This window comes from Hyperoodon ampullatus, assembly GCF_949752795.1.
Source record: "Hyperoodon ampullatus genome assembly, chromosome: 9".
Taxonomy (NCBI): Eukaryota; Metazoa; Chordata; class Mammalia; order Artiodactyla; family Ziphiidae; genus Hyperoodon; species Hyperoodon ampullatus.
The window spans coordinates 96,596,935-96,741,113 of NC_136922.1; the positions used below are offsets into that span (position 1 = coordinate 96,596,935).

Here is a 144,179-nt window from a genome sequence, read left to right on the forward strand (position 1 = left end):
AGAGCCAACTTGCAGAGACTGTCAGTGGGCAGAGATGGGGCAATATGAGCATTAATAATAATAATAACATCAATGGATTAATACAGATGAAGTGGATTTAAATCTATGAGTTCATAAAGATATTGGACCAAAAAATCTCATTCGGGGCTTCCCTGGTGGCGCAGTGGTTGAGAGTCCGCCTGCCGATGCAGGGGACACGGGTTCGTGCCCCGGTCTGGGAAGATCCCACATGCTGCGGAGCGGCTAGGCCCGTGAGCCATGGCTGCTGGGCCTGCGCGTCCAGAGCCTGTGCTCCGCAACGGGAGAGGCCACAGCAGTGAGAAGCCCACGTAATGCAAAAAAAAAAAAAAAAAAAAAAAAAAAAAAAATCTCATTGATCCCCTTTGGAGGATGCTAGGGAAACTACTCCTTATTTTGAAAACCAGTAAATAAAGAGTCAAACATTTATCCTGCCTTTCCTATACAAACTGTACCTTTATGAAACAAATGATAGATGAGGGGAAATTTCTTTCTATAGGAATATTTCATTTAATAAGTGAACAAAGAATGATAAAATTACAGTGTCACTGCATCACAACTCCTAATGAAATAATGGATCGAAGAAATGCTCGCCAATGGCTGTGAACATTTTTTTTTAAAAAAGGAGACTGCTGGATTTTATGTGTCTCTTGCTGGAAGATGTTGTACCATCTATGCACCATTCATGTTAAAAAGAAACCAAACTGTATCTGTCAAAACTGTAGATGTAATAATTTATAGGACATACAAGGATAGAGAAACACGTTGGCATGCATGGAGATGCAATCAACAAAATCCAGATTGTGGGCAGGTCTACAGAACAAATCTTACTGGTTAAAAAAGACTTAACAGACATAAATCAATTAGTCATATATAAATCTTATTGGATCCTTATGAGAGTAGAACAAACAAACTATAAAATGCTTATCAGACAATGAGGGAAATTTTTTAAAAATAATTCTTTAATTTGATTGAAGAATTATTTTAAAAATATTTTAAGTGTGATAACAGTATTTTGCTTGGCTTTTGTGAAATTTCTTATTTTTAAAAAAATATGCTTAAATATTTTCAGAATAAAAGATATGAAATCTGAGATTTGCTTCAGAATAACCCAAGGTTAAGGAGAGACATGAATAAGAATAGATATAAGAAAAATAAAAGTTTTTATATTACCTTTAAAAAAAAAAGGACAGAATGAGATTGGCCACTTGATAATTGTTTTTTTTTGCGGTATGCGGGCCTCTCACTGTTGTGGCCTCTCCTGTTGTGGAGCACAGGCTCCGGACGCGCAGGCTCCGCGGCATGTGGGATATTCCCGGACCGGGACACGAACCAACGCCCCCTGCATCGGCAGGCGGACTCTCAACCACTGCGCCACCAGGGAAGACCCACTTGATAATTGTTTAATCTAGTTGATGGGTACCTGGGCGTTTATTATGTTTTTCATTTCTCTTATGTATACCTTTGAGCTTTTCTGTTAAAAGAAGTTTGCTAATCACATGTTAAATAAAACTCAAATCTAAAATTGTTTTCTCTTTCTTTGTAGATGGCAAGAAAGAAGTTGAAAAAGTTCACTACTTTGGAGCTTATGCTCAGTGTTCTTCTGCTTGTGGTGTTTCTCATCACTATTCCTCTCTTTGTGCTTTCAGCCAGAGATTGTTTGGAATCAGAAGGTAACAAGGAACTCTGGTGTTCCCCCCTCCATATATTGCTTTTATCAGAGCAAACACCTCAGAAATGGCAGGGAAGTGATGCTTTCATATTCACTGGTGTGAACGTGTGTGTGTGTGTGTGTGTGTGTGTATTATATGTGTGTGTTGGGGACCACCTGACTCAAACTGTGACAGCACAGTAGGTATTCATTGTAGGCCTAACTCTGACACTTTCATTTCCCAATTTAGCACAGCGCAGGATTCTGCAACTGGCACTTGAAATATATTTGCTGAATTTCATTGAATAATTGTAATTTTGTTAACAATAGTAATCAACAATACCCTTATATGAAATGTAGTCAAATAAGTATATAATCAATTAAAGTACCTTCGGCCCAAGTTTGGTTCTTTAAAAAAATAACAGCTACCAGAGTTTTTGTATTAAAAGTTTATTGAACTGTTTTATTTTAACAGAAGGGCTGGATTGTGCTGAGTTATCCATGATTTCTTATCTGGGCTTCAGCTAGGAGCAGCTTCCTAGGTGGGGCAGGTGATGAGGGGCCAGTGTGTTGCCAGAGGAAAACCTTTGCCCCCTCCCCCGACCTCATTCTCAGTCACGCCATTTCTACTTCTGTGGGAAGTTAGATTAAATAATCTCAAAGGTTGTTCAGTTCTTAAAATTCTATGATCCTGAAGATGAAACTAAAACCCTTATGTGGAAACTGGCACAAATATAAAGTTCTATTACTCCACCACTTTTGAATTGGAAACCTTAGTGAAAAGAACACTTATTAGAAGCCTCATTGTTTTGTCTTAATATTGTTACTAGCTTATTGTAGAGTGCCCTAAAGAAATCTAACTTCCTTATGTTAGAATGCAATAAACGTGCCTTCTTTATTTTACTGACTTTTTAAAAAATTAATTTATTTATTATTTTTGGCTGTGTTGGGTCTTTGTTGCCGTGTGCGGGCTTTCTCTAGTTGTGGCGAGTGGGGGCTACTCTTCATTGTGGTGCGTGGGCTTCTCATTGCAGTGGCTTCTCTTGTTGTGGAGCATGGGCTCTAGGTGTGTGGGCTTCAGTAGTTGTGGCACACGAGCTTAGTAGTTGTGGCTTGCGGGCTCTAGAGCACAGGCTCAATAGTTGTGGTGCACGGGCTTAGTTGCTCCGTGGCATGTGGGATCTTCCCAGACCAGGGCTCGAACCTGTGTCCCTGCATTGGCAGGCGGATTCTTAATCACTGCGCCACCAGGGAAGTCCTATTTAACTGATTTTTAAGTCTGAATCCATCAATCAACTGGCATAGATTCTAGATGCCAGTTTCTAGTTTGGTGACCTCCCTTTACATTTTTTGTCCTATGAGATTTTACATTTGTATAAGAATGCCATCACTCAGAAGTGTTCCTTGTCAAGGGATTGCCTGTTGACTGAGCAAGGAGAATTGAGGTTACCATGATTAGGGTAACATTCAAGAGAACAATATATACTGCATGTGATCTGTTTGCAAACATTTTGTGAACCAGCTGCCTGGGTGGAAGTACAGGACCAAAGCAGAGTGTACAGACTTCTCTGTAAAGGGCCATATATTTAATACTTCAGATTTTGTGGGCCAAACGGTCTCTGTCCTAACTACCTAATTCTGCCTATAATAACAAAAGCAGCTATAGACAATACATAAAAAATCTGGGTGTGGCTGTGTGACAGCAATATTTTATTTACAAATCAGGCTGTGACCTGATTTGGTCCACAGGACATAGTTTAACAGCCCCTGGAGTAGAGAAGGTAGATTTGGTTCCCATTTTGGTGAGCTTCCAATCTAATGTTGGAGTCCAACTCCTTGCTCTTGTATGCACTGTCTCATAGGGGAGGGCCTTGCTGCTAGAAGGAGATGGTGCAGGTATATGTAGAGTTAAATACAGTCAGCAAGAACAAAATGAGACTTTATAAAGTGAATGTGTACATTTCAAGGTCATAGAGTGAGGCCCAATCAGTAGTGGAGACCATATAATTGGAGGTGTTGAGAACTATGGGGGTATTGAATGCCTGTGATATTAATTCTGTCACCTTATGTTTGCTTTTGGGGTTATCCCAGGTCCTGGGACAACAGTTACCTCAGGTCCTGGGACAACAGTTACCTCAGGTCCTGGGATGACAGTTACTCCAGATCCTGGGAAAAGTACCACTCCTGGTTCTGCCGAGTGCCCAGTGGTAAATGAATTGGAACGGATAAACTGCATCCCTGACCAGTCACCAACAAAGGTTTGACTTTCAGATCTTGTTTTCATTTAAGAGTTTATGCCATTGGATAAGGGTTTGTTTTCTTTTTGTTTTCTGTTTGTAGCCCCCAGAGTTGTTTATTGTTTGCATTGCAATTATTGGTGGCTCAGGAAAAGAAATCCTGTATTCATGTTTATATGACAGCTCAGCCTTGGGAGAGGAAGAACTAGAAAATTTCCTTGTGTCGACAGATTCAGCAAATAAAAGTACATGCTGTCCATTTAGGTTTGAATTTCAGATAAACAATGAATAAATTTTTAGTATAATTATGCCCCGTGTAAGACTTGGGACTTACTTATACTAAAAGTATATTTGTCTTTTATCTGGCAACACTACTTGGTTACTAGTTCTCTCTGACTCTGTTTCTGACTCTGTTTCTTGGCCTCTCTCTGTCTCTCTTTTTTCCTTATACAATTCTAAAAGGTTATCTAGGCTCTACAATAAAAAGTCATCCATAGGCATAAAACAGTATTTCAAATAAGGATAAAGTTTCAAGAGCCAAGTTTTGAAGGAAGAGGTAATAAATACCAGATTAAAGATAGTGCAGGCATCTGGGCATTTACTTTTGGGCAGTGTTTCCTGATCATCACCTGAAGTCCAGTTGAATATTTGATTATAAAATGCATTGCACACACCATATCAGTCATGTTTCATGTTGAGAGTGAATAAAAACAAAATGCAGCCTTCTGAGTGAAGTCCACTGACCTGAAATGGCAGATTTGTATCAGACACAGAAAGGATACTTGCTGCATGTGATTCTTGGGCATGTGGCACTCTCACATTTATCTCTGTAGCCATCCTGTTGTTCACGGGCTGGAATAATCTGTGATGTTCTTGAGAGTTACTATTTTGGTTTGTCTAAAGGTCCTGATACCAAAAGACATTTTATTTCTGCATTTTGTTTTCTTTCATACTTCTGAAGGCTAGAAGTCCAAAATCAAGGTGTCATTAGGGTTGGTTCCTTTTGAGGGCTCTGAGGAATAATCTGTTCCATGCCTTTGTCCTAGCTTCTGGTGATGGCCACAATCCTTGGCGTTTCTTGGCTTGTAGCTACATTACTCCATTCTCTGCTTCCATCTTCACAAAGCATTCTCTGTGTGTGTCTGTGTTCAAATTTCCCATTTTTATAAAGTCACAGATCACATTGGATTAAGGGCCCACCCAACTCTAGTATGATCACACCTTAACTACCCACATTTGCAACAATCCTATTTCCAAATAAGATCAAGTTCTGAGGTACTGAGTATTAGGACTTCAACATATCTTTTCTGGGGACACAATTCAGCCCATAACTTGGACAGAGTCACAGAATGTGAACTGTGGAAAGTGAGAATGGTTACACAATTTGAGCCTTTGGTATTGATTGAAACAGCATAGATGCTGAGTCATAGAGAATCAAGATGGCAAAGAAATAACAGATGAGAAATCAACCGTAGTGATAGACTGGGGTTTTGGGGAAGCTGGACGTTAAGGCAGAAAAAAAGAACCGGAGCCAGATAAATAGCTTGGAGTAGAGAAAATGCCTGGGAACTGTAGTTAGGAGCAGAGTGATTGGACGAAACTAGTCAGGAAGTTCAGAGGCTATGTTGAAGGCAAGAGAGAGCACCAATATGGTAAATAGTCGAGGATCAGGAAATCCCCAGGACAGGACAAAGCAGTGAGAGCACAGAAGGGCATCAGCCTGGACAGCAAGCCTGGCAACGTTGGAAGGAACCCCAGATAGAGCAGTTCATCTTACCAAGACTATTGCAGTATTCAATCCCCTTCATCTGGCATCTTACCCTGACTGAATGAATGTCACTTTCTCTTGGATTAATGAAGAGACATGCCTGCTTGGAGTAGGAAGAAATGTGTCTGAACAGAAAAGGTAGATTCAGATTTTGGAAGACCTTGGATTTCTGGTAGAGGAGGTTGGCTTTTTATGTGATACATAACAGCTAGGAGCAGCCACTTAGGGCTGAACGAAATCACGAAATGGGAAACCAAGAAGAGAGAGAATAAAAGACAGAAATAAAGGAAAAAGAAGATAGAAGAGAAAAAGAAAAAAAAGCGCTTCATATGGGGCCAAATGTCATAAAGTTTGGTGTTTTAGATGATAGGTTCAATAGGTAGAGGAGATAAGCTAAGTAAATGAATAACTAGAATATAAAGCAAACCTTTATAAGATATAAACGAAATACTGTGTGGATCACAAAGCAGAAGAGATTATTATCAAGGAGAAGGTGACAGTCTGGAATTAATGATAAGCAGGATTTTGACAGAGATGAGAGGAATGAAAAGTGAATTCAGAATAGAGGAGACAATGCACACAAAGTGACAGAAGAGGATATTGTGGGGCACATACATGACATATTGAATGGTCCCAGATGGCCAAGATACAGGATGAGTGCCAGATGGCATATAATGTTTAAGACTATAAGGTAGTTTGGAGCTTGATGATAGAGGACCATTAATTAATGTGCTGCTTTGCCAATAGGAATGGGATGTTGTGGTCTAGATATTGCTGTACCTAAACAGGACATTTCCAGAAAGTTGGTCCACACCCATTTACTTGCCCCTGTAATAGTGTGCTAGGAAACTACTTGCTCAGAAGCCCACCTGGAAGACTAATGCATCCTCCGTCTGTCCACTTTCCTGCAACAGCCCGTCTTGTTATTGGCTACGTGAACTTCAAATGTCATTATTGCCTCAGTAATGCTTCTTTGGTTTTATAATAAGACCGTTTAATACTGTGGTATCAAGATTGTAGTTCAATAAACAACCTTTGCCTTTTTTCTAAATGTTATACCCAAGTGAATTAATCTGTGACCTTTGCATTCATTCACTGGCCTGCTCCTCTTTAGCTCAGCCAGAGAGAAATACTCTGGGAGCACTTTCAGTGACCTGGTTTTTCATAGAAGGTATTTCTTAGGTATTTTGTTGTGTGTTTTAAGTATCCTGGGTGCCATATGCTAATCTAAAGTGTTGTTGAGAGGCTGATTCAATGGATAATGTTGTGTATATGTATATATATATATATATATATATATATATATATATATATATATAAAATGTGTTTGTTGAAGGAAAGTATATGGCTGTGTGGGTGGGGAGTGGGAAGGAATTATGAATATGACACCTGCCTAGGCAAAATGTTTTACTGCTGAGGCCATTGCTATATCATTTTATCATTCCTCTCTAGTTCTCTCCTCTGGGATTAAAGAACTAAGAGTATAAATTTCCCTTCAGATGATTCTTTGTTGTAAATTCCATTGTTTCTTATCCCAGTAAAGGGAGGGAATTCTGTGTCTAAGACAGGACACATAAAGGCTGTGGAGAGACACTGGACAGTACAGAAAGAACAGGATGGAGGGATACAGGGTTAGAGGAGCCAGCACCCAGGTGAGGATGGTTGGCAGGGCTGAATGAGCAAGGTCCACTGTGGTCCCATTCCCTCCAGTGGCAGGAGATGGCTAGTTCTGATTCACTCAGGCCGACTCTCACTGCACCTGGGACACTTCCTTTTCACCTGTTTGCATTTGTCCTTGCAACTTTGCTTTCTGTCTTTTATAAATGCTACAGTTGCTGAGGTCCTGATTTTTTTTGTTGTTGTTTTTTTTTTGCGGTACGCGGGCCTCTCACTGTTGTGGCCTCTCCCGTTGCGGAGCACAGGCTCCGGACGCGCAGGCTCAGCGGCCATGGCTCACGGGCCCAGCCGCTCTGCAGCATGTGGGATCTTCCCGGACCAGGGCACGAACCGTCTCCCCTGCATCGGCAGGCGGACTCTCAACCACTGCGCCACCAGGGAAGCCCTCTGAATTTTTTTTTTAATCTTAGATATGCTGCTTCCTAATGACCTAATGATGCACATATTCCAAGGCATATGTAGTCTTATCAGTAAATTATTTTCAACTCACACTGATTTGTACACATTTCTTGTTTGTGTTATTCTAGATTCTGCTTCTTATTTTTATTATACATGCTGCAAGTATCTTCTGCTGTTATGAGGCTGTGTTCACCTATTTTATGCTGTCTTGATGAACAGATATTTTATATTTTAATGGAGTCAAGCTTATATATTCCTATATTACATCATATATCAAGGAACAATGCCAGGAAGATTAAAAGCCTAAAGGCAAAAATGAAAAAGTTATGACTTTAAGAAGAAAATAGAAGATCTAATATAATAATAATTAACTTATTTAGTTTAAATTTATTTCTATAAATTTTCTTGGATTTCTACTTACACAATATTATGTCAGAAAGTAATGATAACTTGGCTTCATCCTTTTTAGTTTTACAAATTTTCTTTATTGTCTTATTAGTCTTGTAGTGTTAGGACCTCCAATATATATTTAATTATAAAACATCATAGACATGGTCACCTACTCTTTTTTCTGATTTTAAAAGGAATGTTTCTAACATTTCACAGTTAGTGAGATGGATATTATAGGCTTTAGGTATCTACCCATTATCCAACTAAGGAACTTACTTTTTATTCCCAGTTTGCTGAGAATTTTATCATGAATAGGTGATTAATTTAAATGATTGTATTGTGTACTTCCTTTAATAAGTTATGAAAAATTATACAGTGGATTTTCTAATAGTAAAGAATCCCTGTGTTTCTGGAAGAAACACCACTCGCTTATTATTTATTTAATATGTTGCTGATTTCCATTGTTAAAATAGCGTGCTCTTTTCTTTTAGGTTTTTGCATTTGTATTCGTGGATAAAACTGGATTCTAGTTTTCCTTTTTCTCTCATGTCTGATTGTGATATAAAATACTTCCTTTTTTGTTTCTTCTCCTCTCTCTCTAAATGTTAAGAAGCATTGGGGGTTGGAGGAGAAAAGGACTCCAGTGGAGCAGAGCTTGACTAGGTCATAAGCAGTGTCTTCAGCGTCTGGTTTCTCACTATCTCTGAGTTCAATCCAGTCCTTCTCTTTGTGTTGGTGCAGGAGCCTGTATGTATCTATTATGTAAAAAGCAAAATATCTTTACTTTTTTGTCTACTTTATCTATCAATTACTGAGGGAGTTCTTTAAAAATATTGCATTATGTACTTACTATCTTTTTCAGTTTTATCTTGTGATTCTTCAAGGTTTTTCTGTAAATATTTCGAGTCTTTATTATCAGGTGTGTATCAGGTTTGAGATGTCATATCTTCCTGGTGAACTGAAGCTTTTGTCATCATGTAGTGACTCTATGTCTAATAATTAATATTTACTTAAAGTCTATTTGTCAGCTATCACTATAGCTGTACTAACCCTTGGTAAGAATTCTTCTCACATAGCTGTTTTCCCCTGTTTTAGTGCTTTTGTGAGCTTAAATTTTGGGTGTGCTGCCTGTAAACAGCTTCAGTTGAATTTATTTCTGTAAATGTAATCTGATTATCCTTGTTTTTTGAATTAAGTATTTAAGCCATATGATAATTGACATGAAAGACTTTTTTCTAGGGTCTCATTTTGTGTTTTCCATTTGGCCTGTTTTTTATGTACTGCTCCCCATTCACGCCTACCCCCCATATACATGTTTTCTTTCCTTATTTCTTGCATTGAGAATTTTTCCCCTTACTTTTCCCCTCAATCCTGTATTAGAAATTATACACTCTATATTATTTTGGCAGTTTCTCTTAAATTTTATTTCTCATGTTCAACTTAAAAGGACATTTTGTGTCTCAAGTTTGGGTTTAATTCTTTTTGGGTGCCTTCAGTCCTATTCATGTTGTCATTTTTTTTATAGCTTCTCTCTACAACTCTTTTCTGAGGTTTCACCTACTCTTTACTCTATTGTCTATTTGCCCCGCTCTCTGCTTCTCCCTGACATTGCTCCTCATAACTGCTTGGCTCCGCTGCAGGGCCTGGGATTTCCAGTTGGCCAGGAGGCTGTTCACTTTTCATGCTGCTTTGGCCACTCTTTGATCTTTGCCCTTTCCAGTTCAGTGAAGAAGTTATTAAGCTTTGGGGAGCATGCAGAAACCGTTCTGCTTAACACTCTTTTCAACATCTTTCTCTTTTCAGGTTATACTGAAGTTTCATCTGAGTGGGTTTTGAAAAGAAAAAACAAAAACTGCTGACTAGTTGAGTTCACAGTGAAGCCTGATTCCATAGCAATAGAAACCACAGATGGACACTGTTTTTCGATCCTTAATATTGGTTATTAGCAAAAAAAATAGCATTTGATTAAATCTAATTGTTCATATATCTAAGCAATTTTTTTGTCTTACATTTGTAAAGCATTGCCATATCCTCCTGAAAATATGCTCAGCAGATACTCAACCCAGACTATAGAAAAAAGGAAATAGATAACAAGAGAACTAAGTTTTGGTCCTTGTCTTCTCAATAGCTAAGTGACCTTTGGCACATCACTTCACCACTGTGAACTTTTACCCCTGTGGCCTGAGGTTCTTCATCTGTAAAATAATATAGCAGGGTATGTTAGTTATCTATTGCTGTGTAACAAATTATCCCAAAACTTAATGGCTTAACACAACAAACATTATTTTCTCACAGTTTCTGTGGTCAGAAATCTGGCCTTGGTGTATCTGGGTGCTTTTGGCTCATAGGCTTCCAGAAGACTGCAATCAAGGTGTCTTCTGAGACTGAGAGATGATCCTTTTCAAGCTTGTGTATTGTGATTATTAGCAGAATTTAGCTGCTCAAGGATTGTTGGGCTGAGGACCTCAGTTCCTTGCTGGAGACCTCCCTCAGTTCCTCACCATGTGGGTCATTCTGCAGTCCAGCACCTCACTTCTCGCAGAGTGAGAGCTCCAACAGAGCAAGTGAAAGGGAGGGAGCAAGCAAGACAGGAGACGCTCTGTAATCTAATCGTGGAAGCCACAACCCATAATTTTTGCTATGTATTTTATTAGTTACTCTAAAGAGGAGTGGTTTCCTTGTACTTTTTTTGTATTTAACCTGATTGCTTCTTCCAAATTAGTTATATGAGAAAGAGATTGTATCCATTTTAGTCTCCATGTGATTCAGTCATTAATTGTAGTAAAAGGCAGGTACCTTTCTTAAATAAGAATCAGAATCTATTTGGGTTTCAAGGAACAATTACTTACTGCCTTGGGAGGAGTTAAGAGACTATATATACACACACATATATATACACACACACACATACATACTTATACTGTGCATATATGTATAATATATATGTATATATGTCACATATACTAAATATACCCATTTGTAATATACGCATTTAAAAGTCAAAGCAAAATTGCCTTGATTTCAAAGCTTCTGATTAAAGTTAATTGCAAAGTTTTTTTTAGAGCCCAAAGCCAATATCAATGAAGCTCCATTTGTCATTTTGGGTTACTGGTGGTATAACTATATAGTAGTTTAGAATATTTAAATAAATTTACCAGGTTTATTGTGATGACAGGTAGAGAATGCATTGTGATCATATATTGTTATATGATAACAACAACAAGGAAGGATATTGACCAGAAAAGTGAGTTTTGAGTGCAAGCACTGCATTGGCTGGGATACAGCACAATTTCTTTAAATATCAGGTCCCTTATTTGTAAAACAAGGCTCATGAGACTGCAAGCTCAAATTATATTTATCAATGATAGTGTTCTATACATAGTGGAGTTACTCTAACTAATCTCTTATTTCAGGCCATGTGTGACCAGCGTGGGTGCTGCTGGAAACCTCAGGGAACCATAAGTGTGCCCTGGTGCTACTATTCTAAGAGTCATGGCTATCAAATGGAGGGCAACCTTGTGAACACAAATGCAGGTAAGCCAGACTCAGCCTTGAGGAAGGAGCTCCAGATCCTCTGGGGAGGGAGGTTTGCAAGCATTTATTGTAGGCCAGGCACTGGGCTGTGTCCCCTGCAGGTTGGCTCTGTACACTGCAGAAGAGAGCTGTAGCAGCAGGCGGGGTGTTACTCTGTACGGCTACCACAGCGTGTGACAGGAGGTGGCCACTGCCCTTGAGCAAGGACTAGAGTCTATTTTGGCATCAAGGAAAAATATCACTCTCTGTCTTGGGAGTCAGGAGACATGTTCTATTCCTGACTCTGTCTTTATGTACCTTTGTAACCTTGTCCAAACATTGTAACTTCTTCGTTCCCCAAGTTTCTAACTTTTAAAGGAGGGATTTGAACTCAGTAACCTCTGAGACTACTAACAACTCTAATATATAATGTAATTTTAATGATATGGAAACAATTCCAATTTTATCAATGTTTTATGAAAGTTAGCTAGCCAGTGTCAGTGTTCATGGACTAAACATCCCCCCTTCTTTCTCCCACCTCAAAATGCAGACATAATAATGAACATGCTGGGGATACTTGGGGAGGCTCTTAGCATAAAGGAAGAGGCATGCTCCTCTTCCAGGGCTTCTTGGCCTGATGGGCTTTTCTAATAAGGTCTCGACTCTCACCTGGCTTGTCACATAACTGGGGAGATGGCATCAATGCATGCGATCACCTGTGGCGTAACATGAAGATAACTGAGAAGGAATAACGGATGTGAACACCTTGAGGGCTCAGAATATAAAGGGTATATGAGTGATGGATGGGCTGGTGTAACGACAGGGCTTTGAGGGATGTTTCCATTCAGATTTTGGAGAAGAGAGGCATGGTTTTTGAATAAGATAATGACAATACCTAGCTTCAGAATCTGGCCCAAGACAGTATGTGTGTATGATGAGGTACACATCCGTGTCTCCTCTTCTTATGGGAAGTAAAGGCTTTTCGCCAGCCCCTTTGACATAAAGCTTAATAGTATGTGGCTGTTTGTGAATTTACACAGCCAGCTATGAAAACTCTTTACCCCCTTCACATTAGGATTCACAGCCCAGTTGAAAAGGTTGCCTTCTCCATCTCTTTTTGGAAATGATGTCAACAACGTCCTTCTCACAGCGGAATACCAGACGTCTAACCGTTTCCACTTTAAGGTTGTAGTTTGTTTCTTTTTTTCTTTTTTCATACTCTTTTCCATTATAATTTATTACAAGATACTGAATATAATTTCCTGTGCTCTACAGTAGGCCCTTGTTGTTTATCTATTTTATATATGGTAGTTTTTATCTGCTAATCCCAAACTCCCAATCCATCCCTCCCTACCCGCCTTTGGTAACCCTAAGTTTGTTTTCTGTGTCTGTGTGTTTCAGTTTTGTGAATAAGTTCATTTGTATCATATTTTAGATTCCATATGCGATAGCATATGATATTTGTTTATTTAAAATTTTTTTGGAGAAGTTCTTGTTCCCTACCTGATGACTGCAGTTACTACAAAAGAGAAAAATTTGCTAATGGAGGTATTTTTCTCTACTGTCATTATTCTCAGCATGTGTATGTTGAGAGCATTTATAGCCTTCCTTCAGTGTGATAACTTCCTAAATGTATATTATAGAGTTCACTGGTGAGCTTTGGCTTTCATTTTTTTTCCCCTTTATACCATGTGAAATGATATAGGGAAGGAAAAAAGAATGATCACAACTTTGAAAATTCTAGAGATAGTTTATGTCTGCAGACTTGTAGTATATATTTCTACCTAAAGACTAACTTATGTCCAAGTGTTAAACATCTGAATTTGGTGACATAATTTCAGACATAATGTCATTTGCTGCACAGCTTCCTGTACCAGGAGCACAGATGTTGGGAAGCGCTGGTGTTGGTGGGCATGCTTCTATTTTAGAAAAACAGAGACATTTTCATTTTGACTGTCTTTCCCTAATCTCTCTGGACAGTTAACTGACCAAAACCAGGACAGATATGAAGTGCCCCATGAACATGTGCAACCCTTCAAAGGAAATGCTGCTTCTTCCTTGACCTATAAAGTTGAGGTCTCCAAACAGCCATTTAGCATCACAGTGATCAGAACGAGCAACAATCATGTTCTGTAAGTTTTGCAAACCTATCTGGAGATTCAGTATGAAGGTTATGGGGGAGGGAAGTTTGAAGCCTGAAAAAGGATGCATTTCTACAATATTCCTGAAGGTTGTGAGCCCACTGTTGGTGACCAGACTCTCTACCTCCAAATGTATACTTTTTTCCTGCCTTCCTTCCTCTTCCTTCCTTCCTCCTCTTCCTCGTCCTCCTCCTCTTTTATTACTAAGCATTTATTGTAGGCCAGGCACTGGGCTGTGTCCTTTTTCTCTTTCTTCCTTCCATTTGGTCATTTTTCCTCCTTATTTTCCCTTTTTTCCCTCCATCCATCTAACACCTATCCAGCAGTGACTCTCTATGGAGCATCTACTATAATGTACGACTAATATTCTGGTCATGTGATAGAGAGTCAAGCGGACAAATCTAAGAAATGTGCTGAATGGTACCTGCCCTCAGGAAATCCTGATCTCTTGATGTCCATGGAAAAATGTCACAGGAGGGCAAATGGGGCCGATTAAACAGGGAGTATTGAGTCTCTGAGATATAAGAACAATTTTCTAAGCAGTTGCATTCCCTCCTCTCCACTTGCCCACCCGTCCCTGTGTTTTCCACCCATGTCTAGGTTTGACTCCAGCATCGGGCCCCTGCTGTTTGCTGATCAGTTCCTGCAGCTCTCCATCCGACTGCCTAGTGCTAACGTGTATGGTCTGGGAGAACACGTGCACCAGCAGTACCGGCACGATATGAATTGGAAGACCTGGCCCATATTTGCCAGGGACACAATCCCCAAAGGGGTAACCTTTCATTATGGGACCCTTTCCACTGAATATCATAGCCTCTTTCATGAAGGTCACTCCTAAGCAGTACAGTATAACAGTTAAGAGTCAGGTGCTCGGGTGCGGCTATGTGGGTCTGAATTCTGCCACTGCTACTCGCCAGTTTTGTGGTTCTGGGCAGGTTTCCTCTCTGTGTCTTTAGTTCCCCATCTATGAAATGGGGGTAATATACTTACTTCATAGGGTTGTGATGGGAATTAAATGAATTGATACATGTAGAGTCTCTAGAAGAGTGTCTGCCACATAGAAAATTCTCAATAAATACCAAGTTTTTTTCATCACTTTTTCGTTTTGAACTAACTAGTTATGGAGAAAACTAATATTGATTCGGCACAATATGCTGGTTATGATTACCATATTTTAGGTTGACCTTTACAAATCACCAACTTACCAGGTTTGTCAGCAAAATAGGATAAAATATCAACTAAAATTCTGTATTAATCATTCTTTGTGTGAAGAATGTTTGGGGCAGTGAAAGAATAGAAGGAGTAGAGTTTTGTTGTTATTATTTCATTTTGTTTTTTCTCTCTTGGTTTTGTTTTGACTGCTAAAACTCAAAGCAGAGGTATTTTCTAGACTCAGCAATTCTACATTCAGGTCTTGTTCAGCAACTTTCCCAATTAAGCAGAACTAGTGTCTGGATGAAAGGAAATTAGAGGAATAATTTATTAAGTGAATTTTTAAATATATTATCTCTATTTACCAAAAGGACTCTGAGAAAAATAAGTCTAATTTACTCCATTTAACAGACAAGGAAACTGAGGTTTAGAAAAGCCAAATGAATAGCCCAATGTAAAAAAAAATAGTTCGTAAGGAGCAGAGATAGGATCTAATCCCTGGCCCATGCTCCTCACCATACCATAGGCCTATCAGAAAAACAGGAAAGGTGTTGGGTCCGAGCAGCTCATCTGGGATATGGCTGATGATGCTTGTTTAATAAGAAGCCTTAGATCCTCGCTGCTTGAAGTGTGCAGTATGGGCACCACCGTGTGACAAATTTGGGCTCTCAGCTCCCTCTTCCATCTACTAAATTAGACCCCACACTGAAATGAGGTTCCTTTGTAATTTGTATGCACACCAAATTTTGAGATATGCTGTCCTAGAGCAGTGATTCTCAAACATGATTACACATTGGAATCACCCAGGGAAATTGAACAAACTATCAATGTTTGCTTCTATTCCCAGAGATTCTGTTTTAATTGGGGTGGGATGCAGCCCAGGTTGAGAACTACCGTTCTAAAGTCTAGAAGACCAGCTCAAGTTCTAATGTATGCTGTTGTAAAGACTAGAAGACCAGATATCTTAAGTAGAGCTCCATCTAGTTGCAAATTAGAAAGGTGCCTGACTTATATTAGGGCTTGATGGAGTTTTTGCAGATGAGGTTAGGTCAAGCCTCTTTGAGAGAAGAGCTCTTTTTAAAAAAAAAAAAAAAAATTTATTGGAGTATAGTTGCTTTACATTGTTGTGTTAGTTTCAGGTGTGAGGCAAAGTGATTCAGTTATACATATAAATATATTCATTCTTTTCTCATGTAGATTATCACAGAATATTGAGTAGAGTTCTCTGTGCTATACAGCAGGTCCTTTTTAGTTATCTGTCTTACATAGTTCACCCCAAGCTCCTGATTTATCCCTACCCCCAACGTGTCCCCTTTGGTAACCATAAGTTTGTTTTTGATATCTGTAGAGAAGAGCTTTTTTGAACTACAGTTTCAAACCTCCTGTTCTCCCACATCCTAACATATCACAAGTTCTCACATTTCTATTAGATAAGTGGTCATAGCTGGCTCATTCTATATGAAAATGCTAATTCACTTGATTAACGTCAACCAAGTATAGACCTTATATTAAAAATTTGTGTCTTCTTTGACATGAATTCCTTGTCAATTCCTCACATGATTAACATCGATTTCCTAAGCTATTTCTGGCCATGTGGGGTTTATTTGTAAATTTTTGGTTTTAAATTCTCTTTCTGCAGGATGGAACTAACTTGTATGGTGCACAGACATTCTTCCTATGCCTTGAAGATGCTAGTGGATTGTCCTTTGGAGTGTTTCTGATGAACAGCAATGCCATGGGTAAAAGACTAAAGGAATATTCACATACAAGCATGATTTTCAGTTCCTTTCTTACAGCATTATGATAAAGGAATGGCGCCCTTTAGGAATGGCTGAGCCGTAGCTTGGGACCTTGTATGTTCTCTGCTTGTGCCATTCATACTTCATTACCTGTTGACCCATGGAAGCCATGAGTAGAGTTTTCTCTCTTAGCTTACGATTTTCTTGAATCTGGCTGCCTCTGTGGGAATATTTACTATTATAGTGTTAAAACAGCTAACCCTTTCCTATAATCTATTCTAAGGCAGTTTCTACCAATTTGTTCTTCTCCTTCCTCAGACTTTCATCCAGTACAGGGCTTAATAAAAGCTCTGGTAAGAAACAGGTAATAGCTGTAATAGCAGGGTGTAACCAAGGAACTACAACTGAGCTGTGAATGTTACATCGAGACATCCAGGGGTAGCAAGGTAAAGTGGAGTGTGAGGGTCAGGCAGAGTACAATCAGATTGTTTAAGACCAAATGGTATAGGATTCCAGGAAGTAGCTTGCTTCCTTATCTTTGAAGGTTTTAGATCAGATCAATGATTCTCAACTGTTTTTCTGCTTGCACCAGTAACAGCCAATCTCAGGGCAATGAATCAATCCCTACAGGGAAAGAGGAGTTCTGTCAGAATCTCCCAGGGTTGATGGTCAGCACAGGATATTGATCCCCACCCTCTTCTCAACTGGGACTTGATGGACTAGATCAGTACTCCTTAAAGCGTGACCCATGGAGTGTTCAAAGACTGTTTCAGGTCTACAGTAAGATGAGTATAAAATTAAGAGTAAACATTGCTGTAGCATCCAAGTGCATGTACGAAACTTTTTCTAATAATTCATTTTCATGTTATTTTATAAAAGTATCAGTTTGCAAAGAACTGGAAATTTAAAAAATAAAGATCTGATCCTTTACCACAGATTGTTTGAGAATCACTCTAAGGGATCTAAGATGATTCTAAGATACCTGATAGTCAAAGAATAGACTGAGATAATACAAGGATTGTACAGTTTCAGGTGGCTGAAAGGAACCAGAAAATAATCTGTGTCAGGCTTAGAGGGAAAAGTCACAGAATCCTAGATACTCCGTGTGAGTTGTTCTTATGCCTGAAGAATACATTTTAGTCGATCTTGAGACCTTTTATCCCTAATGCAAATCAAAGCTGTGGGGAGACTTCATCTCTGAAAATTGCATTTGGGGTTTAGAGGGATTTTGAATGTATAGTATCATCTCTGACATCTTTTTAGTGTGGCTCTTGCTTGATGTGAGATCTGCTGAGGCTAGTACCTCCATGTGTCTAGCCAGGTTATGTTCCTGCAATAATGATGGGATATGGGGTGGGAACAGCATATTCTGTAGTTGTGAATGTCAGAGAAGAAAATTTTTTTCTCTGTCCTCTTAGGTTTGGTATTTGGGGGCCTGTGAATCAATCTGACAAAAGACAGGTTAGCAAGAGAAAAAACTAGGTTTATTTACGTGTGCAACCTGCATATACACAAGAGTGCTCAGTGAGTAACTCAAAGGGGTGGTTAGAATTTGAGACTTAGAAACCATCCTAATAGGGGAAGAAATGTACTTAGGATGAAACAAATGGCTTCTTAGAAGGGGTGAGAGGGATAAAGGGCATTTAATGGAACAACAAATGACGTTTTGGAAAGATTAGTGAGCCCTTAGGAGAATAGTGGGGGCTGGGTATTCTTGTGTGCTGCCAATTTATTGTCTCAGAGGAGATTAGTTTTGCTCCAGGGCAGGGGGTTTATGACAACTGAGTTCATATGGGAGGCTCTGCTTTTAGGTGGATAAGGGATTTCAGAAACTCAAACGTTTTCAGCTTACAATCATTTTTATGCCACAGTGGCTTATTCTGGACCCCTTCCTGAAACTGATTGCTTTTTAATGAAATCTTGACACAGCAGTTAAGACACTGCAGTCACCAGTTATGGAAATCTGTCACAGAACAAATGCTTTGGCCTCTCTTGTGCTGTGAGGGTGGACTTGGTCAGAGTTTGTCCCTTTTTATACAAAAACTGAGGCATTAGGATCACTTCATTAGTGTTCAGATGACTGGTGATCCTCTGGTCTAAAGCTTTGTAATTATTACTCTAGAATAAATTCTAATGTTTATTTGCTTCATTTTTAATCTTTCAAGAGGTTTCCCTCCAGCCCACCCCAGCTGTCACTTACCGCACCACTGGGGGCATTCTCGACTTCTACGTGTTCTTGGGAAACACTCCAGAGCAAGTGGTTCAAGAGTATCAAGAGGTAAACCTATAATGTTATGGTTATGACTGAGGAAATTGTAAATAAGAGCAAAGAAATGGAAATTTAATATGCAAGTGTAACTCACAAACATATGCTATTATAAGTAGCTATTATAAATGTGCTGTTAAAAATTGATCCAAACCCCAATGGTTTATTAAAGGGGCTAGCATTCTAATATTAAGGAAATAGTGTGTTGGAAAGTGGGGTATGTTTTGTGCCCCCAAACTAATGCGTAGAAAAAGTTTTGTTAAAAATAGAGTATTTGCTAACTTTCATTTCACATCATTCTTTCAGCTCATTGGACGGCCAGCCCTACCCTCATACTGGGCACTTGGGTTTCATCTCGGTCGTTATGACTATGGAACCCTGGGTAACATGAAAGAAGTCATGGAGAGAAACCGTGCCGCACAGCTGCCTTACGTAAGTAAGGCAGCAAAAAATCCTCCAAAAATAAAAGAATTTTCTTGGGGAACAAGAACAACTGTTTATACTGTCTCCTCCTGAGTTTTTTAAAAAAAGTATACAACAAAAATATTTTTATATATTCAGAATGCTGGACTTTTTTGTTGGGCCAACCATTCCTTGAAGGAACTGATTTTCTTATACTTACTGTATTGATGACATTCTACACGATGCATTCTTATTTGTATTCTCAAGGCATTTCTTTCCCTAGTTGAAGGGAACAAAAGAATACAGTTTATACATGTAATAAAATATTTTTATGATTTAAGTGGCTAAATTTGAATGTGTCTATTATATAATGAGTAAACGAGGTCTTACAAGAGATGCAAAGAGAAACACCCAGTAGTCTCTGGAATAATCCTCTTCTCTCCCTTACCCCATTCCCTTGGAGGCAGACGCTTAGGTCTTGGAGCAAGAGTCAATTTCATTCTGGGCTCCACTATTTTCATACAAGTAAAATTAGGAAAGAGCAAATACCAAAGAAGGCTTGAAGTGGAAGAGAAGCAACAATACAAAATGTAGTGTAGTCAAATGCGGGAGAAGTGGGAGAGACAGTCCCTTCTCTCCTTTATCTTGTGGATGACATAGCATTTAGGTAATGGATATGTTTTAATAGCCTTAGTGATATTTTTTGTAACTGTTGTGGTTTGTTTGTTAGATTGGTTTTCAATGCCAGAGCACCAGGCAACAGGATAGGGTGACGCAGCTAATCTGATTCCAGGGGTGGGCTCATAAACTGTGGACGTTGTGTATTCTTTCAGGACGTTCAGCATGCTGATATTGATTATATGCATGAGAGGAAGGACTTCACTTATGATCCAGTAAAGTTTAAGGGCTTCCCTGAGTTTGTTAAAGAGTTACACAATAACGGACAAACATTGGTCATCATTGTGGTATGTGCTGTCCTCTTATTCCCCCACATCAGGTCCTTGCTCTTCCTTGTCATTACACCCCCTCCCCCTCCCTCATCCCTCAATCCCCAGTTTCCTTTCAGTGCTTCTAGCTCAAAGCTAGGTCCCTCATTGTATTTTTCCCCTTCTTAGGATCCAGCCATCTCCAACAACTCTTCCCCAAGTAATCCCTATGGCCCGTATGACAGGGGTTCAGATATGAAGATATGGGTGAATGCTTCAGATGGAGTGACTCCACTCATTGGGGAGGTATCTTAATGGGGAAGTGGGGGCTGGTGGAGGGGCTGTGGCAGTGTGTGTGTGTGTGTGTGTTTGTGTGTCTGTAATTGTTTTGTTTTACATTTTCAGGTGCCTTATATATGCTGGGGATCAACTTGCCCTTGTCCTTTTCACCCTCAAATACCTACCAGTCATCCCAGTTCTTATATTCCCTTCACAGCAAAGTCCCTTTAAAAAATAGACTTAGATACTGAATGTCCACCTCCTCACCTCACCCCCCATTCACTTTTTTAAAAATTTATTCATTTTATTTATTTATGTTTGGCTGCGTTGGGTCTTCATTGCTATGTGCGGGCTTTCTCTAGTTGCGGCGAGAGGGGCTACTCTTTGTTGTGGTGTGCGGGCTTCGTATTGCGGTGGCTTCTCTTGTCGCAGAGCATGGGCTCTAAGCGCACGGGCTTCAGTAGTTGTGGCACGCAGGCTCAGTAGTTGTGGCGCACAGGCTTAGTTGCTCCGCGGCATGTGGGATCTTCCTGGACCAGGGCTGTAACCCATGCCCCCTGCATTGGCAGGAGGATTCTTAACCACTGCGCCACAAGGAAAGTACCCCCCCCATTCACTCTTCAGCTGACTGCAGTCTACTTTCCTCCCCCATCACTCCACTGATGCTGCTTTGGCACCAGTTACCTCCTAACTGGCAAATCCAGTGAAACTATTTCATTCCTCTTCTTACTCAGTTTTTCTGTTATTTGGCAAGTTTGACTAGTTCTTTCTCAAACTTATCTGTCCTTGTTTTCCATGAAGGTATTATCTGCTGGTTCACTTCTAACACCTCTGCTGACCCGAGTGCCTAGTGTCTGAGAAGAAGTGGATAGGAAGAGAATAGAGAAGAGTAATTGATGGTTAGAACCCATAACTTGTCATGGGTCAGTTGAAATTATACAGTACTCTCCCTCATTTACCATTCCTAGGATTAGGAGTAGAGAAAGTGTGAGGAAAGGGTGAGGCAGAGTTGAAGATTAGCAAAGACTTAACCATTTTTTTGAAATAAGTTTTTTCTCAAGTGACTATTTGACTCCTCCTATTTAGTCTAAATATTTAAAGCACTTTACATTCCTAATTGAAAAGGACCTGTGCCTGGGCACCTCTTTTGCCATGATCGTATTAGGAATGTCTTTGTACTGTGTTTTACTCTGTATTCATTTAACTTCCTTTGATCAATGTTTTTCTTTTCCTCCTGCAGGTCTGGCCTGGAAAAACTGTGTTTCCTGATTACACCAACCCCAAGTGTACTGCTTGGTGGGCAAATGAATGTGAGCTTTTCCACAATCAAGTAGAATTTGATGGAATCTGGATTGTGAGTTCTTAACATTTTGATTACTAAGCGGCTAACATTCAGGCTGTGTATCTCTATATCATCGAGTCATGGAGCACAGGGGGAAGAGGAGGAGAGGAAAGCAAGTATGACAATAATTCTAGGTATTCTCTCTCTTAGTATTCAAATAATCTTACCAAAACATGTAGCTTAGACTTCAAAATCAGATTGTTAGAAGTGGAAGGAAGTAAACCAAGATATCTGTTTTTTCCGAGTCTAGCTCTCCTCTTACAAATGAATGAGCTGAAGTAAAAATAGGTCATATACTCCTTACGTTGTCACAAAGTACACAAATTGTTCAATTGCCACTTCAGGGCTCTTTCACTTGGACGTGTTGGATAAACTGATCAGAGCCAAAGTACTCAAGTGAGCGACAGAACTGTGGCTGCAGAAAGGATAAATGTCTCACATGATGTCAAATGAAAACAAATGCAAAGCAGCAGGTGTCCGGCACAATTTACAGAGCTCTAGAGTTGAACTTTTTCTATTTATAAGAGAAAGGTAGAAAATGCAAACAATACAAAGAGCTAAACAGATGAGGAGAGCTAAAGTGATATCAACCAAAGACATCTACCATCAATATTTCAGTATGCATCTTTCCAGAGCCCTCACTTGCACAGCTGTGGGTACATGCTTGTTCTCTCACTCTCTCTGCATATGTTTGTATTACATATGTATATGCATTTATATGTGTGTGTATTCATGCTATATTTGAATATTTAGAGAATGTATAAGTTGATATACATGGGACCATATAAATTGAAATATTTTTCACCTAATATTTTTGGAAATTTTTCATTTTCAATGATTATATACATATATCATTTTGAAGGGATTTTAAGGACCTTCTCCACAAAGCCTTCAATGGGTAGAGAAGACAGGACAGGAACATCTATTTCTCTCCTTAACATAAGAACCTCGTTAAAAAAAGAAATATCTAGAATCATTTCTCTGAGTCCTAAAAAAAAAGAAAGACACCATCAGTACCACATACGAGGACATGTTACTTTTTCTTAATAGTCTTTGTTCTTTGTCTTCTAGGATATGAATGAAGTCTCCAACTTCGTGGATGGTTCAGTTTCAGGATGTTTCACAAGCAATCTAAATTATCCTCCATTCACTCCCAGTAAGTGCTGATTAGTTTGATTAAAGTGGCAATGAATATCTGGTATTTTAAATTCATAAGGATATATATGAATAACCTGGCAAGGGATTTTTTACATAAATTGCATAGGGGAAGGAAAATGTGGGTACTGTATAAAGAAAGCTAGGAAAGAAAATCAAAACACTCTATGCTTTCCTAAATGAGGCGTAAATTCAAAAGGAGCAATCAATCTAGTCCTTCTACCTACATCTGAGCTGTTTCTGTTCCAGAGAAGATATGGTGCAGAAGCCAGAGGTTAGTGGTTAGTTCATTTTCCTCTCAAGTGTGTACCCAGATAGGTTAGGGCTAACCAGATAGAGACTAGGTAACCAGGTTAGGTCTTCATATGAAGGTCAAGTCTGGTAATGTCAAGACAGTGAAGAACAGATTTGGACCATAAAATGAAAGGAAGCCAGAACCCATGGCTTGGTGGGGGGCGGGGAAGGGGGGGCGGGCCAACGTCAGAGTCAGTGAATATGATGCTAGTGAGTTCTGATTGAACTTTGAACAACACTGTATCCCAGGGTGTGGCCCTGGAATCACAGCATTTATTGTAGTTTGAAGAAATCTAGAGGCTCACAGATAAATTGTATCTTGATTAAGAAAAGAATGAGCTGCTAGAATTAGAGCATCTTATGAAAACTTCCAGTCTGATGGAAAAATAGGAAATTAGGGCAGATGGGTCAGGATCAAATGCTGAGAGACTCAGATGGGAGGCTTCATTCTTTTGGTGATAGAAATTATTTAAGTTTTAGAGGGAAACATGACAGTCAAATGGTTTTGGAAATATTGATCTGGCATTAATGTATGCTTCTAATATGAATTAGAAGATCAGTAGATCAGAGTTAAATAAGCCATTAAGAAAATGATTGCAATGGTTAAGACAAAGGTAATTTGGATCTGAACCATAGTGGTGCAAGGGGAGCAGAAAAGATTGGATGAATGAAAGAGAGATTGGTCAATCATCCCTTATAACAGCTTAGAGAAAGGGTGAGAAATTAATTTACACTTTCATCTAATATTTTTATTCTTGGACCACTTAATTTAGCTCAGTTTGAAGACTTCAGATCTAACTTCAAGTCTAACTAGATCCACTTACTTCCAAATACTTGCCTCTGGTCACATGTGCACCCAGGTGGGAGAATGTGTATGGGTCAGCACAATTTTTTTATATATCAGAGAAACTACTGAAAGTATATATCCTTCTGATAGTGAGGAAGCTGTATGATCATTTCCAGGATGGCCACAAAAAATGCCTGGCTAGGGAGCCACAATTTCAGGTGATAGTTGAGAAACAGGGAATATGCATCTCAGGCTCTCATTGACTGATCCCTCTTTTGTCGCAGGAATCCTGGATGGGTACCTGTTCTGCAAGAGTCTCTGCATGGATGCAGTACAGCACTGGGGCAAGCAATACGATGTCCACAATCTGTATGGCTACTCCATGGCAATTGCCACAGCAGAGTAAGGCCATTATTGCTATGGACTTAATATATGATCAGATTTACTTAATACGTGATCAAATTCTTAGTCTCACTAGATGCCAGTTGCCAGTGTGTTATTTTTAAGAACTCAGCAAGGGAGATTGGTTCAAGATGGCGGAGTAGAAGGATATGCACTCACTTCCTCTTGCGAGAGCACCAGAATCACAACTAACTGCTGAACAATTATTGACAGGAAGACACTGGAACTCACCAAAAAAGATACCCCACATCCAAAGACAAAGGAGAAGCCTCAATGAGACAGTAGGAGGGGCGCAATCACAATAAAATCAAATCCCATAACCGCTGGGTGGGTGACTCACAAACTGGAGAACATTTATACCACAGAAGTACACCCACTGGAGTGAAGGTTCTAAGCCCCACGTCAGGCTTCCGAAGCTGGGGGTCTGGCAATGGGAGGACAAATTCCCAGAGAATCAGACTTTGAAGGCTAGTGGGATTTGATTGCAGAACTTCGACAAGACTAGGGGGAACAGAGACTCCAGTCTTGGAGGGCACACGCAAAGTAGTGTGCATATCAGGACCCAGGGGGAAGGAGCAGTGACCCCATAGGAGACTGAACCAGACCTACCTGCTAGTGTTGGAGGGTTTCCTGCAGAGGCGGGGCCAGCTATGGCTCACCACAGGGACAAGGACACTGGCAGCAGAAGTTCTGGGAAGTACTCATTGGCTTGAGCCCTCCCAGAGTCCGCCATTAGCCCCACCAAAAAGCCTGTAGTCTCCAGTGCAGGGTCACCTCAGGCCAAACAACCAACAAGGAGGGAACTCAGCCCCACCCATCAGCAGACAAGCAGATTAAAGTTTCACTGAGCTCGGTCCACCAGAGCAAAACCCGGCTCTGCCCACCACCAGTCCCTCCCATCAGGAAGCTTGCACAAGCCTCTTAGATAGCCTCATCCACCAGAAGGCATACAGCAGAAGCAAGAAGAACTACAATTCTGCGGTCTGTGGAACGAAAACCACATTCACAGAAATATAGACAAAATGAAAAGGCAGAGGACCATGTACCAGATGAAGGAACAAGATAAAACCCCAGAAAAACAACTAAATGAAGTGGAGATAAGCAACCTTCCAGAAAAAGAATTCAGAATAATGATAATGAAGATGATCCAGGACCTCGGAAAAAGAATGGAGGCAAAGATCGAGAAGATGCAAGAAATGTTTAAAAAAGACCTAAAAAAATTAAAGAACAAATAAACAGAGATGAACAATACAATAACTGAAATGAAAAATACACTAGAAGGAATGAATAGCAGAATAACTGAGGCAGAAGAACAGATAAGTGACCTGGAAGGCAGAATGGTGGAAATCACTGCTGCAGAACAGATTAAAGAAAAAAGAATGAAAAGAAATGAAGACAGCCTAAGAGACCTCTGGGACAACATTAAACGCACCAACATTCACATTATAGGGGTCCCAGAAGGAGAAGAGTGAGAGAAAGGACCCAAGAAAATATTTGAAGAGATTATAGTTGAAAACTTCCCTAACATGGGAAAGGAAATAGCCACCCAAGTCCAGGAAGTGCAGAGAGTCCCAGGCAGGATAAACCCAAGGAGAAACACACCGAGACACATAGTAATCAAACTGACAAAAATTAAAGACAGAGAAAAATTATTAAAAGCAACAGGGGAAAAACAACATAGAAGGGAACTCCCATTAAGGTTAACAGCTGATTTCTCAGCAGAAACTCTACAAGCCAGAAGGGAGTGGCACCATATATTTAAAGTGATGAAAGGGAAGAACCTACAACTAGGATTACTCTACCAGGCAAGGATCTCATTCAGATTCGATGGAGAAATCAAAAGCTTTACAGACAAGCAAAAGCTAAGAGAATTCAGCACCACCAAACCAGCTCTACAACAAATGCTAAAGGAATTTCTCTAAGTGGGAAACACAAGAGAAGGAAAGGACCTACAAAAACAAACTCAAAACAATTAAGAAAATGGTAATAGGAAAATACATATCGATAATTACCTTAAATGTAAATGGATTAAGTGCTCCAACCAAAAGACACAGGCTCCCTGAATGGATACAAAAACAAGACCCGTATATATGCTGTCTACAAGAGACCCACGTCAGACCTAGGGACATATACAGACTGAAAGTGAAGGGATAGAAAAAGATATTCCATGCAAATGGAAATCAAAAGAAAACTGGAGTAGTAATACTCATATCAGATAAAATAGACTTTAAAATAAGAATGTTACAAGAGACAAGGAAGGACACTACATAATGATCAAGGGATCAGTCCAAGAAGAAGATATAACAATTGTAAAAATATATACACCCAACATAGGAGCACCTCAATACAAAAGGCAAATGCTAACAGCTATAAAAGTGGAAATTGACAGTAACACAATAATAGTGGGAGAATTTGACACCTCACTTATAACAATGGACAGATCATCCAGATAGAAAATTAATAAGGAAACACAAGCTTTAAATGACACAACAGACCAGATAGGTTTAATTGATATTTATAGGACAGTCCATCCAAAAACAGCAGATTACACTTTCTTCTCAAGTGCACACAGAACATTCTCCAGGATAGATCACGTCTGGGGTCATAAATCAAGCCTCAGTAAATTTAAGAAAATTGAAATCATATCAAGCATCTTTTCTGACCACAACGCTATGAGATTAGAAATAAATTACAGGGGGAAAAAATGTAAAAAACACAAACACATGGAGGCTAAACAATACATTACTAAATAACCAAGAGATCACTGAAGAAATCAAAGAGGAAACAAAAAAATGCCTATAGACAAATAACAATGAAAACACGACAATCCAAAACCTATGGGATGCAGCAAAAGCAGTTCTAAGAGAGAAGTTTATAACAATACAATCCTACCTCAAGAAACAAGAAAAATCTCAAACAATCTAACCTTACACATAAAGGAACTAAAGAAAGAAGAGCAAACAAAACCCAAAGTTAGTAGAAGGAAAGAAATCATACAGATCAGAGCAGAAATAAATGAAATAGAAACAAAACAATAGCAAAGATCAATAAAACTAAGAGCTGGTTCTTTGAGAAGATAAAGAAAATTGATAAACCACTAGCCAGACTCAACAAGAAAAAGAGGGAGAGGACTCAAATCAATAAAATTAGAAATGAAAAAGGAGAAGTTACAACAGACACTGCAGAAATACAAAGCATTCTAAGAGACTACTACAAGAAACTCTATGCCAATAAAATGGACAACCTGGAAGAAATAGACAAATTCTTAGAAAGGTATAACCTTCCAAGACTGAACCAGGAAGAAATAGAAAATATGAACAGACAAATCACAAGTAATGAAATTGAAACTGTGATTAAAAATCTTCCAACAAACAAAAGTCTAGGACCAGATGGCGTCACAGGTGAATCCTATCAAACATTTAGAGAAGAGCTAACACCCATCCTTCTCAGATTCTTGCAAAAAAGTGCAGAGGAATGAACACTCCCAAACTCATTTTATGAGGCCACCATAATCCTGATACCAAAACCAGACAAAGATACTACAAAAAAAGAAAATTACAGACCAATATCACTGATGAATATAGATGCAAAAATCCTGAACAAAATACTAGCAAACAGAATCCAACAACACATTTAAAAGATCATACACCATGATCAAGTAGGATTTATCCCAGGAATGCAAGGATTCTTCAATATATGCAAATCAATCAATGTGATGCACCATATTAACAAATTGAAGGATGAAAACCATATGATCATATCAATAGATGCAGAAAATTCTTTTGACAGAATTCGACACCCATTTATGATAAAAACTCTCCAGAAAATGGGCATAGAGGGAACCTACTTCAACATAATAAAGGCCATATATGACAAACCCACAGCCAACATCATTCCCAGTGGTGAAAAACTGAAACCATTTTCTCTAAGATTAGGAACAAGACAAGGTAGCCCACTCTCACCACTATTATTCAACATAGTTTTGGAAGTTTTAGCCACAGCAATCAGAGAAGAAAAAGAAATAAAACAAATACAAATTAGAAAAGAAGAAGTAAAACTGTCATTGTTTGCCGATGACAAGATACTATACATACAGTATCCTAAAGATGCTACCAGAAAACTACTAGAGCTAATCAATGAATTTGATAAAGTAGCAGGATACAAAATTAATGCACAGAAATCTCTTGCATTCCTATACACTAACAACAAAAAATCTGAAAGAGAAATTAAGGAAACATTTACCATTTACCATTGCAACAAAAAGAATAAAATATCTAGAAATAAACCTACCTATGGAGACAAAAGACCTGTATGCAGAAAACTATAAGACACTGATGAAAGAAATTAAAGACAACACAAACAGATGGAGAGATATACCATGTATTTGGATCGGAAGACTCAACATTGTGAAAATGACTATACTACCCAAAGCAGTCTGCAGATTCAGTGCAATCCCTATCAAACTACCAATGGCATTCTTCACAAAACTACAACAAAAATTTTCACAATTTGTATGGAAACACAAAAGATCTCGAATAGTCAATGCAATATTGAGAAAGAAAAACGGAGCTGGAGGAATCAGGCTCCCTGCCTTCAGGCTATACTACAAAGCTACAGTGATGAAGACAGTATGGTACTGGCACAAAAACAGAAATATAGATCAATGGAACAGGATAGAAAGCCCAGAGATAAACCCACACACCTATGGTCAACTAATTTATGACAAAGGAGGCAAGGATATACAATGGAGAAAAGACAGCCTCTTCAATAAGTGGTGCTGGGAAAACTGGACAGGAACATGTGGAAGAATGAAATTAGAACACTCCATAACACCATACACAAAAATAAACTCACAATGGATTAAAGACCTAAATGTAAGACCAGACACTGTAAAAATCTTAGAGGGAAACATAGGAAGAACACTCTTTGACATAAATCACCGCAAGATTTTTTTTGACCCATCTCCCAGAGTAATGGAAATAAAAATAAACAAATAGGACTTAATGAAACGTAAAAGCTTTTGCACAGCAAAGGAAACTATAAACAAGATGAAAAGACAGCCCTCAGAATGGGAGAAAATATTTGCAAACGAATCAATGGACAAAGGATTAATCTCCAAAATACATAAACAGCTCATGCAGCTCAATATTAAAAAAACAAACAACCCAATCCAAAAATGGGCAGAAGACCTAAATAGACATTTCTCCAAAGAAGATGTACAGATGGCCAAGAGGCACATGAAAAGCTGCTCAACATCACTAATTATTAGAGAAATGCAAATGAAAACTACAATGAGGTATCACCTCACACCAGTTAGAATGGGCATCATCAGAAAATTTACAAACAACAAATGCTAGAGAGGGTGTAGAGAAAAGGGAACCCTCTTGCACTGTTGGTGGGAATCTAAATTGATACAGCCACTATGGAGAACAGTATGGAGGTTCCTTAAAAAACTAAAAATAGAATTACCATATGACTCAGCAATCCCACTAGTGAGCCTTTACCCAGAGAAAACCATAATTCAGAAAGACACATGCACCCCAGTGTTCATTGCAGCACTATTTATGATAGCCAGGTCATGGAAGCAACCTAAATGCCCATCTACAGACTAATGGATAGAGAAGAGGTGGTGCATATATACAATGGAATATTACTCAGCCATAAAAAAGAACGAAATTGGGTCATTTGTTGAGATGTGGATGGACCTAGAGACTGTCATACAGAGTGAAGTAAGTCAGAAATAGAAAAATAAATATCATATATTAATGCATACATGTTGAATCTAGAAAAATGGTACAGATGAAGACACAGATATATAGAACAAACGTATGGACACCAAGGGGGGAAGGCGGGGTGGTGATGGTGGGATGAATTGGGAGGTTGGGATGGACATGTATACACTGATGTGCATAAAATAGATAACTAATAAGAACTTGCTACATTAAAAAAAAATAAACCAGCAATACAGAAAAAAGAATGTAAAAAAAAAATTCGGCAAGATAAGTATGGTTATTATTATTGAATGAATGAAGAAAATCCTGGTCACGTAGGGAGGAAGGAATCCAATAAGTATTTGTGTACTGTGTATAATGAAAGAAAGAATGAATAAATGAATGGAAGGTTGGAAGAAAGAAAGAGAAGTAATTTGACCAAGGTCAAACAGCTAATAAAATGTAAGAGCAAAATTTGGACTCATTTCTGCATGAGTCCAAGGCCCATGTATTTTCCTCTCTGCCATACTGTTATAGACTGGTGTATGGAGGGTTAAGTAACTTATAGACTTCATGTGCTTTGGGGTTTTAGGTACTGGCTCAGTGTCCTTCTACTGAACTTTGAAATTATAGAGTTAATGATGTACATAAAATGCCTAAAACAAAACAAAACGAAATATAAACATACTCAATGGTACAGTTTGCTCCCAACAGCAACTCTAACTCTACAGGAGAGAACTAGAAGAGAAGAGTGAGGTATTAACTTCAGATCCTGGATATTATCACTCTATCCTCTGGGCTAAGACACGCTAAGGTCAACATTGACTGCCTAAGTGTCTCTCCCTTTCTAGAGCTGTCAAGACTGTGTTCCCTAACAAGAGAAGCTTCATTTTAACCCGTTCTACCTTTGCGGGGTCTGGCAAGTTTGCAGCCCACTGGTTAGGAGACAATGCAGCCACCTGGAATGACCTTCGATGGTCCATCACTGGCATGCTCGAGTTCAACCTTTTTGGTATCCCAATGGTGAGTCCACATCCCAGTCCCCAGAATGCCTCATGCTAGAAGTTTTTCAAATGATAAAGCTCCCCTCTACTGCCCTCCATGGCCCAGGGATTTAAAGTCTGGAGGGTTATGTGCTTCATCCACATCAGTATGACACTGATGCCACGACATTCTTTCCTGTACTGCCTTATGAGGATAGAAGGTGCAAGCTTGAAGTGGAATCGTTGGAATATTTTTTTTTAAGTACAACATACACACAAAAAAGTGCACATGTCCATAAGGTTACAGTTGGCATCTTTTAGTTAAATTCAGCATATCTGTTTATTGAGCTCTTACTTCGAGCAAGGCATTGAGCTAGGTATGCATGGTGAGGGTGGAGAGAAACATAAATATAGTAACAGAAACACCTTCCTTCCGCACACCCCCAAAGTCTCTCTTTCTCTCTCTCTCTCTCTCTCTCTCTCTCTCTCTCTCTCTCTATATATATATATATATATATATATATATATATACACACACACACACACACACACACACACACACAATTATGACAAGCTAGGGTAAAAGTGCAAACAGGAAGATATCATTTAAATGTTAAAAGAAATCCTGAGAAAGGGACTTAACAACTCTAACAAGATTACAAGGAACGATGGGAGTCCCGGGAGGGAGTAAATAGTAACTTCATGCAAAAGATGGCACTTGAGTTTAACCTTGCAAGTGGGTATGTTTTATCAGACTGATGTGGGGGAGGTTATTTTAAGACTGAGAAATTTTAAGACTGAGACCAGCAAGGGGCAGAATTGAGTGTCCCTAAGGATTGCAGTGTAGGACTGGAATGAGAAATGATGGTGGAAAGGTGGGTTGGAACCAGGTTTTGAGGCGCTAGTAGGGCAGGCAGCAGGAGACCCTGGGGATTTTTGAATAGATGAATGACCTGATCAGAATTAGGCTTTGGAAAATTAATTCTCCTAGTGCTGTGGTCAAAGTAATAATATCAACGGTATTTCTAGTTGCTATTCACCAAAAAACTATTGTGCATCAAGTGTTTTACTTCCATTATCTCATTTACTAAAACCCTAGAGTGCCCACTTTAACAAAATGAGGAAACTGAGGCACAGAAAGGTAAAGTAATTCATTTGCATTCACCTGGCAGTAAAGAGTGGACGTAGGATTTAGCCCAGTTCCATCACACCGAAGTAGCTTTCTCAGGAAGAGTTTAGCCAAGTACAGCTGGTAGGTCCCTGGTAGAAAGCAAAGCCCAGGAGCAGGGGCGGTAATGGAAGTGAGGTACACATGCCGTCGCTGTCTGTGTGTCCTTCCAGGTGGGTTCTGACATATGTGGCTTTACATTGGATGCTCCTGAAGAGCTCTGCAGGAGGTGGATGCAGCTGGGAGCGTTCTATCCATTTTCCAGGAATCACAATGGCCAAGGCTACAAGGTAAGTCTCCCAGGAGATATGATCAAAATAGACTTGGCATACATTAGGACTGGATCTCCCTGCATCCTGTCCGAGAAATCTGTTGAGCCAACTTCCTACCTGGTGCTTCACTTAGGCTAATTGGGACCACCGTTTGCAATTAACCAGGACTCCTGATGCACCATTAAAATGCCCTGCCGACACAACCCCTGCTATTTCTACCGCGGCAGTCAAGGAAATGGCGAGTGTGAAGGTTTTTAATCAAACCTCTATACGCTTTATTTACATTGCTCATTTTGTAGTGAGAATCAAATGAGGAAATACTTCAAAGTTATTTAAATGGCAATCTACCAAGAGCACCCATAGAATGAATGAGGGGGGATGCAGTGCAGGGTGAAGAATGGCCACTTAACTTGGTGGAATGATCTCCCTTTGCCCAACCCTACTGCTCAGAGGCAAAGTTTGCAAGGTAGGCCCCAGGTCTTGCAGGAACAAAACTCTTGGTTGTGATGAATGGGGTCTGATATCTCCAGAGGCTTTTCTTATTTGTAACCAGGTGTCAATTGCAACCTCTTGTTTCTTCCCAGGCCCAGGATCCTGCCTCCTTTGGAGCTGACTCTCTGCTGTTGAATTCCTCCAGGCACTACCTTACCATCCGCTATGCTCTATTGCCCTATCTCTACACCCTCTTCTACCGTGCTCACAGCCAGGGGGACACGGTGGCCAGGCCCCTTCTGCATGAGTAAGTTCACCTAGCCCAAAGGAATTTTGTTAATGTAATTGGGTGACATTGACTGTATCATCAAATATAAGAGTGAAGGGACTTCCCTGGTGGTCCAGCAGGTAAGACTCTGCTCTCCCAATGAAGGGGGCCTGGGTTCAATCCCTGGTCGGGGAACTAGATCCTACATACAAGTCAAAACCAAGAGTTCTCACTCAACTAAGAGTCTGCATGCCGCAACGAAGATCCCACGAGCTGCAACTAAGACCGGCAGCATCCTAAATGAATAAACAAATATTAAAAAAAAAATGAGTGGGGCTTCCCTGATGGTGCAGTGGTTGAGAGTCCACCTGCCAATGCAGGGGACACGGGTTCGTGCCCAGGTCCAGGAGGATCCCACATGCTGCAGAGCAGCTAAGCCCATGAGCCATGGCCGCTGAGCCTGCGCGTCCGGAGCCTGTGCTCTGCAATGGGAGAGCCCACAACAGTGAGAGGCCCGTGTACCGCAAAAAAAAAAAAAAAAGTGAAAATTAAAACAATCCAAACAGTTACTCAGGTATATTTTTTTAACTTGAATAATGAGTTGGTATTTGCAAGGCTATTGCTGCCTATGTACTATTTTAGTTATATTTAAGTATTATAGCCTGTTCCCTTTTGGGGAGAGAACTAGACTAAAAGCTGTGGAATTTGGGGTCTTTGTTCCACCAACTAACTCTATACCTTAGACAAATCATTTAAGTTCTTTCATCCTTAGTTTCTTTAGCCTTAATTTAAAGGATTTGATAGCTTGAACCTGATGGTTGCTTTTGTAATGCACCATGTTCAGGCTCTAGGAATGAGCCTGTCATTTACATACTAATAAGAATAGTGTGGAGGATTTCCTGAATTCAGAATTTTTATTGTCAGCCAATGAGTATCTCTAATTTGACTCTAAAAACAGAACACTTAAGAGACTTTCCTTAAAGCTGGCCACTTAGTGTGAACTGATGCCTCTATAATATTAGCCGGCAAATAGCTCTGGGGTTTCCAGGCAATCCTGTTTCGGGGCTGGAATCTCGGGGAAGCTGCTGTGAGGCACCGGGGAAATTTAAGCTTGGTGGAGATTTGTAGTAGGAGAGGGTGTATCCTTGCTTCCTAGCTAATGCTGTGGGACCCTCTGGTGGCTGCAGAGTGAGTAGCTCTGCAGTAGGGTTTGCTTTCTCATGACTGGCCCTGGCAGAATTAGGAGCCGGAAGCCTTGTTTAGAAACCTGAGGATTGAAGATGGAGCTGGGAAGTGTACGGAACTGGCTTGAGACGGAGGCTGTGATAAAGGCGGGGACCCTGCCCCAGTCGCTCATGCCTTTGGTAGCATTTCTCAGGGCTTGAACAGTGGGAACAGTAATGCTCTGTGTACATGATGCAAAAAAACCCCAAAAACATGAAAATAGAGATATTAGGTTGAACTATGTTTGATGCTATGTAGATAAAAGCCTCAACCAGTTTTATTGGTTGGCTTTTAAGTGAATTCATTCTAACAGTTTTGAGCACAGATATTCTGAAAGCCACAGTGCCTGGATATTGGAGGATATACTTGCTGGTCATCAGTGGGGGCATCTTTGAGGTCTATATTGGTCATATCATAGAAAAAGAAAAAAGTAACCCAGGTCTCGCTTATTAAAAATTAACACAATAATTTTATAGTCTACGAAATAAAAGACTTTTTCTTGTCAAAATCAAAATACAGTTAATTCCCTTCTGTGTCTGACATTTTAGGCCCCCAGGCATATATTATTATAATATATATTATATATTCATTATTGTGGGTAAGTTCTAGCTATCTCCCAGAATCCTCTATTAAAAGGTAGGTATCCTAAAAGAGAAAAAAGTAAAGTTTTTGTCTACTTGTTTTGGGTGATCAGATCTAGTTCCTTTTGGATAGTCAGCTGAAGTTTTAAAATGTCTTGCTTGTTTTACTTATTTTTTTAAGGGGGATATGACAGATAGAATTATAGCCTGGAAGCTGCCTAGCATAGAGATACTGAAATAGGAACTTCTGTCCAAATTGGGGAAAGAATAGCTGGGTGCAGGGGCTAGGGAAGGTGGATCTGCCTGCAGGAGTGGGGAGACAGGGATTGAATAGGTGTCACGGAATAATTTTGGGAATTTGCCCAGGCAGGGAGCCTGCCCGTTTTAGACAGGCTTGGGGGAGAGCTGCCAGAAAGCACTGGCCCAAATGTCATTGAAAATTTCTCTGGTCTCTAGGTTCTACGAGGACAGCAACACTTGGGATGTGCAGCAACAGTTTTTATGGGGGCCCGGCCTCCTCATCACTCCGGTTCTGGCTGAGGCAAGTGTTCCTGCCAAGACACACTGGTGGTCTCTGTTCTGCTCCTGCTAACTCCAGACTCCTCTCTTCTTGGAGCCACTTGTCCTCTTTCTCTTCCAAACCCATTTCCAACATCTGTGGCTGGGGCAGCCTTGAAGAATGGTGTGTTGGAGTTTGGGGAAGATGGATATCTGATGGGTACACATTTTTGTCTCTAAAAGTCTTTTGTCCTTGACCAAGCTTCCAATCAGTATAGAAGCATCTACGGGTGCCTCTGGGTTTAAGAATTGTCCTATGTGTTGTCAGATTCTCATAGCAGATGATGACTTGTCCCAGGATGCAGAGGCAGGAGGGAGCAGTGACCCAGCACTCACTCTAAGGTCAGGGTGATCTGGGTGTGTTTGTTGTCTCTGCCACTTGGTACCAGTGCCGTCTGGGGGAAATTATGTGCTGCTTCCTCAGCTGTAAGATGAGATAATAATAGTATGTATCACTGGAGACTATTGGGAAGATTAAATGGGGTACGCAGTGTAAAGCTGGAATTTTAAAAAAATTATTCAGAATCCCACCCTCCAGCCCTGCCCTCTCTGCCAAGCCCAGCTTCAGAGCACTGATGTCTCACGGCACTTCTCTTACATCCTTTCCTCCAAGCAGAACTTGCCTCTCAACCAGTGAAGGGAGTCCCAGATTTTCCTGGTCCTTGTTTCATCACTTCTATACACCGTTGTGTCCTTGTTCCTTTTTCCACCTGGCTGCAATTGACTCTGCTAACTGGTCTGGTTTGTGTCTAGAGAAGGCTGTATTAGTTTCCTATCGCTGCTGTAACAAATTACCACAAATGCAGTGGCTAATAACAACAAAAATCTATTATCTTACATTTCTGGAGGTCGGAAGCCCCAAATGGGTCTCACTGGGCTAAAATCAGCATGTTGGTGGGGCCGGTTGCTTCTAGAGGCTCTAAGGGAGAAATCCATTTCCGTGCCTCTTCCACCTTCTAGAGGCTGCCCGCATTCCTTGTTCTGTCTCTTTACCTCGCTGTCATCACATCTGCTTCTGTGACTCTAAAGCTGGAATTTTTACCACAACACCTATTTCAATATTATGATTATTCCTAATATGGTTCCATCTGGGATTTTTCTTTGAGTGGCAAGTTATTGCCTCTGTTAGAAGAAAAGCACAAGTTGGTAGAGAAAAGAAAGGCCATTTATGCATTCTCATTTTGTGATTAAGGAGTTTTATCCCCTTCAGAGGCTGGGCCATAAAGGGCAATAGTTTGTTTTAATTTCAGGGTGCAGAGAAAGTGACAGCATATGTGCCTGATGCCGTCTGGTATGACTATGAGACTGTAAGTAGCTTTGACTTTTCTTAAACTCTTCAAGCTGCATAGACAAGATACGTCTGGGTAGACAGAAACATCTATCCATGCACTGAGGAATGTTTCTATCGTGTTTGCAGTGATTTCATAGCAGAGTCAATAAAGTGAGACGAAGTCACTCGACATCAGTCATGATGAAATCTGAAAAAGATACTTTCATATACTTTATTCATCAGCAAGATAAAGATGGGAGTAGAATGTCTCATGGGCAAATATTGGGGCCGATGGACAATTTGAGCCTGGTTATAAGTGAGATTCTTGTTCAGAAAACTATCAGTTTGTATAATGTATGTCAAATATCCTCAGCGTGATATATGTTCCCCAAGCCCCCAGCTGATCACAAAACCCGTTGTTCTTAAATTCTTTCCCTTTTCTTGCTTGATGCCTGACTAGATAGCAATTCAACTAGGTGGGAGAAGGAAAGAGCTGGAGATAACTCTGCGTGTGGTTAAGAGGTAGCGGTGATGTGCTCATGCCAATGTGTTTGATTTGTCTACGTGTGTCAGGGGGGCCGAGTGAAATGGAGGAAGCAAAAAGTGGAGATGGAACTTCCTGGAGACAAAATTGGACTTCACCTTCGAGGAGGCTACATCTTCCCCACACAGCAGCCAGCCACAACCACTGTAGCCAGGTATAGCATGGCTGGGAGTTTCCTTTAAGGGGGAGGCTGACAAACCTAGTTGTTTCTGTTCCCGTCTGTTGCCCATGTAGGAGATGCTGAAGCATTACGTGGAATGTGGGGAGGAAGGGTATGTGTGTGTGCGCGCGCGGGCGCGCATGTGTGTGTGTGTGTGGTCATCAAACTCTGTTCCCTGGATTTCTGTGGGCCTCTTCTGGGGAAGCTGTGATTTAGAGCTGCATCCAAATGGATTTTGAAAGACTTAATCCTGTCCTTCCTTAACCCCCCAACTTTCCCCTCGAAACATACTGACTGCTAGGATGGTGAACCTTCCTAGTTTTCCTAGGAACATGTCAGTTTTAGCCCTGAAAGTCTCATGTTTTGGGAAACATCTCAATTCCGGGCAAATGGGGTCTGTTGATCACTCCACCTGCCTTTATCAGACCATCATTCTACCATGCTATGCACTCGACTCTTCATTCTCATTTCTAGGGAGTGAGGTCCACTTTCCACTCCCCTATAATCTCAATTTCCTGTTTCTTTCTTCCCACTGAGCCATTTCTTTCTTGTGATGCAAAACGTGGTTCAGAAATTACTTCCTGTGCACTTCATATCTCCTTCATGTCACTAATTTCTCCTTGATGATTCTTTGATGCTCAAATTATAGACTCCATTTGTACTAAAGAGGCACACATTCACATCTGTGTCTCTAAATGTATTAGCTAATTTGCTTTTAATAGATGTAGTTTTTTGGAGGTTAGAAGTCTTTTTCTTTTGAACCTTCCTTACTGCCATAATTTTTCAGATTTAAACTTTTGTGATACTGATGGAAAATACATACATATCCAAATACTACCTGGTTTCTTTTTCTCTAACTATTCAGCTTCATGCTGTTCTGCACACTGATACCAAAATTGTCTTTCCAAAGTGAAGATCTCAATTTGTTGCCTCCCAGATTAAAGTCTAAATTCTATCATTAGTAGGTTGTTCAAGGCCAACCATAATCTGGTTTCAAGTTAACCTGTGTCTCCTGACACACCTTACCACACACCTATAGAACAGCCATGCCAAAAATCTTGTTATTCTCCAAACATACTCATCTATTTCCCTGCATTTGGGCTTCAGCACTTATTACCCTTTTCAGCATTCTTTGCCTGATACATTCTTAATCATCTTCCAAATTACACTCTGATTTCATCTGCGAGAAATCTTCCCCAACAATTCCAGCAGAGGGTGTGCTGCCACTTCCAATTTTCTGGTCTTTTTTTTTTGCGGTACGCAGGCCTCTCACTGTTGTGGCCTCTCCCGTTGCGGAGCACAGGCTCCGGACGTGCAGGCTCAGCGGCCGTGGCTCACAGGCCCAGCCGCTCTGCAGCATGTGGGATCTTCCCGGACCGGGGCATGAACCCATGTCCCCTGCATCGGCAGGCGGACTCCCAACCACTGCGCCACCAGGGAAACCCTTCTGGTCATTTTTTAATACTTTTTTTCCCTTAATATTGTTAAGTATTTCAGTCATAGTTATTCTATACTTTGTAACTGAAAAGTCTATTATCTAAAATCCTTAGTGGAATCTAAATCTATTGTTAGTTGTTTTTGCCAACTTTCTTTCATGTTGGCTTGTTACCTCGTGTATTTAGTAATTTTTTGGTTTTTCAAATGTGGTGATCTCAAGGATCCAAATAGGTCTCATTCCCCCAGAGATGATTAGCCTGCTCTTTGGTTGCAAGCCAGGACTGCTGTCAACTTGGGTTTCACATTAGCACCCTTCAAGGACCATGTGTTTAATTTATCTAGGGCCAAGTAGTATTTTAGTGGGTGAGTCCTTAAGAGTACACAGTGTCCTCCAGAATATCTAGGCCACCATACTGCTCCAAGTGTCACTGTGGACTCCTGTAAGGATTTTAACTTTTGTGTCACTCTTTACTTTCTGTTTTGACTATTTGGTGAATATGTTTCATCTTTCTTACAATATTTAAGGTCATCAATGTAGTTCTGGTCTATTTGTTTTTGTATCTCTTAGACTTCCTAGCAATGAAAGCTATTCAGTACATGCGTGTTAAGTGAAAGCAGGTGATTTTGTTGACACTGGAACCTGGCTTGCACAGGGCACAGTGGAAGGCTGACCTATGAAAGAATATAATAGGGGGTGTGAGGGATGCAACAGGAGTAGGAAATCGGGAGGTGGTCTAGAGGAGGGGTGAAATAAGGAGAGATTTAAATGCAGTTGCTCCTTCTTTCTCCCTCTTTCTCTATGTGCATCTATTTCAGCATCTTTTGAGTAGTGTTTTGTGTTTTATATTCTGAGTTATAAAGCAGATAATTAGAATGTTTTCTTTTTCTCTCTTGTAATGAACTAATAATAAATAATCAAATTAGGAAAATTGCCATTATATAGATGGACCTTATTGTATTTTCTTGCTTTCTGAGTCAACATGGTTCTTAGGCAGGGAACAAATATATCCCCCCTGCAGTTAATACTTTTCCTCCATGTATCAGCTGTAAAATGATTAGGCTGAACCAATTATTGTCTCAGATTTCTTTCTCTTCTAATAGCCTGTATTCAAAATAATAATAGCATCAGCAGGTTTTATTGTAGCTATTGCAGTGATTCTGGTGATTAAATTCTTGCCTCCTTCATAGATGTTTATTGCTAAAGTTTAGAGTGGTGCTCTCGCCTGTGACATTACCCATTCTAGAAAGTGATACCCCTGTTGATTTTGCCTTTGTGCCTGAAGAAAAGCAGAGCCATCTGCTGCTAGTAACCTGTCCAATTTGAAATCTGATAGAATCCTTCACAGCTCATTTAGCAAAATTCTTTGAGTCCCAAGTCTTTGCCTCTCACATAAATCTTGTTTCTCACAGTCGAAGGAACCCTCTTGGTCTTATCATTGCCCTGGATGACAACAAAGAAGCAAAAGGCGAACTTTTCTGGGATGATGGGGAAACGAAAGGTAAGCACAATGTTGCCGTTTCCAAACCTGCATCTTCGAGTTACTCCTGCTGGTCATTCAGCGGTGGGAGAAATCTCACCAGGCCCAGTAACATTAATCACTCGAGAGAAGAATTTTGATTTCGGTTGTGCTGTTCAGGAATAGTGGTAGTTGGACCACAGGTGGAAGGAAAACACATCTCTACCTCTTAGAATTCTCCCACTGGCCAGCTGCATATATAGGCTCTCATTGTATTATCAAATGGCACCTGAAAGAAATGTTTTCTAGACTGTTTCTGCCATTCAGTGCACACATCTTCCCTGCAAATACTTAGGAACAAACGTGGATGATGTGTAAAACCTACCTGTGCTAGTCAGGCAGTGAGAAGACACCTTTCTAGTGCACCCGAATCTAGCCATGCTTCTTAATCTGTCTCCAATACATTAACGATTCTTGTGGCTCAAGCTTAGGAAACAGCTTCACTTGAGGCATATGCCATGGAAGCGAACCTTTTCAAGGTTAAGGTAGGAAGCAAAAGGGAAAACAGTGTCTTGGCCTTGGAAACTCTCTCTCTAATCTTGTCATTCTCAACATGTAGCTTCAAGGAGTGCCAGGATGAAATCTGTCCTTCTGTAGTGGGCAGGCCAGAGTCTGACTTGTTTTAATCTCACTTTCAGATACTGTGGCCAATAAAGTTTACCTCTTATGTGAGTTCTCCGTCACCCAAGTGAGTAGTATATTTTTATGAATCTTAAGTGTGGGCTTTTATCTGACCATTAGCTCATATGTGTTTGTGAATGTGTGTAATAATTATATTTGTAGCTTCATTTATAACAGTAGGTGACCACATTTCAGTTTATGACTTAACACCTAATAATTGAATCATTCATGTTAGTAAAAAGAGGCAATGATATGGGTAAATCAAAGCAGTCTTTTTAAATGAAGTTTAAAAAAATTTCTCTCTCTGTATGTGTGTTTTTCTCTCTCTCTCTCCTTTTTCCACCCCCCTCAGGGGAAAAATAAGTTTGTACTTGAGCACACATTAGTAGAGACAGCTAAGAGCCAGTCGGAGCGGTTTTGAGTATCTCGTCTAGGATGAAGTATTGGAGTGATTTGAGAATATGTGTATTTAAGGCAGATCTTTGTACTTAACTGTTTTGCAGAACCACTTGGATGTGAAGATTTTGCAGTCAACCTACACAGACCCCAATAATTTAGCATTTAAAGAGATTAAAATCCTTGGGACCCAGGAACCTACCAATGTTACAGTGAAACACAACGGTGTCGAAATTCAAGTTTCTCCTAATGTCACTTACGATTCTAACCTCCAGGTAAAACCCCATTTTGTTGAGATAGTTTGTAAAGAATTCTTCATTGCTTATGATGTTCCTTCTTGCCAAGGTTGCATGGGTTTCTGAAGGACCAGAGCACACTCTGAAGACTGGGGTGGGGAGTCAGAGGGTTAGGACAGAAAAAAATAGAGTGGGCCAGAGCTGGGATTAACAAAGGAGCTGCTGAGACATGGGAGGAGGTAAACTGGTCTTTTCATCTTTATTCCCTTATCTGTCCCTCAGTCTTCTGTCGTCTCTGACTGGAACAGAAGAAGAGTGAAGTTAGGAGTGTCGGGAACAGGATTGGAGGAAAACTGGGTCTGAAAGCTGCTGATTGATTGATGCTAGAAGGGTTGAGGTGGGAGGTGGGATTCCCATTACTTAAAATTTCGAGGTGCTTTTTGTTTTTTTTTTTTCCTTTTACTGTATTGAGCTATATAGAGTCTCACTCCAACACATACATTTTTAGGAGATATTTTAAGTCAAAGAATTGGATAAGCTTAGCTAATGGCTACTCACTTGGTTAGGTGATAATAATAAAATAATTTTTCCTCACTTTTAATGAGGCCTGAAGTTCCTGGATAGGCTGTAATCAGCTCCTCTGAAATCTTAGTGTTATGAGGAATCCTTTCCTCCCCCCCACACTCCCTGCTACAGGTGCTCCAAATGATCTGGGATTGGGAGCTGCTGGGTCAGTGTGGTTTGTGAGGGACCGTCCAAATTTGGAGAAAATAAGTAAATTTAATCTTCTACTATAATGATATATTGGTTGCATTTGACATTTTGTCTTGACAACATACATTGAGGGTGCATACATTATAAAGTTAGAAATAAAGTATTATATGGCTAGTTGTGTGTACAGCAAAGTGCAAGCCATTTGAAAGATGCACATATAAAAATAAACTAATTAAATGTTTGATAAATATATTAATAAATATACAACCAAAGGAACTGTTTTATTGTTTGAATTTAGGTGGTGGAGAAACACATGAAACTATTGGGAAGGGGACAGGCAACCCAACCCTACCTCTAGGAAATGTTAATGTATATTCTGCCCAATTTCATGTTCAAAGCTTAACGGAGTCATTGAGCAAACCTTTGGAGACATCAGGGCTAGAGCTGGACCTTGAAAGATGGTACATCTGGTAGAGATTTGTTCAGCTGCAAGTGACAGTAGACTCAGCAAAATGGTAGTTTAAACAAATTGGGATTTTTTTCCCTTCTGGGATTGGAAGTTTAGGAAGTGGTCAGTTGCTGGCATTGGTTCAGTGGCTCAAGGTTGTCAGGGTTGAGGTCTTTTCTTCTCTTGTGATTGGAAATGGTGGCTTAATTCCAGTCACTCTAGCCTTGCTAGAGAACAAATAATAATAAACAAAGAAGAAGAAGCTGGAAGGAAAAGGGAAAGGTGAAGGTGAAGGGAAGGGAGGGACAGGCCCTTAAATTAAGAAAGAAATACTTGGCCAATGGACTTGCACTTACCTATTAATGGCCACAGCTGTGTTACATGGCTTCAAAAAAATAGTTCTTAATGGAGAACTTTAGTGCTCTAAACTGAAATAGTAAGAAGGGAATTTTACAGAGGGCAGGCAGCTAGCAGTAAATTCCACAGATAAGCACCATTTTCCTAGAAAGGGCATTTGCTTAGATGAAGCAGTCAAGGTTGAGTTATCAGAATAAGCCAGTCTCGGGACTAAGAATATCCTTTTGTTAGTCTGTGAGTACTGAATAACTAGAATAGGTAGGATCCACTTTTGGAAGGGGATCAGTTTGGACAGATTAACTTGTGGTCAGATTTTGGAGGGTTTTAGGTGCCAAAATAAGAAGGATCTGATCTGATTCTCAAAGGGTCTCATATTGATCCTTGAATCAATATGTGCCATTGTGAGAGCATTGTTCTGGGGTGGGGTTTGAGGTACAGGGAAGTGCAAGATGAATGTAGACTGGGGAGAGACTGGAAGAAGGATGATAATCCTTAGCATGAGATTTCATGCCTCTAGACAAATGAGAACTTTCACTATGGAAATTACTAATTAAAGAGGAGATGACCATAAGAAAAACACATAGAAGAATATTAAATGTTTGAATTAGTGAATGGGACTCAAAGAAAATGTCAAGTCTTGAGGCTCTGGGCTTGGGGAAGTGAAGAGGCTGGGATGTTAGAAATGGAAGAAAATGTAATGATTTTGCCAACTCACCAGTTTTGCAGTTGGTGAAACTGAGACCCAAGGAACTGAAATAGTTTGTCTACGTTTCCACAGTGGAATGGAGGGGAGAACCCCGGCCACACAGGATTCTTATTTCTGTGTTCTTGCCCCTACTCCAGACCAGTGGGGAATGCTGTTTGGGGAATGGAGGACAAAATGATGAACTCGGTGTGGGGTGACACCACGTGCTTGTGTGTGCTGCGCTACAAGGGGGCTGCAGAAGAGAGCCTTCCTGACAAAATAAGGATCAGAAGAGGAGTCAGGGGAGGAAAGAAAGGGGTGATTACAGAAGGCTGTAGTTGACCTGATTCTTTTCAAAATGTTATGTACAAATTCTGATAGAATTGTGCCATTGGCCCTGAGGTTACTGGTTAGATCTCTGCCCTCTCTCTCTTTGTGTAAGCTCCAGTGCTATATTGCTTAGATTGTTGAGAGCCTGGTCTGATTTCTATTTTCTTTCCTAAAAGAAGTTTCAGACCTTACAAGGTCTTTGTCCTGAGGGTACATTTGCTTGATACTTTCCCATTCTTACAGGTGGCCCTTATCACAGAAGTTGATCTTGTCCTGGGAGGAATATACACGGTGGAGTGGGATGTGAAGATAAGGGATGCAGAAAAAATAGACTGTTATCCTGATGAGAATGGTGCTTCTGCAGAAAACTGTACTGCCCGCGGCTGTGTCTGGGAGGTAACCGTAGTGACGGTGTTAATGTACATTAAAATCCCAGGATATTGAATATAGTTCCCTGTGCTATAGAGTAGGACCTTGTTGTTTATCCATCTTCTATATAACAGCTTGCATCTGCTAGCCCCAAACTCACAATCCATCCCTCCCCCACCCCCCTCCCCCTTGGCAACCTCAAGTCTGTTCTTTATGTCTGTGAGTCTGTTTCTGTTTTGTAGATAGGTTCGTTTGTGTCACAGTTTAGATTCCAAATATAAGTGATATATATGGTATTTTTTTTTCTCTGTCTGACTTACTTCACTCAGTACGATAATCCCTGGGTCCATCCATGTTGCTGCAAATGGCATTATTTCAGTCTTTTTATGGCTGCATAGTAGTCCATTGTATATATGTACCACATCTTCTTTATCCATTCATCTGGTGATGGACATATAGGCTGTTTCTATGTCCTGGCTATTGTGAATAGTGCAGCTATGAACATAGGGGTGCATGTATCTTTTTGAATTGTAGTTTTTTCTGGGTATATGCCCAGGAGTGGGATTGCTGGATCATACGTCAACTCTATTTTTAGTTTTTTGAGGGACCTCCATACTGTTTTCCACAGTGGCTGCACCAATTTACATTCCCACCAACAGTGTAGGAGGGTTCCCTTTTCTTCATACCCTCTCCAGCATTTGTTATTTGTAGACTTTTAAATGATGGCCATTCCTAACAGTGTGAGGTGGTACCTCACTGTAATTTTGTAAAATCCTCTACACTTAATCTACAATTTCACAAGCATAGCACCAGTGCCTATATCACTACTTAAAATCCATAGAAAGGGCAGACTTCCAAAGTAACCTGAGTTTTTATCTGGATGTGAAGAATAGGTAAGGATGGGAGTGGGACTTTTTTTTTACAAATATTTTACATGGAGACCAGGAATGAAAACTTATGTCACTACCAAAGAGTATATAAGAAAATGACTGGTTTTATCTTTATCTCCCTGCAAATTGCCTTTTCTAGCCCCTTTATATTTGATAATATTAGAACTCATGCTGAGCTGGATTTGGCTTTACTTTTCAGGTATCTGGTTCTCTTGGAGTCCCTTTTTGCTATTTTGTCAATGATCTATACTCTGTCAGTGATGTTCAATATGACTTACATGGGGCCACAGCTGTCCTCTCCTTAAAGTCTTCGTATGCCTACTTTTTGCCCTCCATACCTGTGAACTCCCTCCGTCTGAATGTGACCTACCATAAGGATAATATGCTGCAGTTTAAGGTATGTGTTTACAGTATACGTGTCAAGTACCTACTTGGCACTTTTCATGTCCATTAATTCTTTGCTAGTCAAGGTTACAGAACCCTGAAATCGGTCTGCTCTTCTAAGTTAGCCATGCTACAATATACTAGATCATTATCCTAAGAGTAATTGGAGACCATTGATGGAACAGTGACACCTGTTCTAAATTGCACTTTGAAACGATTACTGTGTCTACTGTAAGGAAAGTGGTTGGGAGGACAAGATTGAAAAAGGAGAGACAAGTTAGGAGGCTACTAGTTAGGAAATCCAGATGAGGGACTGAGCTTAAACCAGGAACAGAAAGGAGACAGAGAAGTGGACATCTTTGAGAGAATGAGAAGTAGCATTTTGGGATCTGGTGATTAATTACAAGTAGTCTATGAGGGAGAGAGAAGCATCAAGACGATTACCATATTTCTAGCTTGTGTCTTTATATGGATGGTGGTGACATTAACTGGGATGGGAAAACTGAAAAGGTTTGAGCTTAGGCAAAATAAAATAATGAGTTCAGTTCTGAACACTGAATTTGGGATATATGAAATACCTACAAGAGTGTACTGATCTCTTTCTCTCCCATGATGTAATTACATCTCAGGACAAGCGTTGGGCTGTTTTTGATATCTTTTTCACTATCGAATTGTAAGTTTCTCAAGGACAGGAATTTGTCCCTTCATCTCTGTGCTCCTGAAATGTAACACAAAGCTTAGGAGATAGTAAGTTCTCAAAAGTTTATTGAGAGAATAAATGAAAGATGCAGGCCAGTGTAGCATTGCTTGAAATGTTCTTGACAATCTGATATCAACCTGGACAGTGAGCTCTTTCACGTCTTCTAATGTAGGGATGATACTCTTTTATCTTTCTATCCTTACTGTAACACTGGCATGTGGTAAGCGCCTAATGGGTTGTTTTTTGTTTTTTGTTTTTGCGATACGCGAGCCTCTCACTGTTGTGGCCTCTCCTGTTGCGGAGCACAGGCTCCGGACGCGCAGGCTCAGCGGCCATGGCTCACGGGCCCAGCCGCTCCGCAGCATGTGGGATCTTCCCGGACCGGGGCACGAACCCATGTCCCCTGCACCGGCAGGCGGACTCTCAACCACTGTGCCACCAGGGAAGCCCCGCCTAATGGGTTTGAAATAAATGAACTTGATCAAGTTTCCAGGTTTAATTCTTTCCTATTCTACCTCCTGATTATATAGTAGCCTCTCCAAAATATTTGCCTCTTTCTTTTAATTCTCTGTGCCTTTGCATTTATATCTCTGCCAGGAAGCACTTGATTTTCATTCTGTGCTTGTTTAATGACTGAAAAGCTTTTTAAGACTCAGCCTTTTCCCTCATGAAACTGTCTCAGTCTTCCAGAAACATTGTTAGGCATTTCCTTTCCTATAACCTCACAATACTTCTGTTAGCTCTACATTAACACGTATCACTCAGGTAGTGTGGGCACCTCTCTTTCACTTTCCATTAGTATGTGGACTTCTTAAAAGCAATAACTGTGTCTTAGTTTAGTAATCCTTGTGTCTAGTACAGTATCAGGTAAGAATATAGTAGGTACTCAGTGAATCAATTTAGACCCCATTTTTAACAAGGACATCTATGATTATTTTAATCAAGTAGGGTTCATGTTTTTTGGGGGGGATTTTTTTTTCAGTTCAGAAGTGTTTTCAGGTATTCACATACAGTCACACACCCACACACCACACACAAAGTAATAAAGAATATATTCATAAATTCCAGACTGATTTCCCAAGGTAGAACCAATATCAAAGGAATGTGTTTATGTAATACAGGCTTTAAAAATGAGATATGACAGACTCAGATCAAAATAGTAAATGTGACATTGTTCTTTGATTTGTTAATTAACTTTCCAGTATCATGAGCTTAAAGAAGACAAATGTAGCATCCAGACTCTTTGTCAAAGACATCAAGTTTCTGCTAAGAGTATAGGTTTCAAGACAACTATACTTGCCTAAAATCTATTTCCTCTGGTCCTAGATTTATGATCCCAACAACAACCGGTATGAAGTTCCAGTCCCTCTCAACATACCCAGGGTTCCATCCAGCACCTCTGAGAGCCGACTCTATGATGTCCTCATTAAGAAGAATCCTTTTGGGATTGAAATTCGCCGGAAGAGTACAGGCACTGTAATGTAAATGGCTCTTAGTCTGACTTGGAATTGATGATTACCCGTATCATTGCCAGGTCCATTGTCTTTGGAGATATCTTGCTCAAAGCAACACACTGTCCATTTCCAGATTCATGAACAAGTTATTTCCTTCTGTTCCTATGAGAAACCTTTCGTGCCCTGGGAATAATTCCTGAGGCAGCTACATGTACCTACGGATTCATTCAACAAATGTTTATGGGGTGCCTTCTCCATAGTACGTGGTTATAGAAGATGAGGTCTTTCTTTTTATGACAAAAAATACTAAGGTAATAACAAAAATAATTTAAGTTAAAATATGTAGAGGTTTAGATAGTGACAACTGCTATGCAGGAAAAAGAACAGGGTAACTGATAATTATGGGGAGGTTACTGCTTTTAATACTATGGTCAGAGGTGTTCTCTCCAAGGAGGTGACATTTGAAATAGGACCTGGATGAGCAGAAGCAGCCTCCCCCATGGAGATGGGGGAGGAGTGAGAACACTTCAAGCAGATTGAGTAGTCAGTGCACAGACCAAGAAACAGGAGCCAACTTGCCTTATTAAGGGGACAAAAGTCCAATGTGGTGGCAGTAGTATCGTAAGTAAGGAGGTGAGTGGGGGGAGATGAGCCAGGGGTCCAGGTGGCTTCAGATCAGGAATGGCCTTGAAGACGTCACAAGATGTTTCAATGAGAATCACTGAAGAATTGCAAACGGGTTGACATGATGTGAGATGCTTAAAAAATAATCATTCTGGATGCCGTGTAGAAAGTGGACTATAGTGGGGCAAGGGTGGAAACTAGGCCTGCTGTGAAGTGGTGGCCGCTGAGATGGTGAGACTGATTGGATTTGGCATTCTGGAGGGACCAGTAGAAGGAGGTAGTGATAGAGGAAAATAGAAGAAAGAACTGGCTCCTGGGCTTGTATAGCAAGGGAGTCTATGATTATTTTAATCATATAGACTTTATGTTTTGTGTGGGAGGTCAACAGGGGGGTTCTGGGTGGGAGGAGGAAATCAAGAGTTCAATTTCCCTGAGAAGTCAGTTGCTTGAAGCTATTAGAACAGCCCGTTTCTTTTGCAAACATACCCTTTTGTGTTGCAGTTGGGACTCTCAGCTCCTTGGCTTCACCTTCAACGACATGTTCATCCGCATCTCCACCCGCCTCCCCTCCCAGTACCTCTATGGCTTTGGGGAAACTGAGCACACAGCCTTTCGAAGAGACTTGAACTGGAACACGTGGGGAATGTTTTCCCGAGACCAACCCCCGGGGGTAAGGGCAGAGCATTTGGGATCTGTGTCTTTGCCTCTGTCCACCCACACTGTGTATGCTTCATGTTTCATCTTTCCAGCACCCAACTTGGATGGTCACATTCTGCTTTTAGGCCAGTGGGCCAATTCTCGGGTTTCTTTGTTTCTTGTGTGTTTATTTCACAGAGAAGACTAGACATACCTTATCAATCGATTTGTTGAGTTTCTTTCTCAATCTCTGTCTTTTTTCCCCCTTTGTCTTCTAACCTCCTGCCACTTCTCCCCATGACTCTCCCAGTACAAGAAGAATTCCTATGGTGTCCACCCCTACTACATGGCACTGGAGGAGGATGGCAATGCCCATGGGGTCCTGCTGCTGAACAGCAACGCCATGGGTAAGATGATGCTGGCATCTCCCCTTACTTTTGTGAGTCAGTCATCCTTGAGGAACTTCAGAATGTGTTTGATCATGTTGCCCCTGAAGTCAAAATTATTATCTTGTGGAGAGTGCTTTTAATTTTTTTTCTTCATTCTCTTTAGCAGTTCTGTTTATTTCAATTCAGTAACGTGTAGTAATAAGAATTAACTCTTATTTGGCATAAACAACGTAAGAAGGGGTAGCAAAACCAAGCAAGTCCCAAGTATCCTGGAGGTCAGCCAGTGGGAGCCACTAATATAATTTGAATTAGTGATGAAGCTGGGGGTCAGAGCACTCGCTCTGGGGGTGCGAGGGTGTACAGAAAATTTGCGTGGTATATTGAAAAGGGGGTGGAAAATCAGGAAGTGGGGTTAAAAATCATGCTTGTGAAGACTGGTGAAATCTGAATATGGCCTCTACCTGAGTTAATAGTATTATATCAACATCACTTTCCTGGTTTTGACAATGTACAATGGTTATGTAAGAAGTTATCATTAGGGCTTCCCTGGTGGCGCAGTGGTTGAGAGTCCTCCTGCCGATGCAGGGGACACGGGTTCGTGCCCTGGTCCGGGAGGATCCCACATGCCGCGGAGCGGCTGGGGCCGTGAGCCATGGCCGCTGAGCCTGCGCATCCGGAGCCTGTGCTCTGCAACGGGAGAGGCCACGGCGGTGAGAGGCCCGCGTACCGCAAAAAAAAAAAAAAAAGAAGTTATCATTGGGGGAAGCTGGGTGAATTGTCCAAGAGAACTCTTAGTACTATTTTTGCAACTTCTTGTAAGTTTTAAACTATTCTGAAATAAAAATGATAATAACAATTTTAAAAGAGCAAGAGGACAAAACATATAATAAGGTAATAAGTGCATGAAAGGGAAGAAAATCCAAGCACAGATTACCCTGCAGACCTTCACTTAACTTTTAAAATTCTGTGTAGGTATAGTACAAAATACCTTCTCTCAGTACTCTACAATAAGGAGGCATAGGAAGAGGGAGAATGTATGAATTTCAAAGGTAATTTCTCACTTGAAGGTTTCCATATTGATTGGTATTTTCCTACATTTCCAGATGTGACATTCCAGCCCTTGCCTGCCTTGACATACCGTACCACAGGAGGAATTCTGGACTTCTATGTCTTCTTGGGGCCAACTCCAGAGCTTGTCACTCAGCAGTACACTGAGGTAGGAGGGAATTCAACTGGTTACCAAGTATTTATGCAGCACATTCTGTAGTTCTTAGATGATAACTAGAATTGTTGGTCTTTCTGGGAGACAGGTAGGCTGTAGAATAAGGAACAATAAATACATCCTGATAACCGTTATATTCTCTATAACCGTTATAGCCTCTCAGAGCATTGCAGACTAGCAGAAGTATCAATAGTAGTGGTGCCACTGGTGGTAGTTGGCAGTGACAGTGGTAGTAGTGGCGGTGGTGATGGTGGTGGTGGTGGTGATGATGGTGGTGATGATGGTGGTGGCAGTGAGGGTGGTGATTGTGGCGATGGTGGTGATGGTGGTGGTGGTGGTGATGATGGTGGTGGCAGTGGTGGCAGTGAGGGTGGTGATTGTGGTGGTGAGGGTTGTGGTGGTGATGATGGCGATGGTAGTAATGGTGGTGGTGGCAGTGAGGGTGGTGGCAGTGAGGGTGGTGATTGTGGTGGTGAGGGTTGTGGTAGTGGTTGTGGTCATAGGGGTCCCAACAGTTGCTTTGGCAGCAGCAACAAACACAGACATAAAACTTACTATATGTCACTGATACGTTACTTGTTGCATGTCAGAGCACCTTACATACGTTAACTCATTCAGTCTTCACAAAAACACTATGATACAAATATATTATTATCCTCAATTTACAAGTGAAGAAACAGATAAGAAGAGGTTATTTCACTTTTGCCCAGAGTCACATAGCCAGCAGAGACTGGATCCCATATGGTTACCCAGACATTTTGGTATTTTGCTTCTGAATTTCGTGTTCTTAACCAGTAAGCTGGTCTGCCACTAGGAATCAGAGTAAAATCAGGTTTTCCAAGCCTCCTAGGGAGAGAGGTCAAGTCTGGCAGGAAGCTTTCTCCAAGTTATCTCAGTGGCTCTGCATCCTCTTAGTTTCTCTCTGGATACGAATTTGTTGATTATCTAACTGGGGACACTGGAAAAATATTCTTATTACTTCGTGTACAACTTTAACCCAGATTCTTCTTTTTAAGGACTAAATTTTCTGTTTATTTTCTAGTTGATTGGTCGGCCAGTGATGGTTCCTTACTGGTCCTTGGGGTTTCAGCTGTGTCGCTATGGATACAAGAACGACGCTGAGATTGGTAGCTTGTATGATGAGATGGTGGCTGCCCAGATCCCCTATGTACGTTGTCAGTCTGTGGGTTACTGGCTCTGGGACCGCATGGCCAACCCTTGTCTCTGTATCTGGATTAGTTTGTCTGATTTTTATCAGGTTCTATAAAATTACAAAGTACTTTCTCATACAGTATCACACTTAGCCTCACCCCTACCCAGTAGTAGTATAAGGGGGGGGATGTCATTGTCCCCAGCTTGAAGAGTCACAGTGATTTGCCAAAGGAGGAAGGCATTGGGTCAGCCCTGAGGGCTCTTTCTGCTAGATCATGCTTCCGTTTCTTTCACATGACTTCACAACATCTAGTCAAAAACATTCTTGCTACTGTAAAAATGTTGCCCAGAGAGTAGTTTTGCTTAATTAAAAGAAATTGACTGGGCTTCCCTGGTGGCGCAGTGGTTGAGAGTCTGCCTGCCAATGCAGGGGACATGGGTTTGTGCCCCAGTCCGGGAAGAACCCACATGCCGTGGAGTGGCTGGGCCCGTGAGCCATGGCCACTGAGCCTGCGCATCCGGAGCCTGTGCTCCACAACGGGAGAGGCCACAACAGTGAGAGGCCCGCGTACCTAAAAAAAAAAAAAAAAAAAAAAAGAAATTGACCCAAATTCAGTCAGACCACTGTGTGTGTAGATATAACCTCAGTTCCAACGCTTTGCTGGCACTGCAGCCCAGTGTTCCCACAGCTTTGAGCTAATTCCTGGTTGAATGTAGGGATCTTGGGACTGGTTTCCAAAGGAAATAATTATGGAAACAAACTCCACCTTCACTTGAAGATGAGAGGGGTCCACTAATCAGAGAACTGGTCCCATAAACCATTTACATACTTAATTTTATTCTATTGATTTTTCTATTGTTTATGATTGTTCCTACTAACGGAAAGTATAGCATGCAATATTTTATTCTTAATAAGAAAGCTGTGTCTGATAACCCCCAGGATTAGTGATTCCAAAGCAATTACAGTTGCTTTTGTTTGTTTTGTTTTAATGGGCTTACTATCCACGTTGTATTAGTACCGGGTAGTTTACATTATGTTATTTTTTCTGAGTATGAGCTACTGATACCAGGGGCAGCCTCTGGGGATGGGGGTGGTAACCACAGTCTCTCCTTATATGGGCCCTTCACAAAGCACTTTCACCTGCTGCTTTCATTTATCTCCACAGCCTTGCCAGTTCGGCATTATCATCGTATTCTTTGCAAATTTAGTTTTTTTCTATTTTACGACTCAAAATTTGAAAATTAGGTGAATTTTCCAGAACCTAATACCTAACAAATAACAGAGGTGGGATTTGAAAGAATCAAAATGATGCCGACTGAAATTCACCATTGGTTAGTGGAGCGCTGTTCTCACGTGGAACCTGGACTTTTGCAAGTTTCCTTTGTCCTCTTCCAGGACGTGCAGTACGTGGACATCGACTACATGGAACGGCAGCTGGTCTTCACCCTCAGCCCCGAGTTTCAGGGGCTTCCAGCTCTGATTACTCGAATGAAGGCCGATGGGATGCGGGTCATCCTCATTCTGGTGAGTCCCTGTGTGAATGGGCGGAGTCTGTTTGGAAGAGTGAATGGGATTTGGTGCAGAAAGCTTTATACTTGTGTTTTCTTCCATGCTGTGAGTAGAGAAGTTGAGCTTCAATAAGAAAAGTGTATTTCCCTGGATTCACAGAAGCTCTACAGCTCAGGTGGAAGCTGATGCCTCCACTTTTGAAGAGTTCTCCATTTTTCTACCCTGGCTTTGGTTTTCTCACCTGACCTGTGCTTTGATTTCAGGACCCAGCCATTTCTGGCAACGAGACAAAGCCCTATCCCCCTTTCACGCGGGGTGTGGAGGACGATACCTTCATCAAAGATCCGAATGATGGAAGCATTGTTTGGGGAAAGGTATGCTCTGAGCAGTGATCCACTAATCCCCACACTGTTAGTGTGTTTGTACATTTTTTTTTTTCTTTTCTGTTTGGACTCTGAGGTCAGAAGTTGTCATTTTCTCCATCAGTATTTGTCACCACTGTTAAGGAATTTTAAAGGAATGTTTGTGCATTGTGAGATCCACTTTTCTTTAGATCAACCCTACAAGAAAATCAAATTAATCACCTCTAGGACATGGTTTATAGTTTCTTAGGAAATGCTATGTAAGAGAGATTATCTAGTGCATTGCTTTTAAACATTTTTCTCTTCACAGGTCTGGCCTGATTTTCCTGATATTGTTATCAACAGTTCTCTAGACTGGGAAAGTCAAGTGGAGGTAAAGGGCCTGTATGGATGTTGGGTGAAATCAGGGTTGCCAGGAAGGTGCAGCCATACTTAGGATACTGGACATCCCCATGGCATTGGCATGGGCGCAAGATGAGGAAACTTATGTGGGGAACATGTCCTGTGTGTCTCTCTGTGTGCCAGTCACTTTACATGCAATATTTTACCCCAGTTGGGAGGTAGATATTATTATACTTTGCATAACTAAGACTCAGAGAGCTTAAATTACTTCTGTCCATGCTTTTAGGTGACAGAGTGGTGATTTCCAATCCAAGGCTGTCAGATTGCAAACATCCATGAAATTTCCACTGAATGATACCTCGAAGAAACAGTGCCTTTTGCCTGAATTAGTGTATTTATTGTTGTTTTCATTATTGTTGTATTTGCAGTTGTTTTTGCCTTGCGTATCCCTTTTAAACAGTCTCCCACCCCTGTCTTTAGTGATTGGGTAATTTTCTCTGTACCTCTTTTTTTTCATGGACAGGCTTTTCCATCTTCTCTCTTATAAATCCCCCCATCTTTCCTTGGGTTTCCCAACTTTGATCTTATCTCCCAGTTTCCAGCCATACGTTAAAACTTGCACTCTTCTGGGAACAGGTTCTTACTTGCAGTGGATCTCAGATGAGGATCCAAGGGAGAGAACCTAGCTTGCTGTAATCTCTGTTGCTTCTCACAGAAGATCACTTTAAGTTTCATGGTCCAGGCAGCCCACATGGACATAGGAATCCACCAGAGAAATTCAGGATCATGGGCTCCTTGACTTTATTTATTTAGTTTTTAGCATTTTCCGCCAGCTTAACGGCATATAATTGACAAAATTGTATATATGTAAAGAGTACAATGTGATAATTTGATATACATATATATCATGAAATGATTATGAGAATCAGGTTAAGTAACGCATCCATCATTTCACGTAGTTGCCATTTGTGTACTGTGTGGTGAGAATGTTTAAGATCTACTCTCAGCAACATTTAAGTATACGATACAGTATTATTAATGACAATCACCATGTTGTACATTAGGCTCAGAAACATATTCATCTTATAAATGAAGGCTTGCAACCTTTGACCAGCATCTCCTCATTTCCCCCACCCCCTGACACCTGGTAATCACCACTCTACTCTCTGTTTCTATGAGTTCAACTTTTTTTTTTTTTTTTCAGATTCCACATATAAGTGAAATCATACAGAATTTGTCTTTCTCTGTCTGGCTTATCTCACTCAGAATAATGCCTTCTAGGTTTATCCATTTTGTTGCAAATGGCAGGTTTTCCTTCTTTCTCATAGCTGAATAATATTCCATTGTATGTATAGACACCACACGTTCTTTATCCATTCATCTGTGGACAGACGCTTAGGTTACTTCAACATCTTGGCTATTGTGAATAAATGCTGCAGTGAACATGGGAGTACAGATATCTCTTCAAGATGCTGATTTTGCTTCCTTCAGGATATATACCCAGAAGTAGAATTGCTGCATAATACAGTAGTTCTATTTTTAATTTTTTGAGGGAATGCCATACTATTGGATTGGCCAAAAAGTTTGTTCTGGTTTTTCCATAACATCTTATGGAAAAACCCTAACGAAGTTTTTGCTAACCCAGTATTTTCTGTAGTGGCTGTACCAATTTATATTCCCCCCAGCAGTGCACAAGGGTTCCCTTTTCTTCACATCCTTGCCAACACTTGTTATCTCTCATCTTTTTCATAAAAGCTGTCCTAACAGATTATGATTGTGGTTTTGATTTGCATTTCCTTGATGATTAGTGTTGCTGAGAACCTTTTCATGTACCTGTTGGCCATTTGTATGCCTTCTTTGGAAATATGTCTGTTCAGGTCCTTTGTCCATTTTTAAATCAATATATTTGTGGGGTTTTTTTTGTTTTTTGTTTTTTTTGCTATAGAGTTGTATAAGCTCCTTATACACTTCCGATATTAACTCATCAGATATTTGATTTACAAACATTTTCTCCTATTCTGTAAGTTGCGTTTTCATTTTGTTGATTGTTTCCTTAACTGTGGAGAAGCTTTTCAGTTTGATGTAATCCCACTTGTTTATTTTTGCTTTTGTTGCTTGTGCTTTTGGTGTCAAATCGAAAAAAATCATTGCCAAGACCAATGTCAAGGAGCTTTTTCCTGTGTTTTTTTCTAGGAGTTTTATGGTTTCAGGTTTTCCATTTAAGTCTTTAATTCATTTTGAATTAATTTTTGTGAGCAGTGTAAGATAGGAGTCCAGTTTCATTCTTTTGCATGTGGATATCCATGTTTTTCTTTTTACTTAAATTCATCCCACCCCCACCCCCCGCTGCTTTCCCCCGCTTGGTGTCCATACGTTAGTTCTCTACATATCCACGTTTTTCTAACACTGTTAACAGAAGACTGTCCTCTCCCCATTTGTGTTCTTGGCACCCTTGTCAAAGATTAATTGACTGCACATGTGTAGGTTTATTTCTGGGCTTTCTATTCTGTTCCACTGGTCTATGTGTCTGTTTTTATGGCAGTACCATGACTTTTAAATCAGTATGCTGGGGAGAGGGCCACTTCAGCAATCAAGAAGTTGGCTACCCCTGTGTGAGCCCTACAGTGCATGGACCATTAGAGGCAATACTGCCACCTTGAGGGCATTTGGAAATCTGTGGGACAGTTTTGATTATTGCAAGGGGAGCACCAAGTGACATTTTGTAGGCAGTGACCAGGGATGCCCAATTGCAGGGGATTTTCCACCAAGAATTCTCCTGCCCTAAATGCCAATTGTGCCCCTGATGAGAAATACTTCATTAGGGGGTTGCAGTGTTTGTTAGGTAGCACATAAGATATTCTCAATAGATAGAATGATTTTAACTATTTATATTAATAAGACCCACTTGATGAGATTAGTGGGCCTGAGGCTACTGGATCTGAAGCTTAGATGTTTAATACAGTAAGCCTGGCATGGAGCCTAGGAATTGCATCTTGGTAGCACACAATGGATTGTGATAAGTAATCCTGGGACCAGACATGCAAGTGGGTACATCATGAATTGAGGACTAGGGAAAGCGAGGACAGAAGCAATGAGGCGAGAGTGGAATACAGACAGGACTGGGGCAGAGCCAGTACCTTGGAGAGCAGCAGAACAGTTTTAATTTCATGGGTAAGGGTCAGAGCACCTTTTAGTGGGGTTAATAAATCGTAGTCAAGTTTCTCACTTGTATCTCATTTGGGATTCAGTTATCACTTGGACACAGCTGGTATTGACACTGTTTATTCCAATTCTCCACTTCCCTCCTCTACCCCATGTTTCTAACCCTGCCTGAGCTGGAGCTCTCTGTTTCTGGTGAAAGGTTCTATTTTGTTGGGTCCATGTTTCTACCTCCATTTTCTAACAAAAAGGCAACCTTGGCATGCCTCCCTTTCACGAGATGCTCAGTGGTGTGGCTCACTACCTCAGAAGTTCTCTGTGAGCTGGATCCCTGTACACTGATCCATTTCTGGTTCTTTCTTTGTGTTCTTTTTGGCCTTTTTTCTAGACATTTGGATTCCACTTGCCTTTTGCCTATCATGTATAGGTACTGGAGGTTCCCTAGACCAAGTCCTTTTTCTGTTGTTTCCTCCCCACCCACACTCTTGCCACCAGCATTATTTAGCTTTTTAACTCTTGAAATGCACTGATGAACACAGAGGAACCAATTTACTGAGACATACAAAAGACCATAAAGCTCCATAACAAGCATCATAGCTATATAGAAATTTAAGAATATTTGCTATTGCTAAGTGGTGTGAATTTACAATTATGCTCTGAACATTTATCTTATGTCAGCTACTAAGCTAAGCATGGTTGGGGAATACAAAGGTCAACGAGGGCCTTGCTCTCAAAAGGGCTATAGTTCAGGAGTTATACCTTGGGTCCATTTTCCAGGTTAAAATAAAGACAGTTTTTTATTATTTGAAGAAGATAAGAGAAAGGGAAGTTGAAGCTTCCTCTTTAAGTCCTCCCAATTTAGTTGACACACAACTGCACTTTTCAAGTGATTCTGAAACCATAGAAAACCCAGATACATATCAGTTAGATAGTCTTATGTAATAAAATGCAGTCTTACTTCTCACCCTTTTTTCCTACTGGGAATGAGATAGGAGAGGATCAGCTGGATGTTTCTTTTCAACCTGTTGACAATGCATCTGCTGTCTGCCCCTTTCAAGCTGCAGTCTCCCTGGCTCATGCTTTGTCTTTGAGGAGTGCTTAGGACATCGCAGGGCAGGAGTTGAGGGGTGGGTACCTAATGATGGAAAAAGTGAGTTCAGGGTGTTGATGGCTACCATTCATGTTGATACAAAGAGGAAAACAGTCCATGGATGCTTTCCAAATGATAAGACGGTGTCTCATTTGTGCTCATTTCTGTTCTTTGAGCTCATTGTATTTCAAATAAGCCAAGAACATTACTAAAGCTCATAACTCTGGATTAACTATCACCACACAGTATAGGCTTTGCATGAGTTAAGCTTTTAGGAAATGCCTGTTTTCTGTCTAATATATTTGTTTGGGACAAATAAATTGTATTTACTTTTTACAGCAATACCGAGCTTATGTGGCCTTCCCAGACTTTCTCCGTAATTCAACCATCACATGGTGGAAAAGGGAGTTGAGAGAAATGTACACCAATCCACGGGATCCAGAGAAGAGCTTGAAGTTTGATGGCATGTGGATTGTAAGTGTGTGTGTTTGTGTCTGTGTACATGGGGATAGGTGTGTTTCTATCTTGTGTGCCCAAGCATATGTATTACTGACCTTTAATCAAAAGGGGTAATAATCATCCAAGAAAGACTTTGGATGTATCAGACTGCAGTTCCTCCAATCTGGAGTGGACCATTCTGATACTCCTCATACCTTGTACCTTGTCTGAAGTTCTTGCTGTAGAATTCCAAGCTGATTACCAGGAATTCCTTGGAACTGAGCCTGCCTCACACCCTGAGTGAGAATTATTTTTCAAATCCCCCAGCCAGTCATTCTGTAGGGCTTAATAGATCTTTTTCAAGCTGGATTTGATGAATCTCCCTGGGCTGGTATCTATGGAATTACTGGATGGTGAACAATTATTCTCTACTTCCTTGTCTCTGAGTTGACAGTATATAATTCTTTTTAAAAGTAAAGTATTCCTGTGTTTGACATTTCTAGGATATGAATGAACCGGCAAGCTTCGTGAGTGGGGCAGTCCCTCCAGGCTGCAAGGATGCCTGTCTGAACCACCCTCCCTACATGCCATGTAAGGACCCTTGGCCTCCTCTACTGGCAGTGCCATGGCTGCAGGGAGTGAGCTGCAAGAGTCCAGCAGCCAGACATTTATCCTGATGTTCAGGGACATCCTGACTGACACTCTGGTTTTGGGGGGACCAAAGACAAACACACTCCAAGAACTTTACCCAGTTGGGTGTAGGCAAGTTATTGGCCCCTTTGGGTAAGTTTCTCAAATTTTTTTCAAAAAACACTTAACTGTGGTGATGTCTCCAAAGGATCCCACAGCTATAGTGTCTTACTTCTTCAGGCTCATGTTAATCCCTCCACAGGAATTTATTGTGTCACCAGTGGGTGGAAAGTAATGGCCTCACCTTATCATGGAGTCAATGACTTTGGTGTTGTACTTGTGTTCATATCTTGGCTCCGGAAATTATACTCTCTGTGAGTTGTGTGACCTTTAGCAGATTACTTGCTATTTTCTAATCTCAGTTTTTTAAACTGTAAAAGGAAGATAATGATATCTTCTCCATAGAACTATGATAAGAATTACATAAAATAATGTACATGTTAAAAGCCTAGGTTGGAGCCTGTCACTCAGTAAGTGTTTGACAACTGCGTTCTTCCCCATGCCCCTGCTTTCTCCTGGGGAACCCTCCGGGGCCCTGGATGTTGAAAACACCTGTGAGTTCCATTGTAGCTCAGAGCCGGGCATGTTTCCATGCCCCTGGGGAGGAGAGGGACCCATGCAGGGGTCAAGTTAGTCTTATGATCCAGAGTCCAATCCCATGAGGAGAGGTCAAGGATAAACAGGATCAGGCAGGGGTGGATTTCACATCACTAGATCTTTCTCCTCAGATTTGGAGTCCAGGGACAGGGGCCTGAGCAGCAAGACCCTGTGCATGGAGAGCCAGCATCTCCTGCCTGACGGCTCCCCGCTGCGGCACTATGACGTGCACAGCCTGTACGGGTGGTCCCAGACCAGACCCACGTACGAGTGAGTCATCAACTGCCTTCTCCAGTCGGGACAGCCTGCAGGGACAGCCAGGGACTGATGAAGCTACACTGCTCGTCCTTTCATTCCCTCTTCCAAGAGTTAAGAAGACTTTAATTATAGCTCTGTCGCAATTCTCATTTATTAAATATTCATGAGCACGGAGCCAGACCCTGTGATCCTAGTTAGCAGGACAGATTTAAATAAGGCGTGGTCCTTATTTAAGTAAGAGACGAATAGTCCTAGTGGAGGAAATACACGTGGAGACATAAGTTTATCACGCAGCGTGGATGATGCTATAATAACTTTAGTTATTGTAAGGGAACACAGAGGACTGGCTACCTCTTTCCTTTTCTTCAAAAGTGACTCATCTCTATTAGAATTTATATTTTGTCACTCTTGTTGGGTAGCCAACTGGTGTTCTACTTAATTATCACTGTACCATTTTGTGTGCTCATTCCATGCTTAATAAGAAGTATCCTAAGGAAAGCCTTATAAAGGAATTCATCTTCTTCTTTCCCAAATATATAAAACTAAGTATTGAGTAAATAAATAGCAAAATTTAATGATTACCTATTATTTTTAGGTGATCTTGTGAGTTTATTACGTTGTGAAGCTTTTTTTTATATGAAACACTATAAAACACAATGTAAAGACACAACTTTTAATATCACCATCATATGGAGTCAGTCAGTAAGGAACCTCATGGCTTAGATTTCCATATTCCCTTCTGTGACACAGGAGATATTTTGTCACCATGCCCTAGGCTCAGGAGCTCTGGGAGGAGAAGGTTTGTGGCCTTTCCTCACCTGCTGTGCCTTAAATCACCCCCTTGTTCCCCTCCGAGCAGAGCTGTGCAGGAGGTGACGGGACAGCGAGGGATCGTCATCACTCGCTCCACTTTTCCCTCTTCTGGCCGCTGGGGAGGACACTGGCTGGGTGACAACACGGCCGCGTGGGACCAGCTGAGGAAATCTATCATTGGTGTGTGGGCTGTTGGGAGAGGAGAGGAGTTGGGATCTTCGATCAAGGCTTCTCCAAGGAGGGAAGAGGAGGCAGGTCATGAGTGCCTTGTCTGACACAGCTGTGGTTCTCGTTGCAGGCATGATGGAGTTTAGCCTCTTCGGCATATCCTTTGTAAGTGTCCTTTGGATTACTCCTAATCATCAAGCAGATGGTGATATCTTTCGGAAATCATTAACGACCACATTTTATTCTACCCTGTTTCAGACAGGAGCAGATATTTGTGGATTCTTTCAAGATGCTGAATATGAAATGTGTGCTCGCTGGATGCAGCTGGGGGCCTTTTACCCCTTCTCGAGGAACCACAACACCATTGGGGCCAGGGTAGGACATTGAGCTCAGAGCTCAAAAGTTCTGTGTCACCAGGAACACAGACTCCCTTTTTGAACTACAAGTAATGTAGTCTATATTCCCCAAGGACATCTTCAAAACCATTAAACCCTCATGTTTCTTTTTTTAAATTTGATATACTTATATATTGTGAAATGATTATCACAGTAGGGTCAGTTAACACCTCTATCATGTCACATAATTACCATTTCTTTTTTGTTGTGAGAACATTTAATATCTACGCTCTTAGCAACTTTCAAGTATATAATACAGTATTGTTAACTATGGACACCATGCTGTACATTATATCACCAGAAATATTTAATTTATAACAAGAAGTTTTTACTCTTTGACCAACATCTCCCCATTTCTCTCACCTCCCAGCCCCTGATAACTACCATTCCAAGTCCTAAGAGGGAAGTTTATAGAAAAAGGAAAGATATCAAATAAGCAGCCTAACTTTACACCTCAAGGAGCTAGCAAAAGAAGAACAAACTAAGCCCAAAGTTAGCAGAAGAATGGAAATAACAAAGATCAGAGCAGAAATAAAATAGAGACCAGAAAATAGAAAAGATCAATGAAACTAAGAGCTGGTTCTTTGAAAAGATAAACAAAATTGGCAACCCTTTAGCTAGATTTCTTAAGACAAAAACAGAGGAAGCTCAAATATAAATAAAATTGTAAATGAAAAAGGAGACATTATAACTGATACCACAGAAATATAAAAGATCATAAGAGACTACTATGAACAATTATATACTGACAAATTGGACAACCTGGTTGAAATGGATAAATTTCTAGAAACATGAACCTACCAAGACTGAATCATGAAGAGATAGAAAATCTGAACAGACCAGTAATGAGTAAGGAGATCAGTAATCAAAAATCTCCCAAAAAAGAAAATCCCAGGACCAGATGGCTTCCCTGGTGAAGTCTGTAAAACATTTAAAAAAGAATTAATGCCAGTACTTCTCACCTCCAAAATATTAAAGGTTTGGGAACACTGCCAAACTAATTTTACAAGAACAGCATTACCCTGATACTTAAGCAGATAAGGACACTACAAGAAAAGAAGAAGAGGCCAATATACTACAAGAAAAGAAAAACAGGCCAATATCCCTGATGAATATAGTTCTAAAAAGTTTTAACAAAATATTAGTACAATGAATTTGACAGCACACTGAAAGAATGATGCATCATGATCAAGTGGGATTTAACCTTGGGATGCAAGGATGGTTCAATATATGCAAGTCATGTGATATACCACGTTAATAGAATAAAAGGTAAAAATATGATCATCTTAATAGGTGCAGGAAAAAAAAGACTTGACAAATACAACATCCTTTCATGATTAAAAACTCTCAACAAATTGATTATAGAAGGAATGTGCCTCAACATAATAAAGGCTGTATATGACAAGCTCACAGCTAATATTATACTCAACAGTGAAAAGTTGAAAGCTTTTTCTCTAAGATCAGGACAAAGACAAGGGTTCCCACTCTCACTACTCCTAGTCAACATAGTACTGGAAGTCCTAGTCAGAGCCATCAGATGAGAAAAAAAAAAGCATTCAAATCAGAAGGGAAGAAGTAAAATGGTCTCTGTTTACAGTTTATATGATCTTATATACAGAAAATCCTAAAGATGTCACCAAAAAACTATTAGAAACTAATCAATGAATTCAGTGAAGTTGCACAATATCAAATCAACATACAGAATTCGATTGCCTTTCTATACACTAACAGTGAAATATCTGAAAAAGGAATAAAGAAAACAATCCCATTCACAATAGCATCAGAACACAATAAAGTACTTAGCAATAAACTTAACCAAGGTGAAAGATCTGTACACTGAAAACTGTAAGACACTGATGAAAGAGACAAGTAGAAAAATATTCTGTGTTCATGGATCAGAAGAATTAACATTTTTAAAATGTCCATACTAAAACCATCTATGAAGTCAATGTAATTCCAATCAAAATTCTAATGGGATTTTTCACGAAAATAGAAAAAAATATCCTAAAAGTATGGAATTACAAAAGACCACAGACAGCTAAAGCAGTCCTGAGAAAGAACAAAACTAAAGGCATCAGGCCTCCTGATTTCAAACTATATTACAAAGCTATAATAATCAAAACTACATGGTCTAGTAATCAAAACAGTATGGTATTGGCATAAAAAATAATAGACCAATGGAACAGAATCGGAGCCCAGAAATAAACCTTTGCATGTACTGTCAACTAATATTTGACAAGAGAGCCAAAAATACTCTGTGGAGAAAGCATAGTCTCTTTAATGCATGATGTTGGTAAAACTAGATAATCACAGGCACACTCACAAAAATAACTCAAATCTTACCACACTCACAAAAAATTAACTCAAAATGGATTAAGACCTGAAACCATAAAACTCCTAGAAGAAAACATAGGGAAAAATCTACTTGACATTGTTATTGGCACCTTTTTTTTTGATATGACACCAAAAGCACAAAGAACAGAAGCAAAATTAAAGAACTGGGACTACATCACACTAAAAAGCTTCTGCATGGAATCAACAAAATGAAAAGACAACCCACAGAATGGGAGAAAATACTTGCAAACTATGTATCTGATAAAGGGTTAATATCCAAAATATATAAGGCACTCATACAACTCAATAGCAAAAAAAATTTTTTTAAATCTGATTTAAAAATGGGCAGAGGAACTGAATAGACATTTTTTCAAAGAAGATACACAAATAGCCAACAAGTACATGAAAAAATCCTCATGTTTCAATGAATTAGTATTCTTTCAGTTTGGGCATTGTACCAAATATATACCCCACCCCCCATTTCTTATGGGGAATTTTTTCAACTGTCCTGGGAAAGCTTCAGTGACCTCTTTTGGTCCATTAAGAATATTCTTTGAGTCTCATCTATAGTCATCGTTGGTTTAGCTTTGTTTGATCTTCATTTGGAATAAATGTTCAGTGATCTCCTTACGTCCCCCAGGTCCCCTAAGTTGAGCCCTGAACACTTTTTTTCTCCTTAGAGGCAAGACCCTGTGTCCTGGGATTCTACCTTTGTGACTATCGCCAGAAGTGTCCTGCAGACCAGATACGCCCTGTTGCCATATCTGTACACCCTGATGCACAGGGCCAACACGGAGGGCAGCACTGTCGTGCGGCCTCTTCTCCATGAGTGAGTGTCTAGCGAGGATACCAAAGACTAAGTGATAATTTTATTCTATATGGTGGCGGTTGAAGAAAACAATTCTTCCAAATTAAAGGCATGACTGCCTTTGCCAAAAGCTCTCTAGGCACAGACCGTACGTTATGACTCCTTTTAGCATGGTGTCAGTCACACCTTAGCTCTTTGGTAAAAGACTATTGATTTTTTTTGAAAAATTTCAGAATGATATACAATGCAACACAGAATAATTTCTTTCTAATTTGGGCCTGTAAAGACCTACCTATCCTTTATAGTAGCTCAGGTCACGAAAGAAGGCATTCCAGGGGGATATCTGAGGAATGGAGGCCATTCTTGTGTTAAAATGTGCTGTGGTTAAGAAACGTGTGGAGATATTGATAGGTGAGAATGTGTCTAAATCCAGCCATTTCTGGGGTTTGAAGAACATGACATGTAGAAAGTGAGCATGTATCTAATTAAGGTCGACCTAGGGAAAGAATAAAAGATGGTATAGGATGCGGCTGGATTTCCAACTTGGGTCTGAACTTGAAGAGTTTCTTCAAGGCCTCGATCTGGAGTCCTGTAGGGGTCCTAATTGTGATACCTTGGTTTCCCTCTCCAGGTTTGTGTCAGACCAGGTGACCTGGGATGTAGACAGTCAGTTCCTTCTGGGCCCAGCCTTCCTGGTCAGCCCCGTCCTGGAGCCTGTGAGTATGGAGGCCTCTGATGAATAGAGGATCCCAGCTATGAGGCCGGTGACTAGTCGAAAAGAAGAGGCCCCATCTGATGGGGTCCTGAGATGTGGTTTCTTATTCTACCTCTGTCTCTTCCTCTCCCTCTGAGCTGAAGTTCGTCACTTAGATGTTCTGGTCCTCAGCTCCCTTGTCTTTAAAATCAGTATAACGAATTCTGATTCATCGGATAATCAAGAAGGAAAAAACCCTTTGATATATTTGAAGATATAATCATTTCTTCTTTAACTGAAAGAAGGAGTATGAGTCAGGTGGGGCAGAACTATAAGGAAATCCTTGCTATCCTCTATCACCATTAAAACAAAACTTTTCAGAAGGACTGTTTGTAGCAATGTGTATAATTTTGTTGCTGGCTAGCTCTTCCCTTCCTCCAAAAGAGGTCCTCAGGCAGCCATTTCTTTACTTCATTTATCAATGATTAGGCTTCGAATTAAAATAACAGTTAACCAGATCTTCTCCAAAACTTACTGCACTAATCATAATTTCTGAAGTATTGGTGCCGTAAACCTACAAATTTTTTTTCTGCTCTAGACGCCCCCAACCTCAGTTTGTCTCTTTAGAGAGGGTATGGGATAAGTCTATAAGTAAATGATGATTTTTTTTTCCCCCTTAAGTCCCGGATCCCAAAGGGTTTTACAGAAGCCACCATTTTTGGTTACGCAGATCTCCCCAGTTTGAGAAGGGATCAGAGAAGGGAGCCTTTCCCAACACTGGTGACCTCTAGAGAGAAGAGCCCTGTGGGTCCAAGGCCATTACATTGTTTTGACCCCTTTACTGTGCAAATGGTTTCTCTGCCCTAGAGAGCTGAGCCTACTTCTCATGCCTTGTTTTTTTTTGTTGTTTAATTTTAGAACGCCAGAAATGTCACTGCATATTTCCCTAGAGCCCGCTGGTATGATTACTACACGGTAAGTTTTTCTGATTGTTTCTATACAACCTGGGGAAATGATAGCATGCACAGGCTTTAGAATCTGACAGACCTCAGGTCAGATTCTGTCTCCGTAACCCACTTGTTGTGTGTTCTTGGACATGTCACTTTTAACCTTGTAGCCTCATTTTTCTCACCTCCACATGGGGAAAGACGGCTTCCCTCACAGAATTGTTCTGAAATGTGTAAAAGCATCTCCTGTAGTACCTGGCTTTTTGTAGGTGTTCTTTATGTGTTAGTTTTTATCTTTCCTTATACCACCACTATTCACAGTGGTGTAAAATGGCAGACACTGGTAAATGCTTGAAGTTGTGCTGGAAACTATGGTTTTTGTTTATATTCTCCCTGCTAGACTGGAGGTTCATAAGTGTTAGGAGGCTTTTCCGCTCTGTCTTTTTACATAGTACCTTCTTTTATAGCATAGATGCCCGAAGAGGAGTGTTAAATGTACTTTCCTAAGGTAAGCAAGGTCCTAGGCAGTATGTAAAATGTACACAGAGGTATAAGGCCCGACTTTTGTGAGCTGGTGTAATGCAAATGCATTTAGAAATGGGGAAGGAACGCAGCCTTCTCTGTCATTTGACTTTTCTGGGCTAGTCTGAACCCCAGAGACTCAGTTGGGAAAACACTCTTTCACAGAAGCTTCAAGCAGTGTTCTTTTTTTTTTTTTAATTTTTATTGGAGTACAGTTGATTTATAATGTTGTGTTAGTTTCATGTGTACGGCAAAGTGAGTCAGTTATACATATACATACATCCACTCTTTTTTAGATTCTTTTCCCATATAGACCATTACAGAGTATTGAGTAGAGTTCCCTGTGCTATACAGTAGGCCCTTATTAGTTATCTATTGTATATATAGTAGTGTATTTATGTCAATTCCAATCTTCCAATTTATCGCTCCCCTCCCTTACCCCCTGATAACCAAAAGTTTATTTTCTACATCTGTAACTCTATTTCTGTTTTGTAGATAAGTTAATTTATAACCTTTTTTTAGACTCCACATATAAGCGATATCATATATTTGTCTTTCTCTGTCTGACTTACTTCACTCAGTATGACAGTCTCTAGGTCCATCCATGTTGCTGCAAATGGCATTATTTTGTTCTTTTTTATGATTGAGTAATATTCCATTGTATATATGTACCACATCTTCTTTATCCATTCCTCTGTTGATGGACATTTAGGTTGCTTCTATGTCCTGGCTATTGTGAATAGTGCTGCAGTGAACATTGGGGTTCATCTATCCTTCCGAATTATGGTTTTCTCTGGTGTATGCCTAGGAGTGGGATTCCTGGTCATATGATAGTTCTATTTTTAGTTTTTTAAGAACCCCCCATACTGTTTTCTGTAGTGGCTGTACCAATTACTAGAGAAATGCAAATCAAAACTACAATGAGGTATCACCTCACACCGGTCAGAATGGCCATCATCAAAAAATCTACAAACAATAAATGCTGGAGAGGATGTGGAGAAAAGGGAACCCTCCTACGCTGTTGGTGGGAATGTAAATTGGTACAAGCAGTGTTCTTCTGCAGGGACACAGACAAGTCAGAGTTTGATTTTTTTAAATAAGTTTATTTAATTCATTTTTGATTGCGTTGGGTCTTCATTGCTGCGCACAGGCTTTCTCTAGTTGCGGCGAACGGGGGCTACTCTTTGTTGTATTGCGGTGGCTTCTCTTGTTGTGGAGCACAGGCTCTAGGCACACGGGCTTCAGTAGTTGTGGCACGCAGGCTCAGTAGTTGTGGCTCGTGGGCTCTAGAGCACAGGCTCAGTAGTTGTGGCTCACAGGCTTAGTTGCTCCATGGCATGTGGGATCTTCCCAGGCCAGGGATTGAACCTGTGTCCCCTGCATTGGCAGGTGGATTCTTAACCACTGCACCACCAGGGAAGTCCAGAGTTTGATTCTTGAGGAAGAATCAAAGATAGTGTCCTCCTCTCCTGACTTTTCTGAGCAGAGCAAAGCAGCAAACTAGAAATACAGCAAAAGGATAACAGCAGGAGGACAAGAGGCAGAGCGTGCTCTGGGCCCTTTCAGCCAAGCCATTTGTAGTGGGACTGGGTGAAAACCCTGCAAGGACAATGGAGATTTTGTTCCTTTTCTTCTCTGTCTTATGGAGCCCTGAGTCCTCCCTGACACGCCCTTTTTTCCTGAGCTAGATCTGTCCTCTGGTCGGCAGTAGGTTAAGACTGCGCTGTGCTTCCCAGCGAGGGCTTTCTGGGAGGGAGCAGCCAACTTCCTTTATGTGAGTGTAGCCTTTGTCCTGAGTTTGCATGTTGACTGGCTTATTCACTAACAGGCAGTCATTCTGAGTACACTGAGGCTCCTGGGTGCGGGGCCAGGGCCAGGGTGAAGCAAGTAAGGTGCCTAGGGCACACGGTTTAAGGAGGCACTCCTTTTTAAGGCAGCCCCTGTGTTTGCAGGACCCTGAGAGTAAGTGCCTTCTTAAATGGTTCATCCTGGGCACCTTACACATCTCACTCTAGTCCCAACCTTTCCCAGGTGCAAACCACCTTACTGAGCTCTGGGTGTGGTATATACTGGAAAAGTTTCCCTATGGAGTTCACCATCTAATCTGGAGTTAATATTTGCATGTTATAAACACTAATACATATGTACATAATTATATATACCATATGAAAGAAAGTGAAGTGTGAGGGCTATCAAAGAAGAGAAAACTTTCCTGGAATTGCTGGTTTTATACATGGCTTTTAAATAGAAAATAGCTTTTTTTTTTTTTAACATCTGTATTGAAGTATAATTGCTTTACAATGGTGTGTTAGTTTCTGCTTTATAACAAAGTGATCAGTTATACATATACATATATCCCCATATCACTTCCCTCTTGTGTCTCCCTCCGTCCCACCCTCCCTATCCCACCCCTCTAGGTGGTCACAAAGCACTGAGCTGATCTCCCTGTGCTATGTGGCTGCTTCCCACTAGCTATCTACCTTACATTTGGTAGTGTATATATGTCCATGCCTCTCTCTCACTTTGTCCCAGCTTACCCTTCCCCCTCCCCATATCCTCAAGTCCATTCTCTAGTAGGTCTGCGTCTTTATTCCCATCTTGCCCCTAGGTTCTTCATGACCATTTTTGTTTGTTTGTTTTTTAGATTCCATATATATGTGTTAGCATACGGTATTTGTTTTTCTCTTTCTGACTTACTTCACTCTGTATGACAGACTCTGGGTCCATCCACCTAACTACAAATAACTCAATTTCGTTTCTTTTTATGGCTGAGTAATATTCCATTGTATATATGTGCCACATCTTCTTTATCCATTCATCTGTCGATGGACACTTAGGTTGCTTCCATGTCCTGGCTATTGTAAATAGAGCTGCAATGAACATTGTGGTACATGACTCTTTTTGAATTATGGTTTTCACAGGGTATATGCCCAGTAGTGGGATTGCTGGGTCGTATGGTAGTTCTATTTTTAGTTTTTTAAGGAACCTCCATACTGTTCTCCATAGTGGCTGTGTCAATTTAAATTCCCACCAACAGTGCAAGAGTGTTCCCTTTAAATAGAAAATAGCTTTGATTTAGTCTTTCAACTTTTTTTGTTTCTTTTTGAGACAAAACAAAACATAGGAAGCCAAATGTTGATGGAACAAGCCATTTAGAAAAAAATAAAATTTTGATGTTTAGTTAGAATCAAGTAGTTTTGAGTAGTTTCATCAGAGGCTATCTGGCCCACAAAGTGTAAAATATATCCTATCTGACCCTTTAAAGGTGAAATTTGTTAATCCCTATTCTAGAGGATACACAAAGTGTATGAGACCTATTTCACCATCTGGTCATGTGAAAAGGAACAAGTTAAGGAACCTACTGTATAGCACAGGGAACTCTGCTTAATACTCTGTAATAACCTAAATGGGAAAAGAATTGGAAAAGGAATAGATACATGTATATGTGTAACTGAGTCTCTTTGCTGTATACCTGAAACTAACAAAACATTGTTAATTAACTATACTCCAATATAAAATAAAAATTAAAAAATCAGTCGATATAAGGAACACTGTGGAATATTAAAATATACTGTAGAAATTTAGAGGAAGAAGAAATGCAAGTATACTGGTTAAAGGATGGAAGATATCAGAGGAATATGGACTGGAAAGGTACCCTGAAAGACAGATGGGGTGCCAAAAAATTAGGAAAGTAAAAATCCCTCCACTGGTAAAAATTCAAACATTGGAAAAGGGAAAACGGAAAGTAAAATTCACCATTCTCCCTGTCCCCCAATCCTTGGTCCCCCTTCTAAAGCTAACCCCCATTAACAATCTGTTATATATCTTTGCTGATAAAAATTTGTGCATAGATTAGCATATGTGTATCCTTTTTTTATTGACACAAATAGTATCTTACTGTGCATACTATTAGACCCCTTGATTAATTCACCTAATAACATATCTTGAAGATCTTTGTATGTCAGCACTTGAAGCTCTTCCCCATTCTTTTTAGGAGCTATGTTATGTTCCATTGTATGGAATCATTTAGCAAAGCACCTCTGTGGATGGACAGTTAGGATTTTCATTTGTTTTCTTTTTATAAGTAATGATGCAGTTCTGTAGGAAATATCACGGTACATATATCTTGGTGTAAGTTTTGGTCAGTGAATTTGCTGGGGTAAAGTATTTGACATTTTGACAGATGCTGGCAGATTGCTTTCCAAAAGGTTTTATCAGCACCCAGTCCCACTGACAGTTTATAGAAGTGTCAGTAAAATATACTCAATATTTTAAAAGATGAAGAGGAAGGATGTATTTCAGATGTTAGCAAAAGCATGGAAAAATTTGCACCTGGTAAATAGAATGGAAACTTAGGCTCTCCACTTGGAGCAGATGATTCAATCAGATCCTGTTTCTGAACTGGGTTTCTTTGTTGTCACACAGGTTATTATATGCTTAAGTGAGGTAGGAATTTATGTATAGTTCATATAATTCCTGTTTCTACAGTACCTAAATTTTCACTTCTTCCATTCAACAGAACATTGTTAACCTAAATTTCCATCTTGTCTGTTCAAGAGAGCATGTCTTTCATGTGCTCCACTCGCACCCATCACCCAGTGGTTTTCTGAATTTCTAGCCAGAGAAGATGCTTAACACACGAATCCTTAATAAAAGTTGGCAAAATTTCAGAAACAACTTACATTCCCATCAGCACTTGATAAGAGTGTTCATTTCCCTAGTCATTGTCAGCTTTGAATCTTCGTTTTTAAAAATATTTATATTCATCTTTGTATCACTCTTAAAGGCATTATGGTTCCTAATGCTCATCATTGATTTGATTTGTGATCATCTTTGACAGCCCATTTATACTTCTGTGACCTTTCTATTCTTTTGCCAGTTTCCTATTAAGATAAATTAATTGTACTGATTTTTAAAGGATATTTACACACTTAAGTTGATAACACTTTGACGTGTTTACTGGAAGTATTTTTCCACGTTGTCATTTGCTTTTAAATTTTTTATAATTTTAGATAGATATTTTAACTTTTATGTAGTCAAATTAGTGTTTTTTCAGTCACTGGAGTGCATTTGGTGAATAGCGAAATGTCAGGATACAGCCTTTTTTTTGGTCAAATTTCCCAATATTTTTGCTTTGCTAAACTTCTGTTATTATGTACTGTTTTTTACACATGGTAGAATTTGTCAGAAAGGTCTCTTTTTTCCTTTCTGTTTTTGATTTGTTAATCTATGAATTATGTATTCTGTCAGTTCTGAACATTTTAGTGATTACTTATTTATAATACAGTTTAATGTATGATAGACCAATGTGTCATCATCTTTTTTCAGAAATATGATTGTTATTTTTATATATTCTCCCAGATTACATTAAAAAATATTGTCAATCCAGAAAATAAAAACAAGCTTGTACTAGAATTTTCATTGTGTTTAATATATATTGTATATCATATTTTATCACTATATATTATATATATATTATGTCAATGTACATCTGGGAAGAAATGATAGTGTTATAGATTTATTCCTAAAGTGTATATATTTTCACCAAAAAAATCCAAGAATGTTTCATAGCAGCACTATTTGTAAAATAGCAAAAAAAACCTGGAAATAAGACAAATGTCCATAAATGGTGAACTCGATAAATAGATCATGTTCTATTTTTAAAACTGAATACTATAGGGCAATGAAAATAATGAACTGTTGGTACACAAACAAAGATAATGAACATCACAGATGTAATCTCGAGCACAAATAGCCAGATTCAAGACAGTAAAAAATGTAGGATTCCATTTATGAAATACAAATTCGAAAACAGGCAAAAGTGATAGAAATCAGAATAGTTGCCACCTCTGGTGTGGTGATTATTATGAGAGGGGATGAGAGAGCCTTCTGGGATGCTGGTGATAGTCACTTCTTGATTTAGGTGGTGGTTTCATGGGTGTGATCACTTGGTAAAACTTTATTGAGCTGTGCATTTTTTATTTGTATAATTTTCTGCACATATGTTATTAAGAAGTTAACTAGAAAATTTTTATCTCCTCAGGAAGATAAGAAGATGTGCTTAGAATAAGAAAACATGCTTTAAACAAAGCATACTCACAAAGCAATCTTGAAAATTAAACGCATGATGCAAGAATTTAAAAATTTTGTTTAAAAAGAAATTGTAAGGTGCAATCTAGGAAGTTACCCAGAAAGCAGAACAGAAAGGCAAAGAGATAGAAAGCAGGAGAGGGAAAAATAAGAAAGTCCTACTTGTCTTGAGAGCTACCACTTTTGCCCAGTTTCTCTGCTGCTTGTCCAGTGGAGCTGGAAATGAGCAAATGCCTGAGTGAAGGGTGGGGTGAAGAAGGTAAGACTCCTATCTCCCTGTCTCTGTGGTTCCCACTTCCCAGGGATCATGACTTCTCCTACCATTGCCACCTTAGTAGCTGTGGACTCCCATCCCACCCTGTCCCTCCTGTGCTCATCCGACTGCAGAAGCAACAAGCCATCCTAACTGCTTGGCTTTTAGACTGCGCTTGTTTGATGAAGGGGCACATGCCTTGAGGCAGGACAGGCTGATGTGCTTCTGGCAAGGCTGGATCTTCATCTGCTCAGGCTCTCAAGCTGCAAAATCAGCAGTTGAAAGCTCTTTGACGAGCTTTTCGTCTGTTTCCGTCATGCCTATGCGACTGAACACGCCATGAAGTTGTTTTCTATCCATCCCTCTCTCCTTTCTGTCATATCGGGCACTATAGCTTGTAGATTGTTTGGGAGAGGGAGAGGCATTGAATTACTCTGACTTGTCTTATTGATACCTATTTTAGTGAAGATTAAGAGCAGACAGTGTGTGTGAATTAAAGTTTTTATCTACTTCACTCACGGCCATTTTGTTTATTTGTTTACAGGGTAGAATATATATTGGATTTTTAAAACAGTGCTTCTCAATCGTATTCAGTGACTGTGCAGTTGATGAAAATTCCCCTTTACAAAGTCACATTAGGTTGTCATTTCTTATTTTAATAATGCTGCTTTTAGATTTGATCTTATAGTCATGTCTTTATCGATATTTTAACAGGAATTTTTTAGGCTAGCCTGGTCAGAAACTATTTAAAGGAAAGGAAACAAGCCTGTGACTCATTAGGTACTGGAAAGGAAGTCATGAGAAGGTAGCATATCATATTTAGCCACAATGTGTAGTAGAATGAAAAAAAACATTGAGAGAAATAAAGAATTTGGTAGAAATATAGTTGACGGTTTTACATGTATCAGATTTTACTTGAAGGTAGGACAATCAATGGAGGAAAAGTCCAGCATTCATAAGATACTAGAATAAAGTGTCATTAGAAAGCATATAATTCAGTTTTCTCATGATATCAGTAAGAAAACTGAAGAAGCCCAGAGATGTGGGCTGGAATTTGTATTAAGTCCTATGGACTCTGGGTTCCTGAGGCAGGCCAAAGAAGCAGAGTCCACCCCGGCGAACGTGATATAGATCGAATCTGCATAAAATGAGCATCGGGGACCAAAAGTGAAGAAATGTGATGGTAGCTGTGCTCCTTACCTCTAAAGTGGTGATTCTCAAAAGGAGGGACCTGCCTATCAGGGGACATTGGCCATGTCTGGAGACATTTTTCGTTGTCACAATGTGGTGGGAAGTGGGGGAGATGCATCTAGTGGATGGACACTGGTCAACATCTAGAAAGCACAGAACAGTGCCCACAGCACAGGGTGTTCTGGCCCAGAACGTCCACAGTGCTGAATTCGAGAAGCCTTGCTCTAGGCTGAGAACATGTGGGAGGACGGTTTCTTAGGAATCGAGATTTATGGCCTGGGGTGAGAGATGCTTCTCCCTGTCACAGGCAAGATCAAGATGTGAAACGTAAAGGAAGATATAATGAGTTAAAGATAAGGATTTGTGAAGTAAGGCAGTTCACTTTAATTATTTCTGTCAAGTAGGAGTCAAAGGTGTTAGTGAAGTTGGTGAGGGTGGGGTGGGGGGCAGTGGAGGGAGACGGAGGTGGAGTGGGGACAAACAAAGGGAAGGTCTGGACGTGTCTTTGGGGGAGTGAATCAGGAGCCAAACAGAAGGAAAGAAGGCTCGCTCAGCCTCCTCTAGCAGTACTTCCTACGCAGAAACAGGATGTGGGGTAAGGGTAGGGTGAGAGGCAGCTGTGATCTCATGGGGTGTGTACAGCAGAAGCCCCCAAAGACAAGAGATCCTGACATGATGCCCTGGCAGCAACTCACGATCCCGTAGAGCAGCTGGGCGAGCGTGGAACAGTGTGATAACAGGTCCTGAACAGGCAGCAGGTTCCGAGCGTGGACAAGATGTCTGGTAAATGCATCATTCGGGCAGATGTGTTCTCTCCATCACCTTCTTCTGGCCCACAGGGTGTGGACATTCAAGCCCAGGGAGAGTGGAAGTCCTTGCCAGCGCCTCTTGACCACATTAATCTTCATGTCCGTGGGGGCTACATCCTGCCCTGGCAAGAGCCTGCACAGAACACCCACTTAAGGTGAGTGAGGGCACCACATTTCTCCCTTCCACGCCAGGCAGCTCAGATCCTGGTGAAGCCCACCAATCTGTAAACTGCACCCTCAGGCCCCAGAGCACTTTTACTAAACAGTTTTGTTTGCTTGCTTGCTTACTTGTTTGTATTTTAGCCTTTTTTGGATTCTGTACTCTGAACAATTCTTAATTAACAGCTATTTTAAATCTAAGTGGGTGTGATATTAGGTCTCATTAGTGACATTTGAGGTGGAAGTCAAACCGGAGCAACCGTGGTTCATGCTAATTTTAAAAGACTGGATCATAATTGACTCTTTGCTAAGAAAATTACTGCTGAAAAATTGTGTAAGCCATATGGCAACTGAGGTTGAGATCCCTTACATGCAAGATTTAAAAATTCTAGACCTAATATATAGCCTGTGTATTCTAGACCTATATAATTGATAATAGCTGACAGCAGGTGAATGCTTGCTCTGTGCCTAGAACTGTACTAATATGGAGATTTCCATTTGGAGATTATCTATTTTTCCTAACAAAAGGAAAGATAAGCCCTATGGTGTAAGTACTGTTATCATCCCCATTTTTCAGATTAGCAAAGAGAGGCTTCAGGAGGCTAGGTGATTAACTCAGAGTCACACAGTTAGTAAGGAGCTGAGCAGGGACTAAAATCCATGTATGTCTGATGTCAGACTAAAATTCTTGAAACCCTACTCATTTTATTGCAAAAATTCTGTTGAAAACTGAAGAACTTAGGACATCTGTAAACAGAACTCACTGTACATGTGGACATTAGGTCATGAAAGAAGAAAGATTGAAGCACTAGGCTTTTCCTCACAGTGGAGAAAGGAAGGAAGCCAGTGAGTTTGCTTGTAGCTTTTTGTAGAGATTGTAGAGCTCCTATGAGCTTATACAGCCTTAAAGGAAAATTCCCTGTGATTCATTCATTCATTCATTCCTGACATGAAGTCATAGAGCTTATGGAGACAGAACTAGAACTAGATCCCAAGTCTCCAGAATCCCAGTACCCAGTCTTTATATCATGAAGCACTTCCTTTATGTTTTTATGAAAACGCTTGGTTTGTGGCTGTGGCTTTGTTTTTACCCAATGTCTCTTTCCTCCGTCACTGCAGCCGTCAGAAATTCACAGGCTTCAAGGTTGCCTTGGATGATGAGGGGACTGCTGAAGGTTGGCTCTTCTGGGATGATGGGCAAAGCATTGGTGAGTAAGGGCCACCTCGGATTCATTCATGTCAATACCATTGGCTAGGTTCCTGGATATCTTATAGGGCTGCTATTTCCTTTTCTGTGTTAAGACAATCGTGCACTTTTAAATATAGCCATTTGTTACTTTTAAGTGTATAATACATGATCCTTGTGCCTCATGCATATGAAGCTTAACTCTAAATCTCTCACCGTTATCCAGCTGTCCTAATCCACTGTGGAATACAGCAGTATAGGAGCCGTAGGGGGAGTTTCTTTGTAGCCAACTGAGCTATACTTCCATATCTGGTTTATGTTCAAGGGCACATTCCCTAATTACATGTCCCAGTAAGAGAGGCAATGCCTCTATCAGCTGTGCTATTTATTGGGGGGAATTTTCCATTAGGAGTTTACAGGAATTAGTAACCTCTCAGGAGGATGTCTCAAGTACCATTAGTAATTTCTAGGCCCAGTGATATCCAATAGAACTTTGTGTAGCGATGGAAATGTTCTATATCCGTGTTGTCCAATATGCTAGCAAGTAGGCATATGTGGCTATTGAGCACTTGAAACATGACAAGTGCATCTGAGCAACTGGAGTTTAAATTTTATTTAATTATAATTAATTTAAATTTAAATAGCTGCATTTGGCTAGTGGCTACTATCTCAGACAGCACAGCTCTAGAGGATAGCCAATGCCTTCTGACCGAGTGACCGGCAACTTAGAAAGAGGCAAGTGTATGGGGAAGAGTGAGAAAGCCACCGAGGTAGGGTGTGGGGCAGAAGTACCTGTAACAAAGCTCTGGCTAGTCCACCTTTAAGGATATTCTCCCTGGACCTGCGGCATAAATTAAGGATAAAGGACAAAGAAGTCTATTCTCTGGAGATGGCATTTAAAAAATTGCCTGAGACCTCTCAAGGTAAACTGACCAATTACACACCAGTCTTGGTGTTTGTGATGTGGTGTGCATGCACGTGTGTACAGATACGTGCATCTCTAGCAGCAGTCTGGAGATTCTGAGGTGACTACCAAGACGTTGGGAATCACAGACCACAAGAAAGAGAAGTGGACTAAGTGTGGTGTTAGAAAACTGTACTATATGAGGCGACTCTCTTAGACAGAGGCATCTGTATACACTCATTTCAAACATTTTGTGTAAACTGAGGTTGGAGCCAGAGTCTGACTAAATCTCCCAAAACGGAACTCTGTAAAGAAGAAAAATAAGATAAAAAACCCAAACAAAAATCATCCCTACTTTCTCAACCAAGGTAACCAGGTAAGCAATTAGAATTCTAGAGCATGTTCCAGATCATGCTTACATTGTTCTTTGTTTGCAGATACCTATGGGAAAGGACTCTACTACCTGGCCCACTTTTCTGTCAGCCAGGTGAGTGTGACTGGGACTGTGAAGGGAGAATGTAGAGTTCTACTAGCTTATAAGATGCTGGGAATCATGACATAAATCCACCTAGAATTCCTTCACTGTTCATCTTACGAATTTGCAACTTCCCCATCCTCTAGACTTCAGATAGAGATATAATATGCTCCCCAGAAGTTTTCTGTGATTAAGCCCATTCATATTTCATCAGTAGCTTATTCCAATTCACCAAGCACGGATGGACAGGCTGTTTCGATGTTTTCTAGCCCTTGTTCCTATGTCACCTTGGAATGGTCAGCATATTTTGTGACTTCCCCACATGTGGAATATAAGGTTCCTGATAGCTGAGATTCTTTGTCTTCTTAGAGTTGGGATGATTCTAGAGACCCTGCCAGTGCTTAACCAATGCAAATTTGGATGGTAGTTGACAATAGGAGATAGAATGCTAAAATCATGGTCTCACTATCCAAGGTCACAAAGGGGGGGGCTCTTAAGTTATCTTTTTTTTTTTTTTTTTTTTTGCGGTATGCGGGCCTCTCACTGTTGTGGCCTCTCCCGTTGCGGAGCACAGGCTCCGGATGCGCAGGCTCAGCGGCCATGGCTCACGGGCCCAGCCGCTCCGCGGCATATAGGATCCTCCCGGACCGGGGCACGAACCCGTATCCCCTGCATCGGCAGGCGGACTCTCAACCACTGCGCCACCAGGGAAGCCCTCTTAAGTTATCTTACTTCATGGTCTACATTTGTGCCTAAAAAGAGGTTGTGAACAATTTGAACAAATTTTGCTATTTTTCCCCCCTCTGGTTTCTTTTATCTCCGATTGACAGAATACAATGCACAGTCATGTAATTTTCAACAAATACATCAGCGATACAAACCCTTTGAAACTGGGCTACATTGAGATCTGGGGAGTGGGCAGTGTCTCCGTTTCCAGTGTCAGCATCTCTGTGAGTGGCGTGGTTATAACACCCACCTTCTCCTACAACTCTACAACACAGGTTTGTGACCAGTGAAAAGTCCAAATGGTATTTCCCAACCCTGAGCTACCTAGGGCAGTTCCTTCCTGCTTCCCTTCCAGATGATACCCTCTCCTGCAAAGCCCTTCCCGAATCCCTCTGTGTTCCATGTGTCAGAGAGGACAGCACAGAGATGAAGGGAAAATTCAGGGTTTATCATCATTTGGAATTGATGGTCTGGATCCTTACTTGTCATGTATGTCTTCTTGTCTGCAAACCTATGTAAAACTTTGTCTTTGCCTCAGAGATCTACTTCTCAAACAGCTTGAACTACCATATTTCATCAATTATAAGACACCATCAGTTAAAATTTGCTCCTTTATTTCCCGTGCCACAAAGAAAGAAAAAGTCTTACAAAAGTATGATTCTGTCACTTAAAACTTCTATTTTAAAAATATAGAAAGCTTTACAAAATTTCTTTAACCAAAGATTTTTATCATTTTACTATGATACTACAGAGGAAAATGTTGGGTGGAGATACATAGACATTGATAAATCTGCATCAAGGTAATTTAGGAGAGGGAAAATCTAAATGTGAAGAAATATGAGAAATATCTTAACCGTTTTATATCATTTAAGTTTTATTATTTAAATTTCTAGGTAAATATTTTATTATTTTTTTACATCATTATTGGAGTATAATTGCTTTACAATGGTGTGTTAATTTCTGCTTTGTAACAAAGTGAATCAGTTAAACATATACATATGTTCCCATATCTCTTCGCTCTTGCGTCTCCCTCCCTCCCACCCTCCCTATCCCACCCCTCCAGGCCGTCACAAAGCACCGAGCTGATCTCCCTGTGCTATGCGGCTGCTTCCCACTAGCTCTCTACCTTACGTTTGGTAGTGTATATATGTCCATGCCTCTCTCTCGCTTTGTCACAGCTTACCCTTCCCGCTCCCCATATCCTCAATTCCATTCTCTAGTAGGTCTGTGTCTTTATTCCTGTCTTACCCCTGGGTTCTTCATGACATTTTTTTTCTTAAATTCCATATATATGTGTTAGCATACGGTATTTGTCTTTCTCTTTCTGACTTACTTCACTCTGTATGACAGACTCTAGGTCTATCCACCTCATTACAAATAGCTCAATTTCGTTTCCTTTTATGGCTGAGTAATATTCCATTGTATATATGTGCCACATCTTCTTTATCCATTCATCCAATGATGGATACCTAGAACAAAAAATTTCACAATTTGTATGGAAACATAAAAGACCTCGAACAGCCAAAGCAATCTTGAGAATGAAAAACGGAGCTGGATGAATCAGGCTCCCTGACTTCAGACTATACTACAAAGCTACAGTAATCAAGACAGTATGGTACTGGCACAAAAACAGAAAGATAGATCAATGGAACAGGATAGAAAGCCCAGAGATAACCCCACACACATATGGTCACCTTATCTTTGATAAAGGAGGCAGGAATGTACAGTGGAGAAAGGACAGCCTCTTCAATAAGTGGTGCTGGGAAAACTGGACAGGTACATGTAAAAGTGTGAGATTAGATCACTCCCTAACACCATACACAAAAATAAGCTCAAAATGGATTTGAGACCTAAATGTAAGGCCAGAAACTATCAAACTCTTTGAGGAAAACATAGGCAGAACACTCTATGACATAAATCACAGCAAGATCCTTTTTGACCCACCTCCTAGAGAAATGGAAATAAAAACAAAAATAAACACATGGGACCTAATGAAACTTAAAAGCTTTTGCACAGCAAAGGAAACCATAAACAAGACCAAAAGACAGCCCTCAGAATGGGAGAAAATATTTGCAAATGAAGCAACTGACAAAGGATTAATCTCCAAAATTTATAAGCAGCTCATGCCGCTCAATAGCAAAAAAACAAACAACCCAATCCAAAAATGGGCAGAAGACCTAAATAGACATTTCTCCAAAGAAGATATACAGACTGCCAACAAACACATGAAAGAATGCTCAACATCATTAATCATTAGAGAAATGCAAATCAAAACTACAATGAGATATCATCTCACACCAGTCAGAATAGCCATCATCAAAAAATCTAGAAACAATAAATGCTGGAGAGGGTGTGGAGAAAAGGGAACACTCTTGCACTGCTGGTGGGAATGTGAATTGGTTCAGCCACTATGGAGAACAGTATGGAGGTTCCTTGAAAAACTACAAATAGAACTACCATATGACCCAGCAATCCCACTACTAGGCATATACCCTGAGAAAACCATAATTCAAAGAGTCATGTACCAAAATGTTCATTTCAGCTCTATTTACAATAGGTAAATATTTTAAATTATTTTATTTGATTTATTATTATTTAGAAGAAAAATATGTGGCCCAAGTTGGTTAAGATATTTCCTCTGAACTATCAAAGGTGTTGGTGATACATCATTTCATAAAAATTCTTTCCCTGCTGTCTATGCAATTTACTCCAAAGCCACTAAGATCCTTTATACAAGTTTTCATCGTAGCATTTTTTTAATTTTACTGTCAGCCAAGATTCATATTCCTTTCTAAAATAATTCTTAAGTGGTTTACAGTCCATCCATTCGTAACACCAGTAGTAGCAATGAAGTTCACACGTGTACAAACAGTTGTCAGGAGGGCTACTTGTTCACAGTATTTCCAAGCCTGTTGATTGTAAGACACATTCTGATTTCATGAACGTTAAATATGTGAAAAATATGCACCTTGTATTTAATGCAGTATTGTGGTTCCAACCGCTAGCCTCATGGTAAATGGGCTCTTTCCTTGTGTGCTTACTTCTTGCTTTTTTCAGAACTTTCTTTTTTCATAATCCTTCCTGATTACAAAGCCTGAAATGAAAGTTTTCCTTCAGTTTGTATTTTTTATTTGTTTCCTCATTTTTGTGGTTTTCTTGTCAACCAACTTCCCCAACTCGACCAAGAGCTTATAAAGGACTTTGCCCAATTTTGTTGCTGACAAACAAGCTAACTACTGCACATGCGGTGAAACTTTATGGAAAGTATTTGCCTAGAAAAAAACACTGAAATATCGGACTCTTACTGGGCAATCATCAAGGTGCCATAAGGGAAGAGGAGAAGCAGGAAATAAAAGGAGGGTTCCGAGGACATTTTCTCCAACTTACCCAGTTGTTTCTCTGCAGTGGTTGTTTATTTCATTATGTAGGGTCTTGTCGTCTTTTCCCTACATACCGAATGGTTTTTGTACTCTAAGGGATTAAGAAGTACCCCTCTCACCTGAAAATCTTAGGGCAGTCTGGAAGCTAGGCAACGACTCGTGGAAGTGTATATGGACCACTGGCTTGTATCTGATTTGTTTGACTGCAGGAAACTTCAGTCACCAGATGCCCAATGCTTTTTCTTTGGTTCCCAACAGGTGTTAAACATTGATGTGACCAGCAGAAACCTCAGCTTACATAATTTCACTTCATTGACATGGAGAGCACTCTGAATTTTTAGAGCAAGATCCTAACTACGAATGGCTTTGATACTACTTATACGTCATGCTCATAAAATTATTGTGTGTTGCCAATCAGTTCATGCCCAGTACAGCTAAAATATTTTCTTGGTTTTGTTTTATGTTCTGTCTGTGTTTTAGCCCTGTGCTATAGGCAGTAGGGAGGTGTGGAAAACTGTGGGTTACCTTGATGTCTCTCTGTGATTAGTATGGTACTGATGGCTAAGCATACATATACTGAAGACGCACTGGGTCCATGATGAAGCATGTGTGCATGTATATGTGTGTGTGATTAGGGGATGGGCCCACTCTTGCTAAATATACAAGCTACAGCTTTCCAGGATAGTCCGGATCCTAGAGCTAACTAACTCCTCAAAAAAGTATCCAGAAATAATATCTGCCAGGTAGTTATAGGGAGATGGGATAATTTGCTGAGAGCATGATATAAGGGGAAGAAAAGGCAAATGCACAGAAGGTAAGCAGAAAAGATGAGAGAGAACAGATGATGAGGATAAAAGTGACCATGACAAGTAAGAAGATAACATACAAATATTAGGAATAGTAGCCTCATGGGAAGGAGAAAGGAAGAGCTACCTCATTTGAAAACAAGAGGAGGGGCTAGGGGAAATCCTTAGCCTATGGGAATAGGGCTGGGTGAGATTTAAGCAGGCAAAGTTGAAGGAAGGAATTTGAATGTAAAAAATAACTTATTTTTGCTGTGGTGTGCTTTGAAATATGTAAACCTTATTTCTCTACTCTGTGCGTAATGTATATAACCACAGTTCACACAAATGCATGCAACTCATGTGCCAACTAAAAATAGGCAAGCAGATTTAAAAAGATTTTGAATTTTGTGGTAATTTGACCGTGGGTAATCTCACTTCGGCATTAAAACTTCTTTTTATTCAGCAAACCCTTTTGATTTGTCTTGTTCTCGTCGGCATCAGAGTTCCTGCAGGCTAATCCACCAAAGAAATGATCAGATTTATGGTTATTCACCCTTTTCCTTATACCTCTGGCATGCGTTTTTCTTAGATTTAGGTTTGTGGGAGGGTGTGCTTGGATGTTTGTTGTTTTTTTAATCATCATAGAAGTTACTATACTTGGTAACATAACTGGCAAAAACAGAATTTGCAACACTGTTGTTTAAAACACTAGGTAGTTAGATACACTATGGTGTATCACATTGATTGATTTGCATATATTGAAGAATCCTTGCATTCCTGGGATAAACCCCATTTGATCATGGTGTATGATCCTTTTAATGTGTTGTTGGATTCTGTTTGCTAGTATTTTGTTGAGGATTTTTGCATCTGTGTTCATCAGTGATATTGGCCTGTAGTTTTCTTTCTTTGTGAGATGTTTGTCTGGTTTTGGTATCAGGATGATGGTGGCCTCATAGAATGAGTTTGGGAGTGTTCCTCCCTCTGCTATATTTTGGAAGAGTTTGAGAAGGATAGGTGTTAGCTCTTCTCTAAATGTTTGATAGAATTCGCCTGTGAAGCCATCTGGTCCTGGGCTTTTGTTTGTTGGAAGATTTTTTATCACAGTTTCAATTTCAGTGCTTGTGATTGGTCTGTTCATATTTTCTATTTCTTCCTGATTCAGTCTTGGCAGGTTGTGCATTTCTAAGAATTTGTCCATTTCTTCCAGGTTCTCCATTTTATTGGCATAGAGTTGCTTGTAGTAATCTCTCATGATCTTTTGTGTTTCTGCAGTGTCAGTTGTTACTTCTCCTTTTTCATTTCTAATTCTATTGATTTGAGTCTTCTCCCTTTTTTTCTTGATGAGTCTGGCTAATGGTTTATCAATTTCGTTTATCTTCTCAAAGAACCAGCTTTTAGTTTTATTGATCTTTGCTATTGTTTCCTTCATTTCTTTTTCATTTATTTCTGATCTGATCTTTATGATTTCTTTCCTTCTGCTAACTTTAGGGTTTTTTGTTCTTCTTTCTCTAATTGCTTTAGGTGTAAGGTTAGGTTGTTTATTTGAGATGTTTACTGTTTCTTAAGGTAGGATTGTATTGTTATAAACTTCCCTCTTAGAACTGCTTTTGCTGCATCCCATAGGTTTTGGGTCGTTGTGTCTCCATTGTCATTTGTTTCTAGGTATTTTTTGATTTCCTCTTTGATTTCTTCAGTGATCACTTCATTATTAAGTAGTGTATTGTTTAGCCTCCATGTGTTTGTATTTTTTACAGATCTTTTCCTGTAATTGATATGTAGTCTCATAGCGTTGTGGTCGGAAAAGATACTTGATAGGATTTCAACTCTCTTAAATTTACCAAGGCTTGATTTGTGACCCAAGATATGATCTATCCTGGAGAATGTTCCATGAGCACTTGTGAAAAATGTGTATTCTGTTGTTTTTGGATGGAATGTCCTATAAATATCAATTAAGTCCATCTTGTTTAATGTATCATTTAAAGCTTATGTTTCCTTATTTATTTTCATTTTGGATGATCTGTCCATTGGTGAAAGTGGGGTGTTAAAGTCCCCTACTATGAATGTGTTACTGTCGATTTCTCCTTTTATGGCTGTTAGTATTTGCCTTATGTATTGAGGTGCTCCTATGTTGGGTGCATAAATATTTACAATTGTTATATCTTCTTATTGGATTGATCCCTTGACTATTATGTAGTGTCCTTCTTTGTCTCTTGTAATAGTCTTTATTTTATTTTATTTATTTTTTTTTTATTTTTTATTTTTTTTTTGCGGTATGTGGGCCTCTCACTGTTGTGGCCTCTCCCATTGCGGAGCACAGGCTCCGGACGCGCAGGCTCAACGGCCATGGCTCACGGGCCCAGCCGCTCCGCAGCATGTGGGATCTTCCCGGACTGGGGCACGAACCCATGTCCCCTGCATCGGCAGGCGGACTCTCAACCACTGCGCCACCAGGGAAGCCCATAGTCTTTATTTTAAAGTCTCTTTTGTCTGATATGAGAATTGCCACTCCAGCTTTCTTTTGATTTCCATTTGCATGGAATATCTTTTTCCATCCCCTCACTTTCAGTCTGTATGTGTCTCTAGGTCTGAAGTGGGTCTCTTGCAGACAGCATATATATGGGTCTTGTTTTTGTATCCATTCAGCCAGTGTGTGTCTTTGCTGGGAGCATTTAATACATTTACATTTAGGTAATTATCGATATGTATGTTCCTATTACCATTTTCTTAATTGTTTTGGGTTTGTTATTGTAGGTCTTTTCCTTCTCTTGTGTTTCTTGCCTAGAGAGGATCCTTTAGCATTTGTTTTAAAGCTGGTTTGGTGGTGCTGAACTCTCTCAGCTTTTGCTTGTCTGTAAAGGTTTTAATTTCTCCATCAAATCTGAATGAGATCCTTGCTGGGTAGAGTAATCTTGGTTGCAGGTTTTTCTCCTTCATCACTTTAAATATGTCCTGCCAGTCCCTTCTGGCTTGCAGAGTTTCTGCTGAAAGATCAGCTGTTAACCTTATGGGGATTCCCTTGTCTGTTATTTGTTGTTTTTCCCTTGCTGCTTTTAATATGTTTTCTTTGTATTTAATTTTTGACAGTTTGATTAATATGTGTCTTGGCGTGTTTCTCCTTGGATTTATCCTATATGGGACTCTCTGTGCTTCCTTGACTTGATTAACTATTTCCTTTCCCATATTAGGGAAGTTTTCAACTATAATCTCTTCAAATATTTTCTCAGTCCCTTTCTTCTTCTCTTCTTCTTCTGGAACCCCTATAATTTGAATGTGGGTACATTTAATGTCCCAGAGGTCTCTGAGATTGCCCTCAGTTCTTTTCATTCTTTTTTCTTTATTCTGCTCTGCAGTAGTTATTTCCACTATTTTATCTTGCAGGTCACTTATCCATTCTTCTGCCTCAGTTATTCTGCTATTGATCCCTTCTAGAGTATTTTTAATTTCATTTATTGTGTTGTTCATTGTTGCTTGTTTCATCTTTAGTTCTTCTAGGTCCTTGTTAAATGTTTCTTGCATTTTCTCTGTTCTATTTCCAAGATTTTGGATCCTCTTTACTATCATTACTCTGAATTCTTTTTCAGGTAGACTGCCTATTTCCTCTTCATTTGTTAGGTCTGGTGGGTTTTTACCTTGCTCCTTCATCTGCTAACTCTTAGTGGAGTGGGGGTGGGTGGGGGGGGCAGGGGCGGGGGCGCTGCCAGCAGAAGAAGTAGGCGTGCATCCTGCATCCCTTCCCAACACCTAGAGGGCTCAGCCAGCCTCACCGCCGCTCTCCCGTAAATGCTCTAGGTGCTCACCAGGAAGACTGTGCAAATTGCTGTAGTGAATCTCCAGTCGGACCCACTGGGGGTCCAAAGGCATCCCAGTAGAGATACCCCTGTCACCTGGAAACTGGTAACTCTGTTGGATGGAGGGTGATTTGCCGGCAAGAATGGCTGGGAAGTAGGTGCAGGCACCCGGGCCCACCCTTGTCTTTTGGCCCTCGTCCCAGACCTCCCATTTCCCCACCTTCCATCAATCCAACAATCCCAGTTGCCCAACCACACGTGTCCCTTTAGTGGCTGACTTCACTCATCACACGACTCACTGTGCCCCCGACAGCCCAGCCCACGATGATCTGCGAGCAGAGGGAGGAGGCGGGGTCGGCCCCGTAGCAGTCGCTGATGCCCTTGGGGAGAGCACTGGCATTGCCACAGGCGTACACCAGGATGTGGTGCACCGTCGTCTCCTTGTGATGGATCAACTTGGGCTCAAACTGGGCGGGGGACGCAGGACAGAGTGTGGTCAAGGTCTTCTGGGCCATGTCCTTATCCCCCCTATTCCTTTTCCCCAAATAAAACTATGCCCAGTCCCCACTTCTCTCTCTTTCTCTTTCTCTTCCGTTTCCTCTGTTTGTTTTCCTTCCCCAACCTATCATTTCCCCTGCACTCAGTCTGACTCCTCTCTCAGCCCTCACCCTTTTAAAGTCCCTTCCTGAAAGCACAATGCACTTGATCCAGCCAGGAACATCCCAAGACTTTCTACTTTCCCTTAAGAATCTCGTCAGTTCTCTGTATTTGAGCATGTGATCATGCCTTGTTGGATTCACTCTCTAAAGAAAACAATGGCTCCCACACATTTGCCACTCATTGTAAGGTCATACTTTTATTTATTTGATCAATATTGAAATCACTCAAATGTGAAGTCAGATGACCGATTTGAGTTTCCTCTAGCCAGACTTTCCCGACTTGACAGCCTTTGGCCATGTTTCCCCAGCCTGCACCTCCTCCTGGGCTAAGAGAACACAATTCTGGGCCCAGGGCAGGACTTATACTTTGTTCTTTGCAAACACTTATTAACCAATGACTGTCATCAAAATCGCTGCTGCACTGTGGGGCATGAATAAAACAGTGCTGGGAGCTATAGTTCTGGGCTCAGGAAATCATGAAACTGCCACCTCCACCAAACCTGGCCTGGCCCCCCTGTTCTCCTGACCACCTCCCTCCTGCATCCTCCCAGCAGTTTTCTGAACACCATCTCTTCAGAGTCAACCATGCCCACTGCCTATCTCAACCACCTTGACAATGTCCTGAAGTCTGTTTCATGGTACCTTGTAGATATGGTGCTTCTTGCTAACGATGGAGAGAGGGAAGAAGGTGCAGGCATACGTGGTGTCATCCTCTGGGATGAGGAACTGGAGCAGGACACACAGAGGCTGAGCAGGTGGTAGGGAGGCTCCCGGAGAAGCAGGGGAAGGGACAGGTCGGGGAAGGGCGGCCACTTGAGGGTCAGTTTGACCATCCTCGGGGGACCGAGGGGAGTCAGAGGAACCTCAGTTCCAGGAACGTACTGAACATTGGGTGCAAGAGGAAGGCCTGGATTGAGAGGAAGGTGGGCAGTGGCTGGAGGCGGCTGGGTGGGGAGGAGGGGTCTTACATCAGTGATCTCCAAGTCACGGATGATGGTGTCCTCGGGGACATCGAGATCATCGGGGTGGACAATTTGGAGCAGGAAGATGGACTTCACAAAAGTACGCTCCCGATCCAGCTTCAGAGTGTCATCTGGGCCGTAGGCGGCAAGCACCCTCACAGTGTCACTCTGGGGGTGTCAAGGGCATCGAGGTGCTGCAGCCCATGAGCAGCACTTTGCACACACCCACACCCAACCACCAACACAAGCCACTTGCTCACATCGACACAGTGGAACTTATAGGGACAGAGTAAAGGGACAAAGTAGGTGATTAAATAGTTAATCCCACAAGGGGATTGTAAGTAGAGAAAAAAGTATGGCGGACCCCTGTAAGTTAATGATTACTCAAGAAAGCAGGTTCACTTAACCACAAAACTAAGCAGGCTTGCTTAGCAACAAAACCATGCAACAGAAGCATGAGACAGGCCCCCAAACAAACAATGGTGACATGAGTCCCACATCCTGCCCAGTGAGCTCAGTAAGTTAATGACCCCTAGGACATGCTCTCTGCACACATAAAAAATAATTTATGGAAAGGTGACATATCAAAGTGAAAGACCCTCACTGTTCTGAGACCTGAAATAATTTTTCCATAGTGCCATGACAGTCCTGGCTTGATCATGTTGGGACAAGAAAACTCCCCTGCCCAACCTGGAGGCGGAGCTGATGATGGAAGCTTGTGTCTACTCAAGAATGAGGAAGAAGTTGGTCTTCTTCCCCTCCCCACTTTTCCTTTGATTGTAAAACTGTAGACCACTAAGTTCTCTGGGGCGGCACCTTCTCACCCACCTGATACAAGCCTCACAAGCTTCCTTTTCTAATAAATCACTTCTTATCTATCACTTTGCCTCTCCCTGAATTCTTTCTGCACTGAGACATAAAGAACCAGAGTTCCTTGGAGCCCCCCCAAACGCCACCTAGCAGTTTCAGAAAGGAGAACGCTTCAGACTGGGGGTCAGAACTAGTCAGGTCCCAGTTCTGCTTAGAGGCTGACTTGCTGGAGTTGTTGAGTAAGTCACACCCCCTCTCATGTCCCCTCTCTGAGCCTGTGTCCACATCTGGTTCATGACACTGAAGTTCAAGGAGATCAGACAAGGTTCTTCAGGAGGGGACACTAGGGAGGGTGGCATGGGGCTGAGTCAGTGGGAGGCCACCTGTAGAGGGCTGGTGGAATCAGAGGCAGCAGGAGTGGGGCCATGCCTGGGAAGGCTGAGAGAGATGAGGGCCCTGGAACCAAGACTGGCTGCCTGACAGGCACGGCCATTCCAGGTTGGGGGTGACTTCACCTCCTAGAAGGAAGGCTGCTTGTGAGCAACTGCTCCTCTCTCCTCCCTCTTTTACAGTGATGTCTTGGTCTTGAGGGTCACAGGAGCGGAAGGGCCTGGAGAAGTGCATGGTGGTATAGACAGCGTCTTCTGTCAGTGCCTGCAGCTCTGCGTCCTGGCTCCCGTCCTCCTCCAGAGCGTCTTCATCCACCAGGTGCTGATTCTGGGGTCCAGGAAAGGTGAAGGGGTAAGAACCAGGAGCCCTAAGTGGTCACGGATTCAGAGTAGTCTGAGTCCATTTAGCCCCACTAAAGTACCAAATTAGCAGAACCCAGGTCTGTATTATGTATTATAATTTGCTCCTAGGACAGAGTATGGCATCAAGGGGGGATTCGTGGGGAAGAGGGATGGACGGTGTCTGATGGAGTTTAACCACTTGACCTTGCTTTACTTCTCCCATTTCAAATCTCATCTCCATAAATCCTAATATTCCTATATCCCTAAGTCTTAAAAGCTCACTTAGTCTCTGAACTGTCTATGCTATTCCTCTTCTCATGGGGCTCTTAACATGGGCACTTCGCCATATAAATGAAGTTCAGATTGAGTGAGGCTGTGAGACGGGTGAGCTGTGTCTTCATCTGTAAAATGGGGTAAGAAACCTCATGGTGATGCTGTGAGGTTTAATGTGCAAGGAATTTGGACCAATGCCTGCTTAACCAAAAATGAGTAACAATTTTAAGCTATTATTGTTGCAGGTGATGATGTTGTTGTTAGATTATTTTATGTTGTGGTCTACTTGACTGATCCTAAAGGTAACTGAAGATGAGGACTGTGTACCAAACAGCTTTGACTCTCCCCCCAGTGACCTGCACCGAGACTGTGGTCCAGGACTCTCTCTCTTTCAGTCCAATGGCTCCATTCCCTTGGCAACTTAGAGACATGCAGTCTGGAAGACCTAGATTCAAGCTCTCCAATGGACCATTTCTGTAGGGAGAGGTCAGCCATCAGTTGGTGCTCTGGGCCTGTGCCTGGATTTGTTTGGAAAATGCGGATCCTTCCTGGACTCAGAGCCACCCTCCACCCAGCAAGAGATCCTCACGCTTGGGAGGGAGTCACCCTCACACTCACTGAGAAATAGACATTGCCGTCTGGCGAGACTCCTCGAACAACCAGATTACTTCCCACTCTGGTGTAGCGACTTGTGATACCCAAGCCCACCCAGCCAGCTGTCTGGACCCGGAGCTCAAAAGTGATGATCTCAGCCTCAAGGTCAAAGTCCCAGTGCAGGAAAATGACTAGAAGGATCTGGGAACGTGGAATAACGCCGACGTGATGTGAGGCCCAGGTGGTTGTCTTGAGAGGAGGTCAGCAGGGCCGTAAGTAGGAGAAGCCAAAAAGAGAAGGGCACAGGCCATGGCTCCTGGGGTCTGAAGCATCTCTCCTTAGATGGACACTCAAGAAGTACGGACTTATATGCACCTCTGCCTGTGCCAGGCACCGTGCCATGGGGGAGGGACAGACTGGGGCTCTTCTGATCTGATTATCTCTGGGTTCAGAGTGGTGCCACTTACATAACTTGGAGGTGTAAGGTGCCCAGAGAAGGTTGCCCTTGCCCTGGAGTAGGGACCTGGCATGAAATTCTTGGGAATGAATCACTCAGTCTCCTCCATCCTGACCCAATACCAGTGTCCTACCCATGGGGACCCTGCAAGGAGGAGGAGGTTTTGTTTCTCCCTGCCTCTCCCTCTATTTCTCTCTCTTCCTCCTTCCATTCTCTCCCTTTCTGCCCCCACCATCCCTGTATCCTTGGATGTTCTTACTGAGCGCTCTGGCCTCTGGCACGTGTCCCTCACCCCAACTTCTTATGGGCATTTTCTATTTTGTCTCTATATAGAAGTGATGCGCAGACAGGGAGTGGGGGTGGGACTCCAAGTGGCCCTGCCTTCCAGCCTCCCTACGGTGCAGGAGGAGAGGAGGTGTTGGGAGATGGGGAGGTGAAGGCTATGGTCTCCATCTCCTGGAGGAGTCTTTACTACTAATCCCTGGAAGGACATGTAGAGGTGAAGGAGCCATAATCAGCTTTCCAGATGGGCACGTCTGGGGCAGCTTCAAGTTTCTGCACATCGCTGGGGAGGAGCTAAGAGGAGGAGGAGGAGGAGAAGGAGGGAGAAAATGGGGAATAAATGTGAATTTGCCTTTGGGATGCTCTGCACGTTGCCCTTCCTCCCACAAATTGCCATTTGGAGAAGTCACATTCAGGGACCCTCCACTGGAGTCTTGGCCAGCTTCCCCACTGGCAAGCTCTTTGGTACGAGGCAAACAGCAGAAACACGGAGGAATATTAAAATATCAGAACACCAGAGTGAAAAGGAACTTTAGATCCACTTGATTTTCCAAAAATTCCAGTCCACTTAATTTTGTGATGAGGAAATGGAAACATCAGGGAGTAACATGCGTACTGCCTGAACCCCCTTCCCGTCGGTGGCAGAGCTAACTGCGAGACCACAGGGGCCCTGCCCCCAGCATGATGCTCTTCCCATTATTTCCTTAGGTCACAGACACCCATAAGACACGCAGCCCCCCGGAGGCATCTCTGCCATGGCTTGTCCTGGTGGAGGGAGCTGGTGTCATTTGCTGGCTGCTCCTTAGGAAGGGGACCAAAGTCTCTAATCCTAGAGTTCTTTCCTCCAGTGTGAGTGACAGAGCTGATAATCATTTGACCCTCAGTGTTCTTCCTCCATCAGACAACGGAGAGGATCTGAAAACTTAACAAGGATACATGCCTCGAGGGCCTCGTCCATCACAGAATCCGGGCCACACATCTCCACACAGGAATCCAGCTGAAGTGAGGGTGGGAAGAAGCTGGCACCTCTGTTTACGCCTCCATTCAGGCCACGCATATTCTTCTCATTACCTATGGAGCCCATCGAAGCTGGTAAGGATCCAGCTGAGGTTGTTTGCAGCTGCTGTGAGCACCTGAGTAGTAACTGGGGCACAGTGAGGAGAAAACACCGTTCCCAAGAGGGCAAGCATACCGCCCACCTCTGAGCAGGCAGAGAAGGTGGGGAGCTAAGCAGCCACCTGGAAATAAGAGGCTTACTTTGGCCCAGGACGGGAGCCTGGCCAAGCCAGAGGATGGAGCCTGGGGAGGCACCGACCTTGAGGAACCGGAGCCCGGGGAGGAGATAACAGGGGTGTCAGAGACACTCTGATCCCAATCGCACTTGGGGATTAAGACAAATGGAGAAGGGGGCCGGGAGATAGGACTGCCAGCCCTGTAAACCAAGATGGGTCCAGGATCCGTTATCCTGCAATCCGCTCACCGGCCAGAGTACTGACCACCACAACTCAGGGAATCTCTTCTCCCGGGTCCTGTCTGTCTGGCTTTCCATGGGGCTTTCCTCGACTTTTTCTCCTTTTCTTCCCCAGGTATGGTTTTCTCCCCTCTCCCAGCCCCCTTTCCTGTCGTCATCCAAATCCCAGAGTTCACTCTCTCGGCAGCAAACCTCAGGATTAAGTGCACGAGGCTTGTGAGGACACACCATCTCGGCGTGTCCTTTGGTCTGGTATTCAGGAGGTGTGATTTGGGCAATGCTTCACAGAGCTCATCTCTCTCCCTCTCTGGAGTGACGGATGCGGCTGGGAATAGGTAAGGGGGCCAAAGACAAGAGTGACTCAGCACGTGAGGTCAGAGCAGAGGTTACCCGAGGGGAAGGGGACACCGGGGTGGGTGAAACAAGTGAAGGGGGTCAACTGCACGGTGATGGATGGTAACCATACTTGTGGTGGAGATCACTTTGCAGTGTGTACAGGTGTTGAATTATAATGCTGTACACCTGAAACTTATGTACAAAAAAATCAGATTCCCGCCTCCCCCGCAAAAAAGGGAATCAGCACATGTTACTTAGAATGTAGTGCAATTGACATTTTGTGCACATTTAGATCATGCAAATTTGAAAGCGTGATATAGAAAACATTAATGAAGTTACACATGGAATTGTACATAATGAAAACCTGTATTTTTAAAAAATCAGGAACCACACGGTTTCAAAACTCTCAAGCCAAGTGAATTGTAAACTGTATTATGCCATCACCAAATGCCATCAGTGACTGTTATCTTTTGCCAGACTCATGTGAACCGTATTGTTGCATGTATTAAAACTCCAGCAGATTAGAAAAAATAGTGACTCTGGGAGGCACAGACTCCCAGGATGCCAGGCCGCTGCTGGGCCGCGACACACAGACTCTCTCGGAAGATGGGTCTGCAGCCTCACCCTGCTCTAATTCCCTTCTCCATTTATGGAGTGTCCTGACACCAACTTGAATATTGTGCAGCCCCAGGTCCTGAAAGAGTAAAGTTTTGTTGCTAGACCCCTCTCTGTCTCCATAGTTCTGTCTATAAAATGCTGAGGTTGTAGCCACGGTAGGTGTGGGTCTTTTAAATCTCATTTCCCAGATCATTGGTTACCAAAACACGAGGCCTCTTATCAATGTTAAAAAGTTATGAGAACTTGTGATTTGAATCTCAGTTGATTACTAAGTGATAGGAGATTAAAGACCAATAAAAGCCACTATAATTACTTTTATCAGAAGTTTACAATTGCAATAATAGTGGTCAGCTCATTAAGTGATTAGTCTCTGCCAAGTTTTATTCTCAGAAATGTTCATGTATGAATCCACTTACTCCTATGAAATGGCTTTCATTATTATCTTCATCTTACAGAGGAAGAAACTGAAGTCCAAGTTCACACTGCCAGTAAAGTGGCAGCACTGTGAGTTGCTGGGAAAATACAATTAAAAACAAAACCCCCTCCCAACTCAGAGAATCTCTCCACAAAGGTAGAAGAGAAAGAAAACAGTTTTATTATTGAATAATCATTAAGTCAGAATGTGATACACATCACAAGCATTTTGTTAAGAGATTGCAGAGACAAAAAGAAATTTCGGCCTATCATACAGGCCAGCAGATCAAACCCACTACACACATGTTCTCAAGATAAGCAATAAGTAATCCCCAAATGAGAGGACTCGACAGGACCTTTTGTTAATCCACAGTTCATGCTGAAGTCACTTGGTAATTGGGCTGTCTATCTGTGTTTGCAAATTGGCTTTACCAAAGGAGAAATAAACATATTATATCTTTATGATGGAATCATTTTGCAACTCGGTGCCAGCCATCTGCTCTAGACCAAGTTAAGCTCATCTTCCTTGATGTTTATATTCCGAAGAGATGGTTGCAGGTCCTTGAGAAAGACATTCCTGGGTCTTAATGCTGGCAAGAGGTTATTTAGCTTTTAAGAGTGTATGCATTTCAAAGAGACAGAGAAAGAACTTACAAGTTTTCTACAGTAAATGCTCTAAAATGAAAGGGGAAGGAAGTCTCTCCCCTTATTTTCAACAGGAGAATTGAGCCTCTTCCATTTGGTTTGTATTTGCTTTTACAGGCCATTGGAGATGAGTGTCCATTGCCGACCGCCCAACACTGACCTGCAGCAGCCTCTATGCCTATGAGAAGATGTCTTTTTTCAATCTGCAAGTGTGGCTTCGTTGCAACGAGTTATTTTAATTCCTTGCAAAAATTTGAGGCACGGATTCAGCATGGAATCTCTGCGAAGCAGCTGAGAGGGTGCAGGGCCAGGTACCTTCACTAAGGCCCCCAGTGAGCCTGGGGAGTGTGTACGAGTGTGAGTGCGCGTTGGCGTGCCGAAACAGGAAACTCCAGTTTGAGGTTTGAGCCTCAGTGAGAAGATAAGATACTGAGTTTCCTAGAAAAGCCGCTCCCTTTTGAGTGTCGGGCCCAGAGAGTCTCAGACACTAATCGCCACCTTACAGGCTAAGATCAGCTCTCCTGCCTAGGCTGTCCCTGTCCCACGGTCCCCCGTCCCACTGCCCTGCTGGAGAGGCCCGGGAATGACCCCGTTTCCCATCCTGTGGGGCTGGGTTCTCATGGCTGCAGTGAGTACAGGTCAGAGGCCAGGCAGTGACAGCCACTCGGTGGCTTGAGGGAGGAAAAAAGGGACTGGGTCACTGGGACCCCTGTAGGTACAGAAGGTTTTGCTCCCTGATCCCAGCTCTACGTATCTCCTCGCCTTGTGAGAGTGCCCGTCCTATTCCCAGCAGCCTCCTCTCGGCCTTACTCATAGGACCCCCTCTTCAGGATTCGGCTGTAAGTAGTTATTTCTGGCAGTGACCACTACCCCCAGGACCTTTAGCCTGGCCTGCTTGTGTGTTTCAGATGCCGACACAAGCTTGGTGGAGCAAAGCCCCAGGTGGGTCCTGGTACCTCGCGGACAGGCTGAAACCCTACGCTGCATCCTGAGGGATTCCCAGTACCCCTGGATGAGCTGGTACCAACAGGATCTCCAGGGGCAGCTACAGGTGCTGGCCAGTCTGCGGAGCTCTGGGGATGAAGAGGTCATATCCCTTCCTGGAGCAGATTACCGGGCCACGCGGGTCGGTGACAGAGAGCTGAGCCTACACGTGGCCAATGTGACCCAGGGCAGAACCCTATTCTGCACCTGCAGTAAAGACACAGTGAGACATCCTTCTTGGGCAAATGAATAAAAACCACCCCTGGTTCCCAACCACAGACCCAATGTCCTCCTCCTCTGCCCTGATGGCCCTCCGCAGCCTGCTTCCTCCCCACCCAGAGACGCCCTTCTGGCCTCTTTGCTACAAGCAGACCTCCCCTGCCACTTTCCCACTGCGCTTCAGAGACACTCAGCCAAATGAGCACAGCAGTCGACCCGTGGGCTCTGCAGGGCTGGGGGCAGCCTTGGCTCTACCACTTGGGACTTTGGGGAAGACCTCATCTCACTGAAACTTAGTTTCTGTGTCTGCAAAGTACAGACAGTAACTCTACCCAACTCAGAAGGTTGCTGCTAGGATTAAGCAACACAATTCAGGTGAAGCCTTTAGGAAAATACAGAGGCACGTAGGAAGCACTTAACCACTGTTATTTTTCTCCACAGTATCGTGTATAAAAAGCGTATTGCATTTCAACACCAGTATCAGTGCCCAGAGGGGTGCTGAAAAGAAACCCAGAGAAATTCTGGGAGCTCAGAAAAGGGGTAGAGTGAATATCTCAACGTATGACCCCCCCCACTCACACCCCTGGAATAAATAAGCACACGTTTTTTCCAATTAGATCCACATTCTCGGCACTCAGCACTGCCTAAATTTCTCACACCTCAATCTCAAGTCGATCTTTCTAAAATTAAGATCCACAGAGAGGGCCTGACCTAGAAGGGACCAGCGTCTGAGTTCCGTGGCGGAGGACGTACCAAATATTGACCTAAAAGCCGTGGCTCAGAACTGGGTCTGCAGCCTGAGGAAGGGCACACATGGAGTGAGTGCAGAACAAGGAGACTCAGCCCCAGACAAATGGCCGGGAGCCAGCAGGAGAGGCGCTATGAGAGAGACCCCCATCCTGAGACCCCTGCAGAGATGGGAGACCGGACCGCAGCTAATCCACTCTGCTTCCAGCTCGGAGCTTCTCCATCCCAGACGGTGTGGACCACGTGAGCAGGTAACTGGGGTGCAGGGTGGGAGTGAGTGAATAAGGAGGCATTTCAAGGGCAGCCCCGTCTCTGATGGCCGGGTGGGTGGGCATGTGGTTTGCGGCGCAGAGCTGCAGGCACTTGCTCTTTCCTCAGTGCTTGTGGGCGGTGAGAAGTTTTTTCCATCAGGGAGCGCCATCTGCCCACGGATCTCCACGACCTGCACCAAGGGCATGACAGCAGCCATAGGTGTTGGTCTTCTCTCAGCCCCTTTCAGGTGTGGTGGTGAACACCTGCCTGGCTCTAGAGGACAAGGACAGGGATGAAGAGGAGGTCGAGAGCCTGGGCCAGAGCCTTGGGGGCATTTGGAGACCTGTGTTCTCTCATTTCTCGAGGAAGGATACCTCTGTTTGAGAATATCACTGGGAGGTCCGCAGTCAGAGGCCATGAGAGGCGGTTTAATACAGAGGAGATGGTAGGGCAGGGAGGCCCTGGGCCACCGACTCTTAAAGGAAAGCTGGGGCCCTCTGCTGGCAGTCCTTAAAACAACTACAGCCAAGCATCTGGCTGGAGTGATGGAAAGGACCATTGCTCTGATGGGTTCCCTTCAACCTCTCAATCCTGAGAGCTCTCTGGCGACTTCCTGGATGCAATTCTGCTCTCTCAGACCCTGAACTATGCCTTAATACTATTGCCTGTATCCTTGATTCCATGGTGATGAAATTAGCCCTCGCAGAATGGCAGATGGTAGGGGTTCAAATGATGCTTTTTGACTGAATGGATAATGTTATTCCCTGGTTACCCAGATAGGAAATATTGATCAATGTCCTGTGAGTCTCCCGTCTTCAGGTTGATAAGAGTGATTTGTCCGTGTCTTTGCAAAGTATATTTAATTTCATTTTCTCCTTCAATACTTTCAAATGCTCTATTAGGCAAGTACATACCACCATTTTTTTAAAAATAGAGAAATGGATGCTCAAGAGTTTGGATGACTTACCTGATGTCACATAGCTAATAGTAGTAGAACCAGGTCTCAACAAACAGGAATTCTGATTCTACGTCTAGGACTCTCAACACCCCTCTCTGCATAGTGAATACATTACTACTGGGATGGGGAAGTGTTACCTGGCCGGCATCTTTGCCCCCCTCCAGAAAGCCGATGCACATAACATTGCTAGTGATGTGGGAATTCCCTGGTGGTCCAGTGGTTAGGACTCGGTGCTGTCACTGCTGGGGCCCAGGGTTCAAACCCTGGTTGGGGGAAATAAAAAAACATTGCTGGTGATGCCATCAGGAGAGGCCGTTTGGCGAACATGGTCAGAGAACGCAGGGAAGTCTACATACCACATGGAGCAGGTCAGGTGAGTGGCCCGAGAGGAAGAGTGAGGAAAGGGCCAAGCTAGTCACACTGGATGCAGGACCAGACGGGAATGGACAGAACTGTACTGATTGAATCTAATCACTTGGAGGGAAGAGCAGTGTATTTCCTGATTGTGTAAACCAGCTTCTGCCCCATAGTTACCTTCACGGTTTGGATTAGTCTGAAGATTGTGGAATTGAAGGACTGGCACGTGAATACAGTCACCAGCGACAGCCGTCTACTTGTTCTCCTTTGTCTCAGTCACTCTCTCAATCAATCAATCAGTGTATAAAAATGCCTGCTCAGTTGTCAGTATTTTACTAGATAGGGTGTGACTTTCAAGAAATATGAGGCACGTTTTCTCTTTACTTCCTCCAAATTTTACCCCTCTTATTTCCTTCCTTATTCTTTCATTTAGAAGGTCCTCAGAGAGCAGAAAGCATGAGCTCAAAATTTCGCTTGTAGTTTCGAGCGGCAAAGAAACGAGTTATATACCTTTGTGTAACACCTTGGTTATAATTCAGACTCCGGAGCCCCAAGCAGAAACACAGCTAGTATTTAAGACCCATATGCCAACGTTTCAGGGCCCCTGAGTAGGGGAGCAAGAGGGGGTCTAATGTGAAGGGAGGGGATTAAATACAGGTGGGCTTGGGGAGAGGGGAGTTGATAATGAGTTAATAACTGTCAGGGTTTCAGGATCCACGCAAGGGTCCCTCGAGCTTAGGCATACACACGGAGTGCCCTGGTGGGAGCTTGTTGATGATACACTGGGATGAACTGGATAAACTGGGTTTGGGATGAATCCTGACATGTTTGGACATGAAAATAGTTTTCATTCTTTTTTTTTTAAGATTTTTTTTTGATGTGGACCATTGTTTTAAAGTCTTTATTGAATTCGTTACAATATTGCTTCTGTTTTATGTTTTGGTATTTTTGGCGGCGAGGCACGTGGGATCTTAGCTCCCCGACCAGGGATCAAACCCATACCCTCTGCATTGGAAGGCGAAGTCTTTACCACTGGACCACCAGGGAAGTCCCAGCAAATAAGTTTAATTCTAATTGAAGAAATAAGCACAGATGTAAAGAAATGGTGACTGATTCCCAGTCATCCCTTGGTAAAGGCTTCAGTGGAATTATGATTTCTTGAGTGCCTACTATGTGCTAAGTATTATGCTCCGTGCCTTACATAAGTTATTTATTCCCAACAATCCAGAAAAGTATTATGGGTCCCATTTGAGAGAGAAATACACTAAGGCAAGAGAGTTTAAATTACTTAATTACTTGCCCAAGGACACACAGCTAGTAGCTGTTGAAGCTAGGATTAAATACCAGCTTGGATCCCAAGTCCACACTCCTTCAACTACACTGACCCTAGGTCACTCTTTGGGGGAATCTAGAAATTAAATGAACTTGCAGTGGTGGGGCAGATGGTAGGGGTCAAAGAGAGGATGGGGGTGACAATAACAGGAGGGGGTCAGCTAAGCTAACACCAAAGCATACTGAAGTGAGGGTAGAAGGGCATCCAGGCAGGCTGTCAGGGCCAGGTGGCCAGTAGAGGCGTGGCAGGCCAGGGAAACTAAGTGTATGGCAGGCACTTAGCAGCAGGACGTTCTGACAGCAAGAAGCTGGCCTCTTACGGGTTTCTAGCACCACCTGGGGAGAGTAAGGCAGAGTCCAGGCTTATAGGAGCCAGAGAATCAGACAAGGTTGTCAAGTCAAAGACAGCATTAATGCAACTGGGATACAAGGGGTGAGTTTACTGCAGGAACAGAACAGAAGCCCAGTCATTAGAATTGGGCCTGTTAAGGTAGAAAAATGTAATAGCAAGTTTGGCTTGGTGATGAGTCACTTGAATAAGGAGGATGTTTAAACTCCTTTCACAAAGGATAGCATTGGACCCTGGTCTTGGGCTGCTGTTGTAGATGGAGCTCTACGGATTATAGATGTGCCAATTAAATTGATCAGAGCTATCTTCTGAGGGTTTCAGTCTCTCTCCTCCCAAACCAGAGGTCGTCTGCTGAAGGCGAGCCCTGAAAGTTGGAGGAAGAGAGGAGAAAAGTTGAAATGGTCGTCATGGAGAATGTTATAGATGATGATTTGGAAAATATAGGATGGTCAATAAGTGCTGAAGATGTAATTGAAGAGTTACATGAAGTTAACTGAATCACTTTGCTGTACACCTGAAACTAACACAGTGTTGTAAATCAACTATGTCAATTAAAAAAAAAAGTTACAGGGGCTTCCCTGGTGACGCAGTGGTTGGGAGTCCGCCTGCCGATTCAGGGGACGCGGGTTCGTGCTCCGGTCCGGGAGGATCCCACATGCCGCGGAGCGGCTGGGCCCGTGAGCCATGGCCGCTGAGCCTGCGCGTCTGGAGCCTGTGCTCTGCGACGGGAGAGGCCACAACATTGAGAAGTCCACGTACTGCAAAAAAAAAGTTACAAGAAGTGATCAGATGAGCATTTTATTAAAAACTCTGGAACAAATATAGATGTGATTCAGTAAAGGGAGCAGGGAGCACTCGTCAGTGAATCAGAGACAGGAAGCAGGGCGTAACTGGGGACAAGCCCACTGGAGAAGAAAGGCAAACACAGGGGCCTGTGGTTCCGACGGGCCAAAGATTACAAGAAAAAGAAGTGTAGTTGAATTAAATGGCCTTAGTGTCCAGATTTGAGGATATGGTTTTTCTCTATGTGCCAGGATAAGCTGTGGTCTTAGTCATAACCCAGATGGTTTTTGTTTTGTTATTGTTGTTTTGTTTTGCTTTGCTTTAGTAGGAGAGAAAAAGCATCCATGCTCAGAGTATATCAATAATCAAAACCCAGCCCACCTCAGCAATCTCTACAGACACACAGATTCACCACCTCCCTCATGAGATGCAGCTCCAAATCTCTTCACTCTTTGCAGAGTCTTTTTCTCCTGTGTCATGATTCTCTCTGCTCATCTCACTGGCCCTCTCTGTTCCTCTTTCCCTTTTTAACAGGTAATCCCATATCACACTGCCCCTCCCCTACATGTAACTCCATAGCCTCTCATATATCACTTGAACCCCTACTTTTGGGTCATTCAGCATCCTCTAAATTCTGTATTCTTAGGTGTCCTGGTCAATGGGTTTGGGATGCTGTACATCTCCTCATTTTATGCCAGTGTGAGAGAAGCACTGAGCATCCATCAGAGCTCTTCCCAATAGCACAGAGCTTTACTAAAGTCTGCACCTACTACCTATAAACACAGAACCCACCCCGTTGTTATTATTTGGATATCACCTGAGAGCCAGATCTTTGTCTGCTTGAAATGACCATCTCTAGTTCCTTCAAGGACCTCAAACATAACATGCCCCATCTCTCTGATTCATAACCATTGTTCCTGACCCATTACACATGAAAACATTGCTTCTCTTTAGATTACTGTTTAGAACCACCATCTAGGCCGTTGTGAAAGTCAGAAACTCAGCTGACTTTCCCTGACTCTGCCCCTGTTGTTTCTACTCACAGTCAATATGTCTAAAATGTACAGACTCTGCTTCCCTACATCTCCCAATTCAGAAGTTTGACAATGTTTCATTTACCATGGTGGCTTTAATGACACACCCTCTGATGCCTACAAGATAAACATCTAAATTCCTTTACCAAACAGGTCAGGCCCTTTGCTATCTAACACTTACCTGCTATAAATAATACTCTTTTATCACATTCTCTCTCCCCCTCTGCAAACAATTTTCTACCCTCCAGTGTTACTTATTTACATATATTTTCCAGCACACATCACAGTTTTTATGCTTTTCTGACTTCTACTTAACTAAACCTCAGTTTTACAATATTCTCCCCTAATTTGTCTGCCTCTTGGGTGGTACCTCCCGTGACTCTGATACCCTAATGTTTTTTCTTCTATACTCCCATGGAACTTATTGCTCATTCCATTGTAGCAGTTGTCACAAGGTATTGGCTAACAGATGGCAAAGTCTGTGTCATAATGTATCCCTAGCATATGCAGTACCTACCAAATAGCTGATATTTCAATAATTTTTGAATGAACAAATGGTGAGGATGTTGCTAAATTTCTCATCATGTTTACAGTTTATGTGATAAAGAGATCAGGGGCCATGGCCCAAGTTTTTAGTGTCATTTTTGTTTTTAATGAATTCTGTTCAAGAACAAGAAAGATAGAGTTGTGGATCCAGTGTAGAAATCAAGAAGAGACTGCGCTGAAGGGATGGAGGAACACAGGAGCCTCAGTAGCTTTCAATGATGCTCATGATCCATCTTGCGTAAGGATTAACTTCTGTGAAGAATCCTTCACTTCCCAGGGTGACACTTCCTTTTGCCCAAGTCAAGATGCCATGCAACCTCCCACCGCAGATGGCTGGAGCTGCTGAGACCTCCTGCCAGAGAGAGGGAACAGGAGATCAATCATGCTTTGTCCTCGTGGAACAAGAATTCATTGCAAGAAGTGGCACATTATAGTAGCAGAAGCACCTCACGGCCTGGAATCATTTTTCTTGAGAGGTGACAAACCTCTCTTCACATCCACGTAGGGCTTACCTCTCTTGGTTTGAATTTGACCAAACTGAGAGCAAGTAGGGGGAGAAAGGACAAATGGCTCCTCCCCCCGAATCTCTCCCACTGTGAAGGAAGGCAGGGGAATTGATGAGAAATCCAGACACAGAGGAGAAAGAGCAGAAGGGCTCCAGGCCTTCCTGTTGGGCACCATTTGGTTTCCCATGGGCACCTCTCCTCCTCATGGACCCCTTGCTATCTTCCTGTCTGGGGAAGGGAAAGATACCTTATTTTCAGATAAGGTCTTTAGAGGTTGTCCCACACACATGATGTTTATTGCCACTCTTTCATCTTGCATATTCTGGCACTCATTGTAGGGGAGAGTATATTGGTTGATCCAAGTCAGCCTGTCAGGGTCACTAACTGTGGGGAAGAGAAATGAAGTCCAGGGTTACTCTTCTTATCACATATACTCTTGTGATCAGCCTCTATTTTGTGAATACATTAATACCCGAGAATATTTATGGCAGGTATCAGACATTCCATCCTTCTTAGAGTCCCTTGTTCAGTATCTCTGTGTCAGAGCAGTGGATTCAGAGCATTATGTGAGCCTTACGTCAGATATCATCAGATCTATAATTCTGTCTGTAGCGTGCATAACTTAGAAAGCTTGAAAAACCACAGGAAAATTATGAATGATTGTGAGAAGAGAGAGACACAAAGCCGTTGTCCCCAAGAAAGCTTCATTTTTGGCACCTACTTCATCATCTTTACATTTAATCATAAAGGTAGAAAACTATTTTTAATGTGTCTAAACACGCTTTTTTAGTGAGATAATTTATAAATGGATTATTTATAAGTGTATGTGCGTGTATATGTATAAATATACATATATATTTTCCCCTAAGAAGTAATATTGCTCATCTCACTAATAGCAATTGTTACTATGCTGTTAACCTCAGGATGCAAGGAGTCTAACCAAGGCATTATATAATTTTAATCTCTGGTAGAGAGTAACAAGGAGGAAGGAAACAAAAAATTAACCAGAGATTGCTCAGGCTAAGCCTAGTGTTACTTACAGAGAAGGATTTTTCTGATATATATCCAATCTAACGTCTTAAAGCAGATTAGACCAGAAAATGTCAAGTCAGAAAACAACAAGAAGAGTTATGTTCAGTTTTAAGTTTTTATGGAAATTGAATTGAAATACATAGAACAAGCTAGGTGAAAATAACCTAGTTACTTGAAATAATGAACTCAATAAATATTGGGAGGCTGGCACCAGAGAGCTTGTAGAATTGGTTTGTCAATATGATTCTGACATGCAGAGCCTATGGGATAAAACATTTATGGAGTTTTATTTTGTTTTCAAATGGTGTGTAATGAATTACTTTGTAAAATGTGATACAGTTACTTTGAATAAGACTTAAAATCTTCAATTTGTTCATAAAATATGTTCACTTAGATTCCCTGGAATGTTGCTTCTAAATTGAAGTTGCCAAATACTGAGAATACAAAAGTTCCCACTTTCTACTGTTGTTTTCACAAAACAGACTGATAGACAACACAGTCTCCCACTTTTTTTTTTTTTTTTTTGCGGTACGCGGGCCTCTCACTGTTGTGGCCTCTCCCGTTGCGGAGCACAGGCTCTGGACGCGCAGGCCCAGTGGCCACGGCTCACGGGCCCAGCCACTCCGCGGCATGTGGGACCTTCCCGGACCGGGGCACGAACCCGCGTCCCCTGCATCGGCAGGCGGACTCCCAACCACTGCGCCACCAGGGAAGCCCCAGTCTCCCACTTTTTATTTTTACAGAACATATGAATTGTTCTGTAACTACCAGAGAAGGGTTTAAACCTGATTATCACCCATGACAATTTGCCTCAGTGAACAGGCTTTGGCAAGCCAATCAATCAATGTCACTTTTTAAAGTCAGCAAATCAGACTCGCCTCCAATAAACATGCTGAGTGCCAACCAATCAACAACAATCTCACCCAGGTAACCATGCCTCTACAGATGACGTCAACTTTCTTAAGCCCCAGAAAGTCTTCCAAACCCTGTACGGAAAGCTTCCCACAAACCCCATATAAGCCTAGGACTCTGCTCCTTGAGACTGTGTCTGCTCAGCATTGCTCTTCTATAATAAGCAATACATTTAGCTTTATCAGTTCATTTCAGATATCGAGTGGTGGTTCCAGCATCCTTTGGTAATACTGAAAGAGAGTATAATGGTAGTGTAAGGCCCTGCAGTAATCCCTCTAGGGTCAAGAGCATTACCTCATAGCAGCTATTTCCTTCAGGTATATCCCTCCACATTTTCCCCAGCGCCAAAACCTTCTCAGTATGAAGAACACAGAGTCAAACACTTACGGTTTTTATATTTACTCCAGGTCCAGGTTGGGATAAAGCAGGAATCATTAAGTGATAAGGGTTCCATAGCTATGGCTATGGTTCCCACTTGGTTGTTGAGTGCAGCGGCCTTAGACAGTTTTATCATCACCAAGTCATTGTTCAGAGATCGTGCGTTGAATTCAGGGTAGGGCACCATCATTGAGAAATTCCGTACCTGCTCTTTCTTATTTTCGATGTTGGGTTGATAAACTCCCAATCGGATTTTAACACTATGGAAGAAAGAAGGCAGGGAGTTGGGAGAGAACAGGGCCACAGAATGTCAGAATTGCAAGAAGTGTCAGAGGTGACCTCCTCCAATCATCTTAATTTTATCTCTTAGACCTGAGAACTCAAGTGACTGGCCTTGGTCTGTAAAATAGTAATAACAATAGTTTATAGGACTGTTGTGTTAGACTCAATGTATATACATAAAACCTGACATTGTATCTGCCACCTAGAACATACTCAGTGCAATCTAGTTGTGATGATGGTGATGCTGGTGATGATGCTGGTGATGATGGATGATCTGAATGAATAGGTAACAGAGATGGCACCACAGTCCTTTATTCCAGAGGTCGTTGTCTGCACTACACTGTCTCAAGCAACTCTTGAGCAAGCATATTGTACCCTTTGTTTCTGGATATTCTTAGGCCCTTCCCAGCTCCTCTTGGGGCCATATCATTGTATTTACCATGTGCTGCCTACACTGATTATAGATTCACAAGACTCTTAGTAGTCTATCAGGACTCCCATTTACCATCTTCCATTATATTTCCTGGACAAATTCAAACCCACAGACTTCCAGTGTCAGGAGTCCAGTCACGTAACAGATACAGGAGCCACTGCCTACCAGAAACAGTTCATGCATTAGGCCTGGCTGAGAGAAGAACATCCAATTTACCAGCTCCAGTTCTTGGAGGGGATGAACTGTCTTTATTTCCTTTGTATTTCTCATTAACACACAGAGCACGGCTTCAATCTGGGTCTGAGTAAACTGCCTTGAACAACCAGATGGCTAAGAGTTCTGAGTTAGAAATGACCCTTATATACGCCTGAAACTCTGGCTAGGTCCCAGTCATACAACAGTTTCTCACACACAACAGAGACACTGAGGTTTGTAAGGGACAGCATCATCTCGTGCAGAGCTCCTTTGCCCTTCTCCTGTTACCTGCATTGCGTGGCTTCTGCTAACACTTCGACCTCAGCCTGTGAACACCCATCCCTACTCATTACACCCACTCAGCACTGGTCTCTCAGTTTGGCAAACACTCAGTTATCTTTACTGCTTCATAGACTCTGTACACTATTCCCTCTGCCTGGAATTTTCCCCAGGATTTATTCACTTGGTTGCATCCTCCTCTTCCTGTTGGTCTCATCTCTTCAACTAGGCCTGACATGATCACCCTAAGTAAAGTAGATATCTTGCTTTATTCCTGTATTTTACAGCTTGGCCCTCTTTTTAATATTTTATTTTGGGACATTTATTTGTTATGGCTTACTTCCTCTACCAGAATGTGAGCTCCATGAGGGAAAACGAATTTCTGTCTTGTTCCCTTGCTGTTTTTTCAGTGCATTAAGCAGTCCCTAGAATATAGTAAATGTTCAATAAGTATGTTGAATGAATGAATATTATTTACTCTCTGTGAGAAAGAGTCTTCTGACACCTTCCTCTTCATCTCCTCCTAAACCACCCAAGTGTGTATTATTTTCCCCGTTGGGAAGATGACCCTCTCTCTTCCTGGGTCTTCTAATTCCCTAGGATGCCATTAGAACTTGCTGGGATGCCTCATCAGACCTGATTTTGTTTGAATAGAACCCTTATGGCTCCCAAGAGCAAACGGATACTTACGGTAAGGGGCAGTGAGCAGCGGTCAGTACCCACTCAGGGTGAATGAGAGACCCCACACAGGGTTCTGGGAAGGACTGAAGATAGACCATGTAAGGAATAGTAAAATCTTCTGCTATGTTCATCTTCTCAGTGTTAGAATCTTGGGCCAGAATGACTCCTAAAGAATCAGTGGGGTCACAGGTAGAAGGAGAGACAGGGCAGGCAGTGAGAGTTGACTAGGATAGTTTTTCCCACCTTAAGGTTTTCAAGGACAATGTCAAGGTCTTCAAGTTATTTTTAAATATTCTTTTAAATCAAAGGGCAATCATGCATGTCACCTGAGCTCTACACATGAAGAAAACTGACACATGTCTTTGCTTGAGATGGAGGTATATTAAATGTGAAATTAATGCAAAGGCTTATCTGAGGCTGATCAAAAACCCTGACTGGCAGTGCTGTGTATTATAAAAATGAAAAAAAAAAGACTTAACTACTTTAAAAATAATAGTTTAAATTAACTTTTGCCAGGAATGAAAGGAAAAAGTTAAATACTACCTGACTTTGGTGGTGAAAGGAGTGGAAAAGCTTGGGATAGGGCCACGAGGCTCTCAGAGCCCCTGACCTAGCCCCCCTTCCTTTCCTGCACTCACTCCTCCAAAGTCCATCTGCTCAGAGAAAGGGAAGATATACTTTTCTGGTGTCTGTCCAGGAGACGCGGCAATCTAGGAAATCACGCACTCAAGAGCCTTGGGAGAGTGCAGGGGACTTATAGTGATGTATCCTAACATGCTCACAGGCACCGGAGAAGCTCAGAGAGACTGCTGGTGGGGTGAGCTGTGCATCGAGAGTGGTTCCTTTTGTTTGCATCAACAGTTACTTGAAGGAAATGCCCACCAACTCCTCTCTCTTCAGTTGTGGCTAGCTACCTCCCTCTCTGACCCTCCCACACACCACCGCATCTCTGCCTAAGCAGCAACAAGACCTCAGCCTCACCAGCTGCGCTCATGAGTGCAAAGATGAGATAGCACTTCATGGCAGGCTGGGATCTCACCAGGAGCAGACAAGTCAGATCAAGCTGTCAGCTGTCTCAATCTTTAGTCCAAGCGTCCTTGGCAAGAACAGCGGGGAGAGAAAATATTAAGTTGGGGGGGGTAGGGGAGAAGCAAGGCTTTTACAGATGTCTTCAAACAAGCCCTGATCAAAATCCAGTTACATAAGGCACACCTGAGATCTGTCTCTGATGTGGGTGAAAGGGAAAGGGGCAGACCAAGTCCAGCCCCTGGTGCCTCTTCTCTGACCCTAAAAATCTCAGGAGTACCTGCTGACATTCTCCTCCCCTCTCTGTGACACAGTCTTTCTTTGTTGTCCTCTCCTCCCTTTGTGACTGTGAACCTCTCTCCCTGCCCTCACTTGCCATCTCCCTTTTCCCCAAGAGTCCCTCTGCCCCTCTTAGAGACTCTTCAAACATTGGGGTATGAAATAGATTTAACAAATCATCCTCCACTCGCCATTTTAGTGACGAGGATGCCGTAGGCCTCGTGGAAGTTAACAGGCAAGTCAGGACTCGGAACGGTGTTTCCAGATTTCCCCTGATGTGTAGAACTTTACCTGAGCCCTGTGCTCCAGAAAACAGCAGTGGGTGAAAAATTCTTGGAAATTCTGTATTCTGAGAAATGGCTTATCACAAAGAATGACCCTTCCCCACATGAGTTTGAAAAGGCTCCATCCACTCTTTCTCATGGCTCCCATAAGACTTTGGATGACTCCTTTGTGGACGTGTGACAAGGACAGCCACAGACCTTCCTGCTTTTGCCTGATCCATGCAGACCCTCCAGCTCCCCATTCTTTCTCTCATCAATGATTAGCTGAGCTTAGAACTGTTTCCTCCCCCGCCCCCCGAACCTAACTACAACTAGAGATAAACACTTCCTGTTCAGCTAACTGAGAATTCCCCTGATTGCAAAACAACCTCAACTGTTAATCTCCCCACCTGTAACTTGTCTACATCTCCCTACAAAAGTCTTAAGGCAAAAGCATCCTGCTGAGGCACTCTGATCTCCAGATCTGGGATATTCTTATTGCAATAATCTGAATAAAATCAATCTCCCTACCTGTTCAGTTTCTGTGTTTGACACTTAGTACTCTTTTTAATGCACCCCACTCCTTCTTTTTATAAGTTAGCCTTAACTTTCTGACTGCCCCCCCCCCTCCGAGATATGTAACAAATAGTGGTTTCAACCATGGATATTGGTCTATAGTTTTCTTGTGTTGTCTTTCTCTGGCTTTGATATCAGGGTAATGCTGGCCTTGTAGAATGAGTTGGGAAGTGTTCTCCCTTCTTCAACTTTTGGAGGAGTTTGAGCAGGGTTGGTGTCCGTTCTTTGAATGTTTGTTAGAATTCTCCAGCTAAGCTGTCTGGTCCTAGGGTTTTCTGTGTTGAGAGGTTTTTGATTACTGACTCAATCTCTTTATTCATTATTGGTCTGTTCAGATTTTCTATTTATGAAGTGCTTAGAACAGCAAGTTCTAATGGTAAATAGTAAGTCCTATATAAATGCTTGTTAAATAAAATAACTATAACCTTAGGATCCCCGTATTTTCTAGGCCTCTGGGGACACTTTTTTATCTATGTCCAAATATTGTTGTAAGTCCTTAAATCTTTGTAACATTTCCATGTTTATTAATAGCAGTGAAGAGCATAGACTCAGAAGTCAAGCTCCTAGGTAGGGTTCAATTCCTGGCTTCAGGACTTTCTAGGTGCCTTGTCCTGATAAAAACATTTAACCTCTTTAAGCCTCAGTATTCTAATTTATAAGATGGGAGGAATATTAGCACCTAATTCATAGGATGGACATCTTGTTTGCTTCCAGGTTTTGGCAATTATAAATACAGCTGCTATCAACACCCATGTGCAGGTTTCTCTGTGGAGATACATTTTCAACTCCTTTGAGTAAATACCAAGGAGTGTGATTGCTGGATCGTATGGCAAGAGTATGTTTAGAAAGTTTCCACAGCTTAGATGGAATATAAATTAAAAAGGGATTAGACTGAGCTACTCAGAAAAAATGGTTATTTTTAAGACTAAATAAAGACTTTTATAGTTGCATTTTTTCAACAAGGCAGACATTCTTACTTGACTTTTAAAAGTAAGGCTAAAATCATACCAAGATAGTAAATATCTTTATTTTTTAAAGGTCTTTTAAAATTTGATTTTAACACTAAATTTACTTGCCATAAAAGATAAATGATTAAACTAGTTTTCATTTAAATAATGAATTAAATAAGATTTCTAGGGAAAAAGAGGCTTCTATTTGTCCTATTAAAGCAAATATTCTTAGATAAATTCATCTTGAGTATACCTTAAAATTTTTTGCTCATTAATGGGAAAACTAACAGATTATGGAGTGTACCAATCTGAAGGGAAGTTACTTCTATCCAGCTTATATATCCCATGTGAAAAAATATTTACATAAGTAGCTAAACTTCCAAGTGCAAATATTGCTTTATTTTACATAGCTATCAAAGGTCCTAACCATGAAGTTGACAGTTGAGAGCCGTCTGAGAGTTTTCAGAGCAAGTGATAAATAAATTAAATCTATCTGTTTCTGTAATGAGACACAGCAAGCAAAAAAACTTTTTTCCTAATCTCAGACTGTTACCTCTTTACATTGCCTTAGTTTTGCTATGAAATATCATGTCTTCCTGGATTTTATTGAATCATGAATTAGGTATTTATTTGTAGTAGATATCTTTTGGTGAGAGATATCTCTTCTGACTACAAAATGGGTTTTTAAATCATAGTATGCTTTCACAGGTCTTTTGATGTTTTTCTTTTGATTATACTTTGGAAGCAGATCTTTGCTTTCCATTTATCCATTCTTTGATCCAGTTTTCTTTTCCTGTGGCATTTGCATTGATTAGCATTATATTCTCTAGTCTCTATTTATTTGTTTTTTGTTTACCCAATCAGAATGAATACACCGTGAAGGCAAGGTTTTGACTGTTTTCTTCCTTGCTGTATCTTTAGTGAATTAAACACTGTTAGGCAGGTAATAGGCCCTCAATAAGTTAAGCGGTTGGATAAATGAATAGAATAGTTACATTGTCTCTACTGTACAACATACCAGGTTTATTTAATCAATCCTCTGTTAATGACTATTTGAGTTATTTCCGGATTTTCACTGTTATGTAGACAACACATCAGTAAGCATCCTTGATTACTCTGGTGGAGACTGTGGCTGCCTCCTTAAAATCTACACCTCCTTTTCTTGATAGCTAACCTTATAATTACTCAGTTAACCAAATATATACCAAGTAGGCCATGTTTATTGCAAAATGAATATCCATCGTGCTCTGATGGTGTGCCATGTAACTTAATTATGTTCAACAGCATAATCCTCTTCAGTTATTGGCTCAGGGATGTGAGAGTGACCAAATTCAGTTAAGGAGACACAATATGTCCGACAGGGGCTTCTGGGGAAAAAGCTTATTTCTCCCTAGATACAGGCAAGGGAGAGTATGGCTCTGACAGCTGTCTTGATCACAAGGCTTTATCCTTAGGATAAAGCTGACAGTGATGCAGAGGGCAAAGACAGAAATAAATTGGGTCCCCTGATGGCATTTTTGAATTGCTGAATCAAACCATTCTTGCAGTGCTCACTATTTCTAAGCTTCCACCAGTGCATTTTAAAGTACATGTTAAAGTATGAGTTGGACATTCTGTTCCTTGCAACTGAATGATTCCTAAATGATACACTCACACTTACACATTTTTGTTTTTATAAGCACATTTTAATACGATAGGATTCTAGAAGTTTAGCTGCTGGGCCAAAGAGCATATAGATTTCACATTTTAATATAATTTCACAAATTATAACAAGTCAGATTTTAAACAAGAGATAGAAAATGCCAAGATATGCTGAAAAGGGACTATTGGATGGTGTCCAGAAAAATGATTTATTTGCCTTTTCATACTTTACTTTAGGCCTGCCCTGATCTCTCATCTTTTATGTTATCTCACTTATCTTTTCAGGTCTCTGAATCTTCCCTCTACCTGAGGTGGTTAGGTGAGTAGGTGTATATTGGTGGTGGTGATGGGTGGGGTAAAAGAACGTTTCAGAGGGAACAGGGAAATCTTTAAACTCATTTGTTTCTGTAGAGAAGCCTGAGATGTTTATTTAAGGTAGATATAAGGTACCATTTAAAAACAAAAAAAAGAGGAGTTATATGTGAAATTATTTTAGGCCATAAGCAAACATAAAAGCAATTCGATAACAACTAAGGAAATACACAGGACAGATTAGTTATAACTGAACACTTAACAGCCCTGAATGCAAGGCTAAGGAATCTGGGCTCCATCCTAGTGGCATGATAAGGTAACATGAAGGGCTTAGGACTGCTCCCTGCAAATGTGCCATCCAGAGGTACACAAAGGGATAGAAAATTGGTAATACGGGAATGTATCTTCCCATACCTTCCCCTTCTGAGATACCTATTATGGACTGCATATCTGTGTCCCTCACCACCAAAATTCGTATGTTCAAACCCTAACACCCAAGGAGATGGTATGAGGAGGTAGGGCCTTTGGAAAGTTTAGATGAGGTCATAAAGGTGGAGCCCCCATGATGGAATTAGTGCTCTAATAAGAGGGAGATACTGTTACCTAACACACGTCTGTGTGCCTGACACACAATGAGGCCAAACAATACCAAAACATCAGAGTTCGGAGCAGAGAAAGGTTTATTGCAGGGCCATGCAAGGAAACGGGTGGCTCATACCTTAAAAACCCTAAACTCCCTGAAAGCTTTCAGCAAAGCCCTTTTATAGGAAAGCTGAGGGAGGGGCATGGTTAGTTGTTACAGATTTCTTGGTGTCAGATCCTTTGTTCTTGAGGTCAGGTCGCGGTCAGGTCACGATGTTCCTGTAAACCTCCACCAAAACAAATGTTGTTCTCTGTTCTGACAAGAAAGTTCAAGGTCCCAAGGCTGGACTTTCGCCCTCTGAGGTCCAGGCCCTGGCTAAGAGGAGGGGGTCCCTGCATGGGAGGGTTACCCTGCCCGGGAGCGCTCGTCCAGCATCCAGGCCCTGCCGAAGAGGTAGTTCTCTGCTGACGGTGCCCTCAGGGCCAGGTCCCCAGACCCTGCCCAGCTGTCATCACTGAGGGAGCCAGGTGCCCAGGACCCAGCCAGCGCTCAGGCTCCTCAGGACACCCAAAGTGGACCTGGGGAGCAGGTCCTGTGGACCCGTGCAGACTGCTGTGGCCATTAGGTTGCAGAGGCAGGGATGGGGGAGAGGTTCCCCCTGCCTCAAGACCTGGGCCCGGCCAGTGGGCTGTCGTGGCGAGGACTCTGGAGCTCTGCAGGACACAGCACCCAGCCTGTCCCCGAGGCCCCCCCAGCTCACCCACCAGCCCTTGATACACCTCTTACCACATGCACTGCCCCCCGCAAGGACCACGACATGGCCAACCATTGGCCAAGGGGGACCTCCACCCGCCAGGTGAAGGGTCTCCTGCTTCTGATCTCACAGTAACAGTTGCTCAGTAACAGGGTAACGGCCACGTGCTATTGGCTGCACGCCTGCCCCGCCCCTATTACAATACTAGAGTCAGTTCTCTCAGCCATGTGAGGATACAGCAAGAAGGCAGCTGTCTACAAGCCAGAACGGGGCCCCCACTACCTCCTGTGTCACCTTGATCTTGGACTTTCCCGTCTCAACAACTGTGAGTAATTACTGTCTATTGCTTAAGCCACGCAATCTGTGGTTTTCTGGTTACAGCGCACCAACTAAGATCATACCCATCCTTCACTGTATCCCGTTATCCTACCGGGACTACAAACGTGTTTACCTTTCAGAACTCCTCGACCTATTCCAATGCTGTTATGCTCAGACCATATTGTATCTTTCATCCTTGATTCATACCAAATACACATAGGAATCATGTACTGGGACCTGTACTCCTAATCATCCTCTAGATGATCCAAGGAAAAATGAAAAGTTGCAGGGAACAACATTGAAGAACTAAAGCGGGGTGTCTGTGCTGCCTCTCGGGATAGGGCGGAAGGGAACAGAGAACACCACCCCTATAGTCAAGACTTTTATGGTCTCAGTAACAGATCAATTTTCCACAAAACTTATCTGCATTTGCACCTTTTTTTGCTTACAGTTCAAAATAGTACCTACGTTGAGCTGGGATTTGGGCGGTCTAGTGTGGGAGGGGGTACAGATTACTGGCAGAAATCATGCATGCCGTAGCAGTAAAATTCCAGATGGAAAACAAGAGTATCTTGGAGAATAAAAGAAATAGGTAGATGAAACCTTGGAAATGCAGGATCTGTACTTTTTAAAACATTCTCCATGTCCTAGTCTAGCCTCACAGAGTTTCAGGTAGATTAGAGACAAAGGGAGAGCACAGGGTCACACAGCAGCAGCAAAGCGATGGGATAAGAAAGGCTGGGGCTTCACTTCAGCTGCACAATGAACTAGTTGAGTGACTTTAGGCAGTCGATTTTAACTTTCTGCATTTTAGTGTCATTATCTGTGTAAAAATATAGTGGTAACAGTGATGGCTAACCTTAGTCATCTTTATAGCCCAAATATCCACATGGAGTCTGGCATATAGTAGGTGAGCAGTAATTTATTTTGATGAGGCTGAATGAATGAATGACTAAATAGCCTTTCAAATTCCATCTTCATGTAATAGTTCAACTCTATATGCACCCTCTTCTCAGTAGCCACTTTGAAGAGAAAGTACACAAACCAAGTAAGGACACTTCTTGGATATATCTGGTACAGGAGAAAATGTTTTTATTTAGATACTGTTTTCAGGATGGGAGGAAGGTGAAGCTGACTAACATGTAGGGTCATGAAGAGATGAAGCCGTTTAGTTGGCAGCGATGGTCTTCTTAATCCACCTCACGAAGTTGCAGACCTTGGTGTAGACACCAGGTTTGCCTTTCTGAGCGCAGCCATAGCCCCAGGAGACAATGCCCTGGAGCTGTCCGTTGCAGACCACAGGGCCACCAGAGTCACCCTGGGCAAGAAGGAAGAGCCAGTTAGAACTCACAACTGTGCCCAGATGGGAGAAAGGCTCAAAGGTGTTCCTCCTTTACCCGGGACCACCTTCCCAGGCTACTGATCCTCCATGAAGCCCTTCTCTTTGACTGGAAAACCAACCCTCAATCTCCATACTGGACCCCTATTCTTTCTCTTCCTTTGAGCTCCCTCTTTCCTTAGTTGCAGGGCTGTAGTGCCAAGAAGAGGTGAGGACTGGGCAGTGCAATGCTGCCCACCTAGCCCTGCTCCTTTCAAAGTTTCCTTCCGCTCTAGCCCTCCTCAGAAGCCCACCTGGATGTACTGTTTGCACATGATCTTCTGTGTATCTTTTCCCCTGATCCCTAACCATTAATATGGCAAAATGAATTTATCATTTATCCCAAATCTGTCCCTCAGCCCTCATAATCAGCCCCAGGGAGAACTTTTCAATTTTCTGAGTTTCAGGAAATGGGAAATACTGTGGAGATATGTGAGGCTGAGCTGGAAGGAGAAGGCGTGCGAAGCAAGTAACCTGGCAAGAGTCCTTTCCGCCCTCCATGAAGCCCAGGCACATCATGCTGCTGGTGATCTGGCCGGGATAGGCACTGCGGCAAGCGCTGTCAGACAGGATGGGAGCTTTCAGACACTGCAGGAGCTCAGGGAAGCTGGCTGTTGGGGGCAAGAGTGGAAATGGAAGAGGATTACCCATCCAATCTGGGGAATTTCTTTCTCAGGATCTCTCCCCCCTCTTCCCAATATTCCCATTCCTTCTCTCAGATTGCCGGTAACTTCTGTTTTGGAAGAACAACTTATATCTGGAGGGTCTTCCAAACGGTTTTCATCAACAGATTGTTCTCTCTCTGACACTAGCATCAGTGACCATAGATCTCAAATCTAGAGATTTTATTTCTGAAGCGGGGCTATGCTTTGAAAAGTTCCAAATCTCTTAGTCTCTGTTCTGTGTACCTCCTCGCGTTTTGGTTCCCTGCAAATCACTAATCACATTTTAGTTGCACACCTGGCAACTTTACCATAGTCCTTTTTTTGTTGTGTTGTCAAGCAGAGGAACGTTACGCATTTCAATTAGTATATTCTAAGACTCCATAGAATCCCACTATTCTCTGGGAACATAGCCTTGAGTGACAGCTAGGGCTAACTGACTCTGAACACGTTTTTCACCTCTAGGATTCTCAGACTTGGTGATTCTGTTCCAGGTGACACTTACAGCCACTGCTCTTGGTGTTGCCCCAGCCAGAGATGAGACACTCGGTACCAGCACGTGCACAAGATCTTGGCAGAGGGACAGCGGCTACTTGAGCATTGAGAGTGGCAGGTTTGTTCAGTTTAATCAGCATGATGTCGTCATTGAGGGTTGTTTTGTTGTAATTGGGATGGACGATGATCTTGGCTGCTTTGACGAATTGCTCATTGCCATCAAGGACCTCAATGTTGTGTGCTCCCAGACCCACCTGCATTCGGCTGGATTAAAAGGTTACAAGTTCTCTAAGTCTCCAACGTGAGCTCCTTCCCATTCCACGACAGCCCAGTCTTGAGCATAAGCACAGACAGAAGCCCCCTGAAGCACTCACATACACACACAGGTTAGTGTGCACTTAAGGTAGTCCTACCACCTACGGTGCAGGTTAGAGGATTCCTTGGGTAGGCGTCACTCCAAGGCCAGACTCACAACCCAACATCTTGCTAGATTCATTAGGTATAGGAATGGGAACCAAATGATGCCAATCCAGCAGTGGGAGGTGAAAAGGCAACTGGTATTGATTAATCTGGTTGGGATTATCAATTATTGTAAGGAGCCATGGCAGGCCTCAGAGATATGGCAGAATATTAAGGGAATAGAATGAGTTGTGTTTATCTTTAGGTTGTACTGGAAATTTCCTGTGTTTTGTTACTTGCATATGCCATGTTTTTCCTGGTTGAGCTATAATGATTAGTGCTGTTAAGGTACTCTAGGTATAGTTAATCACTCACTATTTTTCTTCCTATGTCTTTATTGCCCTCATTTGCAAGGCCATCAGGGAACTCTAAGGGTATCTTTTTGTGGGAAAATCCCTCAATGCATACAACGCCTGGGCAGTGGGGGGATAATGAGGTCTTGAAATCTGAATGCTCCCCCCTCAAGCATAACTCTGTAGTTCTCCCTGATTGTGCTTTGTCAGGGCTGGGGATGACCTGACCTCAGAGAACAGGGCTGTGAGTATTGGTTACTTACGACTTGTAGCAGTGAGCTGCGGACACCACCCACTGACTATTGATGAGGGAGCCCCCGCAGAAGTGGTAGCCAGAGTTCAGGGTCACCTGGTAGGGGACAGAGTGCGCTGCACAGGTGAAGCCCCCGACAATCTTGTCATCATCGTCAGTGGGGAAGGCAACTGACGGAGAGAAGTTGGAGCTATTGTGGAATTTCTACTCAGCAGCAAGGTTTTGCAGATTAACCAGAAAAAAAGAGGTCATGTTTTCTTGTCATGCATAATCAGGAAACAGTGATTTTAATATAATTGTTTTCAAAATCTTATTGTTCTATACATTTAACACATATGCTACTTATGCTATTATAAGTATCTAATTTTTAATTTATGCTTTAAATTTGATCAATAGACTGTTTTTTTACATATGTCACACACACACACACACACACACACACACACACAAATCAGAGACTCCTTACATAATAAATGCCTTGAAGCCGACTACCTGAGAATATAAAGAATACTTTTTACACAAAACCTTGCTAAGGAGACATTTAAGTATGTGTTCAATAAAGCTTTGCAGTCACCATGATTGTGTTTATTTGTAGAGTTCAGTATAGGATAAACACCACATGAGGTAACAGAAAGGAAACTTTTAAATACCACCTGAGAATGTTCTGGCCTGGAAAAAATGGGGAGTTTTGTACTTTTGTTTCCACAGTCTCTTCTTGGTTCTCACCTAAAATGTTAACTAAATAATCTCATAGAACATTATAAGGTTTCTCTCTCTCATCTTTCCCCTCATCCCAATTATATTTCCAACATTTTAAATTTATTCAGCACTGTAAATTTTGGACCACTGATTTATTATGATTTCTAAGGACTCCAAATGTCTGGGATTATATGATATATGCCCTGTTGTTCATATATTTTAAAGTAATTTGAGATAGACTTTTTTGATATGTAAATATGTGTATTGAATTTATTTATAACAACCAAATTCGGGAAAATTCTGTAGTAAGTTTGAAGTGTACAATAGTATTGAATAGTATAAAAACAGAAATAGTCATTTCTCTATTTCTTTTCATGATTGCATGACATGTTGTTTTACATCAAAGAGATTTCATTAGTGAAGATGTGGTAAAACCAGCCCATAGCTTTTATTCATGAGAAATAGAGTGTCTTTTCCTGTTAAGATCTCTCTTAAGGTGCCTTTTAGTATAGAGGAGACTCAGGCTGTGATGCTCACAGCCTCTTCAAGGAGCACAAGATTAGTCATTAGTCCCAATTATTAACTCCAAGTTCTTATAAAGATCAAAACAACGTTCCCTTAACATTGACTATCTTTTCTTTTTCACTCTTACTTCATAGACTGTACCTGAAATTCAGGGCAGGTTCTTCCTCTTAATACTTTCTACACTGATCACCCCTGCCCTGCATCATCTTCTCCAGCAAGTGAGATTTAGTTATCTACAGACATATGTACTGTACATTGTTGTTTCAACACCTTAAGCCTCTTGAGTACAGAGATTATATTCAGCATTCATTGTTGTCTTCCAGAGTAGAAAGTGCATCCTTAAAAAAGTCATAGACACCTACTGATCACTTATTGATCGAGACTCACCAGAGACTCCCAGGAGAGCAAGAAAGATGAGGGTCGTCATGGTTGCTCCCCGGATCTGGACTAGGGACTATGCTGAAGGGTTTCCATCCACAGCTATTTATACCACCACGTTTGTCATTGACACCCATGGCCACAGGTGCCAGAAATGTGATTTCACTGGAAAGTCACAAATCCAAATTTAGAATTCAATTCCGTGCCACATTCAAGATGATTCAGCATCCAATTTAAACATCCACTTTTGTCCACTTTTCCAGAGGTTCTGGGAATGGAAAAAATGAGCCCACCTGGTAGAAACTGTTCCCCATAATAGAAAAGTAAGTTGGAGTAAGGTCACATAACAGGGCTACAGGTGTCCTGATTCCCAGAGAAAAAATTTAGGTACTTGGTTGTCTCAAGCATGAACTTTTATGCTGAGGATTATCTTGAGAGCTATACCCTTGATGTAATTAACATTGCCTGTTTCAGAATTATATAATTTGTCTTGTAGTAGCTCTGGCCTTGTATACCCATGTTAATGTTTCATTATTGATAGGAATACTTGTTCTCCTAAAAAAAGAAAAACATTTCTGATTTGAAACCACAATAGTTCAAAATAGGAAAGGGAAAGAGTGAGAATAATTTATCCTTATCTGAACTTACTATTTAATAGGCATATGCTAAATACTTAGCCTATTTATTAAATTAGTAATTCTCAAAACAAGCCTATTATAATTCCCATTTAACAGTTGGGAAAACTGAGGCTCACAAAAATATAAGGGACTTTACCAAAATCACAAGGCAAATCCATGGTAGGGTCAGGATTCCAGCCCCGGAAATCTGGCTTCACCGTCTGTGCTCTCAAGCACTACGTAACATTTCCCTAGTCAGTTCACCAAAGTCTGGATGCCAAGATAATACAGAGTTCTTGGCCAGCGAAGAGACAATGGGAATTTATTGAGTGCTTACTATAATATGTATCAAACCCTGTGGGTGGGATTTTGATACATCTACTCATTCAGTCCTTACAAACAACTTTATAAGTGTTGTGCTCTAATTTTTGCCATTTTATAGATGGGGAGGTTGTGGCTTAGAGAAGGCAAGATTTTTTTTCTCAAATTTTCAATACTATGAGGTGATCCATACAGAGTTCAAACACAAGCAGCCTCGCTTCAGAGCCCATACCCTCCACTGTGATGCCATACACATAATACAGGAATGATGAAATAACATTTATATTTTAAGGCAGGACGAGAAAAATTCAACATTCCATTCTCTCTGTGCCACTTTGGGCTACCCCCCTTCCTCCTAATGTGCAGTGTGCATCTGCTTTTCATGTTAGAGCTCCTCAAAAGTGGGAGTGCCTGCTTGATGGTAAAGATCAATTTTTTTCCCTTTCTTCTGAAGCTAGCAATATAACTTCTTAAAAGTTTTTTCCCAGCTCTGTACGGGGTCATGATGTCTTATGCTCACTTTGTACTTGCTTACCTGGACTGTGTTTCCTTGGTGAACTTTATGTAAAATATCACTATGTCATTTTGATGTACGGTCCTGTGTCTCGAAAATGTATATGACTGTGCCTTTGACTTCTAACAGGTAGAACAGTCTTCAGAGCTTCTTACAGTCTGTCTCACTGGTTGTAATCCTCAGCTTGGCTCGAATAAAATTTCCCATTTTCCCCCTTAATTTTATAGTTCTTTTGAATTTTTCTCGATCGGAGAAGATTCTGAACTCTACCAAATTAAGGGATGATGACAAGGATCACATGGAATTCTGAAATATCTAAGAAATGGGTTCCTGGCGCAAGAATTGTCATAATTAATGGGACATGGCAGAAGTATCCAGAATAAGTGAATCTGAGCGAGAACTAACCTTTAGCTAGATATAGCCAAATTCTACACCTATACAGTGCACCTGAATGGCCTACCAGGATGCCATTTCTGTTTTAGCAAATTGTCACTCCTGAGGTAGGTTCTGTTTCTTCTTCATTTGAAAATTTGTTGATATGAAGATGATTTAGTAGAAGGCAGAGTTTCTCAACTCTGGCACTGTTGATAACATGGGCCAGATAATCTATGTGGGGTGTTGACCAGCACACTGTAGGATATTTATCAGCATCCCTGGCCTCTAGTTACAAGTAGCATTAGTCCTTCTCCCGGTTACGACCAAAAATGGCTCCAAACTGCCAAATGTCCTCTTGGGGGTCCATTTCATTCCCAGCTGAGAATGACTGAACTAAGGTGAAAAGATGGCAAAGCAGCTTCTAAGGCTACAGCCATGGGAAAGTGCCTGTATTGTCCCTAACTGAACTCAGTAACACTGAGTACATGGTACACAAGGCAGGAAGCTGCCATTCATTGATCCCTAAAAATTAAGAAATACTAAGGAGTAAGGGGAGATCCAGTCCCAGAATGAGGAACAGGGTGTCTTCTCATCCTGTCTAATTATCTTCCATGTTGACATTTCCACAATGAAGTGTTATGTGTTGTATAATTCTACATCACCCCTGAAACTTCCCCCAAACTTCATCAGGGATCTTAATCCATATGAAAAACACAGCATCTTAGAGAAGAGTTTACACAATAATTGGCTCATATGCTGCTATGTCCTAGAGGCCTGTCTGTGGTGTGCCCTGGGCTTTTTTTACTTGGACCCATTCTATTAGGAAGGGAAAGAGTGAGGGTTGCCAGCTAAGGAGAGTTATCTAGGATCAATGGCAAATTCCCAGCTAAACACCTGGAGACCTGTCTGGTTGCAGTGTGATGGTTCTTCACTCATCTAAAGCAGTAGTGGGGATGTGAGAAAAATGCCAAGTGATCATTTCCAGACTTCAGTAATTCCCATACAACTCTCATACATGTTGCATGTAAACCACTTAGCACAATGCTTGTACTGTAGTTACATTCTCGTTTTCAAATTACACTTCTTTTCCTGAGTCTCTTCTTAAACAAAGATGTTGATATTGTATGTCTTTGCGGATTTTTATCTAATGCACATTTACATGAACACATGCTATTTTTTAAAAGCTATTTAAGTAAAAATGGCCACCCATGAACTACCTAAAATCATGCTGAGGAATTTTAATGATGCACATAACAACATGGGGCTAGACAGATGGTTGGACAGCATGAAGGTGGGAAAAACCAAGGATAGCTGATGGTGGTAGGGGAGGTGGTGGCTGTGAGTGGAAAGGGTAAGGAGCAGAGTAGACCTGGTATTAAGTGAAGGAGCTTTGTATTCTAAGTGAAAGTCACTAGGAGAATGGTCCCTACTGAAGAGGCCAGTGGGATACTGGATCAGTGTGAGGCGTCTCTATATCTATGTATGTGTGTTTGTCATTTCTGTGAAGTGGGTTAACAAATCTGAAGAAAACATCTTTGCATGATTGAGTGGGAGCTTGGACCTTCAAGATATCTTATTCTTCTGAGATATTTCTGTGAAGTTTGACCCTAGGCAATTGAGTTGGGTCTCAGACTAAATAAATATTCTTGTCTGCATTTTATGTGGTTTGGTACTTATACTTCTTTTCCTAACTTCAAACACATGGTGGCCCAGAAGCATGTGTCTGTGTTCATTAATCTATATTTGTCACCTTTATTTTCCATGCACATGGCTTAGGGGCCTTAGAGGATCATTTAAACTTGTGCCTAAATTGGGTACTGATTGGGCTCCAGCAAACATATTGATATTTATATTGACAAGAGCAAGAGTCACCGACCATAAAGGTAATTTTATGCCCTTTCCTTCAATGAGTCTGTTTTTCCTTTTCTTTGGCTTCTCTAGTCACTTTCCTGGTTAATACATCACCAGTCACTGAGGCTGTGCTATGCTGGCTCTTTACCACTACAATGTGTAGGGAAATTTTAAATAAGAATATCTCCCCTTGAAACATAATATACTAAGAAACTTACTAAAAAACTGAAGTAAACAATCAGGGCAAATCGGTGTTAGTGAATAGAATGTTCTTTCCTGGTAAAGTGAATCCTGGAACCAGGCTGTGTTTTCCCTGAGAATCCTGCTCAAGGGTGCCATTCGTCTGGGGGCATTTCTCTTCTAGCCACATGTGGTTCTCTCCATGTTTTATGTGCAGGGTCAGAAACCTTTTCTTTTTCCTGTAAAGGGCCAGATAGTAAATGTTTTAGGCTTTGCAGGCAATATATATGGTCTCTGTCACTACTACTCTGCTCTTGACCATGAGCAACTCTAAAGAGTACATGAATAAGTGAGTGCAGCCCTGTTGTTGTTGTTTTTTTTTTTGGGGGGGGGGTGTCTGGACTTTAATATCCTCATGGATAAAATGAATACCCAGAGAAAATAATGGGGAAATGGGGGAAGTTAACCTTTGATCCACATATCAGACTTTTGTTAAAGTGCCGACTTAATTCAGTTATGTCTCTGTCAGAATTCACTTCACATTTCTCTCTCTTCCCATTTGCAGCCATATCCTACCTCCATTCCTCAAGATTAGGTTGGTAAAGCAGGCTTAATAAAAGGACAATTAAGTTTTATCATAGAGGTTCTCAGGTATGTAACCTGAGACCCACAGCTGTCAGAACAGCATGTGCAAATGCCATCTTGAAATAATTTGGAAACTTGCCACTTCTGAATATGATGGGCTAGTGAGGCATTTATTAAGAGAAAACATTCTATTGGATTGGAAGGAAATGAGATTAGGAAGAAAAACAGAGATGCATGAAGGTGAAAATGATGCTGAAGGTCAAAATAGAGCATCATAAATAGAAAATGACAAGAAAGAGGGAAAAATTATAGTACACACCCCACATTAATTTTTTGACAAAGTTTTCTTTCAGATATATTTATATCCCCACCAGGAAAACTTTTTGTGATTTGTCTCCAAGCTCCATCATCCCAACCTTCTTCAATATACCCACCTTGCTTTTATGGGATACATTTCCTAAATGAAAGTACACAGATATCCAAAGAGTTCCATTACTAGGCTCAGAAATATTTTTCTGTTATAGTTTTGGAAATTCGGGGATTAGGAAAAACCTAGTAGGCACCTTGAATTCCACTCTAGGAAGAAGACATAGTTCCTGGGACATAGGCTAGGGAGCAACCATTCACAAGTGCTGTAACCCTCAAAACTCTCAGTCATTGTCACTTTCCTACTTCATCCTTGTGAGTGACAGTCATCACACAAAGTATTTAGCAATCTTAGTAGAGAAGACAGGTTCACATAGGATAAGTCATGTCAAGCTGACCCCATTTTCTTTTGGGTGAGCTCACTAGATTGAGGAATTTGGAAGAAATTGGGACTAGCATGTCTTGTTTTCAGCAAAGCACTTGACAATGTTTCTGTGGTATTTTTGCAGTTTCCATGGCATTTTTGCAGGTAAGGAGTTGATACATGCCCTTGTTGCTGTACTCCAAGGCATATTCCCAGCTGATTAACGACTTTTCTCCAACGTGCTGTCTCAGAGCCCATATGAAATGTAGCAAGAAGTCCCTGAGGTCTCTGATTTGAGATCACAGAAAGCCATGTAGCTGATTTGCTAGTGACCCAGAACTGAGAAGAATCAACACCACAGGTGACTGAATCAAGGCACCAAAGATATAACATCCAATGTAAAAATCTCCCTGGTTTGTCCAAGTAGTTCTTCAATCATTTTACTCCCTTAAGTGCTACTACCAGACTCAACTTTGACCCACAATTTGATATAATGCCATTCCTAGACAAATGGAATTCAAGGAGATCAAGGCTAATGACAGAGCATCAAGTAACATTGGCCAATCATCCCCCTGGGCTCTTGTCTCCTCTCTGCTCAAACATCTTAGCTGTCACCATTTCCTTGTGACCAAGTCCTCATTTGATCACCATCTCCAATTAATGGGTTTCTTTTGTTCTCAGGTTTTTGTGTCAATACCCACTTAGTATCCTAACTCCTTAGAAAAGTGTTCAGCTTTACCAGTCTGAAGCCAAACTGTCACCCCCAAGCCCAACTTACTGCCTTCTTCCCGTCCCTCTGAGGCTGACAGCCATCTTCATGGGGGGTAGGGGATGGGTCTATTCCTCTCAGTCCTGCCAGAGTAGCCCCAACCCACCTTTTGAGGTGCTGGCATAGGTCATAAAAGGGAAAGAGGGAATGTGAGCTGCAGAAACTAACAAGGGCAGTGATTCCCCAAGCACATCCCCCTCAGGACCAGGGAAGTGCACTCAGAAAACAGGAAGCTGGGCAGGGTGACGCCAGGTCCCATCCTGTCTGAGCTGAGGAGGGCTCCAGGCTCCTCTGCTGTGTGGTCCTTTGTCTCCTGGGAGCAGATGAGTCCTGGGAACAGGTGGGACAGCTTTGTCTTTGAACTTCTAGCTTTTTTCATGGAGCTGCCTCAGGAGACTCTCTGAATGTGGTTTCTTAATTGCTCAGGCCCTGTGGACACTGGAATTACATTGTTATTATAACTTCTGAATTTTGTTGCAAGATTTGATTTCCTTGTCATGAGGACAACTAGATTTTGAGCTCCTGAAGCAAACATTTTGTGTTTAAATCCCCAGTTTGTAACTCTGTCTCTGGAACGGAGTAGATGCTTCAGCTCCTCTTTGCCCCTCGGGCACTTGAGCCCCATCTACAATATCGCCACCAAAGGTCATCCAGCCTCTGTTGCAGAGAGGAGATCATGGTATCTCCTCAACCATCCAGTTAGAAAATTCTTCCTTGTGTTGAACCAGGAAACGGTCTATTTAAAGCTCTGACCATTTTTTCTTAGTCTTGTCCCTTGGGAAGATAGAACCAGGAGAGTCATAGTAAGAAAATAAGTGGTCACTAGGGGCCAAAACCAGCAGAAGATTGTGGGTTCTAGAATAGTACAAGGAGAGTCAAGATAAGCCAGGGTTCCAGTCCATCAGAGACTCCTTTACCTCTGTATATAGCAGGGACACATCTCAAAAGGCAATCTCAAAAGTTGTTTCACGTTACTGGAGAAAGGCATGCCAGATAGTACTAGCTGAAGCTAGAGGCTAGCTTCATTTTAGACAACCTAGCAGAGCTATTTCTTAGAAAGAATAAATTGGTATAGGACTAGTTAGAGAGCTTAAAGGTCTGGTTAAGCTCCTCTCCTTCAAAAACCCTTTTCCAACTCTGGCAGACCCCAAATGATAACTGTTTTTTCTATATATTCTTTCAGTGCTGGTAAATACAGTTTATACCCCATTATTTTATTTTATTTATTTATTTATATTGAAATATAGTTGATTTACAGTATTATATTATTTTCAGGTGTACAGAATAATGCTTCAATATTTTATAGATTATACTCCATTTCAAGTTATTACAAAATAATGACTATATTTAGATAAGCAAAAGGATATATGGTATACCCATTATTTTACGATTGGTGAAATATATAGTTATTTCTTTCTTCAGGTGCTTCATCTTGATATTGGCTCTGTTTTACTGTCTAGAATATTCACGTACACCAAAAACAAATCTGTATATTCTATGGTTTTTGTTTTTTATTGTTTTATTTCTCCTTTCCACACAGAACCCATTGCTATCGGGGCACTTCTGTTGATTCGCATAGAATCAATATGGTTGTTTGGTGACCAGAACATAGCATGGGACCAGTCCTTGAGGAAGCTGAGACTTCAGTTAGGCTCTCAAATGATGAGAAGAAAGCATCTGGTTGTGGTTCTAAAGCCTGGGATCCTAGCAAGATGAACAGGTGGTGATTAGACTGTTTGCTCATCTGGGGGTGTTGGAAGGTAACCCCTAGGGAGGAAATAGTGAAAAGCATGTAGCGGGCTCTCAGGAATAGCTGTTGTTTCAGGCAAAAGGAGTACACCTTTAATATGTCATGCAAGGGCTTCCCTGGTGGCGCAGTGGTTGAGGGTCCGCCTGCCGATGCAGGGGACGCGGGTTCGTGCCCCGGACCGGGAAGATCCCACATGCCGCGGAGCGGCTGGGCCCGTGAGCCATGGCGGCTGGGCCTGCGCGTCCGGAGCCTGTGCTCCGCAGCGGGAGAGGCCACAACAGTGAGAGGCCCACGTACCGCAAAAAAAAAAAAAATATGTCATGCAAGACTGACAGGTAAGGAGGGGGGTTTTGATAAGAAGGAGAAAAAAGAAAATAATTAAGGTATGTATATTATCTTGATTGTGGGGATGGTATAGGTGTTTTCATATGTCCACACTCTTCAAATGGTACACATTAGATGTGTGCAGTTCTTTTCATATCAATTGTACCTCAACAAAGCTGTTAAAAATAAATAAAACAGGGACTTCCCTGGTGGTCCAGCGGTTAAGACTCCGTGCTTCCAATGCAGGGGACGTGGGTTCAATCTCTGGTCGGGGAACTAAGGTCCCACATGCTGCTCAGTGCGGCCAAATAAATAAAATTATGGAGGACAACATGCAGGAAATTTAAAAAAGGAACTGGAAAATATAAAAGATACAGCCTGTGACCTTAAAAAGAGAAAATTCAGTAGGGAAGACAAGTACACACATGACAAAAATATGTTATAATAGGAGGGGAAGAGAAAAAAAAGGGAAAATCTAGAACTTTTGGAACCAAGAAACTGGCATTGCTTCCTGGAGGACAGGGTGAAAAAAATGAGAAATGCAAGTTGTTCAAAGAAGTCCAGGTAAATTAAGTACACGTTCATTAGCTATAATCATCACCCTGTCTGGATCTGTCTAGAGCGTATGGGAAACAGACAAGGTCTGTGTGAGGTTCCGCAAATTATGCAATAAGCATCCTGTGAAGTGAAATATCTCTGTTGTCAGAGGACTGAACTGGTGCATTTCTTTGTATCCGTGCAGGAAGGAGCCCAGGGCAGGATGACAGAGACCATGCCAAGCGAGGAGGGCATTCCTGAGTGAGTGGGGTGTCGGAGACCAAGTAGGGTGAGGCCAGCAGGCTGGTGAAGCCCAGCAGATTGAGAAGGGCACCCACACGGGGCAGGGCATGCCTGTTGTGGGGTATTGGAAACTGGACTGAGGTAAGGAGGGTTCTGACGTGGGTAGACGCTCTGACACAGGGTCAGATCCAAGCAGAGTGAGAAGGGCATTTACAAAGGAGCAAAGGTGGCCATTGCAATGGACAACTGGGTACCTGCAAGGATCCACTATGTAAATCTATGAAGGATAACAGGAGCCAGGTTTCTCAGTATTGGATAAGGGGATTGCAAATATGGAAAGGCAGAACACTAGAATAAACCTTACAATATTGGAATTGGAAACAGAAGTATTTCTGTAAACTCATGGTTTTTCCATATGCATAGATAAATATAGAATTAAAGATACATGTAAATGTGTGTACGTATGTACATATATATATGTATATTCCCTAACTCTGTCCACTGTGATGACCCTAAAGTAGTCACCCCCAAAGCCCAGATGTAGTGCCCATGTCTTATTTTCTAAATACCATTATCCAATGTATTATCTATGTATGGTGATAGATGGTAACTAGAATTATTATGGTGATTATTTTGTAATGTAGAGAAATATTGAATTGTTGTGTTATGCACCAGGAAATAATATACTGTTGTAGGTCAATTATACTTCAAAACCAAACAGGCGAACAAACAAACAAACAAACTCATAGCAAAAGAGATCAGAGGCAAGAGGTTGGGGAAGAGGGAATTGGATGAAAGTAGTCAAAAGGTACAAACTTCCAGTTATAACATGAACAAGTACTGGGCATGTCATGTACAACAGGATGAATATAATTAACATTGCTCTGTGTTATGTATGAAAGTTAAGAGAGTAAATCCTAGAAGTTCTCATCACAAGGAAAAAAATTTTCTTCCATTTTGTATCTATGTGAAATGATGGATGTTCATTATTGTGATAATCGTTTCATGATGTATGTAAATCAAATAAGTATGCCGTACACCTTAAACTTACACAGTGCTATATGTCAATTATATCTCAATAAAACTGGAAGAAAAAACACACAAAAATAAATAAATACCATAATCCACTCAAAGAAGCCAGGACTCTGCAGAAACAGCTGATACCAAGACCGAGACAGGGAAAGTACAAGATGAGACTTGAATGTCTTCTTGTGCCATGAAGGAAGGAAATACTCAAAGAATGATGGAGACCCTGACCGGAAGGAAGGTTTAAGAAGGGAACAATTTCCCTATTTCCATATCTCCTTTGGATAATACTTGATACACACTGAAAAATTATTATTCTATACCTATCCTTTAAAATTAAAGAAAAAAATAGTACCAAAAGCTCATCTCATGTCAGGCAAATTAATTTTTATCATTTACATTTCAGCCTTGTATCCTAACTTCTGTAAAGCCGCCAGTAAAAATACACTAACAGCAACCATAACACATTTGGAACACATTTTTAAAATGGTTAGATTGACTCATTACATATGGTCTCTTACTATTTTCCATTATATTCATTTATGCATTTGTTCATTAAATAAGCATGTATTAAGTACCTGAAAAGTGTTGAGTATAGTTAGATGAGCCAAGGACACTGGGAGGTCCCGGCACATCAGCCTGGTAAAAGGCGGGGTGGAGTGGGGGGAGTTTACCCTGACTGGCTCATGCTGTTTCAGACTTGGACAGAGGCTCGGAGACCATTGTTTCAGACTCTCCCCTCATCCAGGTTTCATGGATGAAGAAATGAGAAGGTGAGAAGATGAAATGATTGAGCCATCTAAAAACCAATTATATTTTAACCTTCCTAAAATACACACTTTAAAACTCTCCAAACTATACATTATCTGAAAAACCTGACTTATTGCTCCTATAAGTCTAGTAGCATTTTGAGGACGAGAATATTGTCTTTTTCACAAATGCTTGTTGAGCTAATTAAAATAGCCTATGTGCTCCATGAGGGTCTGTTTTACTCCCTTCTCTATTCCTAGTCCTTGAACAATACCTGGCATATATAGTACATGTTCAACAAACACTTATTGAAAAATATTTTTAAAAAAGAAGAATATGCTAAGCAAGTGTGTATATGGTGGTGGTAGTTGGCGATGTTTCACCAGCACGTGATAGTAATAGTCGCTAAAGCTTTTCTTCAGTGCTTCAGATGTCTCCTTGCCTGTGTGTTTCCCTGCCTTAAACGTCTCTGCTTCATCCCTACCCATCATCTCTGCTCTCAGTGCTCTATCAGGAGGACTGGGGTCCCATGACTGAGATGAGGTTAACGTGCCTCTTTGACCCCTATGAGGAGCTGTGACTTTACCCGAAACTCCCGGCTAGAACGGGGGTGGGGGGGGAGGGGGAGGGAAGGTGTGTGGACAGTTGAGAGCACTAAGGTCCATTGCACGTGGCACCTGCCCAACCTCAATAGCAGTGCATCTGCTATCCCTTTGGCTCACAGCCCTCAGAGCCTTTTGTTTTGCCCCTGCATCTTCCTCTGTGTATATCTGCTCCATATTCAGGCTCAGCAACCCAAGGAGGTGAGATGCTCCCTGGGGGTACAGGCTGCAGCATATTCCTCTTGTATTCCCCTCAGCACCCACTGAGGGGTGCTTCCTATCTAGTTAGCCCCGAATTCCTGGGTCTTAAAATGACATACAGCTGGTTCCAGGGAAGGGCTCTGATGACCTGAGCAAGGCAGCCTGAGTTAAATCAGGATGAGGCTGTAGGGGGATGGTCCCACATCCCCGAGAGACAGCAGGGGAGGATATCTGCCCAAAGTGGGGGGCAGGGATGTGTGTATGAGGGAGGAGGAGGCGCTAGACAGCAGAAAGAGGGAGGAAAGACCCAGTTATTTGTTGGGCGTGGGGAGCTAATTGTAAACAAAGCAGCTGAGAAACCTCCTTGGGAAGCTGGGGCTTGGTGGCAGGTCTCTTCCTCTGCCCCTGCCTCTGTACACCCAGTTCTGACAAGCCAGCCCCGACTCACCTCTGCAGGTGCTGGCACAGGGCATGAGAGGGAAAGAGGGAATGTGAGCTGCAGAAACTAACGGGGCTATGACTCCCCAAGCAAATCCCCGTCAGGACCAGGGAAACACACTCAGAGGACTGGGACCTGGCAGGCAGACACCGGGTCCCATCCTGTTTGAGCTGAGGAGGGCTCCAGGCCCCTCTGCTGTGTGGTCCTTCTCCTGGGAGCCGGTGAGTCCTGGGAACAGGTGGGACATCTTTGTCCATGAACTTCAAGTTTTTTTCATGGAGCTGCCTCATGAGACTCTCTGAATGTGGTTTCTTGCTCCCAGAGGCCCTTTGGACACTGGAATTACCCAGACCCCAAAACACCTGGTGACAGTGATGGGGAGCAACGGGACCCTAAAGTGTGAATGACATCCGGGACGTAATTCTATATACTGGTATACACAGAATGCTGAGAAATCACTGGAGCTCCTGTTTTTCTAACAATAAGCCTCATCCAGATTGAGAAATCAGTCCAAGACAGGAGGGCCATGGCCTAATCCCAGCCCTCTGACTGTAGGCCCCACTAAGACCTCTTACTGCCTTCCTGTCTTGGTCCAGGACAGAAGAACTGAGTTTTCCCTTTGGCCACAAGGGGGCACTGTGACCCTCCCGAGATTCAGGGAGAAGAGGGAAGGTCGAGAGAACTCCCTGGATGGGAGAGGGTTGAGAGAGAGTCCGGATTTGTTCACAACACAGGAGAATGTGGTTTGCAGAGGCTGTGAGTCAGTGCTGAAATGTGAGGGGTTAAACAGACTATTGGCTTTGTGTTGATCTGTTGTTTCTGTGCCAGCAGCTAAGACAGCCCTGCAGAGTCACTGTCTACCTGTGCACAAAACCCTGGCCTCGTCAGGAAGCTGTGGGGCAAAGTGTTCACTCAGCTCAAGGCTCCGCTCACCCCCATGAGTTTCAGCCTCCAGGACACCCTGCCAGCACACCCGATGGGGCAGTTCTAGGCCTGCAGAAGTCTTACAGAATTCTACTTCTCAGCTAGAGCAGGGGGTTCCATTAATTTCACTGAAGTACTCAGGGCTCCACAAACAAGAAAGGACCCTGTCCCTTGCCCTGAAGGTCTTAACTGATGGAAGAAGCCATTCCCTGCCTTTCTCTGCTGTACATATTGGTACATATTGTACATAACATTATGACTGAAAACACACTATTTGCTAAGAATGTTTGATGAGAAAAAGCCTAAAGGACGGTAAGGTGAAGATAAAAGTTTCTAAGACCAAACGAAAATTCAGATTGTCAGTGAGATCACCATTTAATGAAAAAATATTTGGAGAAGCATGAAAGTCCAGGGTGACAGGTGTATGGTTAGGCCATTTAAGATGACTGTTCTCTTGCTCTCTGTACATCCTCTGCTCGACCAAGCCCTGCTTCACTCACATGACTATCCAGTCCTCTTAATTACAGGGCTTAATCAGTCCCTGGTAACTGATGAGCCCACCTGACATCAATTCCCCCTGTAAATAGTAGCCTCCTTCTCCCGGAGTAGCTAAGACTGCTGCCATGTCCTGCCTGCACACAATGGAGTGTCACTCCAGGACCCTTTGTGTATAATCCCCTGTCCAATAAACCACTGATGTCTCTGTCGCTGTCTCCGGGCTCATTCTTTGGTCTCGAGGCTGGGCAACCACAAGGCTTGCAGGCCTTCAGGGTGCAGGCCAACAACAGGTAAACTAGAAAGAAAGGGTGGGGCAGATGCACCCATCGAGGTACTCTTGTGCACTGCAGACTTCCTCCCTCTAAGAAGGAGGACCAGTGCCATTGTTCCCAATTCTGATTGAGTGTCATCTTTGAAGCCTCCTCGAGAGCAGGCAGTAGCCAGATGATGGAGGATATTAGGAGGCATGGAAAGGACTTTGGCCACAAATCTCTAGGCAGGAACTAGTCAGTGGTCCTACCTTAAGTGAGATAACATGATCAAGTATGTATTTTGGTACAGGAATACTGGGTCAGAAGGGAGATAGAGTCTGGGTGGAATGTACAATTAGAAGATTTCTGAAATACTCTACATGAAAGATTATGAAGGGATGATGAGGGGCCTTGTGGATGATATAGAGGAGAGGCTCTGGATTTATCCTGGCAGGTCTGGATGTAGGATTTGCTAGGAGCAAATCCTCTCAGGGAGCCTTAGCATGTGGGTTCATTGTTACAGTGCTTGGTCTTTCCGGGGTCTCCGTGGGAATCACAGTATATGCACCAATGTCTCTCACTCTAACTGGGTCTGTATGCCAATGTCTTCCAGCTGAGTGTCTTCTGAAATCTCTGCTCAGTTCTATAGCCTTCCAGAAGCTTCTAGAGTCCTGCCCTGTGTAGACACAACTGGCCAAGAAAAAAGGTAATTTCCCTTCATGTATTCTTGGGGCTCCCATAACCCAAATCTCAGCTGTCTTGGAATCAGTTATGTCTTTTCTATATATCTTCAAGGAACATATGCTATTACTGTTTGATAATGGGCAGTGTTTGAATTTACCTACATGTTTACCATTCCACTTCTTCACTATTCGTTCTTGCAATGCAGACTGTCCTTAGATCATTTTCTTTCTTCGGTCACATCCCTAATTCAGATAACTTAAACTCACCTTTCACCCCACTCCTTGCTTTGGGAAATGCTTATGTTAGCTAATGTTCTCAGGGCAATCAAGCTTTTCACTTTTACTCATTGTTCGGGGTTTTAGTTTAAATTCCATTGCTTTTTGTCATCTGTGAAATTTTGCATGTGTATTGACAGCCTAACAATGCAATAAAATTTTATTTACTCATATTTTTCTGTTTTCTTGTAGAAGGGCCAATCAGTGTCTTCTTACTACAGGGAATGGCCATCATAAAAATGTTAATAGTAACAATGCTGGCCTTTTAACTAGGGTTAATTTTTGGTTCTTATCTAAGAATGGAATATCTCCAACTGCAGTGGATTTAAGGTCCATCATATATGTAACCTGTTCAGGAGGAGAATATCCAACGCACTTTGCTTAAATTCTAACCCATATACCCTTACATTTTTTTTGTTTTATGGGCCACAGTGAAAATCTGATAAAATTTATTACATTAGAAAAATGTTAGTATTTTCTTCCTGACCCAGCACATCCCTGGGTTAAAAAACATTTCCCTTATCAACTCTTGATTTCACACAAGGATAACTACCCTCCCTAGTCCCAACATAGATTTATATAGATTCTTGTTATTCCAACTTGGTAATAAATATCTAATATAACAATAAACAAATGTTATATTTAGCAACTATAGATCATTTCATTTTTGTGTTTATTCATACCTTCAAATTTTCTAGAATGAAAACTCAATACTAGCATAACAGTATGTTTTAAGAAAATGGATGATATTCCAATAAGTAACTGGACAAAAGGCATAAGCAATTTATAGTGTGAAGTAGGAAAGACTCATGGTGGATCACGCAAGCTAGTCCCAGATTGGAAAACTGTCTGTGGATCGGATGGGCCTGGTTTGGTTTCTAACATTTTGGAAATGCACGGGGCTTTGGAGATCATTTGCATTCAGTCCTCATGTTGTAATAGCTGAGGAAATATGCTATCACATTCATGAAGTGATTTAAATACTGAAATACTGGACACATTTCTCAAAATTCATATAAGCTACATTTGATTCCCTAGTGGTTTTCTGTGACTATACTGAATTACCCACGACAGTAGAATTCTGGGGGTGAACGTGTTGAAGTTTTGTGCTTGTTCCTAGCTGTTGCTCAATGAGTATTTGTTGAACAAATCAAGATGGTCTATAAGCTCCACAGGGGCTGGGGTAGTATCTGCAGGGCTGCATTTTGTTCATTCTTAAGAATCCAGACATAATCAATCTCCATTGAGTAAAAACTGAATGTCCTAGATAAGTGGATGAATGGTATTGTTGCCGACTGTTTTGGTTGTTTCAGGTGCTTCTTTCTTCTTCATGATTTCCTGGAGTTTCGTACCTATCACAGCTGCTCCCGGTCTGTGGAGTGAGTGAGGGATCTGGGCTGCCGACGAGGGCTGGTAAGAGGCCTGTGTTCTGGGAAATGCGCAGCTTTGGCCACAAGGCGGGGCTGTGGCTCCACTGAGACCGCCGAGACGGGGGTGGGGGAGGGGCTGGGAGTGAGTAGAGGGAGGGGGTGAGGAGGGGCGCAGGGCCTTGAGGCTTCATCCCTACATCAGTTGGGTGTGTCGTTTGCAGACTTCTCGAAGATACTAAAGTCATTTTCAAATTGATTTCCGTTTGTCTTGCACCGGACGTCTTGCGCTGTTTTCTTGCGGCAACTTGTTTGCTTTAAGCCCAGCCGAGCCCTGCACCCTCAATACAGGGCCAGAGGATGGCTTATTCCTTGTTATGGTCCTCTCAGCACTCTTCCCAATGTCTGGTTCCTGGCTGGCATCACAGTCGTGCCTTTTTAATGATGGGCACTGGTACAGAAAAGGACCACAGCCTTCCAATCTTCCTCCCTCCATGCAGCTGGGCAAAGGGGCTGCAGCAAGCTTAGATACTGAGGGAAAGGACGTTTTAAGTGTTGTCCTGCCTCGGACTGAGCAGGGGAGGAAGGAGATCTCTTCAAGGGGGTGTGGTCTGTTGCTGAGAGGGGGTCTTGGAAGGGAGGGAGTACAGAGGGAGAATCTATATAATGAGGAGGGCAGCTAATAGCAAAAGAGCAACTGTCAGAGGACTATCCCAGCCCAGTCCATTCAAATCCACCTTCTATAGAAATCTATGTAAGGCATAAAAGGGGAAGGAAGAAACATCGCTTGGGGCTGGGGAAACACACAAGGACACTGACATCACAGGCAAAAGCACCAACCACGGCCAAGGAGACCAGAGGCCACCCCCCCCCCCCGGGGGCATCCTAGTTAGATGATGCCACTTCGACCCTGACACCGCCATGGGTTTCGGGCTGCTCTGCTGTGTGGTCCTCTGTCTTGTGGGAGCAGGTGGGTCTTGCGTTCACACGGGCTGCCCCCGGACCCCCAACAATTTCCCTGCGGCTGCATCAACACCTCCCCTTCTGGGCTTTGTCTGAATTTTGTCCCTTTCTCCCAGCAGCCTCCACGGACTTGGAAATAACTCAGACACCAAAATACCTAGTCATGGAAACTAGAAATAAGAAATCTTTGAGATGTGAACAACATCTGGGACACAATGCTATGTACTGGTATAAACAGAGTGCTCAGAAGCCACTGGAGCTCATGTTCGTCTACAACTATAAGGAAATTGCTAGCAATGAGACTGTTCCAAGTCGCTTCTGGCCTGAATACCAAGACAACTTCCACTTCTACCTGCACGTGGACACCCTGAAACGGGAAGACTCCGCCCTGTATCTCTGCGCCAGCAGCAAAGACACAGCCCTGCAGAGCCAACTCCTTCCTGTGCGCAAACCTCCAGGGTCCAGCCAGGAAGCTAGGGGGCCAGCCAAGGCTCCGTTTGCCACTTCCCATTAGACCCTAGACAGAAATCCCAGACCACAATACTGCCCACAGATTCACGGGGCACGGCAGGGTTCAGTTCCCCCACAGACGCCAGCAGTCTGTGCCGGGCTGTCCTGACCAAGATTGTGCCTCTGGGTGAATGGAGGACAGATGTTCAAGTTTCAGTTGTCCCAAGCATTTTCCAATTGGCTGGCACCCCTGGGAAGTCTTTCATGAGACACTTGACCCTCTGGCCGCAGCAGTCCTACCAATCCTCCTTCTGAAAGGTGTCTTCCTCTGACTTCCCCTTCCATCCAAGTTAGACCCTGGATCTCAGCCCAGATCCCAGCTCCAACTATGCTCAGACCTTTTTCAAAGCACCTCATTCCCTCACCAGGGTCTCCAGCCGTTCCTGCCCCTGAGGACCACGGATCCCCCATCCCGTTGGGATCCCTATTCTCTAGTTCACTCTGCCGGCTGCACGTTCAGGGGCTCAGCCCCTCGCCGGCTTCTCTTCCACTCCAGCCTTAACACTTACAGGCTTGCTGCTTTTTCCTTCTGTCTCTGTAACCCTAGCTCTTCAGGTCTTCGCATCCTGTATTATCAGACATAGAGTCCGACGCGCTTGGATCGTTGCTCACAGCAGGCAGTGAGGAGTGATGGCCTCCTGACATTTCAGAGCAGGACTTTGTACCCGGGGCTGAACCCCGTGTCTTCCGGGCTCCGCTCCTTGTAATGGCTCTCAGGGCTGCACAACCCAGCAGCCAAGGGCTGGTAAAGCCCTGCGTCCTGGAGGGTCAGCTGTCTGCATGCGCACAAAGGCTCCCTCCTCTCTCCTGCAGGGGGTGCTCCAGGGACAGGAAGACCCCTGACAGAGCCTCAAACCATAATACCCAAGTCGACCCCTGTGGTGACTCTCTATTCTACAGCTTTAGAGTGTGGGGGTTTTTTCACCCGAGTGTGACTCTGCCCTGTCAACTGGTTAAGAGATAAACACATCCCCATCTACCATTTTAATGCTTTATTTGTCATGAAATAAACAAGCCTGCTGTAAAGTGGATGGTTTGGTTTAAGGTTTCCTAGGGATCCTGTACACAAATGCCTGCACGCCAGGACTCACACCCTACATGGGACCAGAGGATAAGAAGGATGCCGCCCTGTGAGGAAGTGCGTTGCTTGGAGCTCGGCAGGTACCTGACTTCTGAGCCTCTTCTTTTCAGGAACCGAGGATTCCCTGTTGCCAAGGCTGTGGCACCCCAGGGCCGAGCAGCACGGAGCTTTGGGGATTCAGAGAAGGACTGCCAGGCAAGGGTCCCAGGACTGGAGACCCCGCAAAGGACAGTAAGAGACCCAGCCTTTGGGAAACGGGTGTGAGAAATATGTGTCTCTCTGTCTTCACAAAATCCATATTGTATAATCTGGCTCGTCTGTTCTCCGATTTCTCTTCTTCCCACCCAAGGCTAGACCCGAGCCCGAGCCTGATCAAAGCTCCAAATCTGCACAGACGCTTGCTCTCCACCCCTCAGGCAGTCAGCCGGCCCCTGTGCCCCTCAGTTCAGAGCCAGCGCACTGGGCTGGGTGCTTACTTTCTTGTCCAGTCTCCTTCCCTTGCACTGAAATGTCATTTTAGGTTTCAGGTCTCAACTTCTCATTAGATTTCCTCTCCACACTGACACTTGTAGGGTTATTTTTTGTTTTCCTTTGATCTCTTCACTCCCAGTGTTTTAATCATCAGGCTCAGAATTATGACACACAGAGTCCATGCCTCTGGACTGTGGCTCTGAATTGGCCATTAGAGAGGGGAGTGGGTCCCGCCTGTCTGTTTGGGTCTTCATACCTGGCCTCACTGTCCTGAAGCTTGTATTCTCCCAGGGTCCCTCTGCAGCTGCAGTTTTTCACTCGGTGCGTGGGAGCCTGAACGCTCCAGGGCACGCGGGGGCTGAGCCTTGGAGCATCATGTGTCCACGTTGGCACGAGGGCTGCCTGCTCCCTCTTGTGTGGGCACTCCTGAGTCTGTGGGTGCTGCCCAAGACTAGGACATCGTCACAGAGTCTCATCGCTTGGGCTGCTAAAGACCTGATGCCCCACTGGGAGAGACATCAGCCCCGCCCCGCCCCTGCCGTGGACCACAGGTTCTGCTGGGTGATCATTTGTCTCCTGGGGGTATGTGGAAAACTCCCATCCCATTCCCTTGATCTAAGGCCAGTTCCAAACTTTTGCCTCATTCTCTTTCTGGACTCTGTGTCCTCCCACAGGACGCATAGAATCTGGTGTCAGCCAAAGCCCTTGCCACTATATCACAGGGATGGGACGGAATGTGACTCTGGGATGTGGTCCTATGCCCCGTGGTTTGTACCTCTTCTGGTACCGACAGACCCCAGGAAAGGGCATGGGGTTTCTGATGTCCATCTGTAACAAAGTGTCTTCAGAGAAGGCAGGCTTTTTGAAGGATCACTTCTCAGCTGAGATGCCTGATGGCGTGTGCCTCACTCTGAAGAGCCAGCCTGCACAGCAGGGGGACTCGGCCATGTGCCTCTGTGCCGGCAGCTCAGCCACGGCCTTGCAGACACTTCCTGCCCTTCCACCAACCCCACAGCTTCGCAGCTCTCCCCAGGCTCTCAGCCTCCCTGCCCTGCCCGAGGCGGGTGGGGGATGTGTGGTGGGCCTGCAGCTGCTCTTGCGTAGCAGGGGTCAACATTAACTTTAATTTGCAGAAGAGGAAATATTGCACAGGATATCTGGGGCTGTGGTATTTGGGAAAGGTTCCCAGGCACCGCAGAATGTGGCTGGGGACCCCAACAATGGGACAGGTGTAGCCAGTGAGTGACCTGGGGAGCCTACAGAGAAACCTGTGTATTCTCTTTTGGTCTCTGTGTTATTTCCTATTTAGCAAAACATGCCTTCCTTCCATCTCTGAGTGGAGACTGGCTTACTGGAGAGGAGGGGAGGGGTTTGCATGAGGATACCCAGGAGCCCCAACTGGGAACTTTCCAGAAGGTGAAGGATCTCAACACCAGAGCCTAGTACCGCTAGGAGAGGGATGCTCTGGGACAGTAGGCAGCCGAGGCAGAAGCACCTCAGGACCCTGCCAGCCAGGACAGAGAGGCTCTTTGGGGAACAGTGGTTGCCCCTGTGGATGTGATCTCATGCTCTTGGGCCAGCAGGGATCCAGGCCAACAAGAAGGTCACCATAGAGGACACACTGGGCCAGAGCAAACGGCCACAGAACTTCCTGTGCCCACAACTGGCATGAACAGCTCACTCTGGGCATGACGGGCAAAGATAGGACTGACTTCTCAGAGGCTAAGACCTGAGGGTTCCTGAACAACTGGCTGGAGGGATGATGCAGAGGATACTTCACAAGGGAGATACTGGATGTCCCATTAATAAGGCAGGTGAACCTCAGGTATTCAGTTAGAGAAATAAATTGGTACTGTTGTGCTAGTGAATTAAGTGTTTTGTATTGGTTACACACTCTTCTTTCTTTTTCTTTCTTTCTTCCTCCCTCCCTCCCTCCTTCCCTCTCTCTCTCTCTCCCTCCCCCTTCCTTCCCTCCCTTCCTCCTTCCCTCCCCCCTTCCCCCCTTCCCCACTTCCTTCCTTCCTTCCTTCCTTCCTTCCCTCTTTCCTTTCGACAAAAGATTCCTCACTCCAAGATATGGGAAGTATGGCTAGTGCATCGCAGGGACCCCATGCGTCTCAGAGGAAGAATCAATCACAGGGTCATGTATGATGAGGGGTCAGCCTACCCTAAAGAACTCTCCTTCATGTTATGAAATCACCAGTTCCTCTAGAAAAGATGTGCTGGGGCTACTAAGACAGAAACACCATAGAGAGAACATGCAAAATGAGGAGGAGATGTATAGTCTCATATTTTTAGGGGAGTGAAAGTGGTGCTGTTAATAACTACCCTTGAACAACAAGGTGAGACCTATACTTACCCAACCTGTGTCCCAAATGTGGGCTTCATCTCAGAGTCCTGAACGGGAAGAGGCTTCAGGCTTGGGCAAACAGCTGTGGCTAATGGGAGAAATGTCTGCTAAGAGTGGTGGTCATGGTGGCTCATGGGGTTTTGCTGGTGGATCTCCCTGACAGGGTGGCCCAAAGGGAAGGGGCACCCACCCTTCCTCCCTGAGGGACCACTAGGGGCTGAGCACGTGCCCCCCTTTTTCCCCACATCCTGACCCCGGGAAGCAGCAGACAGGGCCGGTTTTCCAGGCAGCTGGGAAGAAACACAAGCCCCTGAGGCAACCTGAAAGATGGTGGCCTGAAGGGTCAACCTCTGCTGGGTTCAGCCTAAGCTTAAGGTGATTCACAATAAACAACCCTGGGGCTCCTTAGGAATTCATATGGAATCAAGCCTTTGGGTAAGGCTGGACTTTCTGGTAATGTGGGTACTTAGGGCTCAGAGCTAGCACATTTTGGATATTTGTGACCTTCCTTTGTAATGTAAAAAATTAATAACAGAAGCCTCATTGTAATGTAAAAAATTAATAAACAGAAGCCCCAATTAAATAGAGTTGGGAGACCAGGAGTTGTAGCTCTCAAGCCCTGTGATGGTAGCAGAGCCCAAGAGGAAGAAGGAAAAGATTCCTCTTCTTTCCTGGCAAGGACTCAGTCAGTGAAAAGCCTTGGGCCCTTTTTTACTACAGACCTCCCGTCTTCCTTTTCCTCTCTGTAAAATGTCGTGCAGGAACTTGCATGTGGCTCGCCATGGTTGCAGAAAAGCCGTGAGTCAGGTTTTTTCAATGTCTTACCAAGGAATATAGCCAGAGAGACAGACTCTGAGAGAACTCTGAGAAACTGCTCTGAAAGGTATTGGCGGAGGGATGTGAGCGTATCTGTGATTTTGGCAAAGGGTACGTGCAACCAAGCTCACATCTCGGTAGAAGGTTGCTTCTGGTCACAAGGAACAGACACCTTCGTTCACCGTTTTAGTGCTTTTCTAAGTATGGGAAGATGCAAGAATCCAGGTTCTTGACAATTTCTCCTGAAAATATCTATCTGAAGGCCTGTTCTGCCAGTTTTCTCAGAGCACAGAGTGCCCCATTCCTGATCTTTGCTAGGAAGGTGAGTTTCAGTTGCTTCAGTTTGTGTTGGAAAAGAAGTAGAAGCGGGGGAAGGGAGGTCAATATGGTGATTCAGAAGAGTTTGGGTGGTTCTGTAAAGGAACTTCCACACGGGAAACCGGGAGGGCTCCAGAGAGGATGCTGGTGAGACATCCAGGAAATTACCGGAAACTTTCCTGCCCCAGCTGACAATGTAAACACTTCCAATTTATTAAGAGGCGGCACCGTGGTTCCACTGAACCTCAAGGTGCTGTGGGAGGGGCAGAAAGAGCTGCACGAAACGAGGAGTTCAGAAAGCTTCGTACTTTTGTCGGGCAGATTGGTTGCCGATCTCGAGCCGCTGCAAGAATACGAGCAGAGCTCTCTGTCGACAGTGGGAAATGCTTCAAAACTGGGAAGAAAAGTAGACAGGGAGGGAGTTTGAAGGAGCATACTGGGTACCCAGGGGCAAGTGTATACAGAGGAGTAATAGCCTCAAAGGAAGACCAGAGAAACTAGGGCATGAGCCTATTCCCCAAACCCAGTTTCACAGAGCATGGCCCTATGTTAGAAAAGAGAGAGAGACAATGACTAATTTTGAGCCACTTAAGAGGGGATTCTGGGCTTGGAGGACCTGTAAGCGTTCTGATCTACCAGGAAGACCTGGCTATCAGATGGTGAAGAGGCTCAGAGAGCCAGTTCTCACCTATGAACACCAGAACACTGGGCAGGGCGTCGCCCCTCTCTCCCTGACCTGCCCTGGGTGCCAGGCTTCTCTGATTTGTGGCCTCTTGTCTCTCGGGAGCAGGTAAGTCCAGAAAACAGGAGGGAAACTCCTGAGATGGGTTTCCCAATTCCAGATCCTTGGCATTTCCTTCATCTGCTTCCTTGTCTCTATCTTAGCTTACATATCCTTTTCTATCAAAACCCATGGATGCTCAGGCCAAACAGACACCAAGATCCTTATGGAGATGGAAAAGAAACTGATCTTTGAATAGTCTTAGACAAGGCACCATTTTGCCTTGTGCTGCTATTGACAAGACTCGGGACTGGGACTAAGGCTGATCCGTTAGTCAGAAAGAGCAAAACTTAACGGTCCCTGGAGTATTTGAAGGTTACTGGTCTCAAAAAGATACAGAGATGTTCCCCCTGACAGTGGGGTCAGCCACCACCAGCCGGATGTCTCCGCACTTCTGTGTCAGCTGGGATGCCACAGGGCTGCAGAGTCACAGGTACTCAGTTCTGAGAAAGAACAAGGTGGCTCTCCTTCACGAGGCACCTGCACTAAACAGAGGAAGAACAGAAGCCCTTCCCAGCCACCACCCCCGCCCCAGGCAAACAAAGAGTGAGAGTAAAGAAAATAACAGAAAAGAACGCACGTTGGTGAGGTCGTGGAGATATTGGAACCCTATTGCGTTGTTATGGCAATATAAAATAGTGCAAACACTATGGAAAACAGTGTGGCAATTCCTCAAAAAACTGAACATAGAATTACCATATGATCCAGAAATTCCACTTCTGGATATATACCCAAAGGAGTTAAAGCAGGAATTCAAACAAATATTAGCACACCTGTGTTCATAGAAGCATTGTTTGCAATAGCCAAAAGGTGAAAACAACCTGTCCACCAAGAGATAAATGGATAAAGCAAATATGATCTATACATACAATGGAATATATTCAGCCTTAAAAAGCAACGCCTTTCTGATTCATGTTACAACATGAATCAACCTTGAAAACATTATGCTACGTGAAATAAGCTGGACATAAAAGGCCAAATTGTGTTTGTATCCATTTATATGAGGTATCTGGAGTAGTCAAATTCATACAGACAGAAAACAGAATAGAGGTTTCCAGGGTCTGGGGTGAGGGAGGGAATGAGGAGTTAGTATTTAACAGATACAGAGTTTCATTTTGGGAAGAAGAAAATGTTCTGGAGATGGAAAGTGGTGACGGCACAATGTGAATGCCACTAAACTATAGACTTAAGATGGTAAGTTTTATGTTATCTATATTTTATCACAATAATAAAATGAAAGACAGCTTAAATTAAAATTTAGAATAAATTAAAATTTAGAAACAGTCTTTGAATAGAGATGAGTTCCATTCAAAAAAAGAACTTGGTTAACCATAATTTTGAATGCAGAAAAGTTAAATTTTAGTGTCTTAAAGAGATTATACCCTATTTCTTAGGGAGGAAAGTATTGTTGATGAGAATATTTTAATAGAAGTGCTAAATGTGGAGGGTAAACTCCAAGGACACGGTTCAATATAATACAGGTAGAATAATTTGAGATTCTGGGAAGTCTTGGAAGGGAGTGCAATGGGCAAGGATGAGAGGCAAATGGCGAAAATCTGTGTTCCGCATCATACGATT

The 144,179-nt window shown here is 42.2% G+C and overlaps 4 protein-coding genes and 1 gene segment (V, D, J or C); 2 read left to right on the plus strand and 3 right to left on the minus strand.

Moving 5' to 3' along the window:
- Window positions 1–1,564: 1,564 nt before the first annotated feature.
- On the plus strand, window positions 1,565–82,903 carry MGAM (maltase-glucoamylase; the record flags this gene model as incomplete). The annotated part of the gene is made up of 47 exons (XM_079711008.1): window positions 1,565–1,691; window positions 3,833–3,927; window positions 11,554–11,674; window positions 12,729–12,838; window positions 13,634–13,785; window positions 14,395–14,566; window positions 16,586–16,685; window positions 18,851–18,963; window positions 19,258–19,383; window positions 20,187–20,318; window positions 20,469–20,585; window positions 21,799–21,912; window positions 22,972–23,056; window positions 24,421–24,538; window positions 31,101–31,272; window positions 32,574–32,690; window positions 33,257–33,411; window positions 35,634–35,718; window positions 36,986–37,042; window positions 37,579–37,703; window positions 40,557–40,645; window positions 41,302–41,351; window positions 41,788–41,955; window positions 44,694–44,846; window positions 45,909–46,106; window positions 48,120–48,274; window positions 49,373–49,541; window positions 49,818–49,914; window positions 51,000–51,112; window positions 52,161–52,286; window positions 53,667–53,795; window positions 54,044–54,154; window positions 54,453–54,515; window positions 59,073–59,207; window positions 59,675–59,762; window positions 60,590–60,728; window positions 61,576–61,709; window positions 61,828–61,862; window positions 61,956–62,072; window positions 65,107–65,255; window positions 65,866–65,950; window positions 66,847–66,903; window positions 75,771–75,895; window positions 77,019–77,107; window positions 78,427–78,476; window positions 79,295–79,465; window positions 82,829–82,903. 47 exons carry the CDS (start codon window positions 1,565–1,567, stop codon window positions 82,901–82,903), a joined length of 5,463 nt encoding a protein of 1,820 aa, XP_079567134.1.
- Window positions 82,904–87,105: 4,202 nt separating this feature from the next.
- On the minus strand, window positions 87,106–91,504 carry LOC307058415 (putative DBH-like monooxygenase protein 2; the record flags this gene model as incomplete). The annotated part of the gene is given in 8 exon segments (XM_079711864.1): window positions 87,106–87,255; window positions 87,443–87,610; window positions 88,445–88,528; window positions 88,771–88,932; window positions 90,145–90,291; window positions 91,197–91,365; window positions 91,367–91,458; window positions 91,460–91,504. Coding segments are annotated over 8 exon segments (1,017 nt in total).
- An 11,654-nt stretch (window positions 91,505–103,158) lies between these two features.
- LOC307058176 (putative inactive serine protease 58) lies at window positions 103,159–108,675 on the minus strand (the record flags this gene model as incomplete). Its single annotated transcript, XM_079711588.1, has 5 exons — window positions 103,159–103,308; window positions 103,710–103,846; window positions 105,794–106,044; window positions 107,664–107,817; window positions 108,636–108,675. 5 exons carry the CDS (start codon window positions 108,673–108,675, stop codon window positions 103,159–103,161), a joined length of 732 nt encoding a protein of 243 aa, XP_079567714.1.
- Window positions 108,676–115,524: 6,849 nt separating this feature from the next.
- Window positions 115,525–119,547, minus strand: LOC307058152 (trypsin; the record flags this gene model as incomplete). Its single annotated transcript, XM_079711566.1, has 5 exons — window positions 115,525–115,674; window positions 116,209–116,345; window positions 116,902–117,155; window positions 117,907–118,066; window positions 119,508–119,547. The coding sequence occupies 5 exons, from the start codon at window positions 119,545–119,547 to the stop codon at window positions 115,525–115,527; spliced, it is 741 nt and encodes a 246-aa protein (XP_079567692.1).
- Window positions 119,548–136,232: 16,685 nt separating this feature from the next.
- Window positions 136,233–136,788, plus strand: LOC307058417 (T cell receptor beta variable 4-2-like). The segment is given in 2 exons: window positions 136,233–136,281; window positions 136,391–136,788.
- The last annotated feature ends 7,391 nt before the right edge of the window (window positions 136,789–144,179 follow it).